Source organism: Gossypium hirsutum, chromosome D04 (genome assembly GCF_007990345.1).
Source record: "Gossypium hirsutum isolate 1008001.06 chromosome D04, Gossypium_hirsutum_v2.1, whole genome shotgun sequence".
NCBI classification, from domain to species: Eukaryota; Viridiplantae; Streptophyta; class Magnoliopsida; order Malvales; family Malvaceae; genus Gossypium; species Gossypium hirsutum.
In genome coordinates this window covers 9,913,336-10,057,514 of record NC_053440.1, presented here as the reverse complement: position 1 = coordinate 10,057,514, position 144,179 = coordinate 9,913,336, and the positions used below count along the sequence as shown (strand labels likewise).

Sequence of the window (144,179 nt, the reverse complement as noted above, 5' to 3'; positions counted from 1 at the left end):
ATACATATTTTGGGTCTTGAGGGCTCATGTAAGGGACAATATGATTAGATATAATTAATTTCTGATATGGATGTTAAACGATATGAAAAGTCTGTAATTGATCTGTAAATCTCGATAATGCTCTGTAATCCTGTTTCGGCGACGGATAAGGATTAGGAGTGTTACACTAACCATTAAATTATAAGTCTAAAAAGCCGACTTGTTTAGCAAGTTCATGGATGAATTAAAGAGAGCATTTATTTTGTTAATTGGAGGAAGTTGCTTTAGTGAAAATTTACTTGTAAACAAAATGTTTTCGTGTTCTATTCATAACTAAGCTTTCAAGGGGAAAGACTTAATGAAGAATGATCTTAGTTGAATGTATAAGAGTGGGGTGTCAACTTGGTGAGTAAGTTGAACTTAAATCATGACTTTTATTATTGATTCATAGTGAATTACTCTCTAGGCAAGACCCTCATAGATGTAGGAAAGTGTTTCAATCTATATAATCAAATCTCTTTTGTATTGTTGTTACTTTCCTTTTTCAATTGTTTCTTTTGTTGCAACTTAATTTATAATTGACAAGCAACTCAATACTAACAATTGGTATAAGAGAGAGACAACTAACATATTAGGTGAGGATCATGTTGTTGATTTTATTAGAGATGGAAGCCAGCTCTATTTCAAGATCTATTATGCTTGATAGCTTAAACTATGCCTCCGTGAAAGCTTGATGAGGGCATTTTATCAAGTTTTTGGATAGAATGCTTGGAGAGCAGTGCTAACTAGTTAGAAGGCTCCAACTACGGATGTGTAAAAACTCCCAAGCTAGAAACCAAATGGACTACAAAGGAAGAAAATCAAGCTAATGTTGATTCGAAGGCTCTTAAGGCCATCTTCAATAGTGTAAACTCCCATGAGTTTAAAAGGATATTCAAATGCATTACTACTCATGAAGCTTGGATAATTTTGGAAATAGATCATGAAGGCACAACCATTGTCACACAATCCAAACTTTAGATAATAACGGTAATGTATGAAACTCTCAGAATGCTTAATGGTGAGTCATTATCTAAATTCTATGCAAAACTATTTGATATTTTCTAGCCAGGCTTTTGCTCTTGGTGAGGAGTATTTGGATTCCAAGTTGGTTTGCAAGGTTTTGAGGTCTCTCTCTAAATGTTTTGTTTTCCAGGTAACTATTATAAAGGAGGCCAAATACATTGATACAATGGGGACAAATGAACTCATTGGACCCTTACAAACCTTTGAGATAATTTTCTTGGTACAGAACTTCGATGAGGAAAATCTCGAACACACAAATAGAACACGAACAATAACTCAGACAAAAAATGAATCAATAGGATAAGTCTCCAAGGTATGTATCAAGCCACTGTCTTTAAGGTTTTATTCGCCCCCACTATGCTCGATGTGCAAATGAGTTTCAAACAAATTAACCTTGAAGATACAATGAAGTATTTGCGTTTTGCACTGACAAAAATAGCCCACTAAGCATTAATCAAAGTATAACAAGAAAATAAATTTCTATTAAGAATTTTTACAGAAATTCCTTATAAAACAATCTAAGAATAGTAGAAGATGGAGGAAGAATAGAAAGAACTTTTTGAGAACTTTTTTGGTATATCATCCAAATGAAATCTCACTCCTATTTATAAAAATTTTCATGTCTCTTCATAGAGACTTAACTTTTCAATAGGTGTCTTTTCTAAATAATCATATCTCTTAAATAGATATAACCATTCAAGGAAGACCTTATAAATAAATATAACTATTAAATTAATATTACTTAAATAGTTATAATTCTTTGTTAAAAAAATAAGTGATATAACTCTTAATATTTAAGAAACATAGCTCATTACTATGAATAGTCATAGTTCTTGATTAATAACCAAAGGTTATAACTTTTGATTATTTACACCCTTTCATTTATAAGTATTGGAACACTATAAATTTTTGAAAATCTTCCAACAACTCCCTTCATTTTTTGTCTACATAAGGCCAAATAGATCAATGTGCAAGAGCTCAAATGTTGCTTTGGTCTGAGTATGAATCATCTTTTAATGCTTTTTTAATGTTGTTTTCCTTTCATACAATTACTACACACTTTAGGAATGATTCCTGAAAATTTTGGGGTTCCTCGAACTACCTTGTATCTAACTGGTCTCTATAAACCTTCAAAGTGGATATAGCCAAGCTTCTCATGCCATAGCTCCAATTTCGATGTTGCAGCAATATTACAACTAACAAATAGCATCATTTTGTAACAGCTATTGGAAGTATGGCCACCCTCCATGATCACTTCATCGGAATCATTAGTAACTATACATTTTTTTAATGAAATTCACAAGCATACCTTGGTCACACAATTAAGTCAAGAGGTATCGATACTAGGCATGAAGTATCGATACCTACCTTTAGGTACCGATTCCTTCACTTAGTATTGATATTATTTTAGCATTTTTTTGTAACATTTTTAAAACAAAACTTCAATAATATTGATACCCTTGTAAAGCATCGGTACTTTGATATAAAATATCGATACTTCAGTCCAGTATTGATACTATTTTGGAATTTTGTTTTCAAAAACTTGCTTGAAAAACACTAAATACCAATACGTTTACCTATGGAATCGATAACTTGAAGCCAAAAAAGTCAAAATCTTGTATTTTTGGACCCCTTTCATGCCCAACTCACCTTAAACACGATTGGTGCTTAAGAGCACCCTATAACCTATACAAAATCAATACGCATCATACCAAAACACCTTTATTCAACAATTCCCAAATTAATCACCTTTCAAACATTAATATTTCCCATAAACATATCATTTCTAACTTGTAACATTCTCAATCATTCTCATTTTTATAATCATCCAAAATAACCAACTTAATAAAGCACAATTCAGCATTAACCATACCATTTCAATCCATCTACTCAATTATTCATTCAACCTATCATATAAAACATGTCTAAAACATACACTAATAACCATATGCATTCTACCTATCAACTTTAACATTCAATCCTACAATTCCTTATTAAGAATGCAAGTCATACTTTAACCAACTACCAAATGGTTCCATACCAATTCACTTCTCATATTACCAATTCACCTATATAAGTATTCCAAACATGGTTAAAACATATCTAAACCAACAAGGCACTAGTCATTTATGCCACATTTCCATTCCAAACTTATATAATTCTAACATATTATCTACTAACACTAAAACATATAATCAATTTATACCTACTTCCATGTACCTATTCATATTTGCCATACAATTCATATTTTACTATTTATTCTATTATAAGTCAATATCATCAAAATTATAATTAATCTAAACTAATAGACATTAAATATAATCAAACATACCACAAAATTTACATAGTAGTTCCTTATGAACTTACCTAGCAAAAAAAAAACAACAGTCAAGGTGTTAGGGACTACTCCGTAATTTTTCTTTTTCCGCGAGTATATTCCAGTTGATGTAAATCTCGATTTATACGAAAATTCAACTCAATTTATTAATCTCAAATACTTTATAACATCTAATTGCATGTATAGGAAATTTTACTTTTTATTTACAAAATTTTCCTAAAATTTTATATTTTATTCAATTTAGTTCCTAAATCGAATTTGTCATAACTTTCACATTTGAGCATCTATTTCGAAATTGATTTCAATTTTATCCTCTTACATATCTATAATATCTATATTCACATAAATTTTATAAATATTTTGAAATATTTACAATTTAGTCTCTATGTTCAAAACTAACAGTTTTCACTTTACAACTAGTCATTTTTCATATCTAAGCATCAAATCTAACCAAATAACACCAATTTCATCAAGCATTCATCAATGGAAACATTTGAAAACTGTAACAGTTTTAAAAATTAATACACGGATTAACTAAACCAAACTTCCCTGATCACAAAAATATAAAAATTACAAGAAAAAAACGAATCTAAGCTTACCATGCAAAGGTGATTGTAAAAAGCTTGAAATGGCTTCTCCTTAATGTTTTCTTTGTTGTTTCGGTTTGAAGAAGGAAAGATGAAGACAATCATGTCTTTCTTTTTCACTTTTATTTGTTTATTTGCTTTATAATTTATACTTTATTATATTTTAATTAAAATTATTACATTATTATATAAAAACATGCACCTAACCGTCCACTAACTTTCTAAAATGGTTTAATTTCCATTTTAGACTATGATTTAATTACCATTTTAATCCTTTAGCAATTAAAATTCATAGTGATTAACTTTTTATACTTTTACAATTTAATCCTTGTTCCTTAATTAAATATTTAAATGCCAAAATTAATGAAACAAACTTCAATAAACCTTTATATTCATCTCGTAAATATTAAATAATAATATTTACAGACTCGATTACCAAAAATAGGGTTTCAAAACCACCGTTTCTGACATCACTTATATTTTAATTAACTTAAATATAACATAGTTAATCTAATCATATTATTAATCAAACTTTGTGGAAGATGTCATCATCATCCACCAACATTCATTGTATAATGATTTATTTACCACTTTAGTCCTTTAGTAATTTAAAAGTTTATAGTGATTGAACTTTTATTATTTAATCTCTATTCCTCAATTAAACCCCAATTCAGTTAAATTGCTTATCAAAATTTCTATTCATCTATACATTAACTCCATAAATATTTCTGTTAAATATTTACAAACTCGTTTTATGGAAATAGGGTCACAAAACCATATTTCCAACGCCATTGACTTTTGGATCATTACACTTGTACCTTAATTAACTACCAATTAAACAAAATTACTAGACCAAAATTTAATATATTTTTATACTAGCCTCATAAATATTAAATAATATGAATATGGTTTACGAAAATGACATTTCGAAACTGTAATTTCTGACATCACTGGAAACCAGGTCATTGAACTATGTTTATAGACTTGGTATGTAAAATGGCATAGAATGAAGTTGAGATGATACGTTTGATTGGTAAGCTTGAAATATGTATTAATGAATAGATGAATTGGTTCAATTTTAAGACATATGAACCATTAAAGTGCAAAATGAACATAAATGTATGAATATAAGGTGAAATGGCATGTTTCTAATTGGTTTGACATAGATAAGGTTTGGTATTTAAATGGTTAAATGTTAAAATTAAATGTCATTTGAAATGTTGAGTACAATATTATGTATTGAATTTTTGTTTAAGATTGGATTGAATACTTGTTTAAAGGTTGGATTGAATTTTTGAGTTGTTTAGCATGATTTCGTAAGTTTGAGATTAAGTAAAAGTTATATTTTGTTGATAAAATTGATAGGTATGCTTGGAAGCATTGAAATAGGTATCAAATGGTTCATTTTTACCAAAAACAAAGTCCACATCCTGACAAGCAACCTACCTCATCGCAACGTCGACAGACAATGAGTCACGTTGTGTCGTCGAGTGGCTTAAGTACGCAACGTGACAAATTGTTTGGCGACGTCACAACTTGGAGAAGGTGACGTCACAATGTCAACCCTAAAATTCTAAACCTTTACAATTTGGTCTTATCTCAAGCTCGGGTTGACAAAAGCACTTTCATAAGCTCGATTAAGACTTGATTTTGATTATTTAACCACAAAAGAATGTGTTTGAAATTAAATTGCATGTGAGTATGAATATTTTACTGTAAATTGATTGTAGTTGCTCCTACATCTAATGTAGTATCCTGTAGCTCGGACCCGGCGATCGGGTTGGGCGAGGGATGTTACAATACTTCAAATCAATCTTTTACCTACACGTTAGAAAATAACGCGTTAAGCTTGCAAAAGCTTAGTAAGTACAACTACAATTAATCTTACCTTTACATTAAATAAACATAAACAATATACATTAATATTGTATCAATTAGGTTTAGAATATATTAACATTAGAACTTTCCGTATTATAACTTACTCAATATAACTTAGTTCACTACCATTTCCTTTCAATAATACATAAACTAGTCATATTGTTCATAGCTTTATTTTGTCCTTTAATTTTTTTTTGATGCCTAATGTATATTTAACAGAACATGCAGGATATACAAAAATAATACAAGGATGCACCGAAGTGCAATAACAAAACAAAGTAGCACCGAAGTGCAATACCAAAACAAAATGGCCCAAAAGTGCGTCATTAAAATAGAGTGCACCGAAGTGCATTAACAGAACAGAGTAGCACCAAAGTACATTAATAGAATAGAGAGCACGCCAAAAGTTTCCTTAATGGCATGTTATCTATATCTTACTTGTTCATATATTGTCTACATGAGCAAATATAACAAAATCAGTCCTTGTTATAAAAATTCAATAAACACTATAATAATATAACACACTTTCTTATAATGCTTTATTTCCAACATCAAAATAGTAATTTATCTTACTTCTCTATTTTGCATATTTTACAATTTAGTCCCTTTTCATTAGTCATATATCACTACATTTAGATATGTTATTTCAAAATTTTAGTACACTTAAACACATTTTGAATATTTTACAATTTAGTTTTTAGCAACCTGGAATTTAATAACCACTATAATATCTCTTCAATATCTATTTGTATTTAACTCACTAACACTTAACACTTCATTTAAGCTCTTTATCATATTATTTCATTCCACACATAGAATTTTTTACACTTTTCAATTTAGTCTTTTTTACTTTAATTTCACTGCACTTAATTTATTCACTTTGTTGTTAAGGTTAAATTCATATATTCACTTCTTTCTAATTAATTTCATAATAAACATTAATATTTTCCTATATATATAATTAAATCTTAAGAACATTAAAATAACTATTTAAATATAAATCACACATAATTTTACTTTGGTAAGGTAAGAATCTTGAAGTACTTACCTCTTTTTTGTTAGAATTTCACTATATTTGCTTTAGTTTTCTTCCTTCCTCACTTCTTTTACCACATTCACTGTGTTTCCAACGCTTTTATCATTTCTTCTCTGTTTATACTTCATGAACACATCAAATACATAATCAAAACTCACACTAAAATCTCCCTATTATATCTCTACTTCAATTAAACATGAATTCTATAATAATAAAAAACTTAAATTTCTTACATTTTTCTCTTGATATCAAGCCTTAGCTTGATTTACTCTCTCCTCCAATTTCTATTTTTCTTGAATCCAAATTGATATTCATATTCACCACAGTCTTGTCAAATTTCCCTCTTTGTGGCTATGGAAATTCTTTTAATTTCTAGCTTAAAGGTGAATTTTGATGGAAAGGACCAAATTGCAAAGAAATAAAATTTTTCTTTTCTTCAAGAATGATGGACGTGAGAATGATAGAAAGATGAGTGAATTCCATTATTCTTTTATCCCTTTTACTTAACCATTAATTAAATAATAAAATATCTTATACTAAAATAATAATTTAATAATATTAAATAGTCTTAACCAATCAAAATCCAACACCAAATAGTCCATAATTACCATGATACTACACAATAATTATCCTAATTGGGAAATTACTATTTTACCGATAAACATTTTCTAAAATTTCTTCCTTGAGTCATCGCTTGATTTGGTAAAATTACAATTTAGTCCATTATATTTCTCCACTTATTCAACTTAACCTCTGCTTATTAATTTATTTTACACTTCAGTCTTTTCAATATTTAGAATATTTTCACTTTTGGTCCTTTAAATTTTTTGAAATTATACTTTAACCCCCTCAATTTTTTCTTAATTCTACGTTGGCCCTATCACTTTTCACTTTTTTTGCAATTTAGTCAAAATCTCGGATTTATTTCTCTCAATACACAAGTCTTTTCAATTTCTTCTAATATCCAATTCCCTTCTCTATTAACAGTAATAGTTCCTATTTTATTTCCTTCAAAAATTCTAACATATATCATCTTGTACTAGCATTATTCTTGATTCAGGGGGTGTTAGGGATGTTACAAGATTACTGTAGTTTCAAGGTCTATAGCTCAAGAGATGATCATTTTCATAAAGCAATGCAGTTTACTATGGGAAGTTTGAGATTAATTGTTGGGTTTCGTAAAGGTAACTTCGACTTGACTTCCTGAGACCTTTCGACCACCTTTTTGGGTGATCCTAAATCATAGATCTTCTGGTCCTCTTTGAAAAGATTTTTAAGTCACCAGATTTTGAGGTCTGTAGCCTAAGATATTATCATTTTTGTAAAAGAATGTAGTTCCCTGCAGGCAGTTTGAGTTCAATTGCAAATCAACTTGTCAAAGTTGATCAAAGCACATCCAGATACTAGATTATTGATGTTCTATTTTTCTTAACTATTTGATATGATCCTAGATGCATGAAAAACTTTAAAATTCTGATGCCCAACACACCACATTTTTTCCAACAGATACAAGTCCAAGTATATAGCAAGTTGCAATTAGGCTAAGCCACTATGATTCGTCGTGAAACTAACTAAAAATCTTACTAAGGCAAGTGCACTTATCAATTAATAGTATAACTACGGTGAGTAAAGATATCATTCCCACGAATTCTAGAAGTACTAGTAATTATCGTCATTCTATTATTTAACCAATAAATTCGAGTGATTAATTAAAACTAAAATTAACTAAATTAATTAACTAACAAACACCACAAAGAACAAATTAGGAAAATAAACGATTGATAACCAAGAAGCGAAACAATACCCAGGAAAAAATTCACCTAGATTTCATCTATCATTATCAATCTAAATTATGCAAATTCTTTACTTAGTAACTTGATCCGTAGAAATCCCAAAATTATGCTAATATCTCTTTCAAGAGTTAGAGCAATTGAATCTAAATTGATTAATTGAAATTTCTTTCTAATTAAAACTTATATTATCACATTAACTTGTGCTATGGATTCCCCTATTAGATTTGACTCTAATCCAGTAGATTTATGTTGTCCTATTTCTAAGATTGCATGCAACTCCACTCAATTACGCAAGATCTACTCTTAAACATGATCTATTCCTCCCCTGATTTAAGCATATCAAACATGGTTCAGTAATCTAGAAATATCAAACCAAGAATTAAGCACACATAATTGAGAACAAGAAACTAAGTCTCTATTACATAAAATAAAAATCAAAAGACAGAATTCATCATAGGGTTCATCTCCCTAAGTATTGAGAAAATTAATTCATGCTTGAAAGAAAAACATCTAAGATACAATATAACTGAAAGAAATAAACAAGCTCATGATAATCTTCTAAGAAAGCAAATGTGAATCTTTAGTCTTGATGAAAGTATGCTTCAGAGGCGGCTTTAATGGTGTTTTTCGAGTTGTTTTCTTGAGTACTTTATGACGATTCACTCCTATCTTATTTTTTTCATATATACATCTTAGAATGCCCAAAAACCTAAAAAATGTGATTTCCCGCAGTTTAGGGTGCAAATTCACAAAATCAGCACGGCCTGCCACATGACCATAGGCCAGCCCATGTAGCTCCTGTAGTTTGCTTTGATTTTTCAGTTTTTACTCATTTTTTTTGCTCATTTTGCTCTCAAATGCTCTATTAAGCATAAAAACATGAATTTAAAGGATTAGGAGCATGAAATTCACAATTAACATCGAATAATCACCCAAAATGCATTAAGAATTAGATTAAAACATGTTACTTTTAGCACTGATCACACTACTACAGGTAAAATAACGATGGATACCAAAATTTTGTTTGTGAAGTTCGAAAACTTCCTACTTTACAAGGCCTTACCCAAAGTGTTAATTCACTATACTTCAACAAGTACAAGTTGTGATTTAAGTCTGTCTCACTCACTCACAAAGCAGCAACCTTGCTGCTACTTTCTAGATAGGATCACTTTCCCTCTAAAACTTTAAGCAACCTCAATCCTATACTCTAGATAGAATCATTGTCCCTCTGAGACTTTTCCTTTGAAAACTTATATTAACTTACAGTTTTGCACTCAATGAAATATTCCCTATATGAACAAGAAAAGTGCTCCCTATTTATCCAACCAAACTTAAACAAGTCAATCATATATAAAAGTTAAAGGGGATTGTTGAGTTACAAAATTACAATCACTTATTCCACATAAATAGTCACATATAAAGGTTTTAAATTATCTTCATAATATCATAAATCTTCTCAACGTTTAACTCTAATTATAAGTCGATCTTCTATACAAGGAAACTTGGATTGTATTGAAAGTCTTGGATTTGATCCCTAGTTTGATATTAAAATTAGTATATTAGAATCTCATAAAAATCAAATACTTAGTACATGACATTGAAATATATATACTTAATGTTAAACATACAAGACTTTACAAAATTTGCTTATTTCTCATCATTATATGTAGTCGGCAAGGAAAGTTGTGAGAATGGCTTAGGCTCTTATTATTTTCCATGTTTTCAACTAACCATATTTTACATATATTTGGATGACAATGATCTTTCTTTGAACGCTTGTGAATACGTAAAAAATTCTTTTGATGTGGACTTTATGGAGTCAATTCAAGCAATCCGTTCATACATGTCATCATGTGTTTGAGTTCTATATATAAATATGAACTCAAAAAACATATTTTTCTGAGAAAATATATCAAAATCTTAACAATATATCGTATACTTTTCTGAAGGGGTTCGTACAAAGGTTGAAAATATCATGGGAAATGGATTGTAGGAGATAAATATTGTTGGCAAAAATATGAGGTCCATGTTTAGAGCTCCCTTTCGAGAAACGAGCCCCCATCGCCACATCTTTGTCAAAGCAACTTCAATACACACATACTTTAGGATTCATACCATCCATGCATTTCCTAGCGCCAGCTAATAACACCTACCAAATGAAATCTGAAAAATAAAGAAAACGTTGGATTGGATCTTTACATCTCTCCTCTGTTTTAGTCTACAATTCGACATTATCATATAATTAATATGAATAACTGAGACATTAAACATGAACCTCGTCTTAAATTTGTGGTGGAAAGTCATCATTTTCAAGTCCTTTGCTGTCATAAATTTTACTCGTAAACATAACTACATGAACTAATGGACTGTGAACAGCAAGACTGGTTAACCTAATTACTTGTCAATTCATGCCCCTTATATTTTGTATTCATATGCAAAGCTTAAAGTCCCCCCAACAACTATGACCTTGCCTTCACTATTGCAACATTCAAGATGCAGAGCACTGCACTTACTCTTTCTCCTTTAACTCCATTGCTGAGACCTTTAAATAAGAACCCAAACCACAGATATGGTTCACTCTGGAACTTGTCTTCATTAAAGCCATTAGTTCTCCTCAGATCCATCAATGGACTTTCATTTCAAAAAGCTTCTCATCTTTCTTCTTGTTCCCGCTTCAACGCTCGTCGAATCAACGAGCCATTCCTCATTTCAGATGGAAGATGTGATGGCTTCAAGGTCAGGGCTACACCGGTTCCTGGAAACGTAGGCGACACAAATGACTCTAGTGGTTTAGCTACGAGCATGCAACTTGGAGCCATGTTTGCCATTTGGTATATTTTGAATATCTACTTCAACATTTTCAACAAGCAGGTTATAAATCCATTTTCATCTCTCTTTCTGTTTGTGTAATAATGAACTGGGTCTTTCGTTAGACCACTAGTCACTTCTTGAAGCTAAAGATGTAGCTTTTTTTCATTTTCCTCTAGTCCTGTCTGTTTTCTTGGAAACCAAGCTCCCATTGAGATTAAAATGCAATTTAAAGCAATGGGTAGATCTTGAATTTAGCTTTTGATGGTTAAAACTGGTAGAATATCAAGTGCATTCTTGTTGTTTATGAAGGTTTTAAAGGTGTATACGTTTCCAGCAACAGTTACAGCATTCCACTTTGGGTGTGGGACTTTGATGATCCTTATAATGTGGGCTTCAAATCTTTACCATCGACCAAAGCTGACTCGTTCTCAGGTATTTTTCATAAATTTCAATCACATAGTTCTGTTTCAATTCTGAAAGTAAAGTGCTTTTTTACGAAGCAATTTTCAGCTTGCAGTAATCATTCCATTGGCTATAGTTCACACTCTTGGCAACCTTTTGACAAATGTTAGTATTGGGAGAGTTAATGTCTCCTTCACTCACACCATTAAAGCAATGGAGCCCTTTTTCACAGTCTTATTCTCTGTTCTTTTCCTTGGAGAGGTATGAGTTGTACTGTTTGATTTGATTACTGTTTGAAACCAACAAGTATTTTTTTTCTTTTTCTGAATGTTTGAGGTTCCAATTCTTTCAGCTCTCCAGTTTTTATAGAAATGAGGAGCTTGTTTGTAATTATATTTCAAATATGAATATGGAGATATGATTCTTAAGATTTCTTAAAATATATGGAACAAAATTTTAATAACTCAAATATACTTGTGTGTCATCAACGCTTGACTCTGAAATCTGATAAATTAATACTATCATGTCATTGACTTTGTTTTTAACAATTTCATTTTTGCAGTGGCCTACATTTTGGATAGTGTTCTCCCTCATACCAGTTGTTGGTGGAGTGGCATTAGCATCCTTCACTGAGGCATCTTTTAATTGGTAAGAACTAGGAAGGATTCTCTTAATAACAAAACCCGTAACCCGGGTCTAAGTAAGTGTGCGTTAAATTTTTCGAGTTTTCCCATATAATTGAACTATATCTCTATGCCTATACTTGGACACAAATGTATGATACAACTATTTTGTGAAACTAAAGAGTTGAGGTAACATACATGTTTCTTCATCCCATTCATTACAGGAACATAGAACTCGGTCTTGGTTGATGTTTGTTTCTTAAACTTGACTAACTGTTCTGTCTGTTCTGAAACAGGATTGGTTTCTGCAGTGCAATGGCTTCCAATGTGACTAACCAATCGCGTAATGTTCTCAGTAAAAAATTCATGGTTAAAAATGAGGTAAAAAAATTGAAACATACCGGCAGGGAATATATACACCTGAATCAGAGTAATACTAACATGTTTTATAATAATAATAATAATAATAATATAAACAGGAGACATTGGACAATATCAATCTTTTCTCAATAATAACCATAATTTCGTTTATGCTATTGGTTCCTGCTGCCATTTTATTGGAAGGGGTCAAGTTCAGTCCTTCATACCTGCAATCTGCTGTAAGTAGTTATATTATATAACATGTGTATAAAGAAGACATGTTGATGTAATCTTAAGAGCTTGACATGATGCTGTTTTTTCTTTCCTTTTACTTGGATTAAGGCAAACCAAGGTTTGAATATTAGAGAGCTATGCATAAGATCTCTTCTGGCTGGATTCTGTTTACACAGTTATCAACAGGTACGTGTATTTTCTGAATGATATGTTATTCAAATTTGGATTTTTTTTTTTCAATATATTGTAAATGAACAGGTGTCGTACATGATATTGCAAATGGTGTCACCAGTGACACATTCAGTGGGGAACTGTGTGAAGAGAGTTGTGGTCATAATTGCATCAGTTATCTTCTTCCAAACGCCTGTTTCACCCATTAACTCCCTCGGTAAAAACTTGGTCATTAGTGCAGTAAACAAAATTTATCTTTATACTTGTAAAATGCTAAGTTTTGACTGGTGGGCATGCATGCAGGCACTACACTGGCTCTTACTGGAGTCTTCTTGTACTCGAAAGCAAAACAGCTGAAGCCAAAGCCCAAGGTTGCATCATAAATCATTGTATCTTTTTTATATCGAGTCATTCAAAAACACAACCTTAAAACTCAATCAACTGAATGTCTTTTTGGTGATGGAGATTAGGGTGGTGAAACTCTTAAGGTTGCAGAATAGAACATGTAGAAGATACAACTGAATTTTGATCTTCCAAATGTGTTTCCATAGATGAAGAAGATTGATCTACCAATACATCTTTTCTTTAAATGTAAAAATATTACTTCACGCATTAAACAGAATTTAGACAAGGACAAAAAATAAGCATCCTTGAATAGTTCATCTTGGCGTTTGGTTACAGTGTACTGTCCATTCAAGATTATCATAACGTAACCCTTCAAGCACTTTATCATCCTTTTTAATTATACAAATTTTACTATAATTTTTATATAATTATGTAAGAGTAAATTTCGCCTAACATTACTACACTATTAATAAATTTATGACTCAACTTCAATAGATTTTAATATGATTTCTGAACAATTCAAAATAAATTTCATTGTTATATATAACCATTTTTTTGCATTGTTTGCACTAACAGAGAACTCTCCCCTCTTCTCTTCTACATTTAAATAGCTTTTTTCTTTGATTGACTTGAATCTAAACTATATTAATTTAGTTTAAACATTTATAATTACATAAAACAGCGAAACAATAATACAAGAACATACAAAATATTGCAAATTTTACGACTTATTTTTTCAAAAAGTCAAGACCACCTAACAAATTTGTATTCAATTTCTGCCAAAAAAAGTTTTGAAGAGAAGAGAATACATGCTGACATTCAGGTGAAAATCAAGGGGGCAAAACAACTAATAGATTACTTTTCAAATTCAGTAAAAAAAAAAGAAGACCTAGAACTTAAAATAATCCTGTCTATAAACACTGATTTATAAGACCTTAAACGCATTTTAGTAGAAGAGATTTCACACAACTAATACATTAAAAGATTAAAAAGAGATGAAGGTTTGTATCCTTCATACATTACAAACTTTTATTTTGCCTTTAAAAACTTCTAAAATTTTCCTCCATTCATCTAAAATACTACAAAGTCTAACCCAAAAATCCATCAAATAATCCCGTGTAATTTCAACTTCTGAAACTATATATATATATATAACTAGAATCGAACTGCGAAAGAAGACGGTACCAGAAAAGCATTACATAACCAACAAATTACTAAATCCAAAGGTCAAAAGAGATCAATGACAGGAGGTACCATGCCTTCCACCTGAGGTCCATTAGCATATACTCGTCTTCCCCTCTCCTGCTGAGTCACCACACCATCTTCCCCGATCACCAGCATAAGGTGACCTTGACCTCTCAAGAATTGGGCTACATGAATTTCAGTGTTCGATTGAATTCTAATTATTTTGAAGTGGCCCACGCTGTTGGGATGGAGACAACCGGTCCCGTTTCATCCCCACCTCAAGAAAACTGCGCGTTGGGGAACGTTGACGTCCAGCACCACTATCATACCTTTCAGCACTACGACTCCAGCTGCGGTCACGGACACCAGTTTTATGGCGATCACCCCAACCTGCAGGACTTCGACTGCGACTTCTTCCCTTGTCATAACTATCACGGAAACCACGACTGCGCCGAATGCATACATAACAAAGGGGTTAATAAACATGGCAGAACGTGAACATACTCCATAGTATCAAGCATACAATAATTCTAAACTCACTAATCAGAAAACCAAAAAATTAAAAAGATAAAGAACACCACATACCTGTCGCGAGACTCACGATCATATCTGCGTCCTCCACTTCTCTCATGCCAGCTAGAGGAAGATGTGGAAATTCCTCGACCGCCTCTTCCACCTTCCCTACCACCATATCCTGAACCAGCACGTCCACCACGCCCCTCATCACGGCCACCAGAACTGGGAGCCCAACGTCTAGGCATTCCCCTCCCACCACCACGTGAAGCCATATCACGAAGTTCTGCAGGCACCCGCTGGTTTGCTCCTTCAAGAACCTTGATGAGATCTGACGCATGCTTTGAATCCTGATCACCAAAGAATGTATATGCCAATCCGGTCGCACCTGCCCTCCCTGTCCTCCCAATCCTGTGAACATAATCTTCAACTCCAGTAGGGAAGTCATAGTTGATTACCACCCTGCAATATATATATTTATAAATGTAACCAAGAAAACATGAAAGATGAAAAGCTTCCTGCAACATAACTCGCTCCTTTGTGCTATAAAAACAATGAAACTGTGTATAAGAAATCCCAACTCCTACCTTATGTCTTTAATGTCTAATCCCCGAGCAGCAACATCGGTTGCAACAAGCACTGGTGACCTCCCGGTGCGAAACTGACTCAGCACGAAGTCTCTGTCAGCCTGAGATTTGTCTCCATGTATAGCAGCAGCTCCAAACTGCCGAGTGAGGTTACGAGCAAGTTGATCACACATCTTCTTAGTTGAGCAAAAAACAATAATCTTGGATCCTGGTTCTTGCGAACGCAGTATCTGCTCCAATCTTCTGTGCTTTTCCATAGGTGATAATACTTCAACATACTGCAAAATACCATCAGAACGGTAAATTTGTAACTATTCATTCACAACAAAAACTATTAACTGTCATATTCCCAAAGAAGCTTTAATAGCAATAATTGAGTTCAAACCTGGGTAATAGACTTGTTTGCCACAAGTTCATCAATATTGCCAATATTGACCTGAACAGGATTTACCAGTAGATCTGCTGCAATTTTCCGGACCTCCTTTGGCCATGTTGCTGTGAACATTAGAGTCTGCCTCCGTGTAGGCACTTCTTTCACAATCTTCCGTATTTGAGGTTCAAAACCCATGTCTAACATGCGATCAGCCTCATCTAACACAAGGTAAGAAACTTGATGGAGGCTGATTCTCTTCATCTCCAGAATATCATTTAACCGGCCTGGGGTGGCAACCACGATATCCACTCCTCTCTCAATCTCTCTCAACTGAGGACCCTTTGGTGCCCCCCCATATAAACACTGCGCATATACATATGACAATTCACATCAGTAAAACATCTCAATTCTACCTTCACCTTCAAAAGGCTTCTATGTCAATATATAATCAGGGGAGCATCATTTCAAAAAATTTGAACATTCTATTGAAATTGGAACATGATAAAAGAATGGCAACATACCGTGCAACTAATTCTTGAAGACTTCCCAAATTTGTGTGCCTCGTCTTGTATCTGTGTAGCCAACTCCCTAGTTGGTGATAAAACTAACACAGTTGGACCCATTTGAGGATCGTTATGGCAACACTTGAGATGCATAAATCCAGGAAGTAGGTAACCCAATGTTTTCCCAGAACCAGTTTTCGCAATGGCCACTATGTCTCTACCTTGTAGTGCAATAGGCCATGACTGAGCCTGAATGGGAGTCGGAGCAGAAAACCCAGCATTGTGCACCTGTTTAAAGAAAAAATCCAGCAACCTCTGTGAGCAGAAGTACTGCCCTGAAGACTTATGGTTTTCTTTTAGGAGTTATAGAGCAGTGGCTTATGTCAGAAGAAGCATCATCCCCCATATGCAAGCGGAAAGTGCTTGCTGATGCAAGCTGGAACAGGAGGAGGCCTCTTCTTCTGTTCGGACCGAGTGGCGGAATTAACCATCAGCTACAGCAGTCCAGGCCACGAACTTGGGTCATTCAGTAAGCCCTTCCGAAAAATCGGTCCACCATACAAGGGCGCCCCAAATTATAAGCAAGCCCCCCGCAGAGGGCACCACAGCGTACGACATTAGCCCCTCCAAGGAGCAAATATCGCACCTGCGACAAAAAGTAAGATGGCAAAAGAATCAACATGTGTCTAATGCTCAACATTGGGACCTTCGCAATCACAGAACTTTCATCAAGAAACATTCAACTTGCATGGTTCAACTACTTACCATATGCAATTTTCAGATCCACCTATGTTACAAAGATTAAAAGGAGAAGCAGAAATGCATACCTCTCTAAGTATCTCAGGAGGGAAACCAGTAGATTCAAATGATGAAAAAGGCGGTGGCACTTCACCTCCCTTGCAAGATTTAAGAGAAAAAAAAACAATTTGTCATAAGGGAGAGCAATGCCCCAAGAAAACTGAGATTTTCAGAAGCTAAATTGTCTGAAAGAACAGAAATTACTAAAATGGTTAATAAACCGTAATTATCACTTAGATACTCACAGATACTGTTATCTCATGCTGACGACAATAAGCATCACCAAACAAATTACTTTCCCCAGCTGCTGATCCTTGTCCTCTAGCAAAAGATCCCCCAATCACACAGCTGGAAGTCCCATTAGGTGCATTAAGGGAATGAAATGGTCCGCCTCTTGAATTCTATGAAGAATTAAGAACATTAAACTAATTCTAGGAAGGAAAAAATAAATACCATAAATTCCCACTTTGGAGGCTAGAACTTCTCTGTAGTTTTGAGATAGCCAAATAACAAGAATAAATGCAAGGAGCTAGGTATGAAAACATGAACCCAAGTCGTAGAATCAAATGTGACAAAATGAACTGTTTAGCCACCACAAAGATGGACATACATACTACTCAATTCAGTGCTAAACAAGTTAACACAAATGCAGTATTTTGTTAAGACTGACAAGAAAAAACATATCAACAAAAACCTTATCTAGAGGACAGAAGTGGAACCAATACCTGATTACCCCCTAATATTGACTCAAGTTTTGATACAGCATTGCAGCCTCTTCCATGCCGGTCATTTTCCTTCTCAGAGCTATACCTATAACGCCCTTCAGAAGATTGTTGAACCAGAACTGAAGAACCCATAGGCACTGAAGAAGATTTTGGGACAGAATCTATCCCTCTAGGCCTCTCATATTGCGTGACATTTGTTACCGGATTCCAAAAGTAGAGATAACCAGTTTTTCCATCAACCAGGCCTTTCCATGGTTCGGGAAGAGTAGGGTCAGGCGGAGCATATCGTGGACCACCAGAGGCAGTCGCAGCAGCAGCCATGGCAACAAAAGCAACCTGAAAAAAATCTGCAAGCTCCAAAATTTCCAAATGGCACAAATGAGAAATGCATAAGGAAAGCTTCTTGGATAACCCAATACCATGAGTTTATTTGGGTTTTAGTCTTTTCTATCATTTTAATCATTCATTATTTTTTAATTTTACCAATTACTTTTTCCCTTTTAGCTACAAATTTAGGAAGCAAAAAAGCAAATATATACATATAAAAAATGTAGCAAAAGGAGCAGCACAAAAAGGCATATATATATTCTAAGAAGCATATGAAAGCCTACGCAAAAATAACTTCTGCGCCAAACCAAAGAAAAGAATATAAGAAGCAAGATACCTAATTGTTTAAACAGCCTCTTCCAATAACCAAAACACAGATAGAAAATTAATGCAAAATCTCAAAATTTTCTAATACCGAAATCGAAAAATGTCCTGCAAAAGCATAAAACTGAGATCAATAAATCTTAAAAGTTCAAAAATAATTTTAAAAAAAAAAGAATTCCAACATCCAGATTCTCATTCAATCAGATCCCAGATTCAGAACAAAGAAGAAAACCCCAATTATTCTAATCATATTTTTATCAGGAAACAATTAAAAGATTCAAAACCCTAACGATAACTAAATCATTTTAACTACAAGAAAATCATTAAAATATTTAAAAAGTGACCAATTAGAATTTAGAACCCTAAAAAATCAAATTTCCCAAAATTTTGAAGGAGATCCAGATCGGAATCTAAAAACTTAAAAGAGAAATTCAGATCCAATAAACTCAGAGAAAATTTAAGAAAATTAGTACCTGACGAAGTCGTTTCGGGGAAGATGAAGCGATAATCGCTCTTCTAATTGAGGTTTTTTAGGAAAAAAAAAGTTCAATTTTTTTGCAGTTCTTTTGTTCCCCTTTTATCTCTCTCACCCTTCTCCCTATTCGCAATGTTTTTCTTAAAACAGCAAAGAAAAAGGGTAGAGAGAGAAAATGGGAAGATGAGGAATAGGAGGAAGAGCAAAAGCGTATATTTATAGCCAAATAACAACAATTTTTTCCATTTTAATCTTTATTTTTCGATTCTTTTGACTTGATTAGTTGATTTTCATGATTTTCTTGGGCATTTTACCAAAAAAAATCTTTTTTTTAAATTACCGAATGGGTCTATTATTTAATTATTTATCGAAATGGTCTATTTTTCGGGAAATCGCGTTTACGTCAGCGTGATGTCAGAGTACGCGTCAGGAAATCGCGGTTACGTCAGCGCGAGTTGCTGACGCCATGTAGCGCATTCCGGGGGACACGATTTTGCCGTTTTTCCCACGTTAGGTTTTTTCGGCTTTTAGGGCTTAGGGTTCAGGCTTTTTAGGGGTTTTAGGTCCGAGAAGAAATAATTTTGAGTTGACGTTTCTGATCAAATAGTAAAATCGCTTCTAACAAGATGCTATTTGAGAAGAATTTGTGAAATCGCGCCCTCGTGAACGCGCTTTTGCTTCAGTAGGCCATGGATGAAATTTTTTTTGACGTTTCTGAGCAAATAGTATAAAATCGCTTCTAGCAGGATGCTATTTGAGAATAATTTGTAAAATCGCGCCCTCGTGGACGCGCTTTTGCTATAGTAGGTCATGGATGAAATAATTTTTTTTACCGTTTCTGAGCAAATAGTATAAAATCGCTTCTAGCAGGATGCTATTTGAGAAGAATTTATGAAAATCGCGCCCTCGTGGACGCGCTTTTGCTACAGTAGCATGTTTGGGCTGAGGTTATAAATTAGGCAGAAAATGTTCTCAGAATGCATAAGTCACAACAGAAACAATTTAGAGGGGCTAAGACGGTTAGAGTTTCAAATATGAGTGAACGTATTAGTGCTGTTATTTACTACGATGGTGAGGTTTGCCACACCAAGAATGGTGTTGTTTTTTTGTCGGAGATTACGGTGCGACTGGTTATTAACCAGAACATAGATTTGATAGAACTTCGTAAAAGAATTAGGCGTAAAATTTTTGGAACGACGCCAATGAAAGTTTTGTCTATCACGTAGCGATTTTGTTCTTCTGTTGATCCGGTGACATATGACTCGTTCGACATAAAAGGTGCTCGTAGCTTGGAGGCAACGGTGCAGACTCATCTTGCTAGTGGAGCACATTATATTGAGTTATATGTACAATTTACATCGCCAACTGATGTACTTACGACCGGTGTTCGAGATGTATACACGACCCCTAGCCGACACTCGGTTAGCGGGTTACAAAATACGGAACAACTCATGTTCGGTAGCAGTGTCAAATGCACATCCCCCGCAAGACACTCTGTCGGTGGATGGGACATGTACGTTGGTGGCTCAATATTTGATGCTGGAAATACGTACTGGGGAACGGCATCAAGCTCTAGTAGGTGGCAATCTACATCCAATTGGGGACATTATCAAATGCCTAGAAGAAGGGATGACGTACTCCCTACGACGTCAACCGGTGAGGGGACCTCGTACGCTGCAGATGATTGTGGGTTAGAAGATGACTCCGATGTGGATTCACCTCGAGAGCCTGAGCCGGATGGTACAGAAGTTGGCTTATTTTCTAAACCGAAGCCTATTCCAACAGAACCTGAAGATGCTAGAAGGAGTTCAGATGAAGAAGAAAATCCATGATTCAGAGCATACTCACCTCCAGTCCACATGCATAATGTCGATCTGTCTGCAGATGATGCGTTAGAGTTTCCAGATCTACCACACTAGTTGCGTGATCGTACAAGTTCGGGGGTAGATTCTGGTGAATTTGAATTTGGTAATCAGTTTACCAACAATGATAGTTTTATTGGTGCTTTGAAACAACATAGCATCAAAAACGGCGTTAACTACCACGTCGTTAAATCCAAATCTGATAAGTTTGAGGTGAAGTGTGCGGTCCAAGACGGCACATGTTTATGGAAAATCTACGTCTCGTTAAGGAAAAGGATAGGGTTGTGGGAGATTAAAAAGTACAAAGGTCCACATATATGTGCTGCAAGTATAGTATTGACGGTTTCTGAACAATACTTTTATTATGCAATGTTGCATTATTTAATGTACTCGGTTTATAGGTGTTTCACAAGATCATTCCAAGATGGATTCAGCTATGTTAGCTAGCTTGATACTGTCCACGGTAAAAGCAGATCTCAGGACTTCAGTGCCGGTGTTAATTGCCAATATCCGTAGCCAAATGAGGTACACACCCTCTTACCGCAAGGCTTGGATAGCTAAGCAAAAGGCGTTGGAGAAGATGCATAGTGGGTGAGACGCCTCATATAATGAAATATGGCAGTGGTGTCAGGTGCTAGAGAGATACGTCCCAGGTGCCATCACAGACCTTGAAACGGAACATGTGTACTACAACGGCTGATTGCTACGTGGATGCCAAGTGTTCAAACGCCTGTTTTGGACCTTTAAGCAATGCCGAGACGCATTTCCATACTGCAAGACGTTGGTACAAATTAACGGTACCTTTATGTTCGGGAGGTATACTCATCGGCTATTGCTTGCAGTGGCACAGGATGGCGGTGGGAGAATTCTTCCAATTGCATTTGCAATAACACCGGGGGAGTCGTCTGATGACTGAGATTTATTTCTCTCTAGGTTAAGGAGGCATGTGTGCCCCCAACCTGATATCTGTGTTATTTCAGATCGGGGCACCGGTATACTAGCTGCATTTGATCGACAGGGAAGCTTATGACAGCGCACACACCATAGATAGCGAACGACGATAAGTGACCAACATGGGTATTTAGTCTATATCTATGTTATTTCGTTTGTCAATTTGAATTAGTTTTATTGGTAGAAGTGGTATAAATTATTCGCTATGATCTTATATTGGTAGGCTATGAAATAAATAAAGATCGTTTTTACGAGATGTTGGCAATTTTACGTTCAATTAACGCTGAAGGGGCAGACTACCTTTGTAACATACGTTTCGAACAGTGGGCACAAGCATACGACGGCGGCCTACGATATGGTCATATGACGTCGAACCTGGCTGAATGCATAAATTCTGTTCTTAAAGGAACGCGCCATCTACCGATAACATCGGTTGTGCGAGAGACATATTTTCGTTTGGCGGCGCTATTTCCAAAGCGAGCAGCAAGTTATGCAGGCCAGATGCAGAGAGGTCATGTATGGTGCAGTAAGGTAGTTCAAGAAATTAACAAGGCCAAGGCGAGGGCAAACATCATGTACACAGTGTGTCACAATCGAGACAATTTATGGTTTCGCGTGACAGAGTTTGACAGACCGCACCAAGGTGTTGTTGGCGGGCAATATCGTATACACTCTCGAAATAGGACTTGTGACTGTGCGATGCTTGATGCACTTCGTTATCCATGCGCTCATGTTATTGCAGCTTGTCAAGATCTCCGTCTGGATCCGATGAGTTATGTGGACGAAGTGTACAAATTAGAAAACATGTACAACGTCTGGAGACATGTTTTCCCACCGGTCCCAAATGAACGTAAGTGGTTGCCCGTATCTCTTGCTCCTTTTAAGCTGTTACCGGATAGAGAATTACGTCGCAAACCAAAGGGTCGACCTTGGTCGACTAGAATACGTAATAATATGGATATCCAAGAAACAGCCAGTCAAACGAAGTTGTGCGGATGGTGTAGAAATCCTGGCCATACAAGTCGATCATGCCTCAATCGCAATAGTTGAATGTAATTGTAAAAAAATTAAGTTTGTGAAATTATTAATTGATAAATTGTATTAATGGTTAGTAAAAATTTCAATTTATATAAAATTATTATTTGTTAGTACCAGTGAAAACATTTTTCCAAATCTAACATTATGTGAATGTAAAATTATTATCTGATAAATTGTATTAATTGTTAGTAAAATTATCAAATTATATAAAATTATTAATTGTTAGTACCAGGAAAAAACATTTTTCCAAATCTAACATTATGTGAATGTTAAGGGTTAGGGTTTTTAAGGGTTTAGGGTTAGGGTTTTCAATTTAATTAGGTTAGGGTTTAGGGTATAAATAGGTTAGGGTTTTTAATTTAATTAGGTTAGGGTTTTCAATTTAATAAGGTTAGGGTTTTCTTTTCAATTTAATTAGGTTAGGGTTTAGGGTTTAATTAGGTTAGAGTTTTTAATTTAATTAGGTTAGAGTTTTTAGGGTTTAATTAGGTTAGGGTTTTTAATTTAATTAGGTTAGGGTTTTCTTTTCAATTTAATTAGGTTAGGGTTTTTAATTTAACTAGGTTAGGGTTTTCAATTTAATTAGGTTAGGGTTTTCAATTTAATTAGATTAGGGTTTTCTTTTTAATTTAATTAGGTTAGGGTTTAGGGTTTAATTAGGTTAGGGTTTAGGGTTTAATTAGGTTAGGGTTTTCTTTTCAATTTAATTAGGTTAGTAGAATTCTCAAATAATATCAAAATATTCAAAATATTCAAAATATTCAAAAATTTCTATTTTATTACATCAAATAAACTTCTATTTTATTACATCAAATAATATCAAAATAACTCAAAAAAATTTCTATTTTTATTGCATCAAATAAACTTCTAAATACTCAAAATATTTGTACAAATAATTTTAAATACGGCAATCAATGTCTATGCGCGGGATTCCTCCTTTCTCTAACTTTCGGCAGCAGTTGTTGTTCCTCCGGCAGGGATTCTGGTTCTTCCGGTACGGCATCTGGTTGTCAGACTTGGGACGATGATCCACCTTCAAAGAATAGTATATGTGGAGGTGTTTGCATCACGAAGGGCGACTGTGTTTGAAACTCATACGTTGCTGGGGATTGGTAAAAATGAGAGCTCTCCGACGGCCCCTCTTGCGATCCCTCATGCGCCGCTAGCCTATACATCGGCGGTCCACTTGGTATAACAGGAAATGGAGTTGAACTGGGCATTTGGCTCCAACCTGCCATAGGACTCGGAAAAGGATACATATAAGGGCTAGGAAACACACCTGGCATCATCTGAAAAGGCGGTTGAGTGGGTATCATCGGTTGAACTGCTGCGTCGGGTGGCTGTGTCGGTGCTCTCGTTAGGCCTAGTGATTGTATGGCCGTTGATGATGAGCCAGGTGAATGTCTAGGCCTCGTTGAGGGGTTACCTTCGTTATCTTGTCGTCTTGGATTTAGAGGCCCGCGCCTTTCCCTTTCGACACGTATTTGCCGCTACCTCTTTTCTGGCGTTAGTAAATATGGCTTGCCATGGATCCTAAACCATGGCATGTATTCTGGAATGCACGCTAACTCCGAAACGATGATTGGTTCCTGAGTAGGTATATATTCATGCCGATTTTCCCACATTTCCATGTACTCGGACTAGTATCTAGTCCAATCTGTATTCAATAGCCGAAGGTCGATTTTGTGGTGATCGTCAAACACCTCAGGGTCTACGGGAATCGGTTATCTACATCCAAACTGTCGTAGCACTCTGTCTGTCTAGTGCGGCTCCACGGTTGCGTAGTTGATCAACACGACTTTCACGTGCCAAACGTTCGGATTTTGTAAAAACTCTTCCGAGATTACTGCCCGAATTGCCAGATCCTCGTATGGTGTCCATTGAAACTATATGAACATGATAGAAATATTAGTTATATACATAATACTAAATACTAAATATCAATTGACTAGCGAATGTATGGAAATATATATTTGTAATAATACTTACTTGTGCTTCCGACCGTTGGTCTAATGGAAGTCGTATATCTTTAAGAGAGGACGGTAATCCAGCATGACTTGCCGGATGGTTCCACCTAATTTAATAAATTTTTAGCATATTTTTATTTTTAAAAATCTACATAATAATTGTAAAATCTAATATAAAATTTACCTCGTTATGAGTGGGAATGTATATGGGTGGTCCACTCGAGGACGTAGAAATGGAAAGCGAAACCGTGCCCATGATTGCAGTAGTGACAGACAACCTCCGATTTTTACTCTCCTCGGTCGCGTCGCCCCGCACATCTCCCGATATAACATTGCCAAGACGGTAGACCCCAACTAAATTCACCGGCTACTCTAAAATCAACTAGTTTTAGTAGCCATCTTAGATGTACGCGGCTCCGTGACGTGTCAGGCATCAGATAACCTTCAATTAATTAAAGAATGTATGCTCGAGCATATCGGATTCTTCCAATTTCGGTTGAATCTTCATCCAGATCAGGGAATGTGTCATGTAACCAGCCCATCTTGACCTTACCTCCCTCCATTTTCTCCAGAATAGCGCCCAAAAACTTGTAGCACACCGCCTCCCAATCGCTAGATTGGGCAGACCCGGTGACTGGGTACCCATCCACCGGCAATCCCAATTGCAGACTGACATCTTCTAGAGTGATAGTGCACTCTCCACATAGAAGATGGAATGTGTGTGTCTCGGATCTCCACCTCTCGGTCAACGCACTGATTAGTTTCGGGTACAACTTGCATCCCCAGCCTACCGTCGCCACGTGCCAAAAACCCGTTTCTCGCAGGTAGTTCTCTACCAACGGTGATGGAGGAGCATGCATATTCCGGATCTTGCATTCCAATACCAGATCTACAGACTTTTATAACAAATAATAAATTAATAATTATCTAAAAATGCATAAATAAAAAATTCTTAAATAATATTTAAAAATTAAATTTAACACTTACCATTTTCATTTGTTCCACCGATATGTGATGCTTATCAAGACAAGTCAATGATCCAGCCATTGATGAAATCGTAGAAACTTTTACGATTTATAAAAATATAAAAAAAAATTTAAAATTATTTTAACAAAGGAAATTGAGAGGAAATTGAAATTAACTATAGATTTGAGAGAATTTTGGAAGGAAATTGAGAAGAAATTGAAATTAAATATGGATTTGAGAGAATTTTGGAAGGAAATTGAGAGAATTTTGGAAGGAAATTGAGAGGAAATATGAGAGAGGATTAGTTTGTGAAAAAATAAAAAAAGGGTGGGGGTACTTATAGTTTTTTTTGACCGTTGGGGGGGTAATGGTCAAATTTTTGACCGTTGGAGCACTGTTCATGCGCGGGCCTAAATCGCGGCCATATCAGCAACTCGCGCTGACGTGGCCGCGATTTCCTGACGCGTACCCTGACATCGCGCTTACGTGGACGCGATTTCTGGGAAAATGGACCATTCCAGTAAATAATTAAATAATGGGCCCATTTCGGTAATTTTTGAAAAAAGGGCTTTTCTCTGTAAATTGCCCGATTTTCTTATTATTTTTAGGCTAAATTACACACAGGTTACTAAGTTATTAATAAGTTTATGTTTTAGTTACTCAACTTCAAAATGTTACAAAATGGTCACTAAATTATTCGAAAGTTTTCATTTAAGTTACTAGGCTGATAAAATCGTTGTTGTATGCTCTTCTTTGTTTTGAAAGCGCTTTTTACTCTTCTCTTCTACAATTCAATTTTTTTCATGAAACAATTTTGAAAGTCATAAATCTGTAAATCAAAAGCCAAACAGCTTTCTTATTTGATCTCCAATACTGACCTTCATATTGACTTGGTTAAGGTGTATTCTTATACCCATCAATAAGTCCTAATCCCCCATACCAATAGCCATTTAGAGCTCACTAGTTGAATTAAAAAAAAAAACTTAACAACCAAATGACTTAAATAAAAACTTTCAAATAATTTAATAACCATTTCGGAATTTTTGAAGTTTAACTAAAGATTTTATTTGCTAATTGGCCTACTAACCTATTTAATATAAAGAAGTTGATTGTCGACTTTCTCTCTTACATACAACTCGACCATTTCTCTTCTCTTCCCACTAAATTTCTTTTCAAACTCTAAAACAACCTTTGTTATTTTCTACGGAAAAAATGATTGCTTTAAGGTTTTAGAAAGAACACATAATAAGTAATACTGTAAAATTTCTAACTCAATTTATTTAATTTTTTTTGTTATATTTGCACTAATATTCTTAAGATTATCCGAAATTATTTTTTTGTGATTTTTTGAATAGCAAAAAATTTGAATTGTTCATACTCGACATAACCTTAAATTTCCAAAGACTAATAGCGACTTATCGTAAATTGCTTGAAAAGTATGAAGAATATTGGTTTATATATGGCATCTATGACAACAAAGTCTATATGATACCAAAGTTGTTTTCTGCCTTGTTTGGCAATACAGAGGCTGAGAATGGATATATTTTATTTTTCATGTGATGGGGTGACTATAACGCTTGAAGACTTTACTTTAATAATTGACCTTCCAAACAATGGACAAGCGATAATTGGAGTTCGCAACATTAACATGGAGTACGAATATGATCGACGGTTGGATGTTGTCTCGTCTAAGGATAAAGACAATAATAAATTAGATGAAAACTAGGTGAAATACATACGGTGAAGAGGCTTGTCAAACCAATCTCTCTACCGCATGCAATTGTGGAGGAGATGGATTGATATGCTAGAATATAAATGTTTTAGATGATGATAGAAGGAATCTTCCTCTATTGGAGTCTTTTGAGACTACCAATACATTTAAGTAGGATTTAATGACTTCGATGTATCTGTATGGGGAACTTTGCATGGCGACATGAAATTGATCGATGAAATAAATTATTATTGTCTACTTCTACAAACATGGGCATAAATACAAATGTCATGATTAATTTTCACCCTTCTCAATTATAGAAGGTAAAAATATAATCATATATAATATTTTTAAAAGTACTCAATAACAACTGTTCATAATCTCCTATTGCATGAAAATTTGAATAGATTTAGCTATTACCTGGACAATGTGGTTACAATATATCATAAATTCTTATACTTTTTGTAAATTTGGAATTTAGTCCATATACTTTTATTTTTAAAATTTAATCTTTCTATTTTTTCAAATTTCAAAATTTAAGTTCAAATGTTAACAATATTAAAATTATTTTATTAAATTCAAATTCATTACAAGATTACTTTTTAATTACATGACTATCAAATAATTTTTGGTTTTATCTCAAAATGTAACATCAACAAATTAAAGAAAAATTAACAAAGTTACCACCTTGTTACTTTTTTCAAACCTATTGGATTTGGTGTTAATGCCAGAGGTTCCTTCAAGACTTCATGGATTTGGTTGGGGTAATGATCATTTGTTTCTCTATCTGGTCCTTGCCTGTATGTTTCTTCACCTCATTCTTGTTTGTTTGAGACTTTGGAGGAATGATCATTTGTTAATTGAGATCATATTATATACTATTATATGGTGCAGTGGTATAGTATAGTTCAAATAACATTATGCCAAAAACTATCAAGTGCAACAATCAAATGGTTGCCACCATGGGCAGCAAAAAAGATGCTTTTATTGACTTTTGATAGCTATCTGTTTTCCTTGATAATTGTTGCAGTGAAGACAGTTCGTGCGTGGAAAACTTGTTTGGAAAGCTATTCTCTAATATAATTTCTTGAAATATTTGATGTTACAATTTTTATATACTTAAAAAGAAGGTCAGTAGCGAATTCGACATGTTCCCAGAGGAAAAAACTTAGTAACCGATTGGCTAAATAATATCTTACATTCGATAAGCCTCCCAATGAAGTGCCGGGAACTCTCCAACAACGGCACTTAGCCTGTGATTTTACTGATTTTTTGATTTGACATAATAGATTGTTTTTATTCACCCAAAAAAATTTATTTTCTTGTTATTAACTTCTTAACATATTTGGCCATTCAAAATGAAACTTATTTAACATATTTTATTTAGTGAAAAATAATCCAACAGTCACTCAACTTTGATGCAAGAGACAAAACAGTCACTCTAATTTCAATTCAATCGCTGAACTTTCGAAATATAACAAATCAGTCATTTTAACTCTATAACAGAAAAGTGACATGGCATTTAACACAGTCCTTGACCGGCCAGCTAGAGGGTTAGCATCAGCCATTTAAGAGTTTAGGGTTTAGGCAGTAAAAGAAGCAGAAAAGGAGGAGGAGGAGAAGAGAAGAAATGGAGATGCCAACTGTGATTCCGGTGTGTTATTGTGGAAGCCTATCTAATCTAAAGATGTCTTGGTCCAATCACAATTTAGGTAGGAGGTTTTTTGGGTGTAAAATGTTGAAGTAATATGTCAAACATGAGTGTCAAACTTGGAAAAAAACATTTATTTTCGAACATGAACCAATAAACAGTGTCTAATACGACGAGTAAGCCGGAATGATAAATATATATTTGCTTAAACAGCACTTCATTTCCCTTTTAATTTGATATTAAGAGGAGTTTCGGAAATTATTTCAAATGCAATCTTCTTCAGACAATCATTGATTTCGTGCCATTCATAATACATTTCACCAAATCCAGTATTCGACAGAAATCAAAGAAGAGGGCAGAATCTTTACCTTCGAGTCCGTCTCGATGATATCTATTGCTGCCAGTGAGGTTGTTGCAAGGACTCCCTCCCACCACAAGGTCAAATCCTCCAAAATTTTTAATCAGTTGCTCCAAACGGTCCCCGTTTAGTTCTTGAACATCTTGGATGTCAGTCAAAGTACCTCTCTGGTTTGTTTGTTCCCACCAACTCCTAAGAATATTTCGGTTCACTTCAGCTATTTCCACCGCTACCACATTTTTCAAAGGGATACCGAGTCGGTGGAGAGCAACCTCCGCACCTCCAATCCCAGAGAAAAGAGACAACAGATTGATACCACCAGGGAACTTATCTTTTAAAACCGAAAAGTGATACGCCACTGTGTCAATCTGAAATCAATTCTTCTATAAGCAGAATATCTCAACCATGAGAATTTGTGCACATCGGACAGCAATATGAAAGAATTATTTCAAAACTTGGGTAATCACTTGAAATAGTCTAAATACTTTGCATTGCATTCCTGTGTTCTAATCAGTATTTGTAAAAAAAAAAGTAACAGAACATGAAAAAGATAGGAAGAATCACACACCTGAAATGAGTTACCAAGTGATTTGTATCTATCTGTCCGACTGATTCCCCCTCCTCTTGTGTGGTTTCTAGGGAATCCCAAAAGCATTTCCACTTCATCAGGTTCAAGTGGAGCAACCTTGTTCCTTCCAACCCAAACCAGATTCCACTTTCTGCATTGTTCGAGAACAAACTTTTGGATGCCCAACAGTGGTTCACCATCAGAATCTTCTAATGCCTTGCGAATCTTATCCGTCAATCTTGCACTTGCTATACAGGTTTGCAAGCAGTTCAATTTCGTTCGCGTGTCCCAGGATGGCCACCATTTCCTTGTTAGTGGAAAAGCTTCATGAATAGTTCGTGGAGGAAATGGAAGAAGGGGAAATCTATTGTCAATTGGCAGATTATGAACATAGCCCCTCTTCCTTGCAGCAGCACAAAAGAACTTTGAATCAACAAACTCAGGCTCCACATCATATAAGAAGCGCGAAATGGTGGTCCAAACACCTTTTGGAGCAAGTGCTACATTCTCGTAGTAGAAGTATGGAGGCCCTAAAGCTGCTTCTGGAAGTACTCTATGAGTGATCTTATCAGGTTCATTGGGGACCCCAAAACCAATCATAGGATTAGGAAGATGAACTACATCATCATCTTCATCAAACCTCTTTTCAAGCTTAAGCTTCTTCTTCCTTAACAACAAATCATAACCCCAGTTTCGCCTCTTCTTGTGACTAGAGCCATTGCTGAATGGCTTCTACAAAATTAGATTGAAAATCATTGGTGAAAGTTTTACAGAAATAGTAAGAAGAAATCTGCAACAAGCTGAAAAAGTAAATAGAAAAGAACAAACTATGAAAGATATAGAAACAGTATTGCAAGTCTGGAGTGTTCGAAAAAAGGAAAGGAAACTACCTTGTCTTCAAGTGGAAAAAGTGCATCAGCAGCCTTTGCAATTTGCGCAGCACATATAAAGTCCGTTAACTCCTCAATTGTGGAGTCTGGACCTGCAACATTTGAAGTTAAGATATAACCTGAATTCTTAACTAAGACCACTCTCTTACAACTTAAAAATGGCCAAGGATAAAACCTAAGTATCGCAAAAACCTTCTATAAAGACAGAAGCCCAAGGGTGCCACCTAAAAGGTTCATAGTTGAACTCTCAGAATTCTTTAAAAGGAAGTTGGGGCAATTTTAGTCTGTAAAGCCCAAAGCAACTATGGACTACTGAGACTTGCAACTTGAGTATTTTATAAACAGAATAATAAAAATGAGAATTGATCTTAACATTCTTCTACGTAGAATAAAATTGATTGCCAATCATATATGACAGATATGAAAGTTTACCATTTTCAATACAACAATTGAAGAGTCTAGGATCCTTTATACTGTCCAAATGAAACTTTGACATCCTACCAACCATCAACAAGAATATATTGCAAATATGAATAAGATAACACAAACCACATCTCTCCATGGCTACTGAAGCCTCCGCTTCTGAGTACCCCATTTTTGTCAAGTGTAACAATTTTCTCCCCTCCTCAGAACTAGGACTAATAATTTCCTGGAACAAAGAAATATAAATGTAAAAACATACTCAAATCATCTGCAAGTTAACATACATAATCATCAGTAGCCGAACTGTAGCATCTACATAAATACAAATCAAATGGCTAAAGGTCACATTATATTGTCCAAGCAGATACAAAGAAGAAAGGCAAAACCACCTCAAGAATAAAATTTTCATTGGTAAAAGATAATTTTTTTTTAAATGTCAGAAAATTGAGCAAACAAAATAATCAAAGCAAGTTTAGATACCTCGGTCTCAGAAAAACTATCAAAATCAGAGAAATCATTCAGCAAACTCCCTTCATAATCTGATGAGCAGTTACCAGAGTCAGGATTTTGCTGAACGGGAGCAGTTGTTTCAAGCGCCTGCAAATTTTAAATAGGTCATTCATCAAAGTACAGAAACAATAAACAATTCTTTGTGAGGTACTCCAACAACTTGCACAGACAAATCTAGTTGAGGAGGATTGGCAAATATCACCTAAGCCACTAAACAAGTAGTTTTGCAATTGCATCATTATCAAGATTACTATTAAGGGAAACAAGGTTCAGGTGTATAGCCTACTGAATATGTCAATAGAGTCTCCAATATGGAATCTGTATTTCCCTCTCCTGGAAACATAAAGAACAAGATCAGATATAAAGTTGTTGAGGTGAAAACTGACTGCCAAGGAAATGAGAAAGGGTCATTACCATTTTCCTGAACCACTTTGACAACCATTTCTTCAGAAAATCCCATCCCTACAAAATGATCGATCAACTTGGAATTGGAAGAACAAGGTAATGTGCTTGCCTTCATACCGAAAAGGGGAATCAATAATTAATAAAGTAATGATATCTGTAATCTAAAAAAACCAAAAAGTCAGCAGTAAAATTCTGACAAGAGCATGTGAAGCAACTTTCTAGCATCATGACGCATGCAACTAGAAGCATCTTAGAAGAGCATACACAACACAATAACTCACCGAGTACTCAAGGAGGGTTTCAAGTATCAAGTCTGAGTTTTCCTCTCCTGGACACCATTCAAAGCAGAACTATAAGCGAATTCTCAGGTGGAAACTTCTGCTCTAAGTAAAAGAAACCTATAAGCTTAACCTTTTTCTTCAATCACTTTGGCAACCATTTCTCTTGAGAACCCCATTCCGACAAAATGATCAATTATCTTGGAATTGGGAGAATTTCCAGATGAGCCCGCCTTGAGGCAGTAAAAGTTAACAATGAGCATGTACCTTTCCAAAATGCTATTTAAACTAATTACACATGAGCATGTACCTCTGCCGAACCCAAAACAGCTTCTCCACAGGGAGTCGACAAACCCGAAGGGGCCGAGATGGCATAATTATCGATTTCCAGATCATCTTCAGTATCCCAGTCAAAATTATCAGCTTCTCCACCCGAATTATTGTCAACCTACAGAAATTACATGAGCGTTAGCATGCATTATATTAAGCTATAACAATTCTCTTATCTTTTGGTCAGTCGAATAATACAACTAAATCAACAAAAATAATAATACCATTCTTTTGACTTGTAGTATGGGCCAAGAAAAGCTTCTCAACCTGTCAAAAAAACAAAGGAAAATTAGGAAAAAGAATAAAGATTCACAAAAAGGAAATATAAATTGCAGTTATAAATAATTTTTATTCAATATCAAGTCGTTTATAAAAAAATAAAATAAAAATTAGAATAAACAAGATTAGTATATAAATACAGATAAACTGATTGCAAAAATTCAATGCAAATTTTCGACGCTTATATTTCCTAACTGAATAAACTGAGGCCGAGCAAGTAAAATTAAAACGAACGACTAAACAGCTGAAAAAGAAAACCGTTTCTCGGAAACAAACAGAAAGAGCAAAAGAGAAACCATCATTGAAACTATCGAAATCAAGGGAACAAACAGTAATTAATGATTTTATCAATTTGTTCAGTGATGGGAAATTTACATCAACGAATCAAAGACAAAATTGTTAATCTGATCCTGAAATTATCTCAAACAAATCCGTTAAGTCGATAGTGCAGTTCACAATAGTCGGTGCAGAAAAAGAAGAAGAAGAGAAAAGCTGATGCATGCAAGGAACGAAAATGGAGGAATCAAAGTAGAAGGTTTTGGCTATGGCCGTGGATTTTTTTTTTTTTTTGAATCTTTTCTTAATAAATAATGAGTAAAAAAAAAGGTTAAACTAAAATCTCCCGCCACGCGTCGGTTCGATGAGGGTTTTTTCTTGTTTGAGTTTTGACGTTAACTCTTTTACGCAGTAAAATTTTGCATCTTTTGTTGTCGTTTCGCTGAGCCGGTTGTACGGAACGTTTGTGCTACTGCTACTGTCGTTGTGGTTTTTATTAAATTAATCAATCCTAATAATTTTATTATATTATAAAATTTAAGCAGAAAGACTTTTTGATGGGCAAAACAAAAAAAAATTAGAAATTTATTAATATATTAAAAGTTAACTAAATTAAATTTCGCAATTTGTACTTACTTTGTATTTAAATTTTTCAGACTTAATTGGTACTTAAATCTGAAAATTATAAATCAATTTAGTACTTTTTTAAAGATATTTGACCATCACGGTTAAAATACGGTAATATAGCATTGATAACCAATAGTATAGTGATGTGTGATGGTCTTATATTTTGACACAAATTTTCTTTTGTCATGTTGTGCCAAAATGTGATATTGTTATGTGTTATCATGCTATTTGTCGTCAACACAAAGTTAGCATATTTTAACAGTGTTATTCAAGTACCTAAAAAATTTATCAAGTTAGTTTCTAAATTTAGGCACCAATTAAGTAAAAAAACAAAACATATGTATCAAGTTAGTTATAAATTAATAAGTTCGGATATCTCCATATATATTAATCGTTTACTTAATAAGTCGTTTATTGTAGGTATAAATTATCAACTTTATGTTATGGCAATAAAATTATCAATATAACAATCAATAAAATAAAATAAAATCACTAAAAATAAGTTAATAAAATTGGTATGGGCATAAATTATTTTTATAAAATTTATATAAAAAGATAAAAGGGAAAAAATCACAATTATGATAAAATTTGTTCCTTTTACAAGAGAACAATTTAAATCTTTAACTAATGAGTTGGTTTCTCTTAAGACACTTTTTTAGATTTAAATTATTTTATAAATTTTATATAAATATATATAAAAGTATCTTCTAAAAAGTATTTATTACTTTTAAAGAATATTTTTTTATTTTTTTACTAATTATATTATATTAATTAATATGTATATATTCATGTCATGTGAGATTAGCTTAGCCCTTATTCTATTAACAACTTGATAAGACGTGCAATAAAAGAAAGCTCAATGGAATTTGGCCGTGTTTGGGCATCTAAAATGAGTTCCATCAATTTGTGCTTTTATATAAATTGAATTGTATATTTTTACGATAGAAAAAATATGATTTTATTATTTTAATAATGTATATTTTTATAATTTTTAAAGAATTCAATCAAATTTTTATTATTTTTAAGGGGTTAAAGTGTATTTTTACCTTTACTAATTTAAATTTTAATAAATTATAAAGGGTCTAAATGAAAAAAATTTCATTTTAAGATCTTGACTCTGCCGCTGGTTGTCAATAATTCAATATTTTTATTTATAAATATTACCTTAACAATTTTTTTTTGAATACTTATGATATCAGCGTTTATTTATTTGAGGAAAAAATATTTAATTTGATTTTTTTTATTTAAGACAAAAATTATTAAGCAGTTATTTAACATTTTCCAAAAACTTAAAACCATTAAAGAAAAAAGAGAACCAAGGTTTATAATGGTGAATGCACATTTTATAATTATTTTTCATTTTTTTAATATAATTTAAAGATATACATCAACTACCTAATTACATTTGTAAACTATTTAACTTTATTAATGTTAAATAAAATAATTATCTTATAAATATATCATTAATTTTTAATAAATTATATTAGACTTCTCAAACCGAACACGCCCTTAAACTTCTGAGAACAACACGTGAAGTGCTGTCTTTCATCACTTTTTCCTTGTGTCATTGTGCTTAGAACTTTTTGCTTTGAAAAATAAAATATTTAAATAAAAAATAAACAGGGATAAAAATGTAAATTACTAAAAAGTTAATGTAAAAAATAGGTTCAGTATTCGATCAAGTGAAACAATTTCGAGTTAGTAGAACTGAGAGTCTTATTTTATTATCTTAACTCAATTTGAGTTGTTTTGTTAAATTGAAGTCGAGTGAAATTATTTAAATTAAATTAAAAAAATAAACAAGTCAATTTTTTTTTGTTGACAATTAACAAATTTCAAGCCATCGCACATAAACATGAGATAATTTACATTTGAAAAGTTTTCAAAACAAATTAAGAGAAAAATAATATACTTTAATATGGTAAATTTAATTTCATAATTTACTTGTTTAAGGTTTCAAATTTATCATTTTGGAACCTTTTTATAATTTTTATAATTTAACATCTTTTTTACCGTATTTAGAACTTTTTAAATATATTTTATAAAACTTTAGAACTTTTTAATATATTTTTTGAAATTTTGAGGACTATTTTAAATATGAGAGAGCAATTTTCAGTTTCAATCAAAAAATTTGAAAAAACTAACTCATTTGGTTTTTTTATTTCGATTTAGTCAATTGGGACGAGTTGATCAATTTTAACCTAAGTTTAATCAGTTAATTCAGTCGATTATCGATTTTTGAATCTCAAAACGACCAAAAATTTTGATTTATTTTATATTATTTTAAAATTATTTAAAATAATTTATATTTTACAATATATAATAGATAAAATAATTTTATAAACCCAACCTAATAACCCTAAGTCTATGTTTGGATTGGAGGTGAAGAGGGGGAGGGAAAGGAAATTAATATATATAGCAAGTCATTTGTAAGGCGTATCCCCAAAAGGATATCAACAATTGCGGATAACTTAACATTGATCGAACTATGTTTAATAAGGTTCTATTCTTGTGGAGTATCCCCAAAAGGATATCATTTGTAACGCCATTTTGTTGTGGAGTTTCTAATGTGGTTAACTGGGATAATATCTCATTCTTTATGAGCTATCCTAAGAATTCATCTGATAAATACTCTTCACATCGATATGATTGAAGTGTCTTTATATGTAAACCTAATTGTTTCTCCACTTCTGCACGTAACTCTTGAAATTGATCAAAGGTTTCACTCGTGCAGTGAACTAGGAATACATACTCTTATATAAAATAATCATCTATGAGATTATATAATAATTGTAACCATCTCATGCATTGACATTCATGGGGTCACAAACATTAGAGTGCACAAGTTCTAAGGGTTGAATAACCCTCCTCCATTTTACATTAAAAGAACACTTGGTCATCTTGGTTAATATGACCAAGTCTCAAATGTTAAAGGTACGCCTCATTAAAGTGAGAAATTCTAAGTTTCTTATTCACGATTTCAGTTTCAAACAATGTGTACATCTTGTGTTTGATACAATAGAGATTGTTTTGCACCCATCCATTACAGATGAGAAAATGATTTCTAAAAATTGTAATATTATTATTAAAAGTCACAATCAAGTTGTCTTTAAATAAACAAGCAACTGAAATTAAGTTTCTCTTGAAATTAAGTATATAGAAAATGTTTTTTAAAACAATTTTCCTAAAACTATCAAAATAAAAATGTACATCTCTCACTACTTCAACCGTAACACTTGTTTCATCTCCAATTCATAACGAGAGGCTCTTATTGTTTATTTAGTTTGAAAAATACAGTGGAAAATAGGTTTAAGAGAAAACGAAGGGCACGTTTGGTTCGCTGTATTGAAATAGAGGCGTAATGGAATAGAGGCGTAATGGAATAGAGGCGTAATAGTATTCTTATATTTGGTTGAATGGAATAGATGTGTAATAGCATAAGGAAAAAAGTTAAAATGGCTAGAATACCCTTAACAGAAATTTGTTTAGATAAATGATTATTGTTATTGTTATTAAATTTTAATAAGATTATTAATATCAGTAATAAATAATTTAATCATATTTTAACATAATTATTATTAAATATAATTTAACAAAAATATATAATTTAATAAAATTCTTAATATTAAATATATTCTTATATGAATTTACTAAAATCATAATATATAATACTATAAAATATAATTTAAAATTATTATTATTAAATATAATTTAATAAAAATATATAATTTAATCTAAAGTTTGAATGTGTATTTACCTAGAAAAAATCAATGAACTCTCGTCTAACTATAACCTTAATAATATATGATGTATAATTAATATTTCGTGACTAATTAATAGCATAGAGATAAATATAGTAATGACTAATTTATAGTATACGATTAAAATGCTAATAATTTATAGTATACAATTAAAATATTATAAATAAAATAATACTAAATGATATATAAGATAAATTAACATATAAATAATTCAGATATGTAAAGGATATGGCTGAATATGGTTGCTCCAATAATAAAGGATATATAATATATCATGGTGTTGTTTTGTTTAGATAGTTCGGTAACTTAGGAGGGTATGTATGAAGAACACAAGTTGATGCAGATAGAAAGACGACAATATTACATGATTACAATATGATATAATATATATAATTTATGGATTCCTTGCAATCACGTGGCTTCTCTAGCCATTTTATTTAGCATATCCAGTGATATTAAGATCCAGAATTATAATACAACTAAAATCTGTGCACACTTATGGATGATCCAGCAAAGCCTCAGTTGGCTTTAGGTTCCAAATCTTGCAACCCACAAACCATATTTGCTGGCACTGCAACATCAATCATCTTAGGATATGCCAAGTTAAGATCTGTTGCACCAACAAAAACAGAAGAGAAATTAGAACAGGCGATCCGAAAAAACCCAAGGATGCTTTTTCTTTTTCTTTTTTTCTTTTTATAATCTTTATAGACTGGATATATTGAGCATCAACTTACTTTCCATGATGTTTTTGAAAGTCTCCTGCAAAAAGGGTATTCAACAAATAATATAATCAGACATATTGATAGGACAAATTGAAACTAGTATTCTATGATCATAATAAAGAGTAATCTTCAATCAAATGCGTGAAGGTATTGAGATGTCATGCTTTTTCATGATTTCCTGTTTTACCATGGCGATGTTCATTGGAATAGTCCCATCCAAGAGAATCAAACCAATGCTCAGCAAGAAATGTTCAATGCATATGTAATTTTAATTACAGAAGTTATATGCAGCTTATATGAGTTCAAGATCATAAAAGACTTCATGGACAAAAGGAAACCCTTTCTTATCACTGAAATGAAAATAGGCACTCTTAATTTTCTATTGTCAAAAGTACCAAGCCATTTTCCAAAGAAAAGGGAAGATGGATGGTTCCAGAAAGAATACCTCATCCTTTGTCAAGCTTGGATTATATAGCATCTCCTCTCCCAGAGTGGTTACCTATAATCAATGAGGTTTATAAAATCAAGCAATCATTTATATATGTAAGAAATGATAGGAATAAAGTTTTATATCTTACTGAGAATCCTTTGTAGTCATGAGCTAGATATAGCAATGTCTCTTTCGGTAATGTAAAAATCTGGATCCATGAAACAAATAAGTCCATAATTTTTATTCAAATTTTGACAATTACAATAAAATTTTGAGAACTCAAAGAATGGGACCATAAGTCCCCTGTCCTTACCTGTGAATGCACTGACTTGTAGAGTTGCTGTGAACTTCCACCCTGCAAAATGCATTAATCAGTGCTAGTCAATGGCTACTGAATGTGGGAGCATTAGAGAAAATTATCTTAAAAACTTAAGTATAACAAAATTAGACAATGACATCCAGATGGAAAGAAATTGCCAGCATATAAGACCAGCATTTATGTACTCACGACTGAAAATCCTTTGCAAAAAGTATAGCCCTGATAGTTCAAACTTTTACTTCAAGGATGATTTAATTACTGATTAGTTTACCATGAGGCTTGTGAATGACAAACACTTTATGTGCAACCACATTAACAAGGTAAGCACCAATAAGTAGAAGACTAGACAAATAGGTAACCAAGAGTTAGATATCTACGCATCGGTCCTATTGTTTGAAATACAAATAGGGCATGCAAATTAAATGCAAAAACAATCAATTATTGGTTCAAGAATCCCTTCCTGGGACAAATATCAGTGGATAAATATACATTCCTAATCCAAACATCACATGGGGACATACAAAAATTTTAAAATGCATAAGAAAAGCCAAGATTGGTTTACATGCTTAACATTTTAATTTAGACTGCTTCTTTTGTATTAATGACATTAATATTAATTCGTTCCATTTTTTTGCGATTAGCTGCAATAACATTTTCAAGAAATTATACCTGAAAATCTGTCCTCCCACATCCCCTTATCAACAGAGCATCTCGTGTGAAAGCCATCCTTGGCTGAGGTTGATCAGATCCATCTCTCGTGACATAGGTAACACAACCCATTGTATGACCAGGAGTAGCACGAACCTGCAATTATTACCATATTATAGAAGATAGTACTGCAGTAGACCTAATGGTCATCATTCAATAATGCCCGTTAAACCACATTGGAAGTTAAAGTGTAATCAAAACAACAAAACCAAATTACCAATTAAATAACAAAACCATTAGAATGCTGATCATGGTTACCTACACAGTATACTCACATCTCTAACTCTATTTTCTTTTTCATCTTTTAGAATTCATAACGAGCTTTTCTTCAGAAAAAAAAAACAAAGAATTCATAATGAGCCAGCAATACGTAAATCACCGCAACATCATAGCTATATTCTCCCGAATTGTTTGAACAGATCATTAAATTCATGGTATATATAAAGAAATTTAATTGAAATCAAAGGAATATAAGAAGGGAAAAGCGTACTTGGGAACCATTGCTGCTACTCTCTGTTACTCTGTTACCTCATACGATTCGTAATTGAAGGCCTTGTTGAGGGTTGTTAGGGTTTGTTAAAGGGTTGGTCAGGATAGAAGCATGAAAAGGAGGGAGAAGGTTGGAAGGAAATGGGAAGAAAAATGAAAAAAAGAAGAAGATGCTGCAACGGCTTGGAGGGTAAAAGAGGACTGATTAGGTAATCCTTTCTTTTGGAAGGGATTACAAATCGGCGCTGCATAAGGGAAAATGGAGAATCGGTGCGCTGCGTAATAGGCCCGTATTAGGGCAATACAGCCAACCAAACAGGGTAATCAGTGGGGTCACGGATTAGGGGTGTATTGGCTAATCCAATACACCCAACCAAACATGCTCGAAGAGTTTTAAAAGTTTTTCCAAAAAAAAGAATTTGGTTGTGTTATCTAAATTAATAAATTGTAAGACCCCTTAACCCGAATCCGTCGCCAAATTAGAGTTATGAGGCATTACCTAATAAAACACAACTCAGAACAAACATTCAATTGAATTCAAGAACTAGGCAATATAATCTTCTTTATAAAAGTTTTCTAAATCAATTCATATATATTAAATCATTTCACATATACAAATCATGCTTCATTAATACAAAGTTCGAATCACATGAAATTCAAATGCAAGGATTTCGAATGCCTAAAACATTATCAAGCATGCTTTAATCATATCACATTACAATCTTAGCTGAACATAACTTTAATATTATTATAACATTCTCATGTCACTATAGTCACTTTAAACATTATTGAACACAAAGAACAAATCATTCTATACCAAATTCGCATGCTTTATGATCAATTCAAAGTACATATACCGAACCATTCAAGCATAATAAAGTTGCATACCTTGCCATTACAACTAAATCAAAATAACCAATGTATATTCAAACATATAATCATCTCATACCTAGCATGCATTAAGACATCCATTAATTCAATTTCTTTTATTTAAAAATTACCAAACATATCATATACTTAGCCATTTTAATTCATCACAAGATTATGCGCATAAACTATAATAATTTAAAGTATCTTGAACACAAATAACAACCAATATTACACTTATTTCACATGTCCAATTACCATAGTTAGAATACATACACTTAACCAATAAATTAACTACCTATTCGGTCATATAGGAAACCTTATTTACTTCATATTTATATAATCATGCCATACACATATCACATATTTTAACAAGCCAAATATGTTCATACACATAATTCATTATTTACCATTTAGCAGCCAAACCTTTATAGTCAATATATATACAAATACATTATAAGCTTATAGATACCTGTAACATAAATCCAATACTTGTCCATCTAATATCAAATTATTCAAACCAAAACACCTATTCATCCTCACTCACAAACCATACCATATAATGCATTTTCAAATAATTTAATTACAAAGCCGAATGACCTTAACACATTCATTACTCATACATAATTTACTTAAGTTAAATTATATCAAATCACCATAACAAAACATACTAAGCATATCATACATATATATATATAACACATAACCAAAATCACTTAAACTTAACATTATTTATCTTACTAAAATACATCAAACATACCCCATCTACCTAAATGCCGAAACACATGAACAAAACATCACCATATATATATAGGCCATACCATGTGAGTACTATCCATATAAGATTAAACCATGATCAAAATAAACTTAAGCCATAATTAAACCAAAACCGAACACAAGCAAGGAAATTAAGTTATTTTCGTATGGCTTTTATACAAACACTTTCGAATTAAACTAACTCCAAAGCTAGCCTATACATGCCATAGTTTTCAATGAAAAAAATTCAACTTATAAAATACCAAGGTTAGTCGATAGTGTGATAGACTTTGCTGACGATTCCCGAGCTCGTAACTTGACTCCAGAATCTATAAAACAGAGGTAAACAAGAACACACTCAGTAAGTTATTTAAGCTTAGTAAGTCATAAGCAAAAGAATCATGAATTCATATACACAATTTATTCATAATAAATAATGATAAATTATCATAATCTCATTTTTTTTATAATTTCAATATCAAATCATGTATACTTTGTACCAACTTTCTTTTGATCAAATACTCATTTATGTATATTAAAATATTTTGTCTTCACCTTATGCAATATATTAACATCACAAGGCCGAATTTGTATATAATCACATAAACTTGCACATAATTCACATTAACATGTATCATTATATCAATAATTCAATCATTCAACTTACCTTACTTTCATAACTTAGTATATGTACATACCTGAACCTTTTTTTATTTCACATTCGATCTTCACTTAACATTGCCCGTTGAACCGTTCGGAATTAAAAAGGATACGTGGATAGTCGGAAGGCTCGTATAATGCCAACGTCCCAGACGTGGTCTTACATGTAATCACATATCGATGCCACTGTCCCAGATAGGGTCTTACACGTAAACACAAGTCGATGCCAACATCCCAGACGTGGTCTTACACGAAAACACATATCGGAATCCTATGCCATGACATATGTATCCTAACTATTCCTAGGGTTCGTACGGGGCTTTCGGACAACATATCTCGATCGAATTGAACGCGAAATAAAATTTCCTGGCTTATCACACATTCGGCCAATACACATATATATCCACAAAATTCAATTCAACAAATAACGTTTATACATTTGCAAATTTAACAACATTTATGTGCTTATAGACTTACCTCGGATATCGACGGATGGAATAATTACTATTCGTTTATTTTTTTTCCCCGATCCAATTCCGTTTTCTTTGGTTCTTGATCTAAACATATTCAAACTCAACCCTTTTATTCATCAAATCATTCAATTTAATCCAAAAATACATAAATGGGAAAATTACCATTTTACCCCTGACATTTTACACTTTTTTACAATTAAGTCCTTATTGCATAAAACTCAAAATACACAAAATTTGCATATATCATGCTAGGGCCGAATATTCATAGGCTCCATACAAGTCCATAGATTTCATTTTTTTCACATTTTAGTCCCTCTAAATATTATTTTTACAATTTAACCCTAATTACTCAAATTCACCAAAAATCCAAAGACAAAACATATTAATCTAACACATATATTTCATAATTCATCAACTATCATCATAAAACTCATAAACTCATCAATGGCACATTTCAAAATCTTTATCAAAATAAAAAATCCAAGCATGTGTCTTGAAGTATTCGAAGTAATGATTACAAATACGTAAAAATTATCAAAAACCAAACAAAAACTTACCTTGAATCAAGCTTCAAAGATGGCCGAATAGCTAGGTTTTTCTTCTTTTCTTTTCTTTAGTTTCGGTTGATAGATAAAGAAATAAAAGATGATAATGGCTTTTATTTGTTTTATTATAACATTATAATATAATATAATATATATTATAACCTTCATAAATAATATAAAAACTATATATTATAAACATAATGTCATCCATTATCTTTTCAATGGTCAAATTGCAACATAAAACCTCCATATTAAAAGAACAACCACTATTTGGCCCTTTTAGAAATAACCACGAAATTTTCATTTTACGCGATTTAATCCATTTATTTATTCGGACATTCAAATGACAAAATTAAAGCACGAAATTTTCACACAAGTAAATTCACACATAATAAACACATAAAATAATTTTAAAATATTTTCTAACTCGGATTCTTGGTTCCGAAACTACCGTTCCGATTAGGGTCAAAATCGGGCTGTTTCATAAATACTTAATCAAAATTTATACATTTTTTATTTGTCTAGGATTAACGCTTTTGTAACACCCCAAACTTTTATCCGTCGCCGAATTAGGGTTACGAGGTATTACAGAACAAGACATAGTTTATCATGATCATTTATTAAAATTCTTGCATGAAATTATAATGACTTCTTTACAATAGTTATCAAATTCAGACAGCAACCGTTCACTCATTCATATATGTCAAATTCATATATATATATAAAGCACATAACCAAATAATTCAAACAGGCCTTATTAGTCATATCACCTCATTCTTTAGTATACATCTATTTCAATGAATAATTATTATACAAACCATTTTATATACTTACGCATTTTCACATAGCAAGTTAAAACTAATTTTATTATATCATTTATTAGTTAACCAAATATGAATCATTAGTAAACATTAACAAATAGTTAAATATAATCTTTATACATTACCAATTATTAAAATTTCATGCTTATCAAAATGAACCAAATCTATAGCCGAATAATTTATCTCACCTAATGATCAAATAAAATTGTCATCATTTACAAAACAACTTACAAGGCAATTTACACATAAAAACATAAGTCATTAACAAGTATTTATATTAGGTAATCATAGGAAACATGTCTTGTTTTGAATAGCTTTGATTTGCAACATTCATACATCATTAATTCGCAAATATTTGGACAATAGTAAAAACATTTGGACAGCATTGACTTGTACCAAAAATAGACAGCATTTACGCACTAATTTGGACAGCATTAATAACATTCGGACAACATTAATAACATTCGGAGATCATAGATTTGTACAAAAAATGGACAGCATTAATACATGTAAAGCAACCACATTTGGACAACATTATAACATTTAAAAACAACCACATTTGGATATCATTGTAATATGCAAAACAACCACACTTTAATACCTTTGAAACACATTTATAGCACAATAGAGTAGCCCTATTCAATCTCTATTAAGACAATTATAAACAAGCATTTAAACACATTCAAGCATAACTTAATAACCATATTCGAACATTAAGAAGCAAAATCTGCAAGCATATTTGAACGTCCTTATTATCACACAAGATATACCATATAGCATACTTCCAAAATGAACTAATTACATGGCCTAATAAACACAAACATTATCATCATTATCAAGCCATTTTCGCATGGCTAATTTCATATCTCAAAACATATCCTATTGACACTAGCCTATACATGCCATATATCATATATACATAACTCAAAAGTACCAAATAGATGGTTGAATAGTGTGACGTAGTCTCTGATTATTCCCGAATCCAAGCTAGCCTTGAATTCACTATATGACACAGGAAAACAAACAAGGTAAGCTACAAAGCTTAGTAAGTTCGTACTAAATATACTCAACAATTCATAAAACACAAATCATCAATTTGAACAAATTAATGTATAATTCATGATAATATCAAACCTTTCATAAGCTTATTCATATACTTATATACAAAGTCTTAACCTTTTCTATTTGAACCTCATACTTACATGTATATACCTGTATAAATTCATAACGAACTCATACTTTCTCGTAACACTATCGAATACTCAATATTTCGCACACTAAATGCCATCGCATAGCCGAAGCTATTATAATCCCGCACACTAAGTGCCTTACATAGCTGAAGCTATCTCAGTCTCACACACTAAGTGCCATATATAGCCGAAGCTATTCCTAATCTCACACTAAGTGCCATAAATAGTCGAAGCTATCTCGAATCGCACACTAAGTGCTAAACATAATCGATTTATCGTCAAACATAACCGTATTCTCGTGTATACAATTTATGCAATATCAAAGCAATAAAAGCATAATTGTAACAATGTCTATCATGTACGAACTTACCTGGGATTCTAAAATGATGAATCGAGTCGTTTAGTCGATAACTTTAGTTTTCCCCCGATCTAGGTCTGAATTCCGCTTTTCTTGATCTATATAATAGCAAATTCTGTTTATTCAATCACTACTTTATTCAATTTAATTCAAAACACACACTTGGACACATTTACACTTTTTCCCCCAAAGTTTTACATTTTTACAATTTAGTCACTATTTCACAAATACACAAAATTCATGCAATTTAATACCTTCCTAAGCTAGCCGAATTTTCCTAGTGCACATAACAGCCCATATTTATCATTTATTCACACATTTTCATATTTTCACAAATAAATCCTTATTTGACATTTTTGTCAAAAATCACTTAACAAAATATGGTAATCTATCAACAAATATCCATTTTTCATCATCAAGCATTTAAAAACTTAAACATTCATCAATGGAACTTCACAAAAACATTGACAACTTCAAAAATTAAGGCATGGGCTAGTTAATACTAGCTGCAACGATCTCAAAAACATAGAAATTATTAAAAACGGGACAAAATACATACCAATTTAGCCAAATGAAGCAGCCGAAACTTTGAAAGCTTGAAAATGGCTTTTCTCCACTCTAATTTTGGTTAGAAGAAGATGATAATGAAGAAAATGGCTTTTTGTTTTATTTAATTATCATTTATTTACTAAATGACTTAATTAACCTTATTACTAATTCAATATTTCAATTTTGCCAAGCCATTATCATCCACTATCTAATTAATGGTCTAATATCATCATAAAGACTTTTAATTAATTAATCATAGAAATTAAGCACTTTAAACAAATAGTATGCAACTTTTATATTTTACGCGATTAAGTTCTTTTATCAAATTAACTAACCAATCAGTAAAATTAAATCACGAAATTTTCACACATATTAAATAACATACTGTAAATACCAAAAAAAATATTAAAATAATTTTATGATCTCAGATTTGTGGTTTCAAAACCACTGTTTCGATTTAGCCAAAATTAGGCTGTTACTGCTTTGACCAATAGGTCTTCTCTTCTATCCTCAAGCTCGTGTCTATTAAGTGTGGACTCGCTTCGAATTAGAATTTTTTTTCACAAAATTACTAATGGGGCAATTTCATAATTTTTCTAAACTTTAAAGGTCAAGTTGTAAATAAAAATATCTTTAGAAAATTTTTGGAATAATTTCTTTAGAAATTTCTCTTTTTACAACTTTTCTTGAATTCAAGTGTATGAGAATAATCACATATACTCTCTTTATGTAATGAGAGTTTAGTGAGAGTTCAACTAAGATTAGAATTAATCACATTAATATTAAATTAAATTTAATATTAAATTTATTAAAACAATATTATCTTTGGAAAAGTTAATTTGAAATCAAGTTACCTGGTATAGTCCCATTAGAAGTCTAATTTTTCCACTACTCTACCACCAAAGAACCACCATCGTCGACCATCCGCCGATCGCTGAATCGTCGTCATCGCAGTCGTCGTGCTTGGTGGTGCCATCGTCGATGTAACTCCCTCGACACCCCAAATTGTCATCGTTTTGCCTAAATGAATCTAGCCGATTTGGGCCAGTGATGGCCCAACTGGTCTGGTCCAGTCATCAGTTGGACCGTCAGCCTAGTTTCATACACAATGCCCGATTCAACCAGTTTTTAGGTTTCGTTCTTGGGTTCAATTTTGAATCTCGAGTACAATATTCAAGTTTAATTACCCATTAGTTCAATTATCTGATTTGAAAATTAATTTCCAAAAATATCATATTTATTTTAATTAATTTGATTAATTCAAATTTACTTGATCAAAATTAATTTTCTCAAAAATCACTGAGATTTTTCAAATTATTTTTTCAATAAAATTTTTGTAATCAAATTATTTAATTGAACAATTCACATAACCACCTAATTCTTATGATTCAAATGCAGTCTGATCGAGCTTTTGTTGAGCTAGTGAAGGGACCAATCGAACATATACAATTAGGTTCGAGAAGCATCGTTCCAATAATTCATAATTTACTTAACCATGGAGTCAATCCACAAGAAGTACCATGATTGAAAACTTCTTATTATATAATCTTTACAAAAGCAATTCATCCAACTACTTTGTCAAATGATCTTGCCATGTGTGTGTTACCCTCATATGATATCTTTAATTTCTTTGAGTTAAATTTGTTCACTCAATACAATCCTATTTTATCTCATTGTCACCATTGTGTCTTCTTAATGATTAATATGATCATTATCAACTAACGACGGTGATAAATTACTCGTTCGAGAACTAGCAACCCGTGGTCACGTTCCATATTTATCAATCCACACAATGCCAATGAGAGGATATCATTAACTCTTTAATCGAGCTGTGAATTCCATTGTTGCTAGTAAAGTCATGCACCCAACATATCGGCTATCGACTCGATCATCTTTAGATCATAATCCTCCACTTATATCAAAGCACATGAGTTACATACGTACAGTCGGTGACTAACTTAGGATTTAGGTAAGTCACACCATGAACGTTTCAAGTGAATCAATTCAAAAACGGATTCAAAATTAATTCAACTTGGGTCCAATCCAATGTATCATTTTTCTAATAAGTACATTTATGTTTATACTCGTGGAGTCAATTGCTTCGATAGCCAAGACTAGTCATCTCCCTAATTGAAATTGTAAACAACATAATAATCCTTCTATGTATTTGAATCAAATGCTCACTTCGATTCTTTTACGAGACTACAGACTCGTTTAAATCATCTAGTGAAGCAAGTTATCTTTCTCACAATGTAAATGTTCTTATAGTGCCACTTATCATTTGCTTGAACTTAGCATTCAATGAGTCAATATTTGCTTGTGACAATTTCGCTATGTATGCAAAACATGAAAGACGGAAGCACAAAAGATATAATAGTGAAATATGAAATTAATTTTATTTATTTATCCATCGTTCAAATACATAGAAAACAATTACATATTTACTACAATATGGGCACATTTCCGAAAACTTATATTTAAGATCTTTCGTTTCCTTGAACCCTTGTAAAGCAACACAAACATGGTTAGTGACTTCAAAATTAATTGCCTAATGGTCTATTGAATCTTCCACTAAGCAAGTTTCAATACATTTGCTTTTTGTAGTTAGATAGTCCTTCCACTCTTTGTAGTTACTCTTGAAGTGTCCTTTTTCTTACTGTAGAAGAAACACTTAAACTTGGATAAGTCTTTAGACTTTTTAGTTTTCTTCATTTCCACTTTTTGTGGTCTAAAGGATTTAGCCTTGTTCTCTTTGCTTGCTCTTTTGAGGAAGAAGCAACTACTAAGTTAACTTCTACCTTGCAAACAGATTGACCGTCATTTAATATTAACTCATTGGATTAAAGTTCCTTCATGAGTTGTGTAAGCGTCCACTGCTTGTTCCAAAAGTTATATGTGGACTTAAAGCCAACAAAATCCTTCGACAAGCTTTTGAACACAATCTCAATTTGTGTGTTCTGGTCCAGTTTGGCCCCATTATCCTCAATCTCTACAAAATAACTCATAAGATATATCATATGATCTTTGACCGGAGTGTATAGTTTCTGCTTTTAAATGAAAGTATAAAGTATATCAAAACACTATTGAAAGGACTCCTAAAGAAGTCTATAAATAGACAACATTTTGTTTTACACTCTTTATAAGTTTTATTGGAGAGAATTTTCATGATTTGCATGTAGGATATTTTGGGATGACTGATTGAACAAGATTATTTATTGAACAAGATTTAGGGCACGTTTGTTCGCTGTAATGGAATAGAGGTGTAATGGAATAGAGGCGTAATAGGTAATTTTTGTGTTTGGTTGAATGGAATGATGTTGTAATAGCATAAGGAAAAAAACTAAAATGACTAGAATACCCTTAGCAGAATTTTTTTAGGTAGATGATTATTGTTATTGTTATTAAATTTTAATAAGATTATTAATATAAATAATAAATAATTTAATCATATTTTAACATAATTATTATTAAATATAATTTAATAAAAATATATGAATTTACTAAAATCATAATATATAATACTATAAAATATAATTTAAAATAATTATTATTAAATATAATTTAATAAAATTCTTAGTATTAAATATTCTTATATGAATTTACTAAAATCATAATATATAATACTATCAAATATAATTTAAAATAATTATTATTAAATATAATTTAATAAAAATATATAATTTAATAAAATTCTTAGTATTAAATATTCTTATATGAATTTACTAAAATCATAATATATAATATTATAAAATATAATTTAAAATAATTATTATTAAATATAATTTAATAAAAATATATAATTTGATAAAATTCTTAGTATTAAATATTCTTATATGAATTTACTAAAATCATAATATATAATACTATAAAATATAATTTAAAATAATTATTATTAAATACAATTTAAAATATATATAATTTAATAAATTTCTTAGTATTAAGTATTCTTATATGAGTTTACTAAAATCATAATATATAATACTATAAAATATAATTTAAAATAATTATTATTAAATATAATTTAATAAAAATATATAATTTAATAAAATTCTTAGTATTAAATATTCTTATATGAATTTACTAAAATTATAATATATAATACTATAAAATATAATTTAAAATAACTATTATTAAATATAATTTAATAAAAATATATAATTTAATAAAATTCTTAGTATTAAATATTCTTATATGAATTTACTAAAATCATAATATATAATACTATAAAATATATTTTAAAATAATTATTATTAAATATAATTTAATAAAAATATATAATTTGATAAAATTCTTAGTATTAAATATTCTTATATGAATTTACTAAAATCATAATATATAATACTATAAAATATAATTTAAAATAATTATTATTAAATATAATTTATAATCTACTTTATTATTTTTAAACCGCAATACATATTTTAATGTGCTAAAATATTATTAGTGGAACAAATAATTTAATTATTCTACAATAAAAAATATTATCAGTAATAAATAACTTGAGAATTATATTTTGCATAAACATAATTTTCATATATTAGCAAAAGGTTAAATGAAATTAATGAAATTCTATGTCATAATCCATATATTTTACAGTTTTAGAACATCAAAAAGTTAGAACATTGTAATGACATACCATCCCAAATATTACAAACAAAAAAAGTTACGAAAATACCATCAACAAAACCATGATTTTTAATGGTCAGCAAGAAATCTTCTGACCCATTCCAACCGCACATCAGAAGGTAAACTAAAGAAAACAAGCATTTGAGTTAGATGATCTGGAATTTTACTCAATGCTCGAAACCGCTCATCCACTGTTAAACCTTCTATTTCACATAAGGTTGGATATAAGTTTGTAGCTTTTTCTTGGATGATCTGGAATTCTTCTGACTTTTGTTGAACTACCACATCGGAGGCAATATTCCTACTGATTTGTTCGCCAATGACCCGCATGTTTTCCGCCAATAAAGTGGAAGCATCATGAAATGAAGAAGAAAAATGATCACTTGCATCTAAATTCTTTTTTTTTTCTTCTTTGAAGATGAGGAACCCCCTTGGTTTCTATCTGGTTGCGGCTCCGTAGTAGAAACATCCATGTCATCCAAAGAGACATCAGCTTCGCAGTCATAGAATCTGTTTCTCTCTTCATTAATAGAACATTTATTTCTTCAATAACATCAGCGGCTGTTTGAGCATCTTTCCCAGTCGCTCAATCTCTTGCGTATATGACAGTAAGTTGGTCGTAGTAAGGGAAACTACGATGTCTGAATTGACCGACTTCCTTATGACTCTATAAAAATGAAGAAATCATATTAGTTATAAGTTTAGTAAAAATAAGATAATAAAGACTTGAAATAATTCTTACATTTAAATAAGAGTCTCAAACCGCATCTTCAGCAACAACGAGCTGCCTATGCTCATCCCAACCAAAACCGCTATTGTTTTGGCCATTAAGCATGTCATACACGATTGACCAATCTCTTTTTAGTAACCTAATCCTCGATTCAATATTAGGTCTAGCCTTCAACATTGCATTGGGTAAAGCCTTTTCTAGCATTTTTTCCAACTCGTTTAAATAACCGGCTTTGAACCCGATATCAGCATTAAATGTTCCAACATTGTGCAAGTCCACCATGCAGGAAACCAATGCCACATCTTCTTCTGGAACCCATTTCCTTTTGGTTCCTCGAGAAGCTTGGGAAGAAACATTTGATTCTGAAACACCTGACATAATTATCTTAAGAAAAAAAACAAATTATATTAATATCATGAATCAAAAGGTGAACACTTTATAAAATTAAAATTAAGTTCAATATCATGAATCAAAAGCTCAACACTGTATAAAATTATAACACATGATGAATGAAAAGAAATTAAATTATAATTCAACAAGTTTAGTACAATACAAAAAACAATTCAAACACCACCAAAGTTTCACAAACTAGATACATAAAATAACATAAACAAATTAACTCAAACTCATTTTGTCCCTAAACCTAACTAATTTCTAGATGCTTGCCATTCATTGAACATTTGGTTGGCTAGTTCCATCCTCCAAGTAGCCTAAGCATCCGATGGATGAATATTTACGATATTCGGTTCATCATCATCTACCACATTACTAGGTAATCCTTCTCCCACATCCGCTTCAATAGGATCAATACTCATATGGGTTCGAATAAAATTATGGAGCAAACAACATGCAATAATGATTCTATTGTGCACCCTTACAAGATAGAATAATGGACTCCCAAGTATTCACCATCTAAGTTTTAATAACCTAAAGCATCTTCAATAACATTACGTGCTGAGGCATGTTTCATATTAAAAAATTATTGCAGAGTACTTGGCTGATAACCCTGACGCCACTCGTTCAAATGATATCGTTGTCCTCTAAAAGGTGCAAGAAATCCCTCACAATTTGTGTATCCAGCATCAACTAGATAATAAAAACCTATAAAAAAACTTTTTTTAAAATGATTAATTCACCACAAAAAGTTTGATCTTAATGAATAATTCAAAGTCCTATAACTATCCACTTTACTATGAGGAACTTTTAGTCCATGTCTCCTACTAATGGCATCTCAAAAAACCCGTCCATCAGCAACAGAACCTTCCCAACCCGGAAGAACATAAAAAAATTGCATATTAGGTGTACAAACACCTAGCATATTTGTTTCTATGTCACCTTTTCGCGTTCGATATCTAGGTTTATCAACTGTTGGAACCCTAATCTTGATGTGGGTTCCATCAAGAGCACCTAAACAATTCTATATCACATGTTATAAAACCTTGAGTTAGGATGCTAAATTTAAATCTAAATCAACTAAATTATGTACAAGCTATATATAAAACTCAGTCTAATACCTTAAACCATTTCCACCTTGTGTCTGAAGAATTAGCTGTAATTGGCTCTGCCTTTTTAAATAACACATCTTGTAAGCGTATGACAACATTTAAAACACAATGAAATGATCTGTTAACAGTTTCCCCGGACCTATTGAAGTGATGCTTGATAACTGAATTTTTAAGGTGATGGGAAATGATATGTAAAAACATTGCCACTTGCTCATCAACAAGCATGTTCCTTGACGACTTCAATCCCCCTAACGTTTGTAACATCTCACATAGTTTAAAAAAGGCAAATCTATTCATCCTAACTTGTTCAATACAAGTCTCGTCACTAGCATATATAAGCCTTTTCAAATAATCCCGTTGTGCATAAAAATCTAAAATATAAGACCTAATCATTGGTCTATAAGTATGTAGGCTATGGCTGGCACCCAATGTAAGTAAGAACCAACTCACAATTCTACTGATTTGCAACCATATTGTTAATGCAATACCAATTCTTTTACGCCTCACACTTTGTGCAATTAAAGGCAGATGAGCCATTACTGCAACATATTAATGTGTTCCATATTGTCAAATCGTAGTAAAAGGGTTATACTTCTCCAATCATAATTTTAATAACAGCAAAATAAAATTAAATAATTTAATTGCCAAAGAACTTACAGTGACTGTGTGAAAAGAAGACGCTCAACTGTGGGTGGAGGAAGCAATCAAACAAGCCGCTTCAATAGGAAGCAATAACACACTATCAAAGAAAAATGAACAATACAAATTTAGAATCTTTACGAATCAAAAAATAGAAATTAAAATTATCTTTACAATTTATATTAATTACTTAAAAAATATTTAAAATTTATATCTCGTGTATCATTGTATTAAATTATTTAAATCTCATGTAACTTAACTATCTTTTACTTTGCACTATCATCTCTAAGAAGAACATTTTAACATTTAACCGTATTTTTTGACAACAATGTTACAAATTTAACATTAACAAACCACATTTTTCTTTAAACAATTTTTAAAAGCACTTTCAATCATAATAACAATGAATAATTAGTACTTAAGCTCGATTTGGAACTCAACTTGAGACACGCAAAAACTTCATTTAAATTTCTTAAAATGCTAAAATATTAAAAATATATAGTTTTATATTAACATTTTTAATTAAATTCATATAAAATAAATTTTAAAATTATTTTATTTAAATTCATATCGGACAGGACCAACCTAATATCATTTGACACAAGCCAACCAAGGCGAACTACTACCATTTTTGCATCTTTTAAATATGATTTTTTTAATCTTATCAAAATAAAAAAAAAATCCACTATACAAGTAATTTATCCAACATTTTAGTTAATTTTAATTACGATTATTATTTGGTACCACAACCAAAATTATGAAATCAACATGTGTCTCATTATTTATTTTTATTTTTAAATGAAAATTAAGAATAAAGTGATAGTTTCTCAACTTCAATGTGGGTTTGAAAATTTTTTACCACTAATATATTGAATAATTATTTTTTAATCAAGTTGTTTACTTGATTATATCTAATGATTCAATTTTTATTTTATTTACTCATGATTGGATTGGGTTTAATTTATAATGGCTCAAAAGTTGATATATATGTAATATTATTAAAATAATATTTTTAAATTTAATAATTTAAAAATATTTTTAATTAATGCGTTGTATATGAATATACACATTTAATTAGTTTTATTTTTAATAAAATATTTCTAATTAATTCCTTCAATTTTAATCACCTTACAATTTATTCATTGTATTATATCTAACGGCTCATCTAAGTAATCACTAGTGGTTTGATCCTATAATTTCGTCCAGGTCTTGTAATTGCTCGATTAAAATTTTCGAACTAGCTCAACTTAAGAAATTCGATCCCAAATTCAAATTTTTCAATACCAATAAAAATCAACTTATTACATCACCACTTGCAAAATATAAAGAAAAACATTACTATGGAGTAAACCATAAAAAAGCAGAACATATAGTTCTCATAGACACCGAAACTTGAGCTAAATGATGAAGTATCGTAATTGAGCCCATGATCCCTTAAATACTTATCATGGTTGATATAACTCCTCAAGGGAGCAACATCTATCACTCTATCGTCTAAGCTAATGCTTATAACAGAGGTATCAAACGTCTTCTTATATCCCTTACATTCACAACAAAGAATTCCAGCAAAACCAAAGTAACATGCATACAAACAAGCAAAATAGAAGGAATTCATTCAAACTTGTACTTTAAAATTAAGTTCAATTAATTGCTAAAATCTATAGCCCCTAAAATAAGAAGAATATAGAAGGCTTGTATGTGAATACATGGCAATATGATAGCACAGAAAATGAAAAAGGCTTGGCTCTTCAACAAAAGCAACATGTACAACTCACAGGACCCACAAAACAGCTTAATCTAACAACATCTTTTACTAATAGCCTAAAAAATGCACATGATGAATTGCTGCATATACCATAGACCAGAAATACAATATATGTTACTTATTTTCAAATGATCTATGACAAACTAAACAGACTACAGCTCATCATAATCATACAGTTCAATTCAGCAAATGGAAATTAGCAATTTACCATAATCATAGCACTCAGACGCAAGTTCATTTTTTGGACAACCGATGCATACATGATAATAAGGGTAAAATAATTTGCATGTGAATATTAGCAATCTAACCTATGCATTCATGATAATATGGAGGTCAGGAAGCATGATTTATAACAGATCAAACACATCCACAACCATATGCCAAAAATCAGCATGTATGTGTTTTACTGTGTTTCTCTGTATTTGATTTTGAAGTCTTACAATTTTTCTTCAGTTTAGAAGATTGGATAAGTTACCAAACCTCTTGAATTGCAACTAGAGCTTCAGCTTGGCAACGATTTATGTTTGGAGCAAATTGGTAGCTAATAGCTCTTACCTACAAAATTTCACATAGAACATCAATACCTTCTGATTAAGCCTCATAAATCATAACAATGCTTAGCTGAAAGGTGCTGCATAATTCATGCAGAGATGATTTGGATAAGTCACTGCAGAGATGTTAATATCAGCTAATTGTAAAATTTTAGAGTCAAATATAGAAATTTAATAAGATGCATCCTTTAATCAAATTCAACCATAGCTCATGCACTCATAGCCAATAGAGCTTATTTTAATCTCAATTTACCATAATAATATTACAGTTACATATACTGCAACAACTGTTCTGTATCGCATATGTGCATAAACTAAAAATCAAGAATTACTGCAAACGAAGTTGATGCCAATCAAGAACCGAACAACAAAGTCCACAGAATATCCAAAATCAAGCAAGAATATGTTGCAACTAAAAATAGAATATTCAGAAAATCTACATAAAACACACAAAATATTATCACAGGCACATCAAAGCTATGTTGCTCAGATTCGGGTATAAATGTTTGATACCCCGAACCCATGTCTAAAAACATGTCAGACACGAAAATTTCAAGAAAAATGAAGAGTTGGAGCCATATAAGAATCGAAGACATACAAAAAGGATGAACAAAAAGGGATCTATATTTCAATAAAACCAAACAACACCATTCAATTTCCATGAAAATCAATCACGAAACCAATGCAATTGGTAAAAGCAAACACTGTTTTTTACAAGTTCCAGACAAAAAGGAATTCAAAACATACCCAGAAAGGATGGAGATCAAGGAAATCTTGAGACCTAATCAAGAACAAAACAAGAGACTCAATTTGCAAGGTTTGAAGTTAAAGAAACACCCCCACTTACAGGCAACCTTGTCAGAATTTTGAGATCAAAAACCTTGTCAGAGCCCTAGTTCCTGCTCGAAAACGAGGAGGCCTCTTCGATTTTCCTAGAGCTTAAACAATAAACAAACAGAAAAATTGACGGGCCTCAAAATTATTAATTGAATTGATTCATTGTGGGAAAAAGAGGGGGAGTTATCAGATCTGAGAAAAACTCACTTATTGGTATGGTCGTTCCTCCAGTTTTTTTGCAGTTACCTTCAGGAACAAAAGAAGGAAAATAAGGGAAAATGTAAGGGGCGGTTCTGTTTGATGTTGGGAGGGAGAGGGTGGAGGTAGCTTTCGGGTTGGAAGGGTAAAACAGGCAGATGAAATTGGGAGAACCAAAACGAAAGCAAAACTGAGCTTTTCTTCGGGAATAGAAAGCAGCAGATTGCACTGAATTGGAGCGTAATGTAATAAGCCCGTAACAGGACATTACACCCAACCAAACAACGGAATTAGAGGTGAGCAAAATTCGATTCGATTCGAAAAAATTAAAAAAAAATTCAAATTTCGAGTTATTCGAATCAATTCGAATTTTTTTTTCAAATTTTGAGTTTGAATCGAGTTGAGTTTTCGAATTCGAATAACTCGAATAATTCGAATAATTCGAATATCAAACTATAATATTTTACATTTTTATCCCAAACTCCCAAACATTTTTACTTTTTCCTCAAAACTTTTACTCCTTCCCACTTTCCCCCCAAAACTTTTACTCCCCTCCCCTCCCAACCCCCCAATCTACCCAAAATCCATTTCCCACCAAAATTTTACTCTCCCATTTACTTTTTCTTAAAATTTTACTCCCAAAAACCCTCAAAACCTTTTATTTTCTCCCAAAATTTTTACTCCCTCCCACTTTTCCCCTAAAACTTTTATTCCCTTCCCATCCCACCTCCCATCTACCCCAAACCCTCCCCTCCAATTTTTTTTAATATTTTTCCTCTAAAATTTTACTCCCCCTATTTACTTTTCCTCAAACTTTTATTCGCCAAAACTTTTTATTTTCCCCATATATTTTTACTTCTCACCCTTTACTCTCAAATAAAAAATCAAAATTATCCAAAAAAAAATCACTAAATATAAATAGTAATAATTTTATTTATATCTATTTTTTATATTACTAAATTAAATTTCACATTTTATATTATTTATATTATTAAATTGTTTAATCATGTTGAATATTTATATTAAAATTGAATTATTAATTATGCCATAAAATATTCGTGTTAACATTTTATATTGGTATCAATTTCACATTTTATTTTTAAAATAAATTTTATTAAAAAAATCATATTTTTACATTCAATATATTTTTTAATTCCAAAATACATAGTGACAAGAATCTAAAGATAATTGAAACAACTAAGCAAGCAAAAAAACTAACCAATATATAAAAAATTAATAAATAAATTATGAGGTGATGAAAGTTAATAAAAAATTTGATTAAGGTGGACAAATTTTTTTTACGATGGGTGATAGTTGTAACAATGACTCAAAATTATTTTTTAAAATTTAACTCAAACAAATATATTCGATTTGATTCGAATTCCATCTCACTCGACTCGATTCGAGAAAACTTCAAATAAAGTTAGGATGATAAACTAAGATTCAAAAACTCGATTAACTCGAAAATTTTCGATTCGATTCAATTCGATCGAATGCTCACCCCTAGACGGAATAGGTGGGGCCCACAAAATATGTGGGTAATGGCATACCCATTACAACGAACCAAACAACACGTTAATGAAGTAGGATTGTTAATCTAAACTGCATTTGTTTATTACTTTGCACTTTTCTTTACTTTATTGATAAGCGAGCAATTTGTTCCTACTCATTGTTGGAAGTGAAGTTAAAGACAACAAAATTGATTTATTTTAAAGTGTAAGAAGATTATTAATGATTTGGTAATACACCGAAGGCATGAAGAGCTCCTCAACTATATTGTTTGTTGTTGGGAAGATTTAGGGAGAGAAATAAATTTTATCGGGAATGTGTGGGTTTTTTTTACCTAATTAGGATAGAAAAAAAATTACTGAAATAGTATGTCAGAAAAAAATTTACCAAAATGGGTTACTTTTTCATTGGAGCCTATTTGGTAGGCGCCAATGAATAAAATAATAATAATTTTTTTTGATTAAAATATAATTTATACTTTTCCGGGTTAGTATATAACCCGTATAATACATAGTATTGGCGCCTATCTGGGAGGCGCCAATGGTGGTGCCTATTTGGGAGGCGCCAATGGTGGTGCCTATCTAGGAGGTGCCAATGGTGGTGCCATATTAGAAGGCGCCAATGCTGTGATTTTTCTCTATAAATACCCCCAACACAGACATAAATTTGACTACAAAAACGGAAGAAAGAAGAAGGAAGGAAGCAGAAAAAAAGAATGAAGGAAAAGAAGAAAAAAATTAGGTATTTTGGTTTTTTTTTAAATAGAATGTAGAGTTTTGTTAGTAATTTTATTATTTGAAAGTTATTTTGCCATGTTATTAATTTTGTTAGTTTCTGAATGAAAAATTTTGCATTAAAATTTTTATGTATTTTGTTTACATTTTGAAATTGTTTTAAGAAATTTGAAATTCTTTTTTTACAGATCTAGTATTGAAAATGGAGAATCAGTTTTTTGTATGCGTTTATTTCGATGGAGAAATTTTAACAACAACTGTGGGATGTATATTTGAATGTCGCAAACAAGTAGCAATGAGATTTGATAGAAATATCTTGTTTGATGATATGAAGGAAAAAATTAGTGAAAAAATTTATAGACGTTGTGGGAGAAGGATATCAAAAGTTTTCTACAAGTTTCCAGTATCAACAGATCCAATAAAATTTACCGAAATGGAACTTGTAGACGATGAAGACGTGGAAACAATGGTCGCTCTTTATTGTGGGACTTCGAGTAACAAAAATGCACCGATTCAGTTATTTGCTGAGTTAGCCAGTGTGGAGGCAACTGAAGATCCCACTCCATTAGGTGAAGAAGATGGAGTTGAAGCGCCGTGTATGGTGGTTCCGGTATCGTATGTTGATAGTCAATCACCTATACATGGGATAAATATTGATCTTAATGCTGCAGCCGAGACTGATGTGGTTGGTGATGATGTATACTATATTAGTTATCCTGTTGATTACGAAGTGGATAGTGAGAGTGATCCCGACGCAGACGAGGTCCCGGATGATATTGACGACGAAGAGGTGAATGAGGATGGAAATGTTAATGCGTCTTCAGTCGGAAACCAGATTCGTCGTATTGTGATACACAATAATCCTGGGGCACACATGTCTCGGATAAACCCCGATGCGGCACGGGCAGCTGAGTTTCCGGAGTACCCTGAAATACCACATGGTTACCGAATGAGCGTATATTCTGATCCAGATGAGTTGCGCGTGGGCCAGAGATTTGAAAGTAAGGAAGAATGTATGTTTGCAATTAAGCGGTATAGCATGAATATATCAGTAGATTACAAAGTCATCGAGTCTAAACCAACATTATATATTGGAGAGTGTTGGAGATTGGCAGAAGGCTGTAATTGGCGGGTATGAGCTGCATTTATACAGAAGTCGCAGATGTGGGAAATATGAAAATTTGTGGAGCTCCACACATGCACTTCAACACGTATGACAGAAGATCATCGAAAACTTGACTCCAAAACTATATGTACATGCATCATGCCAATGGTGAAAGACATGCCGACCATTAAAGTTTCGGTACTGATTGCTGAAATACAAGCACGATTCTAGTATCGAGTATCATACCGGAAGGCATGGATAGCTAACAGATGGCAATGGAGCAATTGTACGGAGATTTCAATGCATCGTACAATGAATTACACGGATGGATAGCCGCCATGAGGGAACACGTGCCGGGGACTGTAATTGAGTTGCAGACACGATCTTATGACGGTCCAAATGACCAACTACAATCGAGAAAAAGAATTTTCCATCGGATGTTCTGGACTTTTGATCAATGTGTGCGCACATTTCCCCACTGCAAACCATTTGTGCAAGTAGATGGAACCTGGCTATATGGAATATACACCAGATCTTACTTCTTGCGGTTGCTCAAGACGGCAATAGGAACGTACTCCCGATAGCATTTGCCATCGTCGATAAGGAGAACATGGAATCATGGGAGTTCTTTCTTAACAACCTGCGGAGGTATGTGATTAGCAATGATAATATTTGCATCATTTCCGATAGAGGAAAAGGATTAATTGCAGCCATTAGGCTTTCTGGTGTACCATGGCGATCTGTTTACTGCATCCGGCACATCGCGGCTAACTTCCAGCGAGATTATAAGAATGCAGACTAGAAGAGACAAGTTGTGAGAATGGGTAAAGAATTACCTTATCTTTTAAATATAAGTTTTAATGTTTTAGAACAATACTGTAACTTAAATTTTTTTTAATACATATGCAGCGTACGAGCTAGAGCCACACATTTTTTTGCCAAAAAATGGTCCGGCTTGAGAGTGACATGGAGGGTCAAACCAACACATCTTTCCGGCAGTGGCTGGGTACCATGGAGCCGTGGCAATGGGCTCAAAGTTTTGACGAGGGCTTTCGTTATGGTCAAATGACTACAAACTTAGTGGAGGGGATCAACGCTGTGTTATTAAAAACACGACATCTTCCAATTTCATCTGTCTTCTCGGCAACGTTCTTCAGGTTGGCTACCTTGATGCCAAGAATGGGTCAGCAACAAATGAACCAGATGGAGGCGGGCCATGTCTTTGTCGAAGGCATTAGGGATGTAATGGTTGTAAACCGTCGAATAGCGAGGTCGATGACAGTAGAAGTATATTCACGACATAATGAAACGTTTCGAGTTACAGAGACCATCGGTCGTCGACCCAGTATACCACCTAGGTCCTACGAAGTTGATCTCCGAAATAGACGGTGCGATTGCAGAAGGTTTCAAACACTTCATTTTCCATGTGCACACGTCGTGGCAGCCTGTGCTAAAGTTGGGCTCAATGTAGAACAATTTATCGATAAAGTGTACACCATCGAACACACGTTGCATGTATGGGAAAACGAGTTTCCCGTGCTTCCTGACCTATCTACTTGGGAGGTACCTCCAGTGACCTTCGAGCTAGTCCTAGACATAAGGTTGCGTAGAAACCTGAAAGGTCGTCCGCAATCATCCAGAATCCATAACGAAATGGACATTAGGGAGAAATCTGACGTGAATTTGTGTGGCGTATGCAGATTACCCGGTCATAATCGGAGTAAATGCCCTCTTCGAAACTACCATGTTGGACAATCGTCTCAATCGAGTAGAAATTGATATGTACTTCATTACATAAATATGGTTTGAATCACAAAATTGTCTACAATTTGTTGCAGTTATGGAGACATTTTTAAACCATTGTAATTTTATTTAGATAAGAACTATCATTACATAAATATGCGGTTGTTTATTACAAAAACCCCTAAAATTGATGGTTTGATGGTGTGGTTCTAGGGGTATATTTTTGTGGAGCTCTACGCTCACGTTGTGGGCGATTACGATTGTCAACATTCTCCTCGACAGTATGTCGGGGTGTGTGAAACATAGATGAATAATCATATGTCTCAAATGCCATCGATGAACTTGATCCGAGAGGAGAGGAGTACGACGGTGGATATTGGCTGGAAGGAGCGGAGTACTGAGGTGGATACGAGGCCACGAAATAGTCATCGCCCCTAATTCTGGATGATAAGAACTATCCCTAAAATGTAGTTCTGGGTCTGGCTCTGGCTTTGGCTCCGGTGCATGATGCAGATCTCGAAGGGGTTACGTAATTCGTGTCGTATACGGAGGGACTACAATCGACCGCCCACCAAACAGAAATGGTTTCCCTGTCTCACAGTACCACTGCATATACTCTAACGAGGGCTGCAAATCCGGAGCACGATCCATCTGAGGTACCCTCCCGAACCGGTTGTTCCATATCGTAATGTATTCTTCGTGCACTTCTTCCCAATTATCTCCATACCTCCCCTTCTTGTTCATCCCATGGATCTCCCCCAATTGTACTGGCAGTGTCGGGATATACTGTATGCAACCGAACTGCCGGAGTACTCGATTGCCATGATACCACTCCACTACGTTAAAATTGATAATGGGTGCGCTAATGCACCATAGGTTTGAGTGGACGTGGGCAGATGATGGGATAACTGTCATAATTTCTGGAGTAGAATACGGCATCCAAATGAACTGCACAGTTAATAACGTTGTTATATTAACGCGGGTTGAGTGAGTAAAATAATAAAATTAAGTTTATATTCGAAAAATTTACCCCATCTCCAGCATGATTCTCAATCATTAGACGATATATCGGAACCGTCTGTGACTTTCCGATACTCGGATTACTACTCCATCTACGAAAACAAAAATGTTAGAATAATATAATATAAAAAAGTCAACTAATTATTATAATGAGTAAAAATTCATCACCTATTAACGAGTGGAAATACATATGATTGATGACTAATGGATGCCAAGAATGGCATCCGGTAAAGTGCCCATGACTGCAGCAGTATGAGGCATCCGCCCATGTCAACCGCAGAATGAGCTGTTGTCTGACAAAGTTCGCGATACAGCATGGCTAAAACTGCAGACCCCCAACTGTATGAATGAGTGTTATGCAAATTGGATAATAAGGGTAAGTACATCAAGTGGACCTTACTGTCGTTTGCATCTGGCATGAGTACACCCCCTATAAGGTGCATAATGTAAGCTCGAACAGCCTGCATCACCTCCCATTCATTAGCAGTACTTGGCAAATGCTCAAAATTGGCATGTAGCCATGAAAATCTCAAACTGGTAAATTTCCCCTGACTTGGCGAGCGTCCAAGTAATTCATTGCAAAGGGTAGCCGGCCTAGAGATTGAACTTACGCCCGTGACCGCATTCCCGTCTATGGGAAGCCCAGCTGTACTGCAACATCTTCTAGAGTGACGGTACACTCTCCGCACGGCAGATGAAATGTGTGGGTCTTCGGACGCCATCGCTTGACTAAAGCGGAAATCAAGTCGTATCGCAGTTCAAAAGTCCGAATCAATGCCGCTGATCCGAACCCGGCTAACTCTAAGTATGGTATTAGGCGTTCATCTGGTGAAACCCTACACTATTAACACGGCCCCTCAATGCGCGGTACGGATCCTGACATTATTAAATTAGCAAAATAGTTAATACAATATAATTTAATTCAACAAATAACATGAATATCAAAAATAAATTTTATTACCATCTCATTAATAGTACTTGATATGTGATTATTATTATTAATTAGAGAACCCATTTCTTGCAAATCTGCAATAAAAAAATGAATTCAGTTAATTTATTTCAAAAAATCAATAATTACTGTTAAATAAATACATAATCAAATAAAATTTATTTATATAAAAGTTACATTATATAAAAATTAAATGAGTTAACAACAACTATATGATTAAAAAAGTCAGTTATAATTAAACTTTTAATAAAATTATTTTTTATTTTTTTATAATTAAACTTTTAATGAAACGATTTTTAATTTTTTTATAAACTTTATATGTTAAACTCACCAAATACTAAACTAAACACAACAAGTTATAGCTTAATCCTAAATTACTAATAAATTAAATTTTAAATAATTACAAATACAAAATATTGTGAATTTTTCCCAAATTACTAACAAATTAATTATAAAATAATTACAATATTCATACAAAAAATTACAATATTACAATATATCCCCACATTACAATATTCATACAAAATTACAATATTACAATATTCATACAAAAAAATTGCAATATTCATACAAAATTATAATATTACAATATTCATACAACATTACAATATTCATAAAAAAATTATAATATTCATACAAAATTACAAAATTACAATATTCATACAAAAAAATTGCAATATTCATACAAAATTATAATATTACAATATTCATACAAAAAATATAATATTCATACAAAATTACAAAATTACAATATTCATACAAAAAAATTGCAATATTCATACAAAACTATAATATTACAATATTCATACAAAAAATTTATAATATTCATACAAAATTACAATATTCATACAAAAAATTACTAATCCAAAACTATAAATACAAATTTAATTATAAAATAATTACAATATTCATACAATATTACAATATTCATACAAAAATTATAATATTCATACAAAAAATTTAAAATATTCATACAAAATTCTAATCTAAACTATAAACACTAAATATAGATAATTTATAATTAATAATTAATAAAAAAATTCACAATATTTTCTAAAATATATCCTAAAAAATTCACAAACTATAAACCTTTTAAATTATAAACAAAATTATTTATTAAAAAAATATATTACCTTTTTCTTTCTTTCTTCTTCTTCTTCTCTTCTTCTTCTCCTTCTCTTCTTCTCCTTTCTTTCTTTTTTTTTTCTCTACAGTGTGGACTGATTTTGGGACCATTTGCTATTACTTATAGCAAAAATAAAAACTTATGAAGGGACAATTCACTAGCAGCAGCAGCAGCAGCATGCAGGGGGGGCTGACACACCATTGGCGCCTCTCCATCAGGCTCCTTCATTGGCGCCTACTTGAGAGGCACCACCCGACCCGACTTATATTTTGACCCGTATTTTTTTCAAAAAAATATTAAAAAAAATATAAAATTATATTTTATTAAAATTTTTTATTATTATTTTATTCATTGGCGCCTACCAAATAGGCTCCAATGAAAAAGTAACCTATTTTGATAAATTTTTTTCTGACATCCCATTTCAGTATTTTTTTTTTCTATCCTAAACCCGGAATGTGTTGTACCTGGCTTTCAAAGCATTAATGGGTGGTGCTAATTTTTGCAATCTAAATTTCACAATAAAATTTATTTTCCTATTTATATTTATTTATTTATTTTAGGGTCTAAATTTGATAATTAAATTTATTTTGATCCTTAAACTTAAAAAATATAAAAATTTCGATGATATGACATTTTGAGATTGTCGCACATTATCACTTAAAAATTAAAAAAATTCTATAAAATTTCAGATTTTGATATGGTACAATATTAAAATGTCACAAACAATGTTTTAATAATCGGAGTAGTGATTGAACTAATCAAATTACTAGTTCTCGATTCAAACAGTTTGATTGGTTTAACTGCTAGCCCAACAATAATTAAATAAATAATTATAAAAGTCATAAAATAAAAAAAATAAAAAAATTATTAAATTGGTTCAACTATTGGTTTTTGTCCCAATTTTTTATTTTTGTTGGTTTCAGGTAGTTTCTAATTCAATCAATTCAATCATTTTTTTGGACCAGTATACCAATTGGTCCTTGGTCCAATTGGTCTAACTAACCAATCCAATCATATTTAAGAACACTTATCACATCATTAAATCTTGATTGAATTTAAATTTAGAACCAAAGTAGATTTAATTGTCAAGTTTAAGTGTCAAAATAAACAAAAAAAAATTTATAAGTACCAAAAAAATCTAGTTAACAAGTTTAAAGATAAAAAAAACTAATTTTTTATTGGAAGAATGATTTTTCAATGAAAAACCTTTTTAGAAAACCCTAATTAAATTTATTAAAAAAAAAGAAAATCGAGTTTGAAATGAAGCATATAAAAACTAAACTTCAATATTTATATATTCTTTTGTAAATTTGATATTTTATTTTTTAATTAAATTTAATTATTAATATTTTAAAAAGAATTAAATAAATTTTTAACGAAAATATTAACTAAGATATTAATAATCCTCATGATAGTTTACATATAATTTATGCTAACACGATATAATTTGTCAACAAATAATTTAAAATGATATAATATTTAAATAAATATATAAAAAATAAAAAAAATTTCAAACAAATTAGCAAAGAGTATATGTAGATTGTCATAAATATTGAACATTTTAGTCAAATTTTTCGATCACTCTTTAATAATATTTTAAAATTTTTAATTGAGAAAAGTTTTTAAATTCCGAAGACGCCCACAAGTTGAATCTGGAACAGACTGGACTCGACTCACCGATAAATAACTTTTTTGAGCAAATTATTTTTTATATGCCACGAATTAAATAAAACAGCAGAGAAATAAACGGGGGGACTCCCTCAAGAAAACCACAACAGATTTCAGATCCTCCTTCCAAGCTCTGCAGAAAGGTAATTCCTTTTCTTATTTTAACAGAAACAGGAAAAATAGATCCATCAAGTTACTCCTTTTTCCCCTTAAAGATTCCTTTTCAGTGATTTATTCGAAGTTTTAATCTTTTTTTCTTTATCTTGCTTTTGCCCAGGGCTTGATTAGATATATCTGTTTTTGTTTTACTATTTCTGGGTTCATTTCATTGTTTATGAATTTATGATTTATTTTGTAGGTTTAGGTTTTTTCCTCTTTGTTCTTTTTAGATGTGTATTGGATGATTTTTGTGTCTTTTCTTTTTGTTAATTATTTTTTCGCTGATTGATTTTAGACTTTTTGCTATCTTCATACTATCTAGTTGATGTTTTTTTTATTCAAATATTATTAGGTTTTGATTTTTATTAGTAGCTTTTTTTGTAAATCAGTACTGTGAGCAGAAAGTGGAAAGCAACGATGGGGCTGACATTTACAAAGCTCTTTAGCCGGCTTTTTGCCAAGAAAGAGATGCGTATTTTAATGGTGGGTCTTGATGCAGCTGGTAAAACCACCATTTTGTACAAGCTCAAGCTCGGCGAAATCGTCACCACAATCCCCACCATTGGTGAGTTTGCTTCAAATTCTAATTTCCATGGAAAAAGGAAATCCATTTTTGATTGTTTTGGAAAGGGTTGTTTGAGAATTAATGGTGAAGCAAAAGAAAAGGGCTCGAACAATTTCATTTTTATTCATAGATCTTATACTGAAGTCTGCTTTACACGCTTCTTGTATGCGCTTCTTACTACCTAATATATAACATATGAATACTTGTGTCCTGGTTACCGTTTGTCGTGAAGTATGTAATTGTATCTTTATTTGGAAAGAGAATGGTATAAGAGGATCCCAGTTTGTATGACTTGAAGATTTGAAAGAGAAGTTTGAGTTCCTGCTTGTTTTATGTGCACTTCAAACAGTATGGCCATAGATTATTGAGATTAACTTCATAGCACCTTTTGAAAGCTAATGGTATAATGTAATTGATCCTCTTATTAGATATAAATTATTTGTATGGGTTGATTTCCCCTAATTTAAGTGGTTTACTGAAGTCTCTGGCATGAAAGGGGTCTGTTCATACTGTTTTTGCAGGATTCAATGTTGAGACTGTGGAATACAAGAACATCAGCTTCACTGTTTGGGATGTTGGTGGTCAGGACAAGGTATGCATCATAAAACCTAATGAAGTGTAGTTCTTTTTTAGGTAAAAAGTAGGCCACTGCCTAGTAGTAGGGGAAGGGGTTGCGGATGTTGGGATCTGAATCTCTGATATGCTAGATGTTGCCACTTGAGGGTGGCTGCATGAATCACTAAGCTAAGTCCTTAGTTCTATGATATACTTCTACGATGTTTGATGTATATATGTTAAATGTTTTGTCTCATTTACCCTCATTGATCCTCTCTTTCGAGCAGAGTTCGATATCATTTTGTATAGTAATTCACGAAGCCTTAGTTTCAAGAATGCAGAAAGCACATGGATATAACACTCTACCATCTGATTTTGTTACTTGTGTTGTTTATATTGGGGGCACTGAAGCAATTCTTGGTTGGTTCTATGATTTTTATTTAAAGCTTCATATTTTCACCAGCTTACTTTATTTGAAATACAGATTCGTCCTTTATGGAGGCACTATTTCCAGAATACTCAGGGTCTCATTTTCGTGGTGGATAGCAACGACAGGGACCGTGTTGTTGAGGCAAGAGATGAGTTGCACAGGATGTTGAATGAGGTATGTTACATTATCAAATAAAGAGAATCTGTTGATACATATAGATATGAGCAGATACTATAACAACTGCAAAAGGGCCTTATATATAAGCTAACAATAACTTCTTTTTTATTTCAGGATGAACTGAGAGATGCTGTTTTGCTTGTATTTGCCAACAAGCAAGATCTTCCCAATGCAATGAATGCTGCCGAAATAACTGATAAGCTTGGTCTTCATTCTCTCCGTCAGCGCCACTGGTAAAAATTACCTCTCGTGTTTCCTTTTCTCAGCCCACTTTTTTTTTGTTTTTATTTTATTTTCTCACTGTTCATGTGATTTTCTGACGTGATTTGTTTCCCGTTCCAGGTATATCCAGAGTACGTGTGCAACTTCTGGGGAAGGCCTCTATGAGGGCCTTGATTGGCTTTCCAGCAACATTGCTAGTAAGGCAAGTCCATGAACCTCAAAATCTGATAGAAAGAAACACGCATATATTTTTATATATACTCCGTCATGGAATAAGCATTGGTCATACGAATACATCAGAACCAGATCATAGTTGAAATCTATTTTACACCAACTCTCCGTTTTTCTTATAGTATCCCTGTGTCCAAGACATATGGGGATATGGTTTTCCCAGGATCATGGAAAAACCTGAAAGAAATTGAACATTGTGTGTAACTTATGCGAAACTCTCGATAACATAGGTTTAGATATGACAAGTCACAATTACTTATATGTCTTGTCCTGCTTTTTCTTTGGCAATTGCAGGCATGAGAAAGGATCAGTGTATTGGTTGTTAGTTAGACTTGTTGAAACTCTGGCAACTCTTGAAGAGGATATAGCTTCCTGTTTATCCAGCAACGTTTGTAATGACAGAATATTTAGCTTTGTTTAATCTTTTTACTTGGAATTTTCATTTTCTTTAATGTATTTGTGTTAAATATTCGGACTTGTTATGGTTTATATCGGAAAAAAAAAATAGTAACATTGCATGTCAAACGTGTACGTATGGCTGACAATCACGTTCGAATCAGGGATTTAGAAAACACCAATTTGACTACTCCCACCTCCTCTTCTTGGCATTATAAACCCATTTTTCTCCCATAAAAAAATTAAAGTAAAGTTTTTGGAGAGATAAATCTCAAAATTATATATTAATTTTGATTTTAAATCAGCATGTGATTTAACATATAAATTTTTTATTTGATGTAATTATATGCATAAAATTTGGATTATATAGTATTAAAAATATACATAAATTTGATTTTGATTTAATTATATATATTTAAATAAATTATTAATTTATTTTTATATTAGAAAAATATAATTATTTGTATGCAGTAAAAAAATATAAGCATATGTTAATTTGTTATATAAATAATTGTGTTAATAATTTATTTAATCAAATTTTTATATATAAATTACATAAAATTAAAATTTATGTAAAAAATTATACATTAAATTAAAGTTTGTCCTTATTGGTTTAAGTTATATGTTGATTGTTTTAATTATTCTCTATAAAATAGAATAATGAAAAGATACAGGTTTTTTTTTTAGTGAATTAGAATAACATGGCTCGAATAATAAAATGATACACATTTTTTTATTGAAATGAAATTTTGATATTTTAATTGATGACATACTTTGGGTTCTATTTCTAAACACTACACGTTTTTTTAGGAGAAAAGAAAAGGAAAAGGTAAATAACAAGCAAAGCGAATTACCCATTTGTCTCTTATCCTTTTTTACTTTCATACATTTTAGAAGGTCAATTTCGTCAAAATGAATTCTAAACTTACAAAGGCAGTGTGGCTTGCCTTCCTAATCCTCGATTCACTCTATCACTCCAAACACAGGAAGAAAAGAAAGCAAATCAAAGAAGAAGAAAAATGGCTTCTTCTACTCTCTCAACAACACTTTCTCTCCGTTTACCCTCTTATCCTCCACCCACTTCCTCTTATCCTACGCACCCTCCCCTTTTCAAAACCCCTTCTCTCCAATTCCCTCCCCGTTCCGCCACTCCTCCTAACCTCACCCACCGTTCCACCGCCCTCCTCCCTCTCAATGCCACTGCCGCGCCCGAAAAAATCGGAAAACTCGGCACCGAAATCTCCAACCTAACCCTCGAGGAAGCCCGCACCCTTGTCGACTACCTTCAAGAGAAACTCGGCGTCTCCGCCGCCGCTTTCTCCCCCGCAGCCGTTCCAGTTGCCGCCCCCGGTGTTGCCGATGCCGGAGAGACTGTTGTCGAAGAGAAGACTGAGTTCGATGTAGTGATCGAGGAGGTTCCTAGCAATGCCAGGATTGCGGTGATTAAATCCGTTAGGGCTCTGACAAATTTAGCTTTGAAAGAAGCGAAAGAGTTAATTGAAGGTTTGCCCAAGAAGTTCAAAGGAGGAGTTTCGAAGGAGGAAGCCGATGATGCCAAGAAACAACTTGAAGAAGCTGGAGCTAAAGTTTCCATGGCTTAGAACAGCCTTTCGAAGGTTGGTTTTTCTATGATGTACAGTAGAAATTTTCTAAATTGTTAAGACTGTTGTACTCTGAATTTTACTCTCTAATTGATGCAATTTTATATATTTAGTTGCTTAATTTCTCTTGAATTGTTGAGTTTGTTAACCCAAATGGGACATTTGGGTGTTTAAATTTTGACTTCTTTTTGTAGGATACGTAGTTGCAAATTGAGTGCTTCACAGTTTAGGGTTTTTTGCATTGGATAAGGACTCAAATCAAGTTCTTCTCAAAATTTATTCGAGGTTGAGCTAAGGTCGTCCCTTCCAGTATTGTTTTGTAAGTATATGGTCGAATTCAAAATCTTTGGTAAATTTGTGTGGGTATAAAATTGTGATGTAGGATTTTTCATAAATTCCCAATTTTTCTCTGCAACTATAGTTGTAGCTATAGTATCTAATAAAACATGTAAAGAATAATTTTTTATATTTTTTATATTTTTTATATTCTTTAAACTGAAATGTAATTTCAATATAAGTATAATATTTCCTAGATTAAAAATTTGAAAATTTAATTATATCATTTTTTCTAATTTTCATTTGTTGAATAACTGTTTTTAATTTTCTGATTCTAGTGGTTCTAGGATGTTCTAACAAAAATATTTTTTCATTATTATCATATTCTAATAGTGTTTTATAAGGATTTGTTTCCTTTGTTAAATTTTGTTTTTCAAAACTTCGAATTTTTTGTCTAACCACTTTTCTTTTGTTAGAAATTTTTGACTATCTGACCTTTTTTAATTCCTAAAAAAGATTTATAATTTTTATTTTTAGAAGTTTTTCTTCTAAAATATTTATTATCAGAAAACTTGTTATTTCTAAATTTTCTTTTAACCGATTTATGTTTTTTCTTTTTATGCCTATGATGAGTATTAGATTTTAAAACAAAACGTCCTAATAAATTTTTATTAATTGATTTTCCTATATTTTTAGAATTTAGCTCATCAATAGTTAAATTTTTTATGTTACTAGTCAAAATATTGGTTGTATTTTGAACTTTATCTAAATCTTTAATTAGATAATCATTTGTTTGACTATTTGACTCTATTTTCTTTTTTCTATACGGATCTGTTGGTTCAGAGGTGCCAGAGTAATAAATTTGTGGAGAAATAATATCGTAATATTCTTTGTAAGTTTTTGTCTTTGATTTACATTTCTATTTGTTTCACAGCTATTTGTTTCAAAACCCATATATCTGTTATTCTGTCTTCTTGTTGCCGTTGAGTCCATGGAGGACGTTAGGCATTGTGTGAAGACGATTAAGATAATAGACGGTCTTAGGTACCAGAAACAAATATTATGGAACAAATCGAGTGTTTTCAAGATAAAACTTATAACCATATTACGTATATAGACTCTAGAAATGAAAATAATATTTCATCTCTGAGTAAGTATAAATAGTCTAGTAGATATTACTTTTTTTATTTTTCTAAAATATATAATAAGGTTAGTTCTGTAGAATAGAAAGTAAATAATATAGCAGATATTAAAAATTTAAACTTAAATCATGAGTCTAAAAAAATATACACTAATGTTAATAATAAATTAGATCAAGTTATTATTAATAATAATATGGAGCCTGATGTAGATTTAGGTCCTTTATATTATACTAAGAAATTATAAAAATAAAATAAAAAACATAAAAAAGATGATAAACAATAAAGATATGATTTCCAGTCCTATAAAAACCTTATAGAACATTGGAAAGAATAATTTACTACTACTAAAGAATAACTAGAAAGAGTTGAATATTTAAAATTAATAGAAGAATTTTATGAACAACATAAAGATCTATTTTCTATGTTTAATTATTGTTATATGTTAAAATATGATGATACAGACAGTAGTAATGTGAGTAATTCTGAAAACACAGAATTATTCAAAAATCAATCTGATGAAGAAAAAACATCAACAGATCAGGATGAAGACATAAAAGTCTTTACCTATAATTCTAATGAAGAAAAAACTTCATCTGAAGAAGAAATAGAAATTCCAGAACTCATGGATACTGAATCAACAGATCTATATGGAAAAAGGAAAATAGAGTCCGATAATCGAACAGATGATTATCTTAGGTCTTTAAATAAAGATTTTAAAATTGATAAAGACACAATTAAGATTTTTGGTAATAACACCGAAAAAATGGCTACAAATGATGTTAAACCTGAATACTCAGGAGAAACATCTAGTCAATCTGTTCAACCTAGAATAGATGATATGAATAAAAGAAATGTGGCCGAGGGAGGAATATACTTAGATTTAACTAATACTCTTATTTCTAACTATGAAAAAACCATAGATGATTGGACACAATCAATGACTATTGTTGTAAACAATAACACATGATCAAAAGAAAAGTTATTAAATTACTTTGTTTGAACATTTCAAGGAGATGTTCTACAATTTCTTAGATGATGGGAAGAGTCTGAGAAAGGTAAAGAACAAAAGGGACAATTAATCAATCAGATAGGAACCCTAAAGATCTTTTAAAAGGATTAATCTTAATTCTAAAAACAGAATTATGTGGATATTTTGATAAAAAAGATCAAGATAGTACATCTAGTTATATCCTTTCAAAAATTAAATTATGTGATGTTAGATATTTAGAATAATTTTCTAAAAAATTTGTTCATGAATATTAAAAATTAAAAAATGAAAATATAAAATTTTGAAAAAACTAATATTTTCATAAACTATCCCCACCTTGCGATGAGATATGTAAAAACAAATATATATCTTATTTAGAGAAGCACAGTAAAACATCTGGTCTTCCGATAGATAGTTTAGATTCTATAGGAAATAGGATAAATTTTGCAAGAAAAAGAATAACTTTATATTGTTTGCAAAGTAAAGCTGCTAAACAAGTTAAGCATAAATTAAGTAATAAGTATTGTACTAAAATACTAGAAAACGAGTGAGAATTTGGATGTAAACAAATATATCCTAATACTTACAAAAAACGAAAAAAATATAAATTAAGGAAGTGGAAACCAGGTAATAAAAAATTTTATGGTAAAAGTCAAAAGGTTGTTAGGAGAAAAACTTCTAAACCAAAGAAACAAATTTGTAAATGTTTCATATGTGATGAAGAAGGTCACATAGCTAGTAATTGTCCTAACAAAGGAAAAAATGCTAGGAAAATGATAAAAAGTCTTGAAAAACAAGATTTAGAAATATATTTTCAAAATGAAATAAATCCTGAAAAAATATTATATGAGTTAATATCAGAAACAGACTCTGATAATAATGAAGAATATATATTTATGTTTAATATAGGAAGTAGTTCTAATAATCAATTAGAAGAAATTCTTAATTCGTAGGAGCAGGATATTAAATTAGGTAGTTTAATTGGAGAAGAAAAAGACTTTTCTGATGAAATAATAGAAAAAATTAATAAAAATCATATTTCTAAAGAAGAAATATATAAAATATCTAAGTTCAAAATATGGACTCAGAGACATATAGAGAAAATTAGCGGTAACACAGTCGTTAAGTATACTCGTGGAGGGTTAACAGAAATTCCTCTATTTACTAAAGATAAAATTAAGAGGATTAAAAAGAAATATCATTAAGATAGATATATACATTTAGGTATAATTATAATTACTATTAGAGCTTTATGTAGGAGAGGTCATGATATTCTTATAATAGCGGTTCTTTTAGATAAAAGATTTGAAAATCCAATAAAAGTACTTATTAGAGGAATTTAATCTAATCTACACGCAGGTGTAATAGGATTTAAAGTTAAACCAAATTACTTTATTTTCATTACAGACCCTCTAATAGAAGAGCGTCTATGCCTTAGAGTTCAGACAAAAAATTTTGAAATAAATGATTTAGCAGAAGATCTAGGAATCAATTGGACTTCTATTAATAAATATATAAATACGGTAGAAGTAGAAATAAAAGAGATTAATAACAAAATTATTGAACTCTTTGAACCAAACATGTTTATTATTGAAATATAGCTGAAATTATTAGATTTAAGGGATTTATTAATTCTAAAAGACTGGATGATAGAAAAAATCAGTAAAGATAGTACTTCTAAACCAGTTAGTACTATAGAATATATGTCTTCAGGTAATAGACTATATTTTAAAAATAATTGTAATACAAATGAAAAATCAATCTTACCCTCTAGTTCTCAACCAGAAGAAGAAGAGGATAATATTAGTACAAACAATACACCAATAGGAATTAAAATTGTTCAAATTCTTATATTTTCTACTGAACTCAGTAGTAATTCTAGAAAAACTAGAATGGAAGAAATTTAAACTTCAATAATTGATAAAAATCAAAAGTTTGACTAAATATTAAAGTTACATTCCAGTTTAGAAAATATAAAAAATATTCTCTAAATGCTTTAATAAACACTGGAGCTACAATCAGTAGTTGTAGAAAGAATGCAATTCCTGTAGAAAAATAGGAATTAATGAAAAAACCCATAAAAATAATGGGAATAGATAATAAAACCATTATAAAACATAAAGTTAAAAACATACCAATCTATATAAATAATGTTAGATTTATAATTCTTAAAATGATATGTTTTCCTAACATGCAGGGAGATATATTATTAGGAAATAATTTTATATGTTGGTATTTACCTTTTACTATTGATAAACATTTTATTTGGTTACCAGTAGAAAAAGATTTTTTAGAAATACCACTTGAAAAAATTAATAAGATTGTGTGTAATAAAAATTTTACACTAGTTAAATTATTAGATAATAGATAATTATTACTAATAATTGTTGATTATTTGAGCAAGCCTACTTATGGATAGGGGTAAAAAGCCTTTACAACCAGGTGAATGGATTATCGTTCACAAGAAGCCCAACAAAGGGGATGCAACAACAAATTCCAAAAAAAAGATTTGTACCTTCACAAATATCATTTTATACTAACCAGGGATATTATGAATCATATTCAATGGTAAACCAACCTATTGGAACAAATGTTTTAGATTATCCAATGGTGAACTGACCAATTGAATCTTCTTTTTCATTGACCCCAAACATGGTGTGTCAATCACAAATGTCCCAAGATCTATATTTGGCATCACAAGCCAGTTATGTTGAAGTGATCAAAGGATCAGAAAATTTGTTGAAAAAACAACAAATTGAAGAAAAAGAAATTTCAAAAATTAAAGATTTTTACAATCCTGGTCTACTATCAGAAATTTATAATTTTATAAATGAAATATGGAAAACCCGTGTTTCAGAACAAAGAGCCAATTTCAGAAGAGCTCTTACTAGATTTTCACAATTTTTAGTTGAAAAAACAACTAAAGAAAGTGAATCTGAAGATTTATTATTAAAATCAGTTTTATACAGAGATTGGGATGAATTCTAACTTTTTATCATGGATATTAAGGAGATAAACAATCTTCTTGATATTTTTCAATATTTTATTCGTAAAGCGAAAAATAATCCTGTTATGAATAAAATGTTTAAAATATGTTTGTATAATAAAGCAAGGAAAATATTACCAGTGGAAATATTCACAAAAATTGATGAAGTAATTTGCAGACTTGCAAATTCAATTTCAAAAAGCTTTTTCAGAATATTTTCTACAAGCGTATGTTTTTAATGATTATTTAGATAAAAAAATTTACTTTAAAATACAGTTTAAATCATGAACCATTTGATATAACAAATATTGAATGGGGTTTTTCTAAAGAAGTAGTTGTACAAAACTTCTCTTTTAATCTTTTAAACGACTTTTTTGCTATAGTAAAATTAGTTTTACAAAACATCATAAATAATGGTAACCTCTTTTACTATTTTCATATTGAAATTAGTAGTTTAATTGATATAGCTGAAAAAGAATGATTTTATCAGCCATATCAAATTTGGATCATTCAAAAGATGATTGGAACTCTCTAATTATCTGCTGTTAATGAAAACAAAGAACATTTGGTAAAAACCATTGACGAATGTTATAATAATTTTGATCATTATCAAATCCAACCAGGAATTGATTTATTATCAGAAGCCCGTTATCATCTCTATAATGAAGTTTATAAACTATGGACGGATGGAAGAAGGATACTGACATATCCTAATGGAAACATCTAGGAGGATAGAGGTGAGGAATATTTGAAGCTGCTAAAAAAGATAGCTGACATGGAGATAGAAGAATTTCCATATCATATTATAGAAAATATAAAAAATACATGGGAGACTTGAAATTCACCACGAAGACTTTTATTGGATTCTTTACATCTAGACGAGATTGAAGAAATAAATTTCAACAATGTGTAAGAAGGTTAAAGTCAAAAAAAGATGGCAACCTGAAAGAAAATCCACATACCAACAACAAAGTTTGGCAACGTGGAAGTCATCATGATGCAAGCAGTAATGGAACTAACCATGAAGTAAGCAGTGATGTAATAAGATATCCAGATGCAGACAAAAAAGTCTTGCAACGTGGAAGCTATCTTCAAAACAATGACGCAAGCAATGATGAAAGCAATCATGACACAAGCAGCGATGGAAGCAGCCATTAATTTAAGCGTGCAACGTTGAAATAACCAAACTTTGTTGTTTCCACGTTGCATTCTTGAATTAATGGCCTCTTCCACCACTGCTTGTGTCATGGTTGCTTCCATCATTGCTTGCGTCATCATTGTTTTGAAGGTAGCTTCCACGTTGCAAGACTTTTTTGTCTGCATCTGGATATCTTATTACATCACTGCTTACTTCATGGTTAGTTCCATTACTGCTTGCATCATGATAACTTCCACGTTGCCAAACTTTGTTGTTGGTATGTAGATTTTCTTTCAGGTTGTCATCTTTTTTTTCTTTAACCTTCTTGCATATTGTTGAGATTCATTTCTTTAATCTCGTCTAGATGTAAAGAATCTAATGAAAGTTTTGGTGGTAAATTCCAAGTCTCCTATGCATTTTTTATGTTTTCTATAATAGGAGATGGAAATTCTTCTATCTCCATGTCAGCTATCTTTTTTAGCATCTTCAAATATTCCTCATCTCTATCCTCCTAGATGTTTCTATTAAGATATGCCAGTATCCTTCTTCCATCCGTCCATAATTTATGAACTTCATCATAGAGAAGATAACGGGCTTGTGATAATAAATCAATTCCTGATTGGATTTGATAATGATCAAAATTATTATAACATTCGTCAATGGTTTTTGCCAAATGTTCTTTGTTTTCATTAACAGCAGATAATTGGGGAGTTTCAATCATCTTTTGAATGATCCAAATTTGATATGGCTGATAAAATTGTTCTTTTTCAGCTATACCAATTAAACTACTAATTTCAATATGAAAATAATAAAAGAAGTCATCATTGTTTATGATGTTTTGTAAAACTGATTTTACAATAGCATGAAAGTCGTTTAAAAGAGAAGTTTTGTACAACTTATTTAGTAAAATTCCATTCAATATTGGCTATATCAAACGGTTCATGATCTAATCTGTATTTTAAAGTAAGAAATTTTTTATCTAAATAATCATTAAAAACATATGCTTGTAGAAAATATTCTGAAAAAGCTGTTTGAAATTGAATTTCTTGTCTGCAAATTACTTCATCAATTTTTGTGAATATTTCTAATGGTAATATTTTCCTAGCTTTATTATATAAACATTTTGTTCATAATAGGATTATTTTTCCCTTTACGAATAAAATATTAAAAAATATCAATAAGATTGTTTATCTCCTTAATACCCATGATAAAAAGTTAGAATTCTTCCCAATCTCTGTATAAAACTGATTTTAATAATAAATCTTCAGATTCTCTTTCTTTAGTTGTTTTTTCAACTAGAAATTGTGAAAATCTAGTAAGAGCTCTTCTGAAATTGGCTCTTTGTTTTGAAACATGGGTTTTCCATATTTCATTTATAAAATTATAAATTTCTGGTGGTAGACTAGGATTATAAAAATCTTTAATTTTTGAAAAAATTTTTTCTTCTTCAATTTGTTGTTTTTTCAACAAATTTTCTGATCATTTGATTACTTCAGCATAATTGGTTTGTGATGTCAAATACAGATCTTAGGATATTGGTGATTGACACACCATGTTTGGGGTCAATTAAAAAGAAGATCCAATTGGTTGGTTTACCATTGGATATGGTTCATAATATCTCTGGTTAGGATAAAATGATATTTGTGCAGGTACAAATTCTTTTTTAGAATTTGTTGCTGCATTCCCTTTGTTGGGCTTCTTGTGAACGGTAATCCATTCACATGGTTGTAGAGGTTTTTTACCCCTATCCATAAGTAGGCCTGCTCAAATAATCAACAATTATTAGTAATAATTATCTATTATCTAATAATTTAAATGGTGTAAAATTTTTATTACATAGAATCTTATTAATTTTTTCAAGTAGTATTTCTAAAAAATATTTTTCTACTGATAACCAAATAGAATATTTATCAATAGTAAAAGGTAAATACCTACATATAAAATTATTTCCTAATAATATATTTCCCTGCATGTTAGGAAAACATATCATTTTAGGAATTATAAATTTAACATTATTTATGTAGATTGGTATATTTTTAACTTTATGTTTTATAATGGTTTCATTACCATCTATTCCTATTATTTTTATGGGTTTTTTCATTAATTCCCATTTTTCTACAGGAATTGCATTCTTTCTGCAACTACTGATTGTAGCTCCAGTGTCTATCAAAGCATTTATAGAATATTTTTTATATTTTCTAAACTGGAATGTAACTTTAATATTTATTCCAACTTTTGATTTTTTATCAATTGTTGAAGTTTAAATTTCTTCCATTCTAGAATTACTACTGGGTTCAGTAGGAAATATAGGAATTTGAACAGTTTTAATTCCTATTGGTGTACTATTTGTACTAATATTATCTTCTTCTGGTTGAGAACTAAAGGGTAAGATTAATTTTTTATTTGTATTTGTTATACAATTATTTTTAAAATATAGTCTATTAGCTAAAAACATATATTCTATAGTACTTACTGGTTTAGAAGTACTATCTTTACTAATTTTTTATATCATCCAATCTTTTAGAATTGATAAATCCCTTAAATCTAATAATTTTAGCTGTATTTCAATAATAAACATGTTTGGTTCAAAGAGTTCAATAATTTTGTTATTAATCTCTTTTATTTCTACTTTTGCCGTATTCGTATATTCATTAATAGAAGTCCAATTGATTGCTAGATCTTCTGCTAAATCATTTATTTCAGAATTTTTTGTCTGAACTCTAAGGCATAGACGCTCTTCTATTAGAGGGTCTGTAATGGAAATAAAGTAATTTGGTTTAACTTTAAATCCTATTACACCTGTGTGTAGATTAGATTGAATTCCTCCAATAAGTGCTTTTATTGGATTTTCAAATCTTTTATCTAAAAGAACTGTTATTATAGGAATATCATAACCTCTCCTAAATAAGGCTCTAATAGTAATTATAATTATACTTAAATGTATATATCTATCCTGATGATATTTCTTTTTAATCCTCTTAATTTTATCTTTAGTAAATAGATGAATTTTTGTTAACCTTCCACGAGTATACTTAGCGATTGTGTTACCGCTAATTTTCTCTATATATCTCTAAGTTCATATTTTGAACTTAGATATTTTATATATTTCTTCTTTAGAAATATGATTTTTATTAATTTTTTCTATTATTTCATCAGAAAAGTCTTTTTCTTCTCCAATTAAACTACCTAATTTAATATCCTGCTTTTCAGAATTAGGAATTTCTTCTAATTGATTATTAGAACTACTTCCTATATTAAACATAAATATATATTCTTCATTATTATCAGAGTCTGTTTCTGATATTAACTCATATAATATTTCTTCAAGATTTATTTCATTTTGAAAATATATTTCTAAATCTTGTTCTTCAAGACTTTTTATCATTTTCCTAGCATTTTTTCCTTTGTTAGGACAATTACTAGCTATGTGACCTTCTTCATCACATATGAAACATTTACAAATTTGTTTCTTTGGTTTAGAAGTTTTTCTCCTAACAACCTTTTGACTTTTATCATAAAATTTTTTATTACCTGGTTTCCACTTCCTTAATTTATATTTTTTTCGTTTTTTGTAAGTATTAGGATATATTTGTTTACATCCAAATTCTCACTCGTTTTCTAGTATTTTAGTACAATACTTATTACTTAATTTATGCTTAACTTGTTTAGCAGCTTTACTTTGCAAACAATATAAAGTTATTCTTTTTCTTGCAAAATTTATCCTATTTCCTATAGAATCTAAACTATCTATCGAAAGACCAGATGTTTTACGTTGCTTCTCTAAATAAGATAAATATTTGTTTATACATATCTCATCGCAATGTGGGGGTAGTTTATGAAAATATTGGTTTTTTTAAAATTTTATATTTTCATTTTTTAATTTTTGATATTTATGAAGAAATTTTTTAGAAAATTCTTCTAAATATCTAACATCACATAATTTAATTTTTGAAAGAATATAATTAGATGTACTATCTTGATCTTTTTTTATCAAAATATCCACAGAATTCTGTTTTTAGGATTTGTAATACCTCCTACCCGTATTCATCGCCGGAGTAAGGTACGAGGCATTATCGAAGTTTACCTAATTAATTTTTCGCAAAGTCTTAAATTTTTTTTTATAAAAACTCAATATAATCCCTTTATAAATATTCAACATTCCCTGCAATTTTTGAAACCGGAACCAATCCAAACCAATCAATCTATTTCAATCAATTTGATACCAAATCATACTTCAATTATAATTATACTATTTAGCATATTCATCACACTTTACTTTAATTCATATTCATTAAACAAGTTTTAGTATTTATATTATCAACAAACTATATACATGCCATATAAATCAAAAAGGAAATTTCCAAAAGCTACTAGAGAAAATTTAGATAGTGTGATCCTCAGTGTTGATCTGATCCTCCGTATATTTTCACGTCAATCTACAAGAGACATTGAATATACTTAAGTAAGCTTATAGAAACTTAGTAAATTTATAGGCATAAAACTTAAATCTTACCAAACATTTATACACTTATACATTATACACCATTACTAAGTTTACCTGTCAACCACAATCATTGGTGAGTCCCTTGGTATAAACTCACTATTACTTATCCTTTTACTATAATTTTTTTGGGCCCATTTGTCACTTACCATCATTGGCTGAGAAATATGAAGAATTACCTAGAAACTCTTTTAATTAAGATTTTTATTTGTTAATTTTTACAAAATTTTCAATTTTGCCCTTATTACATCACTTTTTTAAATTTTTTTCTTCTCTTATGCCGTCTCAACTATCCCATATTGGCATATTTATGCCTTAAGTCCCTTCTTATTTATCACTTAAGCTATTTAATCAATTTTTAACAAATTTTGCATTATTTTTAGTTTAGTCTTTTTTAATTCATTGACCACCCAAATGTTAGAATTTTCTAACGAAACTTTAATACCAACTCAATGACACTCTATAAATATTATATTTATGGCTCAGTTTATGAATTTGGGGTTTTGATACCTCATTTTCGATTCTAATTATTTTAATATTTATTCCTAGTACACTATTCACTATTTCAAAAATTTTCCTAACTTCACATTTAACTTATACTCACTAAATTAATAATATTTTCTACTTACTTGTCGGATTTAGTAATCTCAAATCACCGTTCTGACACCGCTGAAAATTCAGGGCATTACAAGATTAATCCTTTTAAAAGATCTTTAGGGGTTCTTATCTGATTGATTAATTTTCCCTTTTGTTCTTTACCTTTCTCAGACTCTTCCCATCGTTTAAGAAATTGTAGAACATCTCTTTGAAATGTTCCAACAAAGTAATTTAAGAACTTTTCTTTTGACAATGTGCTATTGTTTACAACAATAGTCATTGATTGTGCCCAATCATTTATGGTTTTTTCATAGTTTGAAATAGGAGTATTAGTTAAATCTAAGTATATTCCTCCCTAGGCCACATTTCTTTTATTCAAATCATCTTGGATGAACAAGCTAACTAGATGTTTCTCCTGGGTATTCAGGTTTAACATCATTTGTAGTTATATTTTCGGTGTTGTTACCAAAAATTTTAACTGTTGATTCAGTATCCATGGGTTCTGGAATTTCTATTTCTTCTTCAGATAAAATTTTTTCTTCATCAGAATTATAGGTAGAGACTTTTATGTCTTCATCTTAATCTGTTGAAGTTTTTTCTTCATCAGACTGATTTTTGAATAATTCTGTGTTTTCAGAATTACTCGCATTACTATTGTTTGTATCATCATATTTTAACATATAATGATAATTAAACATAGAAAATAGATCTTTATGTTGTTCATAAAGTTTTTCTATTAATTTTAAATATTCAACTCTTTCTAGTTGATCTTTAGTAGTAGTAAATTTTTCTTTCCAGTGTTCTATAAGGTTTTTATAGGACTGTAAATCATATATTTGTTGTTTATCATCTTTTTTACGTTTTTTAATGTTTTTTTTTTATAATTTCTTAGTATATATGACGAAGTTGATTCCTTTGACAAGTCATCTTCTTCCTCAGATAACACTAATATATTATCTTTATCGTTACCATAATATAAAGGACATAAATCTACATCAGGCTCCATATTATTATTAATAATAACCTGATCTAATTTATTATTAACATTAGTTAATAGTTCTTTAGACTCATGATTTAAGTTTCTAATATCTGCTATATTATTTACTTTCTCTTCTACAGAACTGACCTTATTATATATTTTAGAAAAATAAAAAGAAATCATATCTACTAGACTATTTATACACTTACTCAGAGATGAAATATTATTTTCATTTCTAGAGTCTATATGCGTAATATGGTTACAAGTTTTATCTTAAAATTAACACTCGATTTGTTCCATAATATTTGTTTCTGGTACTTAAGACCGTCTATTATCTTAATCGTCTTCACACAACGCCTAACGTCCTCCCTGGACTCAATGGCAACAAGAAGACAGAATAACAGATATGTGGGTTTTGAAACAAATAACTGTGAAACAAACAGAAATGTAAATCAAAGACAAAAACTTTAAATGAATATTACGATATTATTTCTCCAGAAATTCGTTACTCCAGCACCGCTGATACCAAATGGTGAGAAAGCTCTTTAATATCTATCTTTTCTAAATCTGATTCAACTCAACTCAACCCATTAACATTTCTATATCACGTATTAATCAAATTAGAATGTGTTTTGGGTTTGGTTTCGCAGTTTCTTGCTAATTGCTATGGGTTTGGTAGAAATTGGATATGGAACTTCATCATTGACAAAGATTGAGTTTTTTATATACCAAGTCATCTCATTTGAATATGCTAGGCCTGAACTTGGTAATTGTTTTCCTATTGAAACTTAAACTGTCCGGTAAATGTTCATATATTGGGCATGAACTTTAGGATTTTTAAAGAAATATTAAGGACTGATTTGGATAAAAAAAAGTTCAAGGTTTAATTTGGACAAAAGAAAATTTAGACTTCAATGTGAGAATAATTGTCAAGTTTAGGTTTTAAAAATTAATTTAACCCAAATATTATATTAAAACTAATTGAGGCCTTCTTTAATGATATAAAATAACAAAAATATCCTCGTAATAAAAATATATAATATGATTTTTAAATAAAATGGTTTTTTAGTAATTTTTTAGTTAAACTAATATTTTGATTTTTGATATCAACTCAAAAAATAACTTAAATATGTATTGTATGTGTATATAAGAATATCTCTTATATATCAAAGTATGTCTTTAAAAAAAAGACCAGACTTGTTCGCAATGGCACAATTTTATATGTAGAAGATAAACGGAGGAGTTATTTGCGACATAAATTTTTGTGTGTTTTTTATTCATTTTATTTATTTATTTAGTTATTTTTAATTTAAAAACAACTTAATAATATTTTTAACATTAGCCCTAATATAGTTTCAATTACTTATGAAAAAATGGTCTTATTATTATTATTTTTTATAAAATCTTCTTTTTATGCACTTAACATAAACCTTTTAAATTCTACGATTTTAGCATTTAACATATAACTTTAATTAATTAATTAATTACTTAATTGATACGTGTTATTATATATAAATGTTTAACTAATAAATAAAAAAACTATATTTTGTAATTTTAGCTAAACATTAAAAGATTCGACTAATATGTATTAAAATTTGGGAAATTATTTGTTGCATTGTTAGTGTAGTTTTTAGATTCCACAAGTAGAGTTAGAGATTAACAAGTGTCCTATAAGAGTATAGTAAAATATTAAAAAGAAGAAGACATATGACAACTTTTTAAGGTTGCTTGTGGAATAAAAAAAACATTCTGCTAGTGTACCAAATACTCACTCAAATTTTAGTCCAATTTTAAAGGTTAGTATTTGGTACACTGACAGTTTTTTTTTAATTCCACACATTTTTTAAAATTTGGCATGCGTCTTCCTTTTTTTTTAAATTTATTTTTAAATATTTTACTATACTTTTATAGGATACTTGTAACCCATTAACCTTGCTTGTGGAGTAAAAAAACTTCACGTACCAAATAATTTCCCTTAAAATTTAAGTTAAATATTAAAAAATATATTTTTTTAATTTTAAATAAAATATTTTTTAATACATGATTCTCAATTAGAATAAATATTAATATTATTTTATTATTTCAAAACTTAATATTTATTTAACCTTATTCAAAATTATGCATCTATAATTACACAAAAAAAAGTATTATTATAAAATGTTTTATAATTTATAAATGAACAATATTAGTATTTGTTAAAGCTCATTTAAAGTTTTACTAAAGTTTATTAATTTTAAATTAACATTATAAATTTATATAATGTTAAAAAGTTTCTATTTTCTCTTTAAAATTAACTAACATTTAATATTTTTTGACTTTGAATAATTTACCACAAAGAGTAATTAATTCAATTTTATTTTAAATATTTATTATTTTATTTTATTTTAAAATTATATTATTATTAATATAAAATTTTAAAATTTAAATATTCATATTATTTTATTTTTATTTTTTCCAATCATCGTAAAAGGTTATCACAAAATTTTAAAAAATAAATATAATATAGTTTGATTAATATATACAATTAAACTCGTACATTTGCACCTGATATTGGTTTTTAAGTATAGTTATTGGGTATAAAGATAAATTTAGTCCTCAACATTTACATTTTTTTTTGTCAATTTGACTCTTATTATTATTTAACTAATTTTGACCCTAACCTTTAAAAAAGAATCAAATCACTTATTTGTAATGAAAATGATGACTAAAACATTAATTTTTAAAAATGTTAGCACGATAACTCGCATGGTAGTCCATGTACACATCATGCTAACATAGCATCTTTTGTTTTATATGTCACGTCAGTAAATAATTTAAAAATTATAAAAAGTAAAAAATTCATAAAAATTCAAAAAAATTGACATAGAGTACACGTGAATTGTCATGCAAATGTCGTGTTTAAAAATTTAACATTTTAGTTAGTATTCTCGTTAAAAAAAATCATTTTGACTCTTTTTTAAAAGTTTGATGGTCAAATTTGACACTTTTTAATAGGATGATTGTCAAATTTAACTAAAGAAAAAAAGAAGAGAGAACCAAACTGACAAATGATGTAAATGTTAAAGGCTAAATTTAACATTATGCCTAGTTATTAAAAAAGTTAAAAATATGCTGGAAGTCATTGTGTTTTTCATATATTCAAATTTTCAGTCCCTTACTTTTATTTCAAGTAATTTAGTCCTCTAGGTTTTGGATTTAAAAATACAAGTTCAATTATTAATATTGTCAATTTTTTTGCTAAATTCAGTTCCATAACATCAATTTTTTTATTGCATGGCTACTAAGTCAGTTTTTTTTTAAATATCATACCAACAAATTTAACCAAAAAAATTAATGTTAACAATTGGATATGAATTTTGAAATCTAAAAAAAAAATAAAAAAAATAAAGAAACTAAGTTTCTAGAAATAAAAGTAGAGTGAATTTCAAATATTCGAAGAGTATAAGGACTCAATGTATATTTTAACCTAAAAAAATCTGAAAATTGGTCCTAAATGTTAGTACATTAAAATTGGATAATTTTTACACGTTAAAATATGTCATAAATCTTTGTATTTTTAAAAAAATTATAATTTAGTTATCGTATTTTTATTTTTAGGAATTTAGTTCCTTTATTTTTCAGATTTTAAATTTTAGGTCAAACTATTAACATTGTTAAAATTGTTTTGTTAAATTTAGGTTCATTACAAATGTCAAATTTTTAATTAAATGACTATCAAGTGAGTATTTTTATTTCAAAATGTTACGCCAACAAAGTTAATAAAAAATTATAAATGTTTAAAGTTGTACTTGAATTTTGAAATAAAAAAAGTAGAGAAACTAAATTCTTGAAAATAAATATATAGGGATTAAATTCAAATTTCATGAATAAATACAAAGACTTATAACATATTTTAATATTTTTTATACTCTTACCTTTTTTTTTAGGGTTTGACGGAAAAGTTGAAGAAATAAAGTAATTTTTTACTTAAAATGTGAAATATTATTTTTTATCTTGTTGATCTTTTATAGATATTATTATAAAAAATATAATTAATTATTTATTTAACAAACAAAGGTTGTAAACTTTTTTACCCTTTTTAATGATTATTACAAAATAAGAAAGGAAATAAATAAAATTAAAAAAAAATAAAATTCAGACTCTAGTTTTCAGTCCAAGATTTCCTCTCATTTATTCTCTTAATTCCAATGAATCAATAAATTATTATATTTATCGATTGAATCTTAACTTAATTAGTATAAATAATTTTAAGCAGTTAAGAAATTTATAAAATTGAAGAAAAAGAACCTCTAGAATTGTATTTCAAAGGGTTTATCTAAAGTTGGAATTTGGAGTAATGGAAAAATGATTTGAATCGGCAAATCAAATTGATAAATATTAAAAGAAAAAGTGAGATTTTTTCAAAATTAGATTTAATTACAAATTTAATTTTGTTGAATTATAGGCTGCCTTGCCTAGTTCATCGCAAACATCAAATGACACGTGTCAAACATCCGTAAAAAGAGGGTCTCCGCACTTCCTTCTGTACGATCTTCTTCTTTAAAATCCGGACCAAGTGCTCTTTTGTCGTAAATCTCCAATCCTCAAAACTCACCTGCACACAAATAAACCCTTAATTTTCTTCTTCATCTACAGGTACTTTTTCTTTTAATTCTTTGTTTGAATTATTTTTATGTTAAACTGTATGATTTGTTATTTGTTTAGGTTTTTTCTCTTACAGTATGGGTAAGTGTTAGTGGGTATTTTTGTTTACTGTTTATCTTTTTTTAATTAAAATGATTATATTGTTGTTTTTACTTTTTCCTATATTTCAGTTGTAAAAATCCCATTTTTTGAGGTTGATTTTCTTGGGGGAAAAAAATTCAATCTTTTTCAGGGGGGAAAACATGGAAGCTTTTGAAAAGCCAACTGAAACCCTTACTAGGGATAAGTCTTTAGACCAAGATGCTAATGAAGGTTCTAAAGCTGGTGGGTTAACGGTTGAAAGATCATGGGAAAATGGTTTTAGGGTTTCTATAAATGGAAAGGGAGGTTCTTGTGTTGATGAAGATGGTGAGGGACTTGAGGATTCTGAATTGAATGGGGTTTCTTCTTTGTTACAAATGAAAGGAAGTGTTAGGAACATTGATGTTAATGGTGGAAGGAGTGATAGTGGTGAAGGGTTTGGCACTCTTTTAGGTGCTGTTGATGAAAGTAAAGAAATTGGTGCTGAAAATGTATTACCAAATGATGACGATGAAATGGTGGAATTGGATGAGAAACACAATGGTGGGAAGATGATGATGAATGAAATAGATGACGACGACGACGATGGTGATGGTGGTGGTGGTGGTGTTGGTGGTGAGTTCTCTGCCGGTTATTTTGTATGGGGTAAGATTAAGAGTCATCCATGGTGGCCGGGGCAGGTCTATAATCCAACTGATGCTTCAGATTATGCGGTGAAAATGCGACAGAAGGGAAGACTCCTTGTTGCATACTTTGGGGATAGTTCGTTTGCGTGGTGCCTTCCGTCTCAGTTGAGGCCTTTTGAGGAGAATTTTGAGGATATGTCGAAGTTGAGTAGCTCTAAGAACTTTGTCAATGCTGTACGGACTTCTGTTGATGAAATCGGCCGACTTGTTGAGTCGAAGATGACTTGCTCGTGCGTTCCGAAGGAGAATTGTATCGGACTCGACCGACCTTTAGCTGCAAATGCTGGGATAAAGGAAGGAGTTCTTGTGCCTGAAGGTGGATTTGGAAAGGTCTCAGTTGGTCTCTTTGAGCCAAAAGAAGTTCTTGGTAAATTGAAACAAATTTCGCAGGCTGTTTCTACATGTAATTTGCTTGAATGTGCAGTGTTGAAGGGTTGGCTTTCAGCTTTTAATCGATCAATAGGGCATATTGGAATGCCGGTGTACTATGAACCCCTGTCCATACTGGATGTTGAAGAAAATGTTAGAACTCTTGTTGTGGACATGAGTGATTATAGTGAGGCAGTGGGAATCCCAATCACGGGGCTGGTCGAAGAAGATTGGATTTCTTCTTCGTCCTGTCCAAAATCTGGCCAAGGCAGTCGGACTTTGTTGAGGAGTCTGGATATTTCGGAGGATGCCATGTATCACAGGAGGAAGCAGAAAAGCATTGCTGAAATTTTAAAAGGTGATTTAGATGTACAGGCTCATAAGGTCTCAAAGTCCAGCAAACCAGCATCCTCATCTCGGAGAAAAAAGACGAAAGGCAATGATAAAGTTAATGGTGATGGTGGAAGTGATTCGAGTTTCGTACCAAGAAAGGGGAAGGGAAATGAGCTTTCAGGATTAAATGCTGAAGTTGATTTCATTGGGGCCAATGAAGGAATGGATAAGGTTTATTCATCAAGGGGAAGGAAAACAAAGATTAAACAAGCAAGCGATAATGACGGTGATAATCGGGGCAAAGAAGATACTGATAACCAACCTGTTTCGACTAAAAGGAAATTGAATGTTGGTTCTGTTATCAGAAGGATTGATGCTGAAACTAAGGACCTATTCGAGAGTGGTTCTTTTACTAGAGAAAGGAAGAAAAGCAAGTACTTATCTCCTCCTTACACAAGTTCAACTGGGAAGCTAAGGAAAGCCGACATAGAAGATGAATCTGTAGAGGTTTCCAGTGACACCCGATTCGGGGAGACAATGAGCAAGGCTACTGACAACCTTGTTACGGGTAAAGGGAATGAAGTCCCTGAAGAAGTTCATGCAGAGCAAGAAGCCTTGAATGAATCGAATTTTCTTACACCTAAACGATACCTGAATCAGATGAATGATCTTGCAAAAGTTGAAATTCCTGCTAATGAAGTTCTAGTTGAAGTCCGATCCATGGCTCTTAGTCCTCAATATCAAAGGAAAAACAGCTCTTTTGAATTTGTTGTGGAGTTTTTATCTGTATTTAGAAGCTCTGTTTATCGAGATGGATCTGACTACAAAATATATAATCAGTTCGAGCATCAGAAAAGGAGAAAATCTCCGGACTTTTCTACTGTGTCATTGGGAAGCAACCGATCTATGGCTGGTCATGTTCCCTCTGGATATAAATCCCATAAGAAAAAAGTTGGAAAGAATGAAGAAACAAAGATGGGTGAATCCAAACCCAGACAAGCAACCAGGGCGTCACTGAAGAAAACTGAGAAACCGAAGGCATATACTCCTAAAAGGAAGCAAACTGCCATTGCTGCAGCTGGAAATGATTTACCTGCTGCCCTCTTTGTGACATTCGGCCCTGGATCCTCATTGCCTACAAAGGACGATCTTATCCGAATATACAGCAGATATGGAGCTTTAGACATGGAGGACACTGATATGTTCTTCAGTAATTTCTGTGCTCGTGTTGTCTTCTTAAGAACCTCCGACGCCGAACAAGCCTTCAGCAGTTCACAAAATGATAGTCCTTTTGGATCTGCCAATGTCAGTTTTCGGCTTCGACTTCACCAGGCTGCATCAGCTCATAACAAGACGGAAATACCAAGTGCCAAAAAACCTTCTCTAGCAAAGGAAAAATCAACAAAGTCTTTGGCACCTGGAAATTTGGAGCTGAACTACATAAAGCAGAAGCTCGAGACGCTGACATCAATGCTGGAGACATCAGAGGAAACAATGTCATCAGAGGCTAAATCCAAAATACAGAGCGAGATAAAAGGGCTGTTGGAGATGGTAAACACAATGGTTGAATCATCATCATCTTAGGCAAAAAAGTAGTCACTTTTAGGATGTATGGATATGTAGAAGTGTATGTTACGTCATTGCTGTTACATACATTTGGTTAGGATTTTGTAAGAAATACTTAGGTAAGTAGTTCATAGTTACCATTTGCATATGTTGAAATCAGCACATGCTATATATATATATATGGCATAAACTGCAGTAGTTGAATTCTGTTTTCATTGGATACAAATTCTGTTACTATTGAGCATACTGGAATCAGATTTTTCTTCTAAATGTTGCTTCCATTGGATGTCTACAGTTTCTGAAATACCCGAATTCAAATTACTAGCCTTCGAATTTGTTTATTATTCGCGTACTCCCTGCCACGGGACTAGAAAGAACCTTCCTTTGTAGAATTTACTGAAATTTTTTATAAATATTTCTTAAAGAACAATAAATTTCAAATAAATAAAAGATAACCAATACCCTCTATAATTTTTTAAACACATTTTTTATAAAAACTTTTAAATTGTTTTTGCTATTTTAGATATAAAATAGTTCTTTTTATTATTACAATATCGGAGAAGAATAAATATAGAATTTAAACTTGTATTATTTAAATGGTGTTAAGAAAGAGAGTATTAGTGTCACGGGCCGCAGTTCAAAGCCTGTGACCATCGCACCAAATGCATCTAATGGACGTCTATTGCTCAGATGGGGATCATTTGGCCCATTAGAACTGGCCCGATTCAAAGAGCGATTAGAGAAGCCTGTCAGATTGAAGCTTAGTTGGCCCGATAATGAAAACATGGCAACTTAGGCTGATATGGTAACTAATCTTAGAAGATAGAGGGAATCATATCTTGTAAAGATTAGATTTGATATGGCATATCTTGTAAATCCTTAAAATAAAGGAATATGGCTAATCTCGTCCATCGATGTAAATGTATATTGACCGTCGGTTTTGGGAGAGCTCAACTATTAATAGAGAGCCTCCCTCTCAGTTGTACTCACTCCATTCATTGTTTCATTATTCTTGGTGAATAAGAGAATTGAGAGCATTTACTAAAACACTTTGCGAGCGCTTTTTCTGTTGTTCTTTGGTTTATCTTCTTTTGGCATAAATCGCTTCCGCTCTTCAATTTGGTGCATTGGAGGAGTTCTTAAGGAATCCTCACTTGAGTTAAGGTTGACTTAGGCGAGTTTGGACGAACGGATCGCCTAAGGCACACGGATCGCAAGAGAAAACTCTAGCCCCGTGACAAGTGGTATTCGAGCTGTTGGTTCGAACCAAGTGATAGCTAAGTTTTTGGTTCGAAGGCACCGTTGGGATGTCGAAAAAAGAGTTCGAACAAAGGTGGGCGAGAAAGTCTTTGAGAGAGATGTTGTCGACTGTTGAGGAACGTGTGGGTAAACTTGAGGAGTCCATGGAGGACACAAAAGAGTCGGACAATGCGCTTGGGGAAAGCATTGAAGACTTGAGGGAGCAGTCCAGGGACTTTGTGACCATGTGTCTCACTTCCCAAAGGGATAGTGTGTAAGAGTTGCTAGATTCCCAAAGGAAGAAGCTGACGGAGAGGAACGATGCTCTCGAGGCCATGATGATGGCTTTGAAGGAGGAAACAATGGCCACGACCAGGGCTTTGAGCACAAGGATAGAGGAGCTCAAGGGAGAGTTAGCCTTGTGTCGAGCAGTCGTGGGGAAAGGAGTGGCAAATGCAGCACTCAGTAACAAGGATGTCCCGAAGCCTAAAGAGTTTGTGGGGACAAAGTCTGCATGCGATGTAGACAATTTCTTGTGGAGGATGGAAAACTACTTTCGTGCCAAAGGCATCGTGGATGATGCGGTTAAGGTAAACATTGCTTCAATGTTTCTTATTGACATTGCGCTTTTATGGTGGCGAGGCAGGACCACAAATAAAAGGCAATGTGAGATTGGAACGTGACAAGAGTTCCAATGCGAATTGAAGGGACAGTTTTACCCAGAATTTACCGAGGAAGAAGCTCGGGCAAAGTTGCAAGGTATATTGCAACGGGGCACAGCGGGGGAGTATGTTCGAGAGTTCAAGGAACTCATGTTCTAAGTTTCAAAGGTGACCGAAAGAGAAGCATTGCTTGCTTTTCAGAATGGATTGAAGCCGTGGGTCAGGCATGAGGTGGAACAAAGAGGTGCCCAAAAGCTATCGGAAGCCATGACGGTAGTTGAGTCCGTGGTCAAGCTTGGTTTAGGGAAAGACAAGCTTGGGTCTTCCAAGTCCAAGGAAACGGGCGTATGTGAAATGGATCACAAGGAAGATATTGTTGATGGTAATGGCAACGACAATAATGGTGGTAATAGGAAACCACGAGTTGGGAAGAAGAAACCCAAGAGGAAAAGGGACAAGTTGAAATGCTTTCTCTGCGACGGTCCACACATGTTGAAGAAATGTCTGAGGAAATCCGCGCTTAAAGAGAAGCCGGTGGATAAGGCCTTGGTACTTGGTTCGAGCACAAGGGGTGTCAAAGCCAAGGAGGCCGAAAGCGAGAAGAAGCCAGTGGAGTGCTTCTTGTGTCATGGTCTGCATAGGTTACAGAAGTGTCCGAGAAAGTTTAACATTGAGGGGAATGAGGGAGCAGACAAGGAGCCCATGAAGCTTAGTTCGAGCAAGGGAAAAGCCGAAGCCAAGAGGGCAAAGAGGAGCAAAAAGAAACGAGTAAAGTGCTTCTTGTGCCGTGGTCCGCATGAGTTGCGGAACTGTCCAAAACAAGCTGGAGTCAAAAGAAAGGCAACGTCTGAGCTTGGTGAGTCATCGGAGGGGCTTCCACCCCAGGAAGAGGTGAGTTTGTCATCGGACTTAGAGGAAAAAGTTGCGATGAAAATAGTGAAGTTGGGACCAATGAGGCTTAAGTTGAGTGAAGCATCGGAGTTGGCTGAGCCATCGACAAGGCTTCCACCTATGGGAGAGGTGGGTGGTGCATCGGACTTCAAGGAAAAAGAAGTGATGCATGTGGGGCAGTTGACCAGAGTAAATGCAAAGGTACATTCCGAACACTATGTAGTGTTTTGCATTCTAACTTGTTGACTTGGCAAGAACGTAGGGGCCCTTTCGAAGTTCTTGAGCAAAGAGGCCGAGAGACTGTGGGCAAAGCAAAGCTAAGTGTGGTGAATCACGAGGATTCTGTTCGAGTAAAGTTAGAATGTGGACAAGAGAGTGACATAACTTCTTGTCATCGAGATGTACAAACGAGTAAGATGGTTCGAGTTAAGAAGCGACGTAAGCCGAGGCAAAATTCCTAAAAGAAGGGAAAGGTTAAGGCATCGAGACGAGACCGAGGCGAATCAAGTTAGTGCTATTCAGAAGTCACAACGAGGACGTTGCGAGAATGGGTGGGGGAGAATGTCACGGGCCACAGTTCAAAACTCGTGACCATCGCACCAAATGCATCCAATGGAGGTCTATTGCTCAGATGGGGATCATTTGGCTCACAAGAACTGGCCCGATTCAAAGAGCAATTAGAGAAGCCTGTCAGATTGAAACCTAGTTGGCCCGATAATGAAAACATGGCAACTTAGGCTGATATGGTAACTAATCTTAGAAGATAGAGGGAATCATATCTTGTAAAGATTAGATTTGATATGACATATCTTGTAAATCCCTAAAATAAAAGGATATGGCTAATCTCGTCCATCGATGTAAATGTATCTTGACCGTCGGTTTTGGGAGAGCTCAACTATTAATAGAGAGCCTCCCCCTTAGTTGTACTCACTCCATTCGTTGTTTCATTATTCTTGGTGAATAAGAGAATTGAGAGCATTTACTGAAACACTTTGCGAGCGCTCTTTCTGTTGTTCTTTAGTTTAACTTCTTTTGACATAAATCGCTTCCGCTCTTCAATTTGGTGCCTTGGAGGAATTCTTAAGGAATCCTCACTTGAGTTCAGGCTCACTTAGGCGAGTTTGGACGAACGGATCGCCTAAGGCCACACGGATTGCAAGAGAAAACTCTAGCCCCGTGACACTAGTCACTGTTTTAGGCAACTCTTAGCTAAAATATTTATTTGTGCAACATAAAACTATAAATTAAATAAAAACAATTCAACTCAAGGGATAGCAATTATATCAAATTAAATTGAGCAAAAACACTATTAGTTTTATCTTATTGTAGAAACTCTAAAACTTCATTTGAGACATCGTCTAAAGCCTGCAACCTTGACCTCTATAGTAATCTGCTACTAAATTATTTTCTCTAGAAACATACTTAATCCACGTACGATTTTTAATTTGCATTTCATAATCCATTTAATCACACCTCAATTTTAGTCAATTTTTAATTTTTCTTGTTTAACCCTAAAATTTGAATCTTAGTAAAATCTAGTAAATAAAGAAAAAAGAACACGAGAAAGGGTTTTGGAAGTAATTAAAGCAAACACAGACTAATAATAGCAGTCTTCTTTGCAAACAACAGATGCAATCCACAACATAGTATTTTTTCCACCAAAACAAAAGCAATTCATTTCTTATCCCCACTGATATATGGAATTGGTATAGTTGTAGAGTTTCAAGTCTATTAACAGAACCAAGAGCAATGAATCAAGGGGTCTGTGAAACAAATTTAGTCATCAACGGGGTCTTGAGGAGTTTCATCCAATCTACGCTTGATTGTTACGACAGGGCACTCAGCATGCTTCACGCAAAACTCGCTCACCGTTCCGACAAAAACCCTGGAGAAGCAAATACACAAGTTAAGGTCATCAACAAAAATAAAAAATAGGCGGCATCAGGTACTAAGCATACCGTTGGAAAGGACCAAGTCCTCTGCTACCAAGAACAAGAAGATCTGGCTGGATCCTCTTCACTTCATGGCAGATAACTTCCTTTGGATCACCTTTCTTGATCCATGCTTCACAAGCAACCTACAATCAGAGAAATCTATCATCGGGGAGGGAAAAACTACAAATAAAATGCAGTTTTCCATTGAAAACAATAATTTATTGAAGAATGAACACCATCCCAATCTCATCGACCCTTGAGTAAAGTGAGATATTTGTTTGAAAACAATAATTTATTGAAGAATGAACATTACCCCAATTTCATGGCACCTTGTAACAAAGAATTCAAGCAGACGAAGCCCTCTAGCCCTGTCCCTGCTCTTCAGGCTCTTGAAATCTTCAGGAGAGGCATATATGCTGTCCATGTCATCGAAACCTTACAGAAAAACAAATTGAAATTTAGTGGCATTGGCTGATTTTACAACAGTCGAAGCTGAACATGAAGCAGTCATGATTTGCCACTTGAAAGTTGAAACCAGTTTTGCCATAGGAATTTATGTTTCAGACTCAAAGGTTAAATTTGAAGCTTATACATGTCATTGCTGTGCATGAACATTGTAATCTAAAAGGCTAGGGTAAAATTCAATCTCTAAACAGAGTCATTTCTATTTTATCCATCCAACTTTGACGGTGTAGCCTGATTAGTACTTTCAAAAAGAAAATGATTTTTCAAAGGTAAGCTTTTAACATTATTATTATTCGATAAACACCTTTTGACTTTCAATTATTAGTAGCCACACAGATAATTGTCATAGCAACCAAACAGTACAACTAAAAGATTCAATGAATGATCCATCAAATTAAATCTCTTAACCATATAAACCAGCAAATCGACGTAATTTCGAGAAATTCAAGCCACGAATCAAGAATTGCACACTCATATCATACACTCCGCAAACCCTAGCGAACGGCAACCACGTGCGTATAGAAAACGCATCACGTAAACTTCATTACATAAAGAAAACCGGAAAAAGAAAAGAAAAGAAAAGAAAAAGAGCTGAAAGGGAAACAAACCATCTTCATCGGGAACTTGAACATGGAGGAAGAGAAGCTTGAAACCAGAAGTGATGGACATAACGATCTTCTGAAGAGTCCACTCGAAAGCTCCCTTACTACTTATCGAAGCGTGAGGGTAACCTTTGATCGTTGACTCGTTCACTGCCACCATTATCCGAGTCACGGATGCCTCACTTGTAGCCATCTTGTCACCCCTAACTCACTGAGTCACTCACTCGGTAACAGTTCTCTCTCTGATCTGTTAAGCTTTACGAAGTCTCTAGCTTCAAGAAATGCTAAGGCGGGGGAGGTTAAAAGGGAAAGTGCGCAGTTCGCATGGTGCGTATGATATGAGTAAAGATCACATGGGATTGCTATTGTGCACCCTTTACGGTTAAAATCCACCGCGGCAGATTTTCGTCTTTTTTCGAGCTTTTATTTCTGTTTACGCAATTATAAAAATACTGAAATGCCCTTTCTGAAAAAAATTATAGGTGAATAAAAATCTTCTCGTCGCTTTGCAGCGTTTCGGATTTCATGAATGGGTTAAGCTGAAATTGGAGCTTGGATGCTAGATAAAATTGGGCCTTCTCAGGTTCTCTGTTTAATATTAGAAAAATTATCTATGACCCAATTCTTTCTTATGCTTGCTTGATCAAATTCTATGAAGGGAACGAGATTGAGTGCGTTTGTGTTGTATTTTTTATATACATAAAATATCCAATGCTTACCAAGATTAATCATTGAGGAGGAGAAGGAGAAGAGCTAGTTTGCGTTTGTATTGTATTATGTAATACCTAGCCCTGCATAACCATGATTATTGTTGAAGCTTTTTCAATTTCCAAAGTTCTTTGACTATTATTATTACATATGGAAATCTTGTTGGATTTTGGATTAAACTACAAGAGGTTTAACTATATCTCGTGCAATGAAGTGGGTGGGCTATCATAGCTTTTGTTGGTAATAAGATGGGAATTGTTCATTTCTTTTTAGATTAATGTCTTTTGTATTCAAAAGTGCTGTCAACTGTGGCTCTATTGCTATGAATCTTTACCGCAACATCTGTGTTCGATTTTACCTGTTGACTAGAGAGATCCATCCAAAATGTTTAACGATTTGGCTTCTTTGGATTCGTTTCTTCACATGCATCTCAACTATATGTCTAGCCAACGAGAAGCATTGGGAGATAGTGTTCCCCGAACAAGAAAGTGTCATCCTTAAAAACAGCAAAGCTCCTTTGCTGCTAAAGCCTCTACCGAGCGAGGGTCGAAGGTTGACTCAGGCTTGTTGGAGGAAAACTGAGTCTAAGACCGCACGTTTACTTGGCTAAAGTTCTAAGCATGTGGCATAAGTGGCCAAATGTTATTGGTCATGGCCTCGAATCCTAAAACAGTGCATTTATGAAGAGTATTGAGAAATTTATAAATCGGTTCCCAGCTTTTTCTAGAACTACATTGTCGTTTCAAAGTTTTTTTTTATTACTGCTTGAGTTCCTTGTTCAATTGTTGTAGTTCAAAATTTTCTTTCATTTGTTGTCTTTGCGATTTTAGTAGGAAAATGGTTAGATTTGTAAGTAGAGGGAGAAGAACTGGTAGGCTTTCATCGCAAATGGGCAGAAGTAGGTGTTTTGTTGTCGACAATAGGGCGGCCATGGTCAATCCCATGAGACCTCCAATGATCGAGAACAAAAAGGGGCAAGTACTTGAACATTTAAAGGCTTCAGCTAATTGTTTATAGGATATGCTACAGTTAAATCTCCATTTCTCAACCATCTCTAAGCACTTTTATCCGCATTTTCGACGGGGCTAAGTTCTTACAATGGCAAACAAAATCGATTGATCAATGTCACAACTAAATACTCATATATTTGGAAACTCAAGCTTGAGCTTATAGTGTCCACCGTCTAATCAATGTTGCGCAAAAAGAAGACGCCATCAACGAAGATCGATGCATATAATCTTGAAGTGTATCAGTCTTTGGGATGGAAAAGCTTGTTTTCCAAACTTGAAATCGCAAGTGCCATGCCATTTTCAGAGTTGGTGTAAAAGTTTATTTAAGTTTGGTCTTTCAATTTTGTCTATTAATTATTTAATTAAGATACAAGGACTAAATTGTAAAAGTTTTATCGCTATAAGTTTTTAATTGATCAAAGACTAAGGGACTTAGATTGCAATTAACCAAAGATCCAAAATAATAAATAAACCATTATATAATAAGTGATAGTGGGAGATGATGGATTTATGCACTAAGTGAGATTAGTAACTAATTAAGTTAATTAAGTTTAATTATACTATATATATTAAAGTTAGTGGAAAAATTAAACACCATCTTCATCACCTTCCTCTTGCCGTCTCAAGTAAGGAGAAAACCCTCTTTGAAGTTTCAAAGTTTCGACCACTAATTAGGTATTATAATTAAGTCATTTTCTTATAATTTTTATGTTTTTGAGGTCATGGGAGCTAGATTTAGCTAGCCCATATACCAATTTGTAAAACTGTTAAAGTTTTTGAAATTTGTCATTGTTGATTTCTTGAATAAATTTGTGTTAAATTGATAGATTTTTAAGTTTAGATTATGAAAAAGGACTAAATTGTAATGTTTGATTGTTAGTTTTGTTCATAAGGACTAAAGTGAATAAAATATAATATTGATGTGAAATTCTGATAATAATAGATAGTAGAGAGTCTATAATGAATTTAATTGAGATCGGTTTTTAAACCAAGACTTAAAATTGAAAGTTATGTCTATTTCAGTTTTAGAGACTACATTGAATAAAATGTAAAATTTTAGGGGCATCTAAAAAAGAAATTGTATAGGTTCATACATCTCATTGAATAATATGAAAATTTATGGTATTGATGAATTGTCTAAAATAATTGTTTAGATCAAGAGTTGGATCAAATCAGAGATAATCAGGGAAAAGTCAAAATTACCGATTACTCCCTGAAGATACAACTTGTTTGTTGTTTTGACCAGGTAAGTTCATATGGTATTTATGTGTTTAAATAATTATGTGTTTTATTTGTGTTTATATAATTGATGGTGAATTAATTGGGGGTAAATTGGTATGAAAAGTGAGATTTGGACTAAATTGTAAAGAAATGTTAGTATGTATAATAGATGCCCGTTTGAACTTAGTAAATGTTAGGATACGATTGACATGCCAATAGGATTTTTTGCGCACTTGTACGAAATTAATTACAAATATTACCAAGATCCAACATTTGTTACGGACTCAAAAATACATGTGACATAGATTTAGCTTCACATTGTCTACCTAAATTCCCTAAACCCAGTAAAAACCTGTTAAACAAAAAAAATCCCTAAATACGTACAAAACCTTAAAACCTACAAAAAATTAAAACCTCAAAACCCTAAAATTCAAAAATCATAAAATACCAAAAATAGTAAAATTCCCAAAATTCTAAAACACCTCAACCCTAAACCTTAGAATTAACAAAACCTTAAACCTAAAAAAATCCTAAACAAAAAAATTGATCAAGGAGAGAGAAAGAAAAAACACGACTCAAAGGAAAACGTGTCTAGTTGAGTGCACTTTCTTGCCAATGTGGACGCGTTTTCACACACTCTCTCTAAAAATGACCTATTTTTCTAATTAAAAAAAGCCTATTTTTCAAAAAAAAATCATTTTCCCCTAACTTAGCCTCAACTTTGCCTCTTTGTTTTTTTTTTTTTAATTTGCCCTGGCTTTACATATTTTATATTGTTTTCCTTTTAGCATGAACTTTTTTAAGTTTGATTGATTAGCTTTTTTTAGTTTAAAAGGTTGGTACTTTCAGATGTTGCTCGAAGTGGAGTTAAGATGGTGGGTGCATTTTATTTGAATAAATAGGTAAGTGAATTGATATTCATAAAATTTATTAAAGAATATTTCTTGAAGTAGATCAACATGTCCACAAAAAAGTGGCAAAAATCTAGCTCCATTTTAATTAAATCAATGGATCTTGAATCCATCTAATCCATCAATTTAATTTTTTAAAATTAATTTATTAAAAAATTGATTTTAAGTCTAAATGGATTTTTTTTAAAAATTTAGATTAAAATTGATACAATATTCTTTATCAATAAAAAAAACAAAATTCACTGTTAAATCAAGAATTCATCTGTATCCTTATAGGGCATTTGATTCATGACATGATGGATTACATTAGAAAATGAATCAAAGTCACATTACTAAGGTAGCAAGATTATTCAAGTAAAAGGAGGTATTGAAATTACTCTTTATATTCATGAATCTTGACATTATTGGGAATGTAAAATTATTATCTCAAGATAAACTTTGAAGTTCAAATAGGAGAATGATATTCTGAAATCTTACATTACTCGTAAGGGACTTTTGGTTCAAGTAATCTTATATTTCCTGAGATAATGTAAGATTATGGAATATCATCTCTCGCTTGGATTTCAAAGTTTACCAAGAGCGAAGAATATTACATTCCCAATAAAACTAAGATTCTAAAATATAAGAGTTAATCTCAATGTATACCACATCTTTCTTATATAATCTTACATTCCCATGATAATGTAAGATTTTTTTACGATTTTATCCAATTTTAATGACTTTAATTCATTTTTCTTAATCGGAAATGAAATAGTAATAACACCTAATGAATTAAATTTTCCTTTTTTTTATTCTAATATATACATTTCAACTATATGTATCATTAGTTGAAAAGAAAATATTTATAATAATTTTACTAGTCCTTTTTTTCTATAATTTTGGTCAAATTTGCACTTAACCATAACCAATAACAGATCTATTTAAAAAAAAAATTGTTCTTCTGTATTTTTTCCTATCACTTTGGTGAAAATGAAGCTCTGACTACGTATTATCCTTCCTCAATTTCAGTTTATTTACTTAAAAAAGAGATATAAAAGTAGTTTATCATAAAAATGCATTAATTTATTAGTAAAATCAAATATTATGAACCCAAATAGAGGTGTAGTAATGAATACAAAAATACAAGAATATTTTATAAGAATAACTTAATAAAATATACATTTAAATAATTTTAAATTCTATCAATCAAATAATAAAATCTTACACAATAATGAAACAAACAAGACAATATAACACACTTAAAATATACTAAAGAATTCAATTATCAAAAATAATTTTTCATTCTCTGGACCAAACTGTCTATAATATAGACTATTTAATTTATTTTAGAAGATAACTAAGTAATATCATTTTTTTACGTGGGTTAGTGGAACAATAATTATATGAAATTTGAGGTAAAATTATTACTAATTAAACTCTTTTTTTATATTTTATTTATTTTCTTTTATCCTTGTTTAATGTTTATGCTCATATTACTTTTTAGTTTCAGGTTGATATTTATATTGCTTTTTAGGTTAATACATATTTTGCACTTTAACTTGTTTATTTATATCTAGTTGGTACCTAATTTGTTTTTACCTAATTGGTACTTAAATTTGTATCTCGTCAATCAGGTTGATACTTTTGCACTAACACCATTAATTTATACTGATATGACATTGATAGTAAATCGGATATTGACACGTGAAAACCTCTTAACGTGTCACGTGACAAACATATATATATTTAATAAAAAAAGTATAATATTTTTTCATATGAAGAATGAACTTGAACAATTGTTGAAGTTCATTCTAAATGTGTCTTTAATAATTTTATATATTTTTAATTTATTATAAAATATCAATTTTTTATTTTAATATTATTTTATAAATATATGATTTATTGGTTCTTTGGAACTTTTTTCGATTATCTCTTTTACTGGTTCTTTCTTGATTGGTTGACTTTCTACCAGATTCTCAATATAATCTAATTGTTTTCCTATTGTATGAAGATTAATATTTGTATAATTGTTTTGTTCTACTATCATTTTGATATCTTTTGATGAGATTTGTTCTCCTGCATCGGGAGCTCTCATTCTTAAAGGGTTTGCTTTTATTCCAGTATTCTTATGAAGATACTGAACCTCCATTAAAGGGGGATGTCGAGATTCAACTTCTCCTTTATTAGTCTGCCATCTAGTATTATGTCTTATTGTATTAACAGATCCTAAATAATATTCTTCAAACCATTCAAAGAATTTTATATGGACTTTATGAGTATTCATAAATCTATAATATTCTTGAAGAATGCTTTCGTTTTTATCATTATAATTTTTAAAGTAATCTTCTCTTTTTTGCTTATTTTTGTTGGAATAGAAGTGCTTTCTACATCATTCTTTATTTATTTCAAACAATTTTTCTAAAACAAATATTTCTGAATTTTCTCCTTGTCTTGCATTATTAGTTATTGATGAATAAGTTGGTGACATGTTAGGTGAATTTTGGGGACTCTCTTCCTGTCTGGCATAGATAGGTTGAGCTATATTTGAGGAATTATTTATTCCTTGTAAATTGGTCCTAAATGTTGTTGGGATAGAAGAGACAGAGGCTCTGGCTGTCCTAAAATCTACTGTTTGTGTTAAGTCCGCAACCTCGGATCAAACCACAGCAAAATTTCTTCAAGCAAAATCGACAGCTAGTGCAATGTTAGCTCAAGCCAAGACCAAAAAAGAATACAAAAAACTCATGGCTGAAATGCTCAGCTCATTAGACTCCGAATTTGAAGATGAATCTCCGGCATCCTCAATCAAAATGGTGGATCTTGCAGATGATACCACGTCGGTAACCATCACCAGGTCCAAAAAGAAATAATGCGTGAACAGGAGAGATTCCCTGCAACAAAATAATGCGTGAACAGGAAAGATTCCCTGCAACAAAATAATGCGTGAACAAGAGAGATTCCCTGCAACAAAATAATGCGTGAACAGAAGAGATTCCCTGCAACAAATATTCCCTGCAAGAAAAGACAAGTGAATAGTTATGTAATTTGTATTTTGTAATCAGAGAATATATTCTCTGAAAATTTTTATTCAAAAGTTTCAAATGTAATGATTTCCCGATTCAGGTGATGTAAAGAGAGAATAACCCTCTATAAAAGGCTATCATATTTTTAAAATAAAAAATATCTAAAAATATATAATTTACAAATTTACAAAATAAATAAAATATTATAAAATATATAAATATATAAAAAAACTAAAATTTATAAAAAAATAAAAGAACTAAAAAACACGTTTAGAATGAATCTCAACAAATAGTTGTCTACATACATTTGAAACTGGACAACTATCTGTCTTGGTTAATTTTTTATGTAATTTTATAAATATATATTTATTAGTTTATATATCTTAAAATTTTTATTTTTTTAATTTCAAAATAATAATATAAATAACTTGGAATTTTTATAAAAAAAACTAAAAATATATAAACTTGCTAAAAATACATTTGGAATTAATCTAGACAAATGAGTGTCCAGATTTAGGTGTATCTGGACAACCATTTGTCTAGGTTTATTTTTATGTGAAAAAATAGTTTTTATTAATTTATATATATATTTTAAAGTTTTTTTTTATTTTTTTATTTATGCTTGCCATGTGACATACTAAGAGGCTGCCATATGACACCACCAAATTAGCTATCAGTGCCACATTTGCACATACTAAAGAAGTTAATGTAGAGGTACCAACCTAGTTAACGAAATATAAATGCAAGAACCGATAAGATCCAAAAAAAAATTAAATACTAACTAAATACAAATTTATATTTAACATATTTATTCATTTAGTTCATGTTAAATTCATATTTTATTTTAATTATTTTTCTATTTTGTGTTTCTATCATGTATCAATTCATAGGGTATTGCATTTGTTTGTTATAGTGGTTCGGTTTAAATAAAAACTTTTCTATTCATATCACATTTCAAAAACTGGATTAGTAGAAATTGAGTTAATGAACCAAGAATGGTCGTTCGAAATTTTTTTAGATGACCTTGGCACATTTGTCAATAGATAAGTATCAAGTATAGTGATTGAATAGTGGTGGAGTTGTCCTTGATGATTTGAGTTTGAATCCATTCCTTCTCTTTAATTTTTATTTGGTGCAAATTTGCTTCAAACCTTAGTAAATGTCACATCATGTTTTTAAATAATTGTTGTAGGAGTGTGAATAAAGAATTAAATGGTCTAGTGGGTAGGAGCTTAAATGATTTCCTAAGGGTTTTAGGTATTAGTCTCCACACTTTCAAAATTTTTATTTATTTATTTTTAGCCAATTTTAGCATGGTCAACCCCCATTCCATCCAACTAAGTTGCCTTGCATGGGGATGATTTCTTTCCTTTCTCGAAAGTCAACCTTCCTTAAACTCCTTATTTGATCCATTTTTACTCCTTTGTCCCCTCAACATACCTCTTTCTCCTCCCTTACCTTGTGTGCCGGTTCAATGTACCTACACATAGTGAAATTAACCTTTTGTTTTCATCTTTTCCCTTTTCCTATTATCATTGCCACACCTTCTCCCTTGCCCCTCCTTTCTCTTCATTTTTTTCTTTGTTTTGGCCACCCTTCCACTAGAGGTGTCGACGGCCCGCCTGAAATATGGGAGGATTCGGGTAAAAATATAGGCCTGAAATATGGGTTTGGGCAAAAAAAGAGGTCCGTTTAGAAAACGAGTTGGGCCTCGGGCACCACTTTTTTGGCCCGGGCCCAGCCCGAGCCAGCCCGAATATAATAAATAAATATATTTTATTTTAAAATACTTTTAAAATACTTTTTTTATTTTTAAAATAATTTTTTGGTGTTTATTAAAAAAATAGGTCGGGCTGGGCTGGGCTCGGGCTTAGGAATATTTTCTCGGGCCGGGCCTGGACAAAATTTCAAGCCCATATTTTGGGCCGGGCCCGGCTCGGGCCTAGGAAATGGGCCAAAATTTTTTTCGGGCCATGGACACCTCTACCTTCCACCACTATTGCCTTAATTCTTCTCCTTTCTTGCACCACTCTTTGCCAACTGAACCACTGCCAGACCTCCTTCTTGCCGCCACTTCTCTCCTTTATTTTGCTCCAACGCCGCCCCTTGCACCACCACTAATCACCGTGGCTACCACATTGCTCCACCATCGATAATACCATCTTTTTCTCTTCACTTTTAAATTTTTTTTTTATAATCTCCTTATTCTCTCAAGTGTCGCACCCTTTATCTTTCCTCCTCCTCATCTGTTGAATTCTCACTAGACCGCTGCTGTGCCTCCATCAGCTTTAGTGATTCTTTCTCTTTCTTCACCATTTTTCGATCTCTATCATTATCTTTAGTAACCGAAAATCCTATATAATCTATTTCAATTAGTTTATAATTTATTCCTAAATGTTGTATTTAGTGACTCAATTTTCAAGTGATCATTTTTCTAGCTTCACATCCCTCTCCAATTCAAGATCACGGTGATTCTCTGACCCTCTCGTTTCAACCAATAAAGAGTAAATTTAGTGGTTGAATGAAAAACCACTCTTTCTTCTCTTCTTTTCCTTTAGGTTGAATGCATATAGAGAAAATAGTGTATTTTCCTTCAAATATTAACATATTGTATTCTACTTTATGTTGAAGGGCCAAACGGTACCAACCCGGAAAGTCACTAACATCGAAAACAAGATCGCATTTCGATTGATTTTTATAAGAGTAAGTGCTTATTAGAGTTTTTTAAAATTGACTATTCCATAAAACGTTAAAAACAACACCCCTAATGAGGAATCACCTTTGTTGATAAGTAGGTGACCTATCGATCAGATCCAAGTGTAGGCGTTCTTTAGAAGGGTGATTCACTTTGGATCTATTATCAGGTCTGGGTCTAATCTAAAATAAAAATAGATATACATTAATTCTAGTATTTAAATAAATATTATTATTTATATTGTGTTTTATGTGAATACTAAAAGTATTCCAAAAGAAAAGGGAGATTAAACCCATCAATGTGTATTATACCAAGTAAGTAACCTAAGCCAACTAGCTTATGAAAAGTATGTTGTGTGGCTATGATTTTCACTGTTTGAAAAGTATGTTATTATCATTCTCATGTTATGTGGTATTATAACATAATTGATTTTACATGACAAATAAATTGTGATATTTCGATATCTTGAAACAATACATGAAATGCATGTTAAACATGCCCTACATGATATTATATATTGAGAAATTCTATTTGCATGCTTCGACATGTCTAATGTGACAAGTGATATCTTGAAATGAAAAATATGTATATATATGTTTATTGTGGCCATATCACATGCATGGGGTGGAAAAGGAGGAAGAATTGATGGCTTCGTCGACAACCTATATGACAACTTGTCTACAAAATTTGTGGTTTATCCACAACCTACACGGAAGATCATCTGCGAATATTGGTGGCTTTGTCCACAATTTACATGGCAGTTTGTCTGTGAATTTGGTGGTTTATCCTCAATCTACATGGCATCTTGTCTGCAAATATTGGTGGCTTCGACCACATATATTAGAGTGATTGGATGGATGAGTTTTGAGGAACTCTTTTTGGAGTGTAGTGGTGATGGGTAGGATGTTTTATAAAAAATTGCATAATTGTTTTACAAAAATTGCACTGCCATAATCATGTGCACAAAATTGATTATATTGTATGATAAGTATGTGCTTAGTGTTATTTAACTTGTTATAAGACTCACACCGAGCTTTAAAATCTCACTCCTTTAGTTTCATAACACTGGGCTTTATAAGACTCACATTGGACTTTTTATTGGGTTGTTCCTTTACTTTATAACTCTAAATTGCCATGCATGCATGCTTGATGGATTTAGAAGTATTTAGAATTATTGAGTTTATTTAAATTAATTATGATTTTTACTTGATTTTAAACAAATTTTGTGATTTCTCTAAGTATTTTCAAAAGTCCGCTGCAAAAGATTTTTACCAAAATTATTTTTAAGAAATAATTAAAAATATTACAAATTCTTAGTTTTATGATTTAAGACGATATTTTGAAATAATAATGATACTTTTCAAATACTTGAGTTTTAATAAGTACTTTTCAAATACTAAATTACTCGGTATAAAATTTGGAGTTTTTAATAAAAATAATTGAAACCTAGTTATTTTCAACAAGTAAATATTTTCAATGGTTTTAATGTGACTTCCAAAATTCAGCCATAACGTCTAGATTAAGTTTAAAGTGTTGCAATTCATATTGTGTTGATGTTGTATATTTTGTTATCCTATATTTTATATAATTTGAATTATGATGATTTAATTTAGAAAAAGATATACATTTTGTGATTCAAAGTTTTATTTTTATGCACTAAAGTATTATAAATTTATATAAAATCTTAATGTTTTATATTTATTTTGATTGTATCATTCACTATTTATATATGTTGATGTTATTTTTCAATTATATTTCATTTTAATTGTTTTTATATTACCTTCATATTGCATCTTCCTTCATCTCATATTTTATACAATTTATTACAAGCATAGTAATTTATTCGTCCTTCCAACTTTATAAAAAAGGACAATTTAACTTTTCATTTAATTTCATTTCTTTTAATTTTTAAATTTGTATTATTTATCAAATTATTTTAAAATGGATAAAAAATTAACATTTGTTGATTTAATTGATGCGGCATCCATGCATGCCACATCAACAATCATTTTAAAAAAAAATTATTTAAAAAAATAAAATTATAAAATTGTTATAAACATATAAAAAATATTTTTTTTAAATTTAAAAAATCAATTAATTGTTAATGTGACATACGTGGATTTTCATATCAGTAAAATTAATAAACGTTAACTTTTTCATCCATTCTGAAGTGATTTAACAAATGATATAAATTTAATAAAAAAACTTTTTCGAATCATTTTATTTTAATTCAAGTTGTGAATCATAAATGATTTGTATGATTTTAAATCCTTGAACTTAAATTTTGACATGAAAATTCTAATCTCAAATTAAATTACCAGATCTAACACACCTTGATTTGAAAGACAAATTCTAGAAACATGGAGCCAGCGGCGTTATTTGTGGCCAACCTTCTTTTCTACATTTTGAATATTTATTTACATTTACAAAACCCTAGGCCCAGGTCCCTAAGCTACCTCACTCACATCTAACACCACCACGTGATGTAGGAATTCTTCTATCGCACGTGTTTTATTTAACGCCATTTATTTACTTGCAGGCAGCTAATTCCGTTGAATTTTTCGAATATTTACACAATTATTTAACTTTTCTTTCACATGGCATCTATCAAAAAGTAATAAAAAATAAGTTTAAATTAATAATATTTTTTTATTTCATAAATAGTTTTTAAAAATTGCGTGTGTTATTTTTTAAAATATTTATTTTTTTATTTTTATAGAACATTTGTTAACTTTTTGAACTAGAGTTTAAAAAATTTATTGGCAGTGTACGAATATTTTTCCATAAAAAATAGCTTGATAAGTTTACATTTTAGTTATTTAAATTTAAAAGAGTACAAAATGAACACTTAATTATTTGAAAATTTTTATTTAAGTCAAAAGTTTTTATTAATATACTATGTTTTTTAAAAAAGTCAAGCCAGCAAACTCTAAGCAACCATTCGTGTGATATGACAATTAATGTCAAAGATTGTAAAAAAAAGTTGTTTGAAGTTTTGGTTTGTATATTTCTAACTTTCAAAGTTGTTTTATGAAAAAAATACTAAATTGTAGAAAAAAAGGAAATAGAGCTTTCGATTGATTGATGCAGGCAGTATAAATAAAAAAAGGTCATATAAAGTGATTTTAACCACCTAATAACTTAAATAAAAACTTTCAAATAGTTCAATGACTATTTTATAACTTTTTAAAATTGAATGATAAAAAAAGTAAAATAATTTAATGACCTTATATATAATTTACCCAAAATAATTATGTGTATAAAGTATAAACTTGGTTTGCATATAATGTGAAATGTAGTTATTATTTTTATACAATTATTTTACAGTTCTTCTCTAGCTTTATCATAGTGTAAATCTTTGATTGTTCTAATTTATGTTATTTTGAAATTATTTTGGGTTATTGCTTTTGTTCCCCAGACCCTTTTTTTTTTAAACAATATGTTGGTTTATCAACAAGATAAAATTAAAAAAAAAAGAAAAAAAGAGAAAGAAAAAACACTAAAGGTGGGTTTGGATGGGCGATTGAGTGCGGTGCGTCTAGTTTACTTTTTGTCTCACGTTACAGTATCACTACAGTATCTAATCTCACCGCCACCGCTGTTTTTACACTAACCGCAGATAAACGCACCGCCCATCCAAACTCACCCTAAATCGTACTAAACATAATTAATGAAGGTGGTGAATACGTGCTTTTTTGTGTGTGTGTGCGTGTCTATTGCTGCCAACAATTCCTGGACAATATGGGGCCAGAAGGAATTTCTTCAGGACAGCTTCTCTCTGGTAAATTATGTGTGCATTTATAGTGATATTTGAATTAATTGATTTTTTTGTAAATTAACTTATGTATATTAAAACAATTAGTTTTTTTAAAAAAAATTATTTATTTTTACTATTAAAAATTAATCACTATATATTACAATGAGATATACGTAATATATTACGTGTAATTATTTAGTTATTCTATTAGCTACGCTAATTTTTTTAATAGTAAAATAAATAAAATTAAAAATGCAGTTTATTCAAGAATGAGGTATTACGTATACCTCATTTATTAATAAAATAAATAACCTTTTAACTTTTATTATATAATCCTTGAAATATTTGTAACATATTTTGATTCCGAACATAAATTAATCCTCACCTAGATTGATCCCTAAACTTCAAAAAGATAATATACTCGTATTAATAAGAAAAATGAATAATGAAAAATTTGTTTTTTTTATTCCTTTTGTTGATTAGAATACATATTCAATTAATAAGTTTTGGATGTCCTAGTAAAACGCATTACACTAAAAAAAAAACTCAAATTATATTAATGTGAGAAGCATCTTCATGCACAATAAAAAGGACATATAGGATACTTGATTATATTAAAAAAAAACAACCAAAAGTGGAAAGTTCACTAGGGTTAACTTTGGCCATGCCAGTTTCTGATTGTTCTTGACATAAGATTGATAAGTTTCTTGTTTGACAATTCAAAGTGAGTTGGAATAAATTCCAATGAATTCCCACAAATCCTGTTAGGAGGAATCCCTATTTCACTTGCCAGCTTCTCAGCTTCTTCATCTCTTGCAATGATTCGATCAAAACAAATGTACCTTCCAAATGCTGTTTTGTTCATTGCCTCAAACACAGCTACATGAGCCTCAGCCAGTCTAATTACATCAACAGTGGCTAGTAATCCCTTTGCATACATTTCTTGAGCCCCTGAGTTTCACAAGTTACTGATCTAATTAGCTTTTCAAGATAAAAATTGAAATTAGTGAGTCAAAAATGAAAAAGAAATACCTTTAAGATAAGCTATAGTTGCTGTGGGGTTTCTATGGGAGAATTGAGGGCCTGTAATGAGTCCTGGACAGATTGTGGTCAGTTTTAAGCTCATTTCTTCAGCTATTTTCCATGCAACTTTTTCTGCTTTCAGCTTCCCCAATGCAAACCAGAGCTGCCACATTTTGAAAGGAATTTATATTAGTTGAATTTGAGTGTAAGTCTCCGACACAGATATATGAGTCCTCAGAGAATCGTATCTATGTCTGGATAGACGGGAACTTTGAGTCGAAGTTAACACAGACGCCCATCCCACGTATTTATCTCGAAGCATTAATATTTGTACTTTAGTTTGCATTAGGTATACCTTTTTCTCCATACAAAGTGCTTCATTGCTCCAAGAATCATGATTAACCAAAAGGGGAAGATCATGTTGGGAGCTGTCTCTCCATATGCAGGCCAAAAGTGAAGAAGTGAGCACACAATTCCTCACAGAAGATGTTCTTGCACATGCCTTCATCACATTTTCACTTGCCTTCACTTCTATTTCAGCCATGGATTTCTAACCAAAACACCAGAAGGTCGCATCATTTTCTATTAGTGAAAAGTAAGCTTCAACTTCGTGCTAAAGAGAGTCTAAAACTATGTTATTCGGTACGGGTATCCTTAAATTTTCCAAATATTTAGAGAATCATACTCAATATTTATGTCCAAATATGTGTTGAATATAAATATTAGATACCAAAAGTCGAAAGAACATATGCATAAAAGGACATGTAAGTATAAGAAGGTGAATGATGAAGTTCATGATTTTGGCATGAATTCAGACCACAAAATAGCACTATCAGCACTTGCGGTGCCCTGGACCCGGTAGGCCAACCCAATAATGAAGTCGTCAAGGGCATGCTTATTTTTAGAAAGCAACACTTTTCAGTTGACTTGTTCATCCCATTCCTTTTATCTTTCATCTCAAGAAGATTTATCTACCTACGAAATATACTGATGGTATCCCGTACCTGGAAGTATAACTATCTACCTACGAAAAATAATGTTGGTGTTTCCTTAGCTACTTGGACTGAGGTGAAACCATGGAAGTGCTGGATACAAGTAGGTGTCCAAAATATGTTCAATTTTTCTAATCTTTTTTTTTCTTCTAAATTGTACTATCTTCGTATCTAGGTCCGGATATGCTCAAAGAATACTTAAAAAAAACAATGGGTAAGAACTTGGCAATGTAAGAAAAGTTAGTCTTTGTGTAATGTTCATTCCTATCATAGTACAAATTGCAGCATTATTAGTCACTTGATGTGTGTGAATAGCAAAGAAAAGAAGGAAAACTCACTGAATAACCAGAGATGCCAGAAGGATCAACAAAAGCAGAGGTGTGAAACACTCCACGACACCCATCAAAGGCCTCCATCAGCCCCTGGATTTCAGTTTGCTTAGCTATTACCACTGATATTTTATTGTTACAAGCCATCATCATCTCCCCTGAAACTTGCATCTCCCTCAGCTTCTCTACATCTTCTGCAGTTTTTTTGAATCAAACCCAAAGAACCCACTTAATAAAGAAGTCTACGGGAAATAGACAACAACCTTAAATCAGACAAGGGTTTTCGAACCTTCTCAGATTCCAGGCTGTTCTGAACAATAGAATGGTTACCTTGGTTATCCACAAGGATTCGAACAGAGTATCCACGGAGCAAAAGACGATTAACTAAGGCAAGCCCAAGGAAAGAAACGCCACTGGTCACACAAACAAGCTTGTCTAGTTGAAGATCAAGGTCGGCGATATGGGAACTCGTTAGGCCTTTGAAGTCGTCATTTTCTTTGCTTCTTTCCGTGGCAGCCAAAGCAACTAAAGTCTTCCTGAAGTCTTCAAACTCCCTTCTTTCACTCTCTTCATCTTGCGCCCTTGCAATCCCCATGATTAAGTTTGAAGCTCTGGGTCAGTTTAAACTCTCGTAGCTATAATTGTCTGCAAAGGGAGCCTAAAACAGAGACGATCTAAAGACAATCATGCAAAAGGCATTCCTCCCATATTTGAAAGCTTATTTATTTAACAAATTTCAATGAGGTGGGCTGCGGAACAGTCCAATGGAGATAATATAGAGACTCGGCTTGCTCGCTTGGCTTGATTTTAAGAGGCTACAAATAAATAAACGTGTAATGTTTAGATTTTTCTTATTTATTTATGTTTTTTCCATACAATTCTTTTTATTTGTTTAAGTTTACTTTATATTTAAATGAAAAAATGTTTTATATAATATAATATATAAATGCGAATGTTTTTAGTCACATGCAAAGGTTTTTTTTTTTTACTTTGTTATTGTGATTTTTATTATTATTTCTTATCTTGAATTTCTAAAAAATTACTTTTGAGAATTTGTTTTTTATTGAATTTTTTACGAAGAAAAGGACAAAGAAAGAAAGTATCAACTGATAAAACTAATTTAGGATCTCACCATCCATCAACCTCATGCTTTTGATGATTTAATTTTAAAAATTTATAAATGGTTATTGAATTATTTAACAAATAATTTATAATTTTTTAAAGTTGAAGGATTAAAATGAAAATTTACTAATAATTTAATAATTTGGAGTATAACTTACCCAAAAACTTAACATGTTACTGGAAATTTTCAAATTTCACAACTAAAAGAAATGAGAGAAGTTAGAAATTTCACATAGTATGTTAGGGTATTTTTATAAGTTCATGCTTTCATCTATAAATAGAGCACAAATCTCAATAATTTTTAAATAGCGCTTTGAAATTTTAAAATTTTGAAATTTTAGCTGATTTATGTATTTATTATTTTCAATTTTCTTTTTTTTTGTGAGTGTTAGGAATAAAAACAGAAAATAGGAAATAGAAGAGAAATGAAGGAGAAGAAAAAAATTGGAAGAGAAGAAGCAAACAAAACATATTCATTTCATTACCCTCCATCCAGGAAATAAAACAGTCCAAACGCCCCGTTTTTACTAAAATCACTGCGCATCATTTCATCAATACTAAAACGCACCGTTTGCCATATTTCAGTTTTGACCCGTATCAATTCCTCTCCCCCTAAGATGATCATTAAGTATCAACTTGAGGAAGAATGCTCTTGAGTTGGTCTAAGGACTCCCAAGTAGCAGACGATCCATTCAGCATGCCTCTTCCAGGCTGCCTCTTTTTCCCTGTCTCGAGCACTTGCTAAAGACATGCAACCACCATTCTTTCCCTCAAAGGTTTCATAATCATAGTATCCGCAAAACCTGCTGCTTTTGTTTTCTCGAGTTCATCATTACTAATATTTTTCGCAAGAAGAATCATCTTTGGTGACTTAAACACATGTCCGTTTTGCTGTCTGTCCAACGTTTGTAATTTGAAACCACCATCCTCACCAGAAAGCCATGAGCCCTTCTCAACAAGATTCATAATTATCTGCTTAAATCTACCTGGATCTCCTGTAACCATTTCTGGAACTTTATCAGAAACAAACACTGCCAGCTCAATACCTTTATTTCTAGATTTCTCAAAAAATAAAGAGAGCACATCATCTAGGATAGACCGAACGTCAAAGGGAACAGTTTCCAGCTCCAACTTTCTCGTTTTAATTTTAGCACAGTCAAGCACCTCATTTATTAATGTTATCAGTGCCTTCCCACAAGCTTGAACAGTCTGAACATAATCCCTTTGTGTTGAACTTAAATAAGTATCTAAAAACAAGGCAAGCATCCCAAGGATGCCATTCATGGGAGTCCTGATTTCATTAGAAACAGTTGCCAAAAACTGTGATTTGGCCACATCAGCGACTTCTGCTTGAACCTTGAACTCTTGCATTTCATGGAAATCATCTGCAACTTTAACAATGTGTATTGTTGTATCATATAAGATATAGCCAACCAATAAGCAGATCACAAAGAATGAGAAGGTCGTGGTTAGTGTAGTCCATAATGTGGGTGTCTTATTATGATACCTACAAATCATCCGATGCTTTCTAAATGGATCTCCAAAATCAAGCTTGCTTTTATGCAATAAAACCAGGTCATCATCTTGAATTTGGTGACCATACATGATCAAGTGATCTGAAGAGTTAGTAATATGGTACACATTCATTAGAATTGCCTAATTTCCTCCAGGTTTCCCAAGTAAATTCTCCATAAGTGACTCCACATCAACTGCTCCACCAAGGTATCCAACAGTTGCTTTAATGAGCTCTTGCTCAGCCAGACTCGGTGGAAGCTTGGATTTGTAAACAGAGAATGTCAGCATAACACCAAGATGATGAGAACCCAGTAACCTAAAGGGGCTAGTTAAGACAACCTTCCTAGTAGCCCTAGCCCTTAATATGTTTTCTCGATCCTCCTTCCTGACATCACATCAAGTGATTCGATGTAAGAAACAGTTTCTTGAGAGAAAATCACAGAGGCATATTCATCTCGAATAGGCGAAGATTCCCTCTTCATTGTCCAGCCATGCCACCTTTCAAAATGCTACTCTTTCTGCATAGGCCTCTCAATTGTTGTTCTAACAACGTACTCTGCAAAAGTCTCAAACAAGTCATGATAGTGTTCCATTGATCCTAGTTGCTTCAAAGTGACCAACTTGGCCATAGGGTCTTTAAACAGGGTTGAACGAAATCTCTCCTTCAAACTATTGGCATATCATGTCCTTTCTAATTTCAAGACCCTTAAGGTTTGTCCAGTGTCAAAGAGATTGCGCAAGTATATGCCTTCCTTGTTATCCTTGCAAGTTGAATCAACATCTGTAGATTTCGGGAATAACCACTCGTAAGACACCATCCCTTAAAGGATCTGGGTCAAAAACATCAATTGTGGTACAAGGGTTCCCACAAGATGCTACAGGTTGCTTGCTTGAACCAGCAGCAGCAACATTAAAACCCTCCGATGGAGGCTGAAGAGATGGCAATCTCAAAGGGGTAGAACTTTGGCTTGCTAAAGCACATGGTTTACCGAGCCTATCAGTATTTAGCTGCACATCAATCCTGAAGATTTTGAGGTGTTGCCTCATTACAATATACAGATCATTATCATCCATAAGGGTAGCAATATCCCCATCTTCATTAATAAATGTTATTACATGAGCGGTTCGTTTAACTACGGTTAGAGTCAAAACAGCGGTGTTACCGCACCCAATCACCCATCCAAACCCACCCTAAGTTCAATATCACCAGGAAAATTTTTGCCCTAAAGCCAGCCATATTAAGACCACGACGTTCACCATCATCAATACAAGCAATGAAATGCCTTAGAGTATCTCCATACTTAACCTGAGCATGAACCTGGCCTCTTGTGGAAACCTCTATAGGTTCTTTAGGTGTGAATCCAGGGAGAACCTCCCCAAAAATCCCATTGCTTTTAGCTGAGGCTGTTGCGTCGCTAATGGCAGTATGTGAGTGCCCAAAATATCACTCAAATAAGGAATGAAAGTTGGACCGTAGCTCACCCATGAGCTCATCCTTGAAATCTTTGAATCTAGCCTCTAACTTGGCATCTAGCTTAGCATCGAGTTGGGACAACTCTCTTTTGATCTTCACTATCTCCTGCTGCAAAACGCCCACATCCTTTTGACACCATCCCCAACCATAGAGAACCGTTGAAGCTCTGATACATTTGTTATGAACAGAAACAGAAAATAGGAAATAGAAAAGGGAAAAAGAAGAATAGAAAGGAAAGAGAGGAGAGAAATCAAAGAACTAAAGGAGAAGACAGCAATTGAGAGAGAAGAAGCAAATAAAACATATTCATATCATTACCCTCCATCCAATTACAGTTGCATATATATATACGGAAACAAAACAATCCAAAATTAGCTCAAACTAACCGTACGAACGTTTATTCAAAACACCCCGTTTTTACTGAAGTCACTGCGCACCGTTTCATTAATACTAAAATGCATTGTTTGTCATATTTCAGTTTTGACCCGGGAGTTACAATATTTGAAATTCACTATTTTGAATTAATCTAAATTCATTGTTTGGATAATCTAAATTTAGATTTTAATTTCAATTAACTTTAAAAATATATTTTTTAAAAATTTAATTATTTAAGAGGATTTTGAACATGGTTGTTTAAATTAGACTGGATCATCCAATTGGATTGGGAACCGACTAGACCTGTCCATGGGCCGGGTCGGGCTTGGAAAAATTTTCGGCCTAGGCCCGGGCTCGGCCTGGCCCAAAATATGGGCCTAAAATTTTACCCAGGCCCGGCCCGGGAAAAATATCATAAGCCCGACCCATTTTTAAAATAAACATTAAAAAATTATTTTAAAAATAAAAAAATAAAAAATTTATTTTAAAAGTATTTTAAAATTAAAAAATAAAAATAAAAAACAAAAAAGTGGTGCCCGAGGCCCGGCCCGTTTTTTAAATGGGCCTCATTTTTTTGCCCAAGCCCATATTTTGGGCTTATATTTTTACCCGAACCCTCGCATATTTCGGGCGGGCCATCGGGCCGGGCCGGGCCGCCTAGCCCATGGACAGGTCTAGAACCGACTAAGGTACTAATTTGGAGAAAGGTATTAGACCGAATGACCTGAGAACCGGTACGGACTGGTTGATTGAAGGGTTAAATCGATTGGACCAATTTTTTATGAATTTTTTTAATGATTTGTTTAATAAAATCAGACAGATTAGTTGAACTGATCATACCAGTCAAACTGATCGAACCGATTGGACCAACAAGCTGATGGCCTAAACAATTCAATCACCAGTTTGATTCTGAAAATTGGATCGGACCAACTTGTTAGACCCAATGCACTGATTATAAGTGGACTTACATAGGTATAAATTAAAAGTCAAGGGTTTAAAATTAAAATTGTGGAAATTATGGTATAAATGAAAATTTTTATTATTCATATGATACTAAATTAAATGTATGAAGTTTCGTCACTGTTTTCATAACCAAATTGGATCGGCTGGTTAAATCGATTAGATTGGGAATCGTTTGGGTTACCAGTCTGGAATAAGGGGTCAACTTGGTTGATTTGTGAATCGACTACATCGGCCGGACCAGCCGGATTGATGGTCAAATCGATTGAACTGATTTTATCTATTTTTATTATTTTAAAATTTTAATACTTTATTGAATCGAACTAATTGAATTAGTCAAACTGGTTGAACCAAGAACCAATGGTCTGATCAATTTGCCTACCGGTCCAATTATGAAAATCTTGAGCTTTATCGATGATATATTATAAATAAAATATTTTATTTATTATTTTGGATTTTGAAGGAAGTGTGAAAGAAGAGAGAAAAAATATTCTCATTGGTTTTTAATCAATTTTGGATTTTAAAAGATCAAAGTTTTAAAATGAATTTTGAAATCCAAAAATTTAACTCCTATGAAATTAAATTTGGATTTGTCCAAATTCAAATTCAAATTCAAATTTTTATTTGTTATCTAGGATTTGGATTTTCTAATTTTTTTTAAGGGAAATCATGATTTCCAAATAGATCATTAAGGGTTTAAGGGTTTCTTCCATTGAAGAAACACGATAAAAATGGTTATAATCAAAATTATGTGTTGTATGTATTTATAAATGTATATATAATAAGAAAGAAAATAAAAGAAATAAAGAAGTAAGAGAGAATAGTAAAAAGATTAAATTAGAAAAAAAAAGTCAAAATATTACACTAAATTCGATAACAATAAGAGTTGAGAAAAAAAAAACCTAAGTATTAAGTTAAGTTCTACACTAATGGAAGTTGATAAATAAGGTGGAACTTGACACTTATGAGGCTCAAGGTCTTAAGTTACACTTGTCAATTGATATCCTCTTTCTTGTCCCCATTCCAATCTTGAGGAAATTCAATAATCGAAACCTTATACTAAATTCAACACTCATTAATGTTGGTAAGTAATTTATGTAGGAACTTAAGAAACAATAACAAAAATTTCTAATGCTCGGATTGCTTAGATTTAAATTTCATTATTATGTCAATGGTAAAAATGAAATCTATATATTACAAACACATTAATTTAAATTTAATATAATATATGTTTTTCAATAAAGATTGAAGAGTTTTTACTAGTAGAGCCAATTCATTCTATTTGTCCTTTGGAGTTGTCACCAAATATAACTTATCCTCCACTTTTTGGCTTCAATTCGATAAAATGACTCTTGTCACCGGTCATATGTCTTGAGCATCCACTATCAAGATACCATGAATTTGTACTTGTGTTGTTCACCTTGAAGCAATGATCCTTTCCCTATAAACATAAAATTAAAATTTTGTTTTTGGTTCCTAAATTCTTTTGGGTCCATAAGTATTTGTTCCTAAAATTTTTGTCCCTTTAGGAATCCATTTTGAAAGAATTTCTTTGTCTTGAGTAACACTAAGTCCTTTAGGGACCCATATACTCTTAACAACTTTTCCTTTATAAAATCTTGAGGGACCTCTATGTTTATAGAAATTAAAGCTTGTTCCAACAAAGTTTTATTTTGAGCTCTCTTCCTTTTTAAATCTTTTTGAAGATACTTTGTTAGATAAAGCTTTTTCTTTTTCAAGCAACTAAAATTTATTGATCATCATGAACTTTTGAAAGCAAATTATGAAATTTTTGGTTCTTTTTCTCAAAATCATTTAGAATAGCTTGCATATCATGAATTTTAGTTTCAAGTTAATGATTGGTTTGGAGAGTGAACTATTTTCATCTTTTAATTTTGAAATGTTTTTCTTATATTTTGAAACCATAATTTCAAACTCCAAACCTAACTAATAATAGTCATATTGTAACTCATCAAATGAATATGAAATTGAATTAGACAAGTTAGAAGATACCTTAGTGTCATCAATGGCCATAAGGCAAAGGTTGGCTACTTCTTGATCTTTATCATCGGATGAATCCTCATCACTCTAAGTAGCAACATGAGCCCTGAGCTTTTGTTTGTTTGATCCCTTTTTCTTTCATTGGGGACAACCGAACTTGATATGTCCCAGCTTCTTGCATACATAGCATATTATGGGATCCTTCTCCTTGGTAGATTCAAGCTTGAGTCATTTCTTTTGGAATTTTCTACCTCTATTAGACCTCATAAACTTCTTGAATCTTCTAGCAAACATTGTCATTTCTTTATCTTGATCCACCTCTTCACTTAATTCACTATCTTCATTAGTGGTGAATTTGAGAGCAACACCAACCTTTTTCTTCTCAATTTTTTGGCTTCTTTAACCCCTTCATTGAGCCTCATCTCATGTGTAAACAAAGAACCGATGAGCTCATCCAAAGTCAATGTTTCTAAACTATTTGCTTCTTCAATTGTAGTCACCTTGACTTTCCATGATCTAGGCAAGCTTCAAAGCATTTTCCTTACCACCTCTTCATTTGGATATGTCTTCTCATAAGACTTTAATCCATTGATGATGATAGTAAACTGATCGGACATCGCCTTGATATCTTTCTGTGGCTTTATTTTGAAGGTTTCATAATTTTGGGGTAAGAATTCCAACCTTAGACTTCTTAACTTGGTTGGTACCTTCATGCATGACTTTGAGTTTATCCCATATGTAACAGCCTGTTTTCCAGTAATGCTGGAAATAATAGTTTCAGGGCCACAATTTCGACGTGTTAGTTTGTAAATATTATTATTTAATAATTATGAGGTTATTAGTGTAGTATTGAATTTTGGTTAAGAAATTTTAATGTTTAGGTAGTTAATTAATTAAAAATGACTAAATCATAATAGTTATAAAGTTGCGTATTGTTGTTTTCTCTTAACAAAATAACTTAGTTAAATTTGGGGGGTTTTATGTTGCAAATAGACCATGTTTAGATATTATGGTCGGTTAGTGGATGAATTAAAGTAAAAATTTTGTATTTTTTATTATAAATAAATTAAACATAAGTTAATGGAATAACACAAAAACAAGGTGGTATCATCATATTCTTTCTCTCATTTTCAAGTCACACACCATTGTTAAGGAGAAAAGAAGTTCGGTCTTGCTATTTTCCTTTGCATGTAAGTGTATTTGATACTCGTTTTTCATGAATTTTATGTTTTTGAGATCGTTATAATGATATCTAGTTAGTTTAGGGACTAGTTTGTAATACTGTTAAAGTTTTAAAAATTCACCATTGTTGTTTTTAAAGCTTTCTTAATGTTTATACTTGAGCTTGAAGCTAATTGATGAATTTGAACAATTTAGTGAAGTAAATTTGAATAGTGTTAAGTTTAGGGATTAAATAGATAAAATGTGAAATTGTATTATATAGGGTTAATTGTTTAGTAAAATTGGGTATATGAGGTAATTGGGAAAATTGGTTTGTTTTAATATTAGGGATTAAATTAAATTAAATGTAAAAGTTTGAGGCAAATGTGAAAATTTGTAAATAAGAAATCATTTGCACTAAATTGAATATTATATGAAATTAAATCTAATAAATTGAAACAAACTATTTTATAAATCAAGAACAAGTAGATAATCGAGAAAAAGGAAAGTTGATGAATAGTCCCTGAACTTTAGCTATCACTACAGTTTAGCCCTAGTAAGTTCGTACGATTTAGTTTTGTATAAATTTAAATGTTACGTTAACTACGAGTTGAGATTGCTGGATATTCTGACATAATTGAATTGAAATAAATTAATGTGAGTCGAGAAGGTAATTGAATTGGACACTGTTATTTGATGTTATATTGAGCTTGATGAACGTAGGATATGATACAATTGGCGTGCCAATAGGTTTTTTAATGTGTGCGATATGGGTTTGACTTGTGATGAGATGGTGGTTATTGATTCGTTATTATTCACTGAATCTACCAAAGTACAACGGTCTATCATGTTATATTCACAGTGATTCTGGTGTGTTACCGGGGGCAGATGTAAGGCCTTCGAGCTAGGCACTTGGTGCCTAGGTGTGTTCTCAGTTAGTTAATCTCATTTGAGTGTTCTGGTGTATTCTAGATGGTTAACATTGTATCCAAATCCTTTATATTGTTCATCAAACAGATTTTAAATGGTTGCATTATTTGTAATTAATATTATAAATGGTTATATGATTTTATGATCGATTAACATGAGTTGATATTGAATGATCTAGCATAATTGAATAGATTATTTATTTATGTGTATTGATATAAAGACTCACCTGTTGAATGGTTGTGATTGATAGGATTATAGTTTATTAACTGCTACTGTGTGATTTATATGCTTTTATGGTAAGTTTATTATTTTAACCGTTGAACTTACAAAGCTCTAGTAAAGCTTACTTGTATCTTTCTTTTATTTCTTTGTAGATTACGTTTTGTGAAATCGGGCGATCGGATCAACTCAAAGAATCACAATATTCGAATATCTTTTGGTAGTTTTTTATATGCTTATTTTTGGGTTATATGGCATGTAATATGTGTGTTTGTATATATTTTGATACTTACTTCATATGTTACATTTTATCTTGGTGCAAAGTTGTTTAAGTTTGCTTGTATAAGTGTTTTTGGCTTTGGTATGAATATATTCTTGTGAACTTGTTTTTGGCTATTTGGTATAAGTCTCATGGAAATAGTTGAAATATAGTATATTGGATTTGAATGGATTGAATGAAATGGTGGACTTGACATGAGTTATTATAAGTACTTGAGATCTTTGAACGCAAACTAGTTCGGTATGAAATGTGAATTTGATTTGGCAATTGAATTGTCGTGGCAATGAGGGCGCATTGGTTAGGCACTTAAGCTACATGATTTGGTATGTTTTGACTTTGTTTGAATGTGTTTTTAAGGTTTGGATGAAAATTTATCTTGTTTTGTTAGCTTGTTAATGTGCACACGGCCTGGGACACGGTCTATCACATAGCCGTGTGCCACACACAGGCTGTCACATGGTTTGTGCCACACACAGTCTGTAACACCACAAACTCAGTCCAATCGTTATGGCCAAATTGGGAAAGCTACATTGGCCACCGGAATGACCTAGAAAACTTTGTTGATTTGAAACATACTTTTTTTAAGCCATTTGTGCAGTTTGTTCAAAACTAGTAAAATCAAATGTTGAACTTTATTTTCAATCCCATTTTAAAAACCATTTGTCCACGAAAATGACCAAAGTAAAATTTCAGAATTTTGAAAAAATATTTTAAAAAATATTTTAAAACTATTGGCTTATCAATTCAAAACAAATGAAATAAAATGTTTATTTTAATTTCATAAAAACCATGCAAATTTCATAAAAATCGTGCAAATATCCACGAAGGACTAGCTTCTCACTCCCACTTAAGAAGGGCAAAATCGAACGATTATGTAATGTAATATGCGAAAATATACCAAGAGACTCGAACTAATAAAGCAAACATATGATTATGTAACAAAATGATGAAGACCACAAAAATGAAGGATAAAATGCAATGAAGGGATCATTAATTTAAACCAAATTATCAACTTTCGACCAAAAGACTAAAAAGTAATCAACTCTCGGCTTGACTCTCTTATTTTATCCCCAGTAGAGTCGCCAAGCTGTCGAAACCCTTTTGAAAATCGACTTTTTATTTTTTTAAAACGAAAATGAGAGTTACCACCAATCCTTTTTATGAGGTGTGATTGGATCACCTCGGAATTTGATCGTTTTAATAAAAGGTTTGATTTACTAAAACAATGTTTTTTGGTCTACAAAATCAAGGCAAATGGGTTCGGGAGTCGGTTACGCACGAGAAAGGATTAGCACCCTCGTGACGCCCAAAATTGGTACCTAGTTGATTACTTGATGTCTTAGTGACGGGAATTAAAAATTTTAAGGGAGTTTAAAACACGATCCCTTTTTATATTAAGGTATTACTTAACTAAATTAATTTTCATGAAAAAGACTTATTTTAAGTTAATCGAGAAGGAAGGATCATGTCCCGTAAGTTAGGGCACAATGCCTTAAATCCTCGAAATCAAGAATAAACGCCATTTGATGGTTACTTAAAGCTCGCTTTTTATTTTTTAAAATTGATATTTGACTATCTCGGCTTTAGAATGAAACCATATTTCGTGAGTTAGGAACACGACTATTCTAATTTCAAAAATAATAAACATTGCCTTTTTTCCTTTAAAATATTTCCTATTCATGTGGTAAAACGAAGCAACCTTTTAATGATATTTTTATTTATTTATCTAGATCTAGTAATAAAATGGACAACACGATACATGGCACGGGTGTTAACAAAATAACATAATAACAGGTAAAAATGGAATGATGACAATAAAATGATAAATGGATAAAAAGTATAATAAAAAATAAAAAATAAAAGTACTATGTAAGTGGGTAATAATAACACAACTATGATAGCAATAAAAAAGACAATTTATAGTAATAATAGCGATCATTGTACTATAGTTGTTATCATAATATTAACATGAATAATAAAATGATAATAATAATAATAATAATGCATCGTAAAAGGAAACATAAATGATATGAATTTAATTATTAAAAGGGGTCAAAGAAATAATAAATAAATAAATTCAAAAAAAGGTTAAAATTAGATAAACTAATGACTAAATCAGAATTAAAATGAAATTAAAAGCATAAATTGTAAAAAAATAAATAAGTAAACAAAGGACTAAAATATAACACGCGAAAAATAACAGGGGCTAAATGGGAAAATATCTCAAAACCCAGGACACGGGTCACTTCCAAAAGGTCGGTGCTGAGTCAAGGGACTGATTCATAAACAAATTAAAATTATAGGGGAACAAAAAATTAATCAAAAAAGAATAGGACTAAATTGAAACAATTTGCAAAAGCGGAAGGAAGGACCAAAGGCACAAATAAACCCCTATCAAAAACACACGGACCCTACGCGGTTCGGGTCAGGTCGTCAGGTCGGCTAAAATGACGCCATTTCAGGTGCCCCTTTCCTAAGATGGTCCATAGACCAAAATAAAAACAAAATAAAATTAAATGGCAAAATAAAAAGGACTACATTGTAAATCGTCTAAAAAGCAGAAGGACTGGGGTCGCAATTATAGCCCCGTCACAAAAAACACGCGAATCCTGAGGTACTCGGGTCGGGCAATCGGGTTGAGCATCAAAACGATGTTGTTCGGGGTTTATGGACCCAGGCCAAAATGATGTCGTTCTGACCCCCTATTTAAGTTAAAAAATTCTAAAAAAATTCCTTTCAGCTTAGTTTAAAAAAAATTGAAAACCCTCCTCTTTTTTTCTTTGAAACATGCCCTAAGACCGACTACCAGGGCTATCGCACGTCTGCCATGGCCACCGGTCATCAGTGGTGGTGACCACCACCTCCGGTGGCCGAAAAAATTCTCAAAAAACATTTTTCGACTCTTCTTTTCGCACAGAACTCTGATTCGTAGTCAAAACCTCCAGAACTAAAATCGAAACTCTAAAAAAGGAGAGAAAACCTTTCAATTTTCTTCTCTCCGACGAAGCCTCCAATGAATCTTTAGGGATTCAGAGGTCCTTTGCATTGGAGAAGGCCGTCTTTCCTAGATGACAGAGTCCTCGCCCACCCGCAACGGTCGAAGGTGAAGTGTCAGGTGAGTTTTCTTATTTTTTATTTTATGTTATATTTTTTAAAAGAAAAAAAGGAAAAAAATAACAGATTAAAACATACAGGAGTCACCTTTTTTAAATTTTCTTTGTATTACGTTTTTTATTATTATTTTCATGTGTAAAAAAATACATGATTATCCTGGCTTTTATAGTCAAATACAAACTGTTCTTTTTACTGTTCTTGCGTGTTCGTATCTATCCTCTTTCTTTCTCTTTGCAGACGACGATGCGTAGTCAACGGAGGGGAGAGAAGGGGCGCCTTTTGCCATTTTGGTACAACAACGGCAGACGCGTCAAGCCTCGGGACGAGGAGCTTCGGGCGGCGTGCATTCGAAAAGGGGGTGCGGTGCCAAAAACTGATTTAAGTTTTGGGCCGTTGGGCTTGTAATTTGGGTAGTGTATTGGGTTAGGTTGTATTATGGGACTTTAGGTTTTTTATTTAGGCCATTTGGGCTTGTAAATTTGAACTGATTTGTGAATATATTGTTGTATTTTGAACTTTTTATTTATTTTTAGATTTTGTTTATCTAATTTCTATTTGGGTTGATTGATTTGGGCTTTTTATTTGTTTGTAATTCAGGCCCGGGTAAAATTGGGCTATTACAAATGTAAAAATCAATATTATGGTATTGAGGTAGATGATATCACCTCCTTAACCATCTACTATTTACTCCTATCATTTGACGTCAAACACCCAAACATTTCCCTCAGGAAAATTGTAGATTTGTTTATCATTTTCGAATGGGTTTTCAGTATGGTTCAAAAATATTGGGCCGTAGGCATGATCTGAATTTATAAGCCCATCAAATATTTGAGTTCATAATAATAGGTTAGAATCGAATTTATCATTTAATAAGAAAATAATATTTTTATTTAAATCTAATTATAAATTGATATTAAGTGATCTGCAAGACAACATTTCAGTTTATATTGTGAAACCCCCTTCACAATAAACTCCATAATCTTACTATTTTTAGATCTCTATGAGATTGTCCAAACTTGTGTCCATATCTCACCCTCGCTCTTTATTACTGTCGAAACCATTTTTATTTTGAAAAACGGGGTCGACTTGAATTTTGAAAAAAAATGAAAATGGGAGTCGCCACCGATCCTTTTTATTTAGGTGTGATCGGTTCACCTCAAAAAGTGGTTATTTTTAATAAGCGATTTGACTTTATTAAAACAACGATTTTGGTCCACGAAATTCAGAAAAACAAGTTCGGGAGTCGGTTACGTACAAGGAAGGATTAGCACCCTCGTAACGCCCAAAAATTGGTACCTAGTTATTAATTAATGTCTCAATGTCGAAAATTGAAAACTTTGAATAGATTTAAAATACGATCTTTTGTTTTTTTTAAAAAAAACTTATATAAAACAAGTTACTCGATAAGGCCCTCTCATTTTGAAAAGAGAAAATGTCACACCCAATGAGTTAGGGCATGATATTTCACTTCCTCAAAAACGAGCTTGTTCAAAAAAACTCGTGCAATAAAATTTAAAAGGATATTCAATTGTTTAAGTCAGATGAAGAAATCGCAGCGCAATACGTTAGGGCACAATTTCTCAAAATTCTAAACATTGAATATTACCTTTATTATTTTTAGAAAAAAAAATCATCATATCGAGAAAACAACATGTCATATCCAATGCGTTAGGACACAACGTATTGAATTCTCGATAATGAGCTTTTTATTTATATTTTGATTAAAGAGCATTCTCGATTATTCAGATTCAACGAAAGAGTTGGAACCAAATACGTTAGGGCTCAATCCTCTCGAAGATTCCAAATACCGAGTATTGCCTTTATTTTTCAAAATTTTCTCTTTATACGAATTTGGGTAAAAATTATATAATGGAGTAACAATTGTGATAATGTAAATATAAATAGCATGATCAAGAACAATAACAACAACAATAATAATAATAATAATGAAAAGATAAATAAAAAAACAAATCAATCATGTATACACAATATCAAGTAAATAAATAAAACCGAAGCATTTAAAGAATATAATAATGATAATAATGGTCATGTGAATAAATAAATAAATAAACATCAAGTAAAGCAATAATAATAACAAAGAAAATAGATAAAAATTATAAAATATAAAAATATATATGTATATATAAGAAAAATATATATGTATGTGAATTATAAAAAAAATAAAAAATAAAAATAAATATACATATTTTAATATGTAATATATATATATAAGTATGTATATAAAATTATGAAACATAGAAAATATATAAAAGTATGTGTATATATATTTATAAAAATTAAAAAATGTGCACGTATATGTATATATTATAAAACATATGTATGTATACATACATATATATAACAAAATTTGAAATTTAAAGGCATAAAAAAATAAATAATAATGATACAAGATTAATGATTGCACATAATAGTATTAACAATATTAAAATAATTAATTTAATAATAAAAAACTAAAATAACAAATAGAGGATTAAATAACATCAATAATCAAAGACCAATAAATTTAAAATAAAAAAATATAAGGCAAAATAAAATGTAAAAAAATTTGAAAATAATGAATTTGAAAATGAATAATAAGGGAAAAAGAGAATTGAAATCAACAATATACAAATCAATAAATAAATTATACACAAATCAACAAAATAAGAACAAGCCACAAAAAATAAGAACGCAAAATAGAGAAAAATTTGAGTGAATACTCTTAATAATTATTATTACTCCCAACTCAAGTCCTTTATAATGAAGGGAGATGCATCTCTTTATAGTTGAGCCTCCCCAAATCCAACGGTACAGATCAATTACTTCAACGGCTAAGATTAAAGGGCATCTACAAATTAAATCTCTAATATTACAAAATCATATCTTCTAAAATTGCATATATCATATCTAAGATTGCATATCATATCTAAGATTGCATATCCTTAAAGATTATGTTTCCATAAGCTTGTAGATGAACCTTCAACCTTTTCAAGTAGTGGGCCATTCCGATCGGGCCAAATGATATAATTTTGTATTGGACTTGGACTTTATTTTATTATTTTGGGTTTATTATTTTTTTGTGAGCTCGAGCTAAATTGACCTATTACAATTACCATGTTCCTTTCTGTTAGCCCATACTTTGTTTTTGTTGAGCAGTTGATGTGGTAAGAGTAAGTTTTCCATTACTATTTCAGTGTGCCAAAAAATGCTGTCAAAATTTATGGTTGAAGGTTAAAATGTCCTTTTGTATGTAATGGTGGAAAGTTAAAAATTAATTAATTATATGTTAAAAAAGTTCTTAAGAAAATGTAAAAAATCAATTAAGCCTCTATATTAAACTCACACCTAATTAAGCCCTTGTTATTAATTAAAATAATCAATTAAGTCCTTCCGTTAATGATTTTCATCATTAATCACGTTGACCACTAAAATAAAAAGACAAACCAATTAGATGGTTGCACGTGACAACTTCTAGTTTAATTTAATATTTTTTATAAAAGATAAAAATATTAAAATTTATAAAAGAAATTATAAGAAATTATACAGTTAATAAAACTTATTTAAAATATTTAAAATTTAAAACAACATAATAGAATTCTTAAAAATAAAAAAAAAGATATAAAAAAATTATTAAATTAATATAAACTTATAAACATTATAAAAAAAGTAAGAAAAACTTGAACTGAACCGATTAGCCTGAAATCAATAAGGATATCAGCCAGAGGAAAGCCATTTGACTTGTTGACTTGAGAATTGGGTGGTTGAATCGATTTTTTATTTTTTTCATATTTTTATCAAACCAAAATTTTATTATCCAACTATTAGCATATGTCGGGATGAAATATTCTACCCAAAGTTTTACAACTGAACCAATAATCGAACCAATCAAGCCATCAGTTTGTCAATTCAACTGGTTCAACCAGTTCAATTAAATAAATATTAAAAATCAATTGAAATTAACTGTTTTCAATGAAATATTATAGACTAATTTAGACAAAAAAAAATTCAAGTCTAATGTAGAAATAATTGCAAAATTCAGAGAGGGAAACCAAAAATAATTATTAAGTTGAGACCCAAAAATGTTTGGCGGGAGCTAAACTAGCTTTTGAGTTTTTATATATTGAGTGAACCAACTTATTTTGTTGAGTTTGGGGTTTAGACGCATTAAGTTGTGACGTAGCAATTGAATGAACGAATGTGGGTCCAATAGGCAAGAATATTGGAGGGCATTAAATTATGGGAAATGGAAAGAAGCTAGGCATTTCCAGTAATGTCTCAAACAAATGTGGGGAGCAGGTGGACGGCTGAGATTAGGTTTTTCCGTATCAAATAAACCCTTACCACGTGTAGGTAAACAACCCACTTGAATTTAGATATAGACTTTTGAATCGCCACGTATATATAGAGTAAACTACAATGTGGTTATACATTATGAAATTTTTTGAACCAATTAGAGTGTTTGTGTCATAATCATATATTTTTAATTAATTAAAATATAATTATTAAAAATTTATATTATTATTAATTTAAAATAAAATAATTAAGTGATAATACAAATGATTATTTTATTTTTAATTAATTAAATAAATAAAAGAATTTAAATTTTTTAGAACAATTAAATGGAGGAATTAAGATATGCAAAAACTTTGTTTATTCAAATAATTGACACTATAAATAGGGGTCACTCAAGCCATTTTATAGAGAGACACAAGTTCAAGAAGCTGAAAAAATCTTTGCAGAATTTTTTAAAGAAGCCAAAGAGCTTGAAGAAATTCTAAAGAATGTCGCCTTCTTATCAAATTCAACCGTGGAAAGGAAGCCAAGAGTCATTTCTAAAGAAAGTCGCCTTTCGATCCAAATCAACTGAAGAAAAGAGGTCTAAACTCGCTTCAAGAGTAAGTCGCCACGACACTTGAAACACTTGCTCTTGAAGCAATCCACATCTATCCAATACCAAGTCTAGACAACCCATGGATTGAAGTCAAACTGAAGAGAAGAATCAAATGATATTTTTCTTTGTATTTAATAAATTTCTAGAGATTGTAACTTTCTTTCAAAGTTATCAATAAAATTTGACTCTGAATTTTCAAGTCAACTTTTGACTCGAAATTTGTGCGTACAAATTTCTAGCACGTTTGGTGGGACCGTCTCTTCCTTTCATCTCTTCTATCGAAAATTCAAAGTTCAAAGTGGCAATGGCCTCAAAGAAGATCGTCATCAGCAAGTCCGTTTAAACTAATCTTGCAACCCGTTCGCCTTTATTATCAAGCACCAGTGTCCATGTCTATCCTTATGGCACCAGGCAAAAAAACGAAAGTTCTTTTAGAGTCATTCGACCAAACTTCCTCGATGCTCAATGACAATCCACTTTTTGATTCTTCTTTAACAACTCATGACTCAGAAGAAGTATCTCGCCATGGATCAATTGTAACCCGTCTCTTATCATTCAAGGGGAAAAACGTCCAATCAAGTCACCATACCATTCCAACATCTCCCCCAAAGTCTAACTCCGGAGTGATGAATGTCATGAAAATTAACACAAAATCCTTGGAAAAACAAGTGGCATAGAGAGTATTGCTACAAGCCTCAAATAAAGGCTCATTGATCTTACTAGGAAGGGGCCAGTCAATGAAGAAGTTCAAAATGAGAATCTACCAAAGGAGCTTGGTGAACTATCCAATGTGCAAGTTACCAAAGATCCTCAATTAACAATCAAGGAAATTGTCATTTCCGATCAACTCAAGGAGCTCATTAAAGAAGTTGTCCAAGATCAAGTTGAATGCATAGCTCAACCTTTATACTCTTCTGTCAAGCCATGCTCCTACAGGATTGATCATCTTAAAATGCCATCAAATTATCAACCTTCTACATTCCAACAGCTTGATGGAAAAGAGAATCCATGCCAACTTGCCGTTCATTTTGTGGAGACTTACAATAACATCAGAACTAATGGTGATCTCATGGTACAGTAATTTGTCCAGTTGCTAAAAGGAAATGCCTTCGACTGATATATTGACCTTGAGCTTGGAACAATTGATAATTGGGAACAACTTGAACATGAATTTCTCAACAGATTCTACAGTACCCATCACATTATCAGAATGATTAAGCCTATTGGCGCACGCTAGCGAAAAGATGAACTAGCCATTGATTACATCCATTGTTAGAGGAGTCTAACACTGAATTGCAAGGAAAGATTGTCGGAATCTTCAGCCCTCGACATATGTATCCAAGGAATGAATTGGGGATTATGTTGCATTCTTCAAGGAATCAAGCCAAAGACCTTTGAAAAGTTGGCCACTAGAACTCATTATATGGAGTTGAGTATGACAATTCCTAAAAACTTAAAACCTCCAATCCAAGATTCAAAAAGGGGTAAAGAGAAGCAACATAATTGTAAAAGGGGAAAGAACATTCCCAGCCTAGGAGAAAGCAAGCAACCTATGGCTATAAACTCTAAGTCTATCAAGGTGTCTTCAAAATCCAAGCAATCTTCTCAATCCTAAGACAAAAACAAAGGGAAAATTGTCGGATCTAGTTCCTTAAGTATAGTATATTCATTTTGCATACTTGTATATTAATTTTGCATACTTGTATTTTTTGAACAAATTGGTTTAATAATAACATTCATTAATTACATTAACACCATTTGTATATAGTCTTTGATGTTTTGGCACGCAAAGTGAAATGGAAGTAGATATTAGCTCATTGGTTATCTAACATTTAACTAATACTAGGCAGTATTATGTGGCTAGATTGTAATACAGAAAGACAACTTGTATTAGTAGATGAACCTAAACATATTATTAGTCTAACAAAAAATGAGTAAACCGATTCAAAGACTAATATGTTGTCCACCAAGTCCAATTAGAGAAATGTGATTGACCGGACTTACAGTACATCGGACCGAACCCAAGTAGAGTAGATCTTAGATCCGTTTATGGATTTATTCACTTGTGACATTCATAGTGTGACATACATTAATCCTGAGTGGGTGGTGGAGTATGTATGCATGACTCATATACTTTGATGTAAATAAAAGCCTGAGTTCATATAGATAAGGAATCGAAAGCTGGTGCGTTGGGTATACAACTTCTACAGTATGCAGTATCATTCACAATAGTGGAATTTATAACTCCAACTAATGGGTAAATGATATGCTCTTATCAACATTACATGATAGAAGAACAACAAACGTGGCCATGGGTCATTTGTTTTTTTTTTGTGATAAATGACTTAATTACTATTTGATAATAATTTACTTTTCATGAAAAAAGATATAATGGTTATTGTGAGATAAAATAGGATCATAATAAAATAATAGATTAATCTCGAAAAGATTAAGGATATCCTATGAGGGTAGCACACTGATGAAAAGGTTATTGGACGAGCACTGATTAAGTAGCTTTCGTAATGAATTCTTAACTAAATATGTTTATAATTAATAGAAGAAAAGTTAGAACTTAATTATAATTTATTCAAGCCTTAATTATATATGTCCAATCTATCTCTCTGCTAGCTCGTTGAAACCAGAAATGAATTGCATGTAGAACCAAATGAACATAAATGAATAGAAATGATGAAGTTAGAGAAATAAGTCGCATTCACAAATAAATGTGTTTTCTCACTAAGAATAGAAATGTTTTGAGAATTAATTTAAGGTTTTTAAATTATTATTTAATTAATTGTAATCAAATAATTGAAGTTTGAAAATAAAATTTCATTAATTAATCATTATGAATCCATTGAATATGAAAATTAAATATATTTCCTTATAGATTCTTTTAGGGTAAAATCATCATGACTTTAACAGAAATAGAATTTTGGGTTAAGAAAATTATTTAATTGATAAATTAATTTAGTTAACTTAATTAATTAAATAATATTTGTTTTTGGAAATCGAAAAAGACATATAATTGGACCAATACATGATAGGCCCATTCTCCCTCACATAAACATGAGAGTGTTTGCCACCCCCTCTTCTTGTTAGACTAGAAGATTGCTTTTTCTATTAAAAAAATATTATTAGTGTTATACTTCAACCAAGATTTTCCTATCTCTCCCCATAAATAGATGAAACTGGTAGAGCTATTAACAAAAATTTCTTTTATACAGAAGTTTTCTATATTATTATTCTACTTGAAAGTAGTGAGAATTTATTTCCTATGAATAAATTCTATTTTGTAGAAATAATAATTTCTATTAGTTTCTATTTGAGAGAATTACTTTCCTATTGGAAGTAACCAATCATTTTTTGTTCCGTGTTTGGTTCTTATTCGTCAAGCCCACAGAATTCTTGGTTCGAGGATGGTAGAGAAGTTTGTTCATTTGAAAGCCATGAACATTTTAGATTTGTCTTGCACAAAACACAAGTACTTTTCAAAAAAAAATTAATTACTACAAATATCAATAACTGATTTGATTTTCAAAATTTTAAATTTTTGCTATAACTGAAAATCATTTTCTAAACCAGATTTTTTCCAACAAAAGCCACTCTAAAGGAGAAGCAAGAAGTATCCCTTACCTAATTCTAACTTCCCAAGTATGTTGGAATAACTTCTTAAAAACAAACTCATTCAGTTACTAGAAATGAAGTGGCCGGAAGAAGTTGATAAAGTTGATGATCCAAACTATTGCAAATGCCATCGCTTGGTTAATCACCCTTTTGAGAAATGCTTTATATTGAAGGATAAAATTTTGCATCTCTATAAAGATGGAAAAATTAAGTTCAAGGAAGAAGCAGTGTCATCACACTTGACGTCAATCAAAATGGCTCATATACTATATTCAATGATGAAGTTTGGCTTTTTTTATCCCATAATCTTGACTTCAGATGCAAGTTTGAAAATCAATTTGCAAGAGAATAAGGACAAACATCTTCCTCAAAAAGACAATCATGATGATTATTGGACACTTGTCACCCATCGAAAAAGTCGAAGGAAGTAATCTTTAAAACCTCTAAAAGTCTTAACATTAGCCAAGACGATCTCCTAATAAACCAAGTTAGCAAATCCTAGAGTGCATCAAAGAAAGATAAACCTGCAAGGCATGTAAACTCAAGAAAACCCATAACACTAAATAAATTCATGGCACATTCTTTTAGAGATGAAGATCTCATTCTCGTGACTTCCAATCATATTGGTGATGATGGAGATTTTAAGGGTGAAGAAAAATTTGACACCAAAGGGTTACAAGTCGACGATCACTCTGCTGTACCAAATATCAACTTTATTGACGTAGACTTGTTGTTAGGATCCACTCCTCACAATAGGCATTTGTTTGTTATTGGATACATTTGTAAGAAAAAAATGAACTGAATCTTAGTTGACGATGGTTCAACTATCAACATACTCCATTTGAAAACAATGAAAGATTTGGGAGTCTCTCTCAATGAGTTGATGCAAAGTCGCTTGATGATTTAAGGATTCAACCAATAGGGGAAAAGGATCTCAATAAACTCAAACTTTAACTTTTCATCGAAGATATGGATTCAAGCCCACTGTTTCATGTAATGATTCTAAGATAACTTACTACATGTAGTTGGGACGATTGTGGATTCATCAAAATAGTGTTGTTTCCCCAAGTCTTCACTAGTGCTTCAAGTAGTACAACAATGGTCAAGTAAAAATAGTTGGTGCAGATACAAAGCCATTTCCTATAGTAGAAGCTCACTTTGCCAATATTAAGTTTTATTTAAAAAGTAATTATACGGTAGAAAAAATAAGAAGCCCAACCAAAGACTCCAAGCACAAGGGAAAGGTCATAGCACACGCTCCCAACGCAAACAATGAAATAACTCAAAGTTTGAAGATTTTGACTCTTCCCCCTCAGTAACATGGAAAAATCAAAAGTCTTTAAACCTCTATTGAAAGGATATGTTAGGCCTATCTGATCTTCTTGTAAGCATGGATTCCTTCCTTTTCATTAAGATAAAGATTTTGATCCCAATGCATATAAATTCCTCGCTAATGTCAGTTATAAGCAACTGAAGGTGGCGAAATTAGCACATGATATGGATGAGCCAAGTAAAGGGGCACAACACAGTCTTGCCAAGATCTGTCAAGTATGGAAAAAGAAATCAAATCATGTTGAACCCTATAAAGTAGGACTTGGATTTACTTGTAACACCCATTACCCGTATCCAACACCGGAATAGGGTACGAGGCATTACCAAAACACATACACTTGTAAACGTATTAAACCGAGTTATAAAATTTCATCTAAATTAAAAATTTCAAAATAATTAACATGCTTCTATAACTTTTCACAACATATCCTCAAAATATTATAATCATAATAATTAGGGCCTACGAGACCCGATACATACTCATGCAATTCAATGCTTCATTTCCATTTCATTCAATTCGCAATTTCTCATGTTCACAATTTAAATCATACCACTAGCAATTTCCATTTAGTTCACGTACAATTCAATGACATTAAGTTCAACACTAATACGTATTTACCATTTATCTCAATATTTATCGATTATACCATTCAATAACACATTTATGAAATTCTCAATTTTGCAATGAAAATATCACTTTAGCTTAAATAACAACATCATCCTGTTATAAATACACAACCACTTATCCATTTGCTTTAATTCTTTTGGGCCCATTTGTCACTTACCATCCTTAATCAAATTAGGGAACGGTTACGGAAAATTGAGTACTTCACTTCCTCTTTGCCATAGTATAACTATGGTCTTACGTATGATCACTTATCACTTGTCCCTGATCAGATAAGTGTAGCTAGGCTACCACTTATCACTTTGTCACTTGATCAGATAAGTGTAGCTAAAGCTACCACTTATCACTTCGACACTTGATCAGATAAGTGTAGCTTGGCTACCACTTATCACTTTGTCACTTGATCAGATAAGTGTAGCTAGGCTACCACTTATCACTTTGTCACTTGATCAGATAAGTGTAGCTAAAGCTACCACTTATCACTTTTTCACTTGATCAGAAGTACTCAAATCTGGCGTTCCGCTTAATTTGATCATTTATTCAGTTTTCGTATTTTTATTTTATTCTCATTTCAACAATAAATATATATTTCATCATACATTATATAATTCATGAAATTAACATTTAATCATTAAATTTCAGCCATATGAACTTACTATTTCATTATCTTTCCACACTTGTTCCTATGCACATCACACAAGATATAAACATATCATTCAACTATAGTTGCAAGCTAGTGTATTTAAACATAACTCTTTTTGGAACTAACCACATGATAAACCATTCATGACATTATTTCATGCCAAATCATATACCGAATATACCATACACACATACTATGAAACTTTATTTTCACATATGAGCTTAAACCATGACCAATAGTGCACAAATATAAGCATCATTCATATTTCATCGTTTATCAGTTATAATCAAACATATGACCAATTATACACAAATCATTCATAGATTTCCCAATTTTCCTTCACCTCCTCTCCATTCCTCATCCTTCTTGTGTATAACACATTTAAACAACATTATTCATACTTTCACAATTTTCTTGTATGTAAAATTCAAGCTGTCCTTCTGAGTCAGAGTCACTAAATTATTTTTATCCGAAGATACATGGCTCCAAATTAAGATGCATAAATTTTCCCTGAAACTAGATTCACATCTTCTTACCATAAAAATTTCAAAATTTTTGGTTTAGCCAAATAGTACAGTTTATTCTTTAAAGTTTCCCCTGTTTCACAGCTGGACAGTTCTAACCTCTCTTCATTAAAAATTAATTATCTCATTGTACAAGATTTGGATGATATTTCTGTTTATTTCTTTTGAAAATAGACTCATTAAGGATTATAAGAATATAAACTAATACTCATAATTATTTTTTTTACAATTTTTAACAATTTTCCAATGTCAGAACAGGGGATTCCGAACTCATTCTGACTCGGTCTAACTAAACTTAAAATATTTCAAAATTTATAATTCCATTAATTACACCGTTTCTTCTATGAGAAACTAGACTCAACAAGCTTTAATTTCATATTTTATTCATCTTCTAATTCAATTATCAAAATTTTTGGTGATTTTTCAAAGTTAGACTACTGCTGCTGTCCAAAACTAATTTAGTGCAAAATGTTTATTTCTATTTTGCCCCAAATTTCACAGTTTATACAATTCGGTCCTTTCTCAATTAACCCTCAATTCATCTAATTTTCTCAACTAATACTTTACGTAGACATTATAAGTTGTTACAAAACTATTGAAATTCATAATTTCCACATATAACTCTATCTTCAAACTCTTTTACTATTAGGTCCCAAACATTCACTTTCTATTCAATTCTTTCAATAAAATCAGCATATGAACAATTTAAAGCTCTAATTCCATGCTAAATCATCATATACTTCCAGTACATATTCATAGCAACTTTCAACTTCTTTCATAGAATCAAAAACTAATGAATTCAACAAGTGGGCTTAGCTGTAAAAGTCACAAAAACATAAAATTTTCAAGAAATAATCAAGAATTGAACTTACCTGCAGTAAAAATAGGAAGAACCAGCTTAAGGAAACCATTCTATGGTGTTTTTGCTGATGAGAATGCAGAAAAATAAAGAGAAATCTAGACAATTCCACATTGGTCCTAACTTTATTAAGTAAATTTTGCAATATTCCAATTTTGCCTTTAATTCTCCTTACTTTGTTGCTGATTTCATGCCTTTGCCGTCCAGCCCAAATAGACCTTGGGTCTATTTGCCTTTTAAGCCCTCTTCCTTTTATCTTTTAAGCTATTTAATCATTTCCCATAATTTTGCATTTGTTACAATTTAGTCCTTTTTGTTCAATTAATTATCGGAACTTTAAAATTTCTTAACGAAACTTTAATACTAACTTTTTAACACTACATAAATATTTATAAAAATGTTTATGGCTCGGTTTAAAATCCTTGAGGTCTCGATACCTCATTTTTGATTCTAATTATTTTAATATTTATTTTTAGTGTACTATTCACTATTTCAAAAATTTTCCGAACTTCACATTTAACTTATACTCACTAAATTAATAATATTTCCTACCCATTTGTCGAATTTAGTGATCTCGAATCACCGTTCCGACACCTCTGAAAATTTAGGTCATTACATTTTTCCTCATCGGATTTGTGGTCCCAAAACTGCTGTTCCGACTAGACCCAAAATTGGGCTGTTACATTACTCCATTGATGTTAAATATTTGTAGAGAAACTTCAGGGAAAATAATTGCGGAAGAAGTCTTAAAGGAGAAAAATGATTTAACAACACCTCCAAGGTCTTCAGTATTTGACTGTTTGGGAGAATCCGCAATAAAGCATTCAATGTTCGGCTACCTAAGTCTTCAATCTCCTCAAAATTTAATTTTTAAGCGAATAGAAGGAGAAAGCGCCAAGTCGTTTGTTATCAAGCCAGACTCTATTCATTCAAGACTTGAAAGTTCAAGTTTTGGAAATACTAATCACATTAAGAAAAAAAAGGCTTGCCCTCGAAAAGAACAGATAGAATTTCATAGTAAAATTCCTTCATGGATGAAAAGTCACTCCGACTTAAAGGTAATTACTGATGAAGTCTTAAAAGCCAAACAACACACAGTCACAACTAATACATCCACGAGGAAAAAGTGTGGAGATATGGAAGTTCTTACATCTCTTCATCTATTTGTGAGAGATATCAATGAAGAGACTCAAAATGAGGAATCCTAAAAATCTCCTTCATCATTTAAAGAAGCACAACAATGTTTGGAAGGCTACCAAGCTCGATTATCCAAGCCATTTAGCAAGAAAGTGAAGTCGCGATCTTTTCAAGTTGGAGACATAGTTTGTGTCATGGGAAACAAGTTTGTGTCAAAATGGAATAGACCATATGTCATTCATGAAGTCTAAACCAATGGTGTAAACAAGATTATTGATCAGGATAGCAACAAAGTTAGGCCCATCAATAGGAAATTTCTGAAGCTGTTATGCATAAAAGTCTTCTCTCCTGAGCATGAGCTTAAACTTTACACACAAAAAAGTTCATTAAGCTGAAAATCCTTTTTTGGATGACTTAAGCAAAAGTTAAAGAAAAAAAATCTCATTAAGTTGAAAATCCTTCAATGGATTACTTAAACAAAAGTTAAGGTAAAAAAAATCGTTAAGCTTAAAATCCTTCATTGAACGCCTTAACCAAAAGTTAGAGCAAAACAATTTGAACTACGTTATGACTTGATCCTTCAAAATTAAGGGTACACAGGCAACTTAGTTTTATCGCGAAGTTTAGTCAAACCAAACAAAAAAAATCTTTTACTTGAAAGATTATTCATTATATCATAATCTATTCATGTAAAATATTTATTTACGAGTTAAATTTTTAGGAAATTAAGTAGATGGCACACTTATATAAGACTTCCAAGATGATACGTGGAGAAAAATTAACTCATTCCAAACTTGAAGTGTTAAAGGAATCTTGCCACTATTTTAAAGTTTTGAAGTGTTAAGCGAATCTTCGCACCATCTTGATGTTACTAAGGATTGATCGAACTTCCTACCATCTTAATGTTGCAAATTGTTGAGAAAACTTCCTCACTAACTAGATGCATTAAATTTGGGGTGAATCTTCCTTGGTTTCTATAAGTAATGAATGAGCTATGTTTCGTCACTTGGGTGTCTCAAAATTTGGATGGGTCATCTTTGGTGTGCAAGGGCCATCTTTCACCTTCTTATTACTTCTAAATCTAGGGTGGATCTTCCTTAGAACATGTTCTGCCTCTCATTATGTTGACGTTGCAAAGTTCAAATTGCTCTTAATGAGTGTCACACGTTTTATCTCTTAGCATGTTGAGGGTGGAAAATTTATTCTTGCCATGTTGATGATGCAAAGTTTGGAATTGGACCTTTTCTCGCCATGTTGAACTTGTAAGGATTATTTTTGCCTTGTTGATGTTACAATGTTTGGAATGGGCATTCCTCTCACCATGTTGAAGTTGTAAAGGTTCTTCCCATCATGTTGATGTTACAAATTTCGGATTGGGCCCTCCTCTCACCATGTTACAGTTACAAGAGTTCTTCATGTCATGTTGATGTTACAAAGTTAGGAATGAGCCCTCGTCTCACCATGTTAACCTGTCATTAATTATAGTGGTAGTTTAGATATATTTCGGTGTTTAAAGAGTTTGTTTTCTAGCTATTTTAGTATTAATTATTACATTTTTAGTACTTTGTAGTTAGTAAAATTAATAAAATAAGTATTTTTAACACATTTTTGAATGTTAGTGACCTATTAGGCTGACATGGGCCTTATGTAGTTCTAATATGTTATTTTAAGTGTGCAAGATGCTGGATTTCATGCCCAATGGACATAGGATTAAGGGACAAGTGTCGCACAAGCTTCTCGAGCAGCTAGAGCATGAAACAGACCTAAAAGCCCAAGAAACTGGTGTCGTGTTATGCCATGAAATGTCTATGGCGTGACATGGGCTTGACGTAGAGCCTAAGTCCTTTAAGGTTAATTTCGTCTGCACAATCAAACTTATATGAAGACCTATGATGTGCTAAAGACCTAATTTGGGCTGCTAACACTTTTATAAATAAGAGCTTAGGGGTTTGATGTAACCATGTCCTCTTAAACGCATCCCAAAACCTTCGTAGTTTAGAAGTAGGATTTAGATTTAGGTTTTTTTTTATTTTCTTAAATGCTTTGTTCTTTTCTCTTGGACTCGATTTTGATCTAACATTTCTTTCATTGAATCGAAGTTATTCAGTTTATTTTCCTTTGCAAGCGATGAGATTTGTTTTCCCAATTGAGAGATTCACTATTACGCTCTTAATCGATACAAATCAAGATTATTCTATAGCTCTTTTCTCTTTCAATTTATTCATGTTATTTACATGTTTATATCAATTGAGTTTAACATTATGAGTACCATGAGTAGCTAATTCCTTTAGGGGAGATTAACAAATGGATATGAGAGTGATTAACAGAGGATTAAGGGTTTCCTATAGAATTAGTTGGTATGAATTACACATTCTTAAACCCTAGGCTTGACAACCCTAGGAAGTAATCAAAGGTTAACCGAGGTCGAGAGATTAGTTTGCCAAGTAAATCATGATTTATCTTGGTTGAGAAAGTGAGGTCGGGAGTTAAGCGAGTATTGGCCAATTAATTAGTCAATTAGAGGCCAAGAGCTAATAATTGGTTAGTTATTAGCTACTTTGCCCTAAAACTCGAATGTAGAGTTAATTACAACCACTAAAATGAATTAATCTTTCTAATTGGTTTAATTGATTTAGTTGTTTTTTGTTTATTTATTTTTGTTCTTTAGTTTAAGATATTATCTATTTTTATTGTTTGTTGTGATATAAGATTTAATTAGTATTATTTAGACTTTTTATTGTAATGATAATTTCAAATTAGATTTAATCAATCCTCCCTTGGGTACAATCCTCGGAATACTTCTCTGTGTCCCGTTGTAACACTTTACTATATTACAATTTGACTCATATACTTATGGGCACCACTGTTCTATTTCTTATATTTTTGCTATAGTATTTTCCAATCAAACGTTCGTACGTTTAGCGACGGTCACATGTTTAGGTTGCAAAACTTCTTCCCACCATGTTGATGGTGTAAAATTCGAAATGGGCCTTCCTTTCACCATGTTAAAGTTGCAAGGGTTCTTCTCACCATGTTGGCGTTGCAAAGTTTGAAATGGTTCCTCCTCTTACCATGTTAAAGTTGCAAGAGTTCTTCTTGCCATGTTGATGTTGCAAAGCTTAGAATGGGCCTTCCTCCCACCATGTTAAAGTTGGAAGGGTTCTTCCCGCCATGTTAATGATACAAGGTTTGAAATGAGCCATTCTCTTACCATATTGAGTTGTAAGGGATTTTCCCACTATGTTAATGATGTAGAGTTCAAAACGGGTTTTCCCTTCATCATGTTGAGGGTGCGAAACTTCTTCTCTCCATGTTGATGCTACAAAGTTCGGAATGGGTTATCCTCTCACCATGTTGAAGTTGCAAAAGCTCTTTTCACTATTCAAAATGGATCCACACTGGTCATCATGAATGTCTCCTACCTAGCCACGTTGGTGATGAAAAATTATGAT

At 31.9% G+C, this 144,179-nt stretch overlaps 9 protein-coding genes, 1 long non-coding RNA gene and 1 pseudogene across 20 annotated transcripts; 4 read left to right on the top strand and 7 right to left on the bottom strand.

Annotated features, from left to right (window-relative positions):
• Nucleotides 1–11,001: 11,001 nt before the first annotated feature.
• Nucleotides 11,002–13,939, top strand: LOC107926051 (phosphoenolpyruvate/phosphate translocator 2, chloroplastic). 2 transcript variants are annotated; one of them, XM_016856821.2, is made up of 10 exons: nt 11,002–11,547; nt 11,797–11,919; nt 11,998–12,150; nt 12,452–12,537; nt 12,809–12,893; nt 12,992–13,111; nt 13,215–13,292; nt 13,365–13,494; nt 13,581–13,648; nt 13,748–13,939. In XM_016856821.2, the coding sequence occupies exons 1-10, from the start codon at nt 11,170–11,172 to the stop codon at nt 13,775–13,777; spliced, it is 1,251 nt and encodes a 416-aa protein (XP_016712310.1). In that variant the 5' UTR covers nt 11,002–11,169; the 3' UTR covers nt 13,778–13,939. The 2 variants fall into 2 exon arrangements, with proteins under 2 accessions (XP_016712310.1, XP_016712311.1); XM_016856822.2 differs by lacking the exon at nt 11,998–12,150 and having other exon boundaries at nt 11,046–11,547.
• Nucleotides 13,940–14,581: 642 nt separating this feature from the next.
• Nucleotides 14,582–19,690, bottom strand: LOC107926050 (DEAD-box ATP-dependent RNA helicase 46). 2 transcript variants are annotated; one of them, XM_016856819.2, is made up of 10 exons: nt 19,431–19,655; nt 18,971–19,065; nt 18,307–18,653; nt 17,827–17,982; nt 17,611–17,679; nt 16,802–17,071; nt 16,293–16,643; nt 15,908–16,185; nt 15,393–15,782; nt 14,582–15,253 (listed from the first exon to the last, which is right to left on the bottom strand). In XM_016856819.2, the coding sequence occupies exons 3-10, from the start codon at nt 18,625–18,627 to the stop codon at nt 15,022–15,024; spliced, it is 2,067 nt and encodes a 688-aa protein (XP_016712308.1). In that variant the 5' UTR covers nt 18,628–18,653; nt 18,971–19,065; nt 19,431–19,655; the 3' UTR covers nt 14,582–15,021. The 2 variants fall into 2 exon arrangements, with proteins under 2 accessions (XP_016712308.1, XP_016712307.1); XM_016856818.2 differs by lacking the exon at nt 18,971–19,065 and having other exon boundaries at nt 19,431–19,690.
• Nucleotides 19,691–29,778: 10,088 nt separating this feature from the next.
• Nucleotides 29,779–34,196, bottom strand: LOC107926095 (DNA (cytosine-5)-methyltransferase DRM1). Of its 5 annotated transcripts, none has more exons than XM_016856890.2 (12): nt 33,995–34,196; nt 33,565–33,607; nt 33,321–33,458; nt 33,144–33,243; nt 33,014–33,060; nt 32,742–32,841; nt 32,614–32,660; nt 32,298–32,414; nt 31,827–32,043; nt 31,395–31,486; nt 30,505–31,236; nt 29,779–30,304 (listed from the first exon to the last, which is right to left on the bottom strand). In XM_016856890.2, coding segments are annotated over exons 1-12 (2,082 nt in total). In that variant the 5' UTR covers nt 33,997–34,196; the 3' UTR covers nt 29,779–29,857. The 5 variants fall into 5 exon arrangements, with proteins under 5 accessions (XP_016712379.1, XP_016712380.1, XP_016712381.1 ...); XM_016856891.2 differs by having other exon boundaries at nt 30,505–31,233; XM_016856892.2 differs by having other exon boundaries at nt 31,944–32,043.
• A 4,488-nt stretch (nt 34,197–38,684) lies between these two features.
• Nucleotides 38,685–41,850, bottom strand: LOC107925973 (persulfide dioxygenase ETHE1 homolog, mitochondrial). The gene is made up of 8 exons (XM_041091376.1): nt 41,843–41,850; nt 40,956–40,986; nt 40,427–40,561; nt 39,752–39,793; nt 39,587–39,646; nt 39,454–39,507; nt 39,021–39,045; nt 38,685–38,893 (listed from the first exon to the last, which is right to left on the bottom strand). Exons 1-8 carry the CDS (start codon nt 41,848–41,850, stop codon nt 38,802–38,804), a joined length of 447 nt encoding a protein of 148 aa, XP_040947310.1. The 3' UTR covers nt 38,685–38,801.
• A 9,881-nt stretch (nt 41,851–51,731) lies between these two features.
• LOC107925976 (uncharacterized) lies at nt 51,732–58,299 on the bottom strand. Of its 2 annotated transcripts, XR_005912478.1 has the most exons (7): nt 58,034–58,261; nt 57,837–57,927; nt 57,737–57,770; nt 56,919–56,993; nt 54,692–54,773; nt 52,542–52,913; nt 51,732–52,466 (listed from the first exon to the last, which is right to left on the bottom strand). It is a non-coding gene; the product is annotated as an uncharacterized lncRNA (long non-coding RNA). The 2 variants fall into 2 exon arrangements; XR_005912479.1 differs by lacking the exon at nt 57,737–57,770 and having other exon boundaries at nt 58,034–58,299.
• A 9,474-nt stretch (nt 58,300–67,773) lies between these two features.
• Nucleotides 67,774–70,742, top strand: LOC107925965 (ADP-ribosylation factor 1). 2 transcript variants are annotated; one of them, XM_016856733.2, is made up of 7 exons: nt 67,774–68,021; nt 68,427–68,602; nt 69,124–69,194; nt 69,642–69,761; nt 69,879–69,997; nt 70,107–70,188; nt 70,512–70,742. In XM_016856733.2, the coding sequence occupies exons 2-7, from the start codon at nt 68,455–68,457 to the stop codon at nt 70,515–70,517; spliced, it is 546 nt and encodes a 181-aa protein (XP_016712222.1). In that variant the 5' UTR covers nt 67,774–68,021; nt 68,427–68,454; the 3' UTR covers nt 70,518–70,742. The 2 variants fall into 2 exon arrangements, with proteins under 2 accessions (XP_016712222.1, XP_040947859.1); XM_041091925.1 differs by lacking the exon at nt 70,512–70,742 and having other exon boundaries at nt 70,107–70,215.
• A 797-nt stretch (nt 70,743–71,539) lies between these two features.
• Nucleotides 71,540–77,285, top strand: LOC107925980 (50S ribosomal protein L12, chloroplastic). 2 transcript variants are annotated; one of them, XR_005912477.1, is made up of 3 exons: nt 71,557–72,229; nt 72,409–72,533; nt 73,334–77,285. XR_005912477.1 is itself a non-coding variant. In XM_016856747.2 (2 exons), exon 1 carries the CDS (start codon nt 71,633–71,635, stop codon nt 72,212–72,214), a length of 582 nt encoding a protein of 193 aa, XP_016712236.1. In that variant the 5' UTR covers nt 71,540–71,632; the 3' UTR covers nt 72,215–72,229; nt 72,409–72,680. The 2 variants fall into 2 exon arrangements, 1 of the variants encoding a protein (XP_016712236.1); XM_016856747.2 differs by lacking the exon at nt 73,334–77,285 and having other exon boundaries at nt 71,540–72,229; nt 72,409–72,680.
• Nucleotides 77,286–89,337: 12,052 nt separating this feature from the next.
• On the top strand, nt 89,338–92,770 carry LOC107926063 (uncharacterized). Of its 2 annotated transcripts, none has more exons than XM_016856842.2 (2): nt 89,338–89,456; nt 89,698–92,770. In XM_016856842.2, exon 2 carries the CDS (start codon nt 89,708–89,710, stop codon nt 92,516–92,518), a length of 2,811 nt encoding a protein of 936 aa, XP_016712331.2. In that variant the 5' UTR covers nt 89,338–89,456; nt 89,698–89,707; the 3' UTR covers nt 92,519–92,770. The 2 variants fall into 2 exon arrangements, with proteins under 2 accessions (XP_016712331.2, XP_016712332.2); XM_016856843.2 differs by having other exon boundaries at nt 89,356–89,456; nt 89,636–92,770.
• Nucleotides 92,771–96,887: 4,117 nt separating this feature from the next.
• Nucleotides 96,888–98,745, bottom strand: LOC107925968 (universal stress protein A-like protein). Its single transcript, XM_016856739.2, has 4 exons — nt 98,300–98,745; nt 97,540–97,661; nt 97,251–97,369; nt 96,888–97,177 (listed from the first exon to the last, which is right to left on the bottom strand). Exons 1-4 carry the CDS (start codon nt 98,484–98,486, stop codon nt 97,069–97,071), a joined length of 537 nt encoding a protein of 178 aa, XP_016712228.2. The 5' UTR covers nt 98,487–98,745; the 3' UTR covers nt 96,888–97,068.
• Nucleotides 98,746–112,131: 13,386 nt separating this feature from the next.
• On the bottom strand, nt 112,132–114,787 carry LOC107925977 (cinnamoyl-CoA reductase-like SNL6). Its single transcript, XM_016856746.2, has 5 exons — nt 114,272–114,787; nt 113,951–114,135; nt 112,976–113,170; nt 112,630–112,783; nt 112,132–112,548 (listed from the first exon to the last, which is right to left on the bottom strand). The coding sequence occupies exons 1-5, from the start codon at nt 114,534–114,536 to the stop codon at nt 112,250–112,252; spliced, it is 1,098 nt and encodes a 365-aa protein (XP_016712235.1). The 5' UTR covers nt 114,537–114,787; the 3' UTR covers nt 112,132–112,249.
• A 733-nt stretch (nt 114,788–115,520) lies between these two features.
• On the bottom strand, nt 115,521–118,348 carry LOC107926008 (histidine kinase 4-like; annotated as a pseudogene).
• Nucleotides 118,349–144,179: the final 25,831 nt, after the last annotated feature.

Bases quoted from the DNA above. Each gene is read 5' to 3' on its own strand.
- LOC107926051 (XM_016856821.2), top strand. From the start codon at position 11,170: ATGCAGAGCACTGCACTTACTCTTTCTCCTTTAACTCCATTGCTGAGA. The intron at 12,151-12,451 runs GTATGAGTTGTA...TCATTTTTGCAG, and splicing joins CTGTTCTTTTCCTTGGAGAG to TGGCCTACATTTTGGATAGT. The intron at 12,538-12,808 runs GTAAGAACTAGG...GTTCTGAAACAG, and splicing joins ACTGAGGCATCTTTTAATTG to GATTGGTTTCTGCAGTGCAA.
- LOC107926050 (XM_016856818.2), bottom strand. From the start codon at position 18,627: ATGGCTGCTGCTGCGACTGCCTCTGGTGGTCCACGATATGCTCCGCCT. The intron at 17,072-17,610 runs GTATGCATTTCT...TTCTTTAAACAG, and splicing joins CTCCTGAGATACTTAGAGAG to GTGCACAATGCTGGGTTTTC. The intron at 15,783-15,907 runs GTAGGAGTTGGG...TATATATTGCAG, and splicing joins TTAGACATTAAAGACATAAG to GGTGGTAATCAACTATGACT.
- LOC107926095 (XM_016856890.2), bottom strand. The intron at 32,661-32,741 runs GTAATGACCCTT...TTATGTTTCCAG, and splicing joins CAAAGTGGTTCAGGAAAATG to GAGAGGGAAATACAGATTCC. The intron at 30,305-30,504 runs GTGTGTGATTCT...AATTGATTTCAG, and splicing joins CACTTGGTAACTCATTTCAG to ATTGACACAGTGGCGTATCA.
- LOC107925973 (XM_041091376.1), bottom strand. The intron at 40,562-40,955 runs GTACGCTTTTCC...TAATAATTGCAG, and splicing joins GTAGCAGCAATGGTTCCCAA to GTTCGTGCTACTCCTGGTCA. The intron at 39,647-39,751 runs GTAAGGACAGGG...TCATGGATCCAG, and splicing joins ACAAGTCAGTGCATTCACAG to ATTTTTACATTACCGAAAGA.
- LOC107925965 (XM_041091925.1), top strand. From the start codon at position 68,455: ATGGGGCTGACATTTACAAAGCTCTTTAGCCGGCTTTTTGCCAAGAAA. The intron at 68,603-69,123 runs GTGAGTTTGCTT...CTGTTTTTGCAG, and splicing joins CACCACAATCCCCACCATTG to GATTCAATGTTGAGACTGTG. The intron at 69,998-70,106 runs GTAAAAATTACC...TTCCCGTTCCAG, and splicing joins TCTCTCCGTCAGCGCCACTG to GTATATCCAGAGTACGTGTG.
- LOC107925980 (XM_016856747.2), top strand. From the start codon at position 71,633: ATGGCTTCTTCTACTCTCTCAACAACACTTTCTCTCCGTTTACCCTCT.
- LOC107926063 (XM_016856842.2), top strand. From the start codon at position 89,708: ATGGAAGCTTTTGAAAAGCCAACTGAAACCCTTACTAGGGATAAGTCT.
- LOC107925968 (XM_016856739.2), bottom strand. From the start codon at position 98,486: ATGGCTACAAGTGAGGCATCCGTGACTCGGATAATGGTGGCAGTGAAC. The intron at 97,662-98,299 runs GTTTGTTTCCCT...TTTTTCTGTAAG, and splicing joins TCAAGTTCCCGATGAAGATG to GTTTCGATGACATGGACAGC. The intron at 97,178-97,250 runs GTATGCTTAGTA...TTGCTTCTCCAG, and splicing joins GGACTTGGTCCTTTCCAACG to GGTTTTTGTCGGAACGGTGA.
- LOC107925977 (XM_016856746.2), bottom strand. From the start codon at position 114,536: ATGGGGATTGCAAGGGCGCAAGATGAAGAGAGTGAAAGAAGGGAGTTT. The intron at 113,171-113,950 runs GTGAGTTTTCCT...TGTTTTGGTTAG, and splicing joins CTGGCATCTCTGGTTATTCA to AAATCCATGGCTGAAATAGA. The intron at 112,784-112,975 runs GTATACCTAATG...AAAATGTGGCAG, and splicing joins CACTTTGTATGGAGAAAAAG to CTCTGGTTTGCATTGGGGAA.